At 52.0% G+C, this 134,241-nt stretch overlaps 10 protein-coding genes across 19 annotated transcripts in view; 6 read left to right on the top strand and 4 right to left on the bottom strand.

Annotated features, from left to right (window-relative positions):
* Positions 1-28,460, top strand: part of Agfg2 (ArfGAP with FG repeats 2) — a 32,694-nt gene extending 4,234 nt beyond the window's left edge. The window contains exons 2-13 of one of the 2 annotated variants that reach the window (XM_042686594.1): positions 7,603-7,696; positions 8,968-9,083; positions 13,157-13,310; positions 14,143-14,308; positions 15,973-16,098; positions 17,062-17,094; positions 23,893-24,013; positions 24,398-24,474; positions 24,582-24,668; positions 26,858-26,983; positions 27,392-27,477; positions 28,037-28,460. In XM_042686594.1, coding sequence (XP_042542528.1) covers positions 7,603-7,696; positions 8,968-9,083; positions 13,157-13,310; positions 14,143-14,308; positions 15,973-16,098; positions 17,062-17,094; positions 23,893-24,013; positions 24,398-24,474; positions 24,582-24,668; positions 26,858-26,983; positions 27,392-27,477; positions 28,037-28,090 — 1,240 coding nt within the window. In that variant the 3' untranslated portion in view covers positions 28,091-28,460. The remainder of the gene's footprint in view (positions 1-7,602; positions 7,697-8,967; positions 9,084-13,156; positions 13,311-14,142; positions 14,309-15,972; positions 16,099-17,061; positions 17,095-23,892; positions 24,014-24,397; positions 24,475-24,581; positions 24,669-26,857; positions 26,984-27,391; positions 27,478-28,036) is intronic. The other variant, XM_042686595.1, reaches the window with a different exon arrangement.
* A 5,156-nt stretch (positions 28,461-33,616) lies between these two features.
* Positions 33,617-35,548, top strand: LOC122113664 (insulin receptor substrate 1-like). The gene is made up of 2 exons (XM_042686723.1): positions 33,617-34,058; positions 34,279-35,548. The coding sequence occupies exons 1-2, from the start codon at positions 33,617-33,619 to the stop codon at positions 35,247-35,249; spliced, it is 1,413 nt and encodes a 470-aa protein (XP_042542657.1). The 3' UTR covers positions 35,250-35,548.
* A 1,251-nt stretch (positions 35,549-36,799) lies between these two features.
* On the bottom strand, positions 36,800-39,035 carry Sap25 (Sin3A associated protein 25). 2 transcript variants are annotated; one of them, XM_042686596.1, is made up of 6 exons: positions 38,535-39,035; positions 38,308-38,423; positions 37,719-37,825; positions 37,472-37,625; positions 37,244-37,341; positions 36,800-37,158 (listed from the first exon to the last, which is right to left on the bottom strand). In XM_042686596.1, exons 1-6 carry the CDS (start codon positions 38,786-38,788, stop codon positions 36,856-36,858), a joined length of 1,032 nt encoding a protein of 343 aa, XP_042542530.1. In that variant the 5' UTR covers positions 38,789-39,035; the 3' UTR covers positions 36,800-36,855. The 2 variants fall into 2 exon arrangements, with proteins under 2 accessions (XP_042542530.1, XP_042542531.1); XM_042686597.1 differs by having other exon boundaries at positions 36,800-37,086.
* Positions 39,036-39,120: 85 nt separating this feature from the next.
* On the bottom strand, positions 39,121-51,891 carry Lrch4 (leucine rich repeats and calponin homology domain containing 4). 2 transcript variants are annotated; one of them, XM_042686593.1, is made up of 18 exons: positions 51,594-51,891; positions 47,764-47,908; positions 47,520-47,646; positions 47,252-47,357; positions 44,051-44,187; positions 43,819-43,931; positions 43,585-43,684; positions 43,042-43,132; positions 42,886-42,962; positions 42,705-42,766; positions 42,489-42,605; positions 42,306-42,377; positions 42,129-42,232; positions 41,944-42,027; positions 41,707-41,792; positions 40,688-40,825; positions 40,527-40,604; positions 39,121-39,382 (listed from the first exon to the last, which is right to left on the bottom strand). In XM_042686593.1, the coding sequence occupies exons 1-18, from the start codon at positions 51,811-51,813 to the stop codon at positions 39,278-39,280; spliced, it is 1,962 nt and encodes a 653-aa protein (XP_042542527.1). In that variant the 5' UTR covers positions 51,814-51,891; the 3' UTR covers positions 39,121-39,277. The 2 variants fall into 2 exon arrangements, with proteins under 2 accessions (XP_042542527.1, XP_042542526.1); XM_042686592.1 differs by lacking the exon at positions 39,121-39,382 and adding an exon at positions 39,660-40,256.
* A 428-nt stretch (positions 51,892-52,319) lies between these two features.
* Fbxo24 (F-box protein 24) lies at positions 52,320-63,395 on the top strand. The gene is made up of 10 exons (XM_042686875.1): positions 52,320-52,360; positions 54,708-54,806; positions 55,586-55,769; positions 56,811-57,049; positions 57,270-57,504; positions 58,857-59,015; positions 59,294-59,415; positions 59,628-59,759; positions 61,688-61,858; positions 62,971-63,395. Exons 1-10 carry the CDS (start codon positions 52,322-52,324, stop codon positions 63,331-63,333), a joined length of 1,743 nt encoding a protein of 580 aa, XP_042542809.1. The 5' UTR covers positions 52,320-52,321; the 3' UTR covers positions 63,334-63,395.
* Positions 63,396-67,474: 4,079 nt separating this feature from the next.
* On the top strand, positions 67,475-74,300 carry Pcolce (procollagen C-endopeptidase enhancer). Its single transcript, XM_042686785.1, has 9 exons — positions 67,475-67,644; positions 68,372-68,480; positions 70,071-70,329; positions 71,150-71,274; positions 71,852-71,988; positions 72,601-72,836; positions 73,268-73,345; positions 73,449-73,619; positions 74,060-74,300. The coding sequence occupies exons 1-9, from the start codon at positions 67,553-67,555 to the stop codon at positions 74,200-74,202; spliced, it is 1,350 nt and encodes a 449-aa protein (XP_042542719.1). The 5' UTR covers positions 67,475-67,552; the 3' UTR covers positions 74,203-74,300.
* Positions 74,301-77,343: 3,043 nt separating this feature from the next.
* Positions 77,344-80,596, top strand: Mospd3 (motile sperm domain containing 3). 4 transcript variants are annotated; one of them, XM_042687031.1, is made up of 6 exons: positions 77,344-77,432; positions 77,843-78,104; positions 78,331-78,406; positions 78,605-78,834; positions 80,085-80,249; positions 80,347-80,596. In XM_042687031.1, exons 2-6 carry the CDS (start codon positions 77,900-77,902, stop codon positions 80,376-80,378), a joined length of 708 nt encoding a protein of 235 aa, XP_042542965.1. In that variant the 5' UTR covers positions 77,344-77,432; positions 77,843-77,899; the 3' UTR covers positions 80,379-80,596. The 4 variants fall into 4 exon arrangements, with proteins under 4 accessions (XP_042542965.1, XP_042542968.1, XP_042542966.1 ...); XM_042687034.1 differs by lacking the exon at positions 77,344-77,432 and adding an exon at positions 77,446-77,512; XM_042687032.1 differs by lacking the exon at positions 77,344-77,432 and adding an exon at positions 77,542-77,673.
* A 5,050-nt stretch (positions 80,597-85,646) lies between these two features.
* On the bottom strand, positions 85,647-97,760 carry Tfr2 (transferrin receptor 2). Of its 4 annotated transcripts, none has more exons than XM_042686737.1 (18): positions 97,699-97,760; positions 97,190-97,439; positions 96,897-97,107; positions 94,201-94,341; positions 93,999-94,110; positions 93,787-93,909; positions 92,890-93,006; positions 92,659-92,798; positions 91,738-91,901; positions 90,743-90,862; positions 89,448-89,530; positions 89,298-89,361; positions 89,129-89,196; positions 88,721-88,797; positions 88,553-88,637; positions 88,237-88,464; positions 87,779-87,919; positions 85,647-86,201 (listed from the first exon to the last, which is right to left on the bottom strand). In XM_042686737.1, the coding sequence occupies exons 1-18, from the start codon at positions 97,729-97,731 to the stop codon at positions 85,920-85,922; spliced, it is 2,439 nt and encodes an 812-aa protein (XP_042542671.1). In that variant the 5' UTR covers positions 97,732-97,760; the 3' UTR covers positions 85,647-85,919. The 4 variants fall into 4 exon arrangements, with proteins under 4 accessions (XP_042542671.1, XP_042542669.1, XP_042542672.1 ...); XM_042686735.1 differs by having other exon boundaries at positions 97,190-97,442; positions 97,699-97,752; XM_042686738.1 differs by having other exon boundaries at positions 96,897-97,083; positions 97,190-97,442; positions 97,699-97,752.
* Positions 97,761-99,340: 1,580 nt separating this feature from the next.
* Positions 99,341-116,182, bottom strand: Actl6b (actin like 6B). The gene is made up of 14 exons (XM_042686935.1): positions 116,070-116,182; positions 115,520-115,596; positions 115,104-115,269; positions 114,739-114,839; positions 107,927-108,024; positions 105,578-105,672; positions 105,398-105,504; positions 104,480-104,569; positions 104,037-104,098; positions 103,791-103,905; positions 103,601-103,681; positions 103,401-103,496; positions 102,799-102,885; positions 99,341-99,447 (listed from the first exon to the last, which is right to left on the bottom strand). Exons 1-14 carry the CDS (start codon positions 116,092-116,094, stop codon positions 99,367-99,369), a joined length of 1,281 nt encoding a protein of 426 aa, XP_042542869.1. The 5' UTR covers positions 116,095-116,182; the 3' UTR covers positions 99,341-99,366.
* Positions 116,183-128,616: 12,434 nt separating this feature from the next.
* Positions 128,617-133,737, top strand: Gnb2 (G protein subunit beta 2). The gene is made up of 10 exons (XM_042686829.1): positions 128,617-128,796; positions 131,069-131,214; positions 131,444-131,482; positions 131,604-131,710; positions 131,973-132,036; positions 132,119-132,281; positions 132,367-132,433; positions 132,674-132,875; positions 132,963-133,179; positions 133,260-133,737. Exons 2-10 carry the CDS (start codon positions 131,158-131,160, stop codon positions 133,364-133,366), a joined length of 1,023 nt encoding a protein of 340 aa, XP_042542763.1. The 5' UTR covers positions 128,617-128,796; positions 131,069-131,157; the 3' UTR covers positions 133,367-133,737.
* The last annotated feature ends 504 nt before the right edge of the window (positions 133,738-134,241 follow it).

Below are 134,241 nucleotides of genomic sequence, written 5' to 3'. Positions count from 1 at the left end.
TTTGGTTTTGGATTTTGGGGGTTTGGGGTTTTTTGTTGTTTTTTGCCAGTCCTGGGGCTTGTTCTCAGGGCCTTGGTGCTTTCCCCTGAGTTTCTTCTGCTCAAGGATAGCTCTCTACACTTGAGCCATAGCTCCACTTCTAACTTTGCTGGTAGTTAACTGGAAATAAAAGTGTCATGGACTTTCCTGCCTGACTTCGAATCATGATCCTCTAGAGTTCAGCCTCATAATAGCTAGGATTACAGGTGTGATCCACCAGTACCTGGAACAATCAGCTTTATTTTAAAGGTAAACTTTCTGTAGACTGTGTTAAAAATGTGTCTGCCTGTGAGGTCTGAGGAATCAGTTCAAAGCCAGCCTGGGAAGAAAAGTCCACGAGATTTTTATCTCTAATTAACCACCAGAAAACCAGAAGTGGTGTTGAGGCTCAAATTGGCTTTGAGCAAAAAAGCTCAGGGACAGTACCCAGGCCCTGAGTTCAAGCTCCATGACTGACCAAAAAAAAAAAAAAGTAAATAAAGTGCCTGCCTGTTCTGGAGGAGTATTCTGGGGGATTGTGTGCAGAATTGCTGGTGTTCCCAGCTGGCTGAATTAGCTGGTAGGGAGCAAAGTTAATTGCTCCAGCCAATGGTAAATTTCCTGATATAGAGAAAAATCCACATGTAAATATTGGTGGGTGGCTGTGAAGATCTCTTTATCCTTGCATGTGTGAGCTTATTTCTTTCTTCAGCCCTCTCCCCTCCCTACCCTGCTTTCTTTTTTAATGAGAAATATTTTCTCAGCTGTAGCAAAAGCCTATAGCGTTGGTGTGAGTGAGGGCTTGAGAGAGGCTGCTGGCTGCTGCTGCTTCTAAATTTGCATACGTGCTGCCACAGTTGTAGGTCCCAAATTTGACCTAGTTTCAAGTATTTGATTTTCTTCCAGTACCTAATTTCCTTAACCTGGAATCAGAGTCTTTTTAATTTCCTCCAACATATGCATATGCTTGTTTGTTTAGTTCTAGTTTTAACTCATCTAGTGGAGAAAGAACCTACTATTTGATGCTTAAGATGAGATAAAACAAACCATTCTCAATGGATGCTGGTGACTCACACGTTCAATCCTAGCTATTCAGGAGGCTGAGATCTGATGATCTCGGTTCAGAGCTAGCCTGAGCAGGAAAGTCTAACCACCAAAAAGCTGGAGTGGAATTGTGGCACCAGTGGTAGAGTGCTAAACTTGAGCAAAAATGTTCTGGGACAGCACCTAAGCCCTGAGTTCAAGCATCAGGTCCAGCACAAACATCAACACACACACAAACACACTAGCTACTAAGCAGTATCTGGTTCCAAAGCAGTGGTTTAAATATTCTTTTTTGTTCTGGTTTCCTGAATAGCTCTATGGATAAATCATTGTGTTTTTGTTGTTGTCATTTGTACTGGTACTTGAGCTTAAACTTAGGACCTGGGTGTGGTCCCTTAACTTTTTCACTCAAGGCTGGCATTCTACCACTTAAGCCACAGCTCTGGGCTGGATATCAAGAGACGTGCTTTTCTTTTTTGACAAGTTCATGTATAACATGTATCTTAGTTTCTCTGTCTGCTAGTTAGATCTTCCTCTCTCGCTCTTTCTCGTGTGGGTGGGTGGGTGGGTGGGTTGGAGTGGGGTTTGTGTTCAGGACCTCTCACTTGTCAGGCTAATGCCCTACCAGGGAACTTTTTATTTTTTCCAGGTTGGTCTCAAACCTTCATCCTAAAGATCTCAGCCTCCTAAGTAGCTAGGATTATAGGACTGAGCCACTGTTAGGACATTTTTATCTCCATGGAAGAAAGATAGAGTATGTTGTTCAATAATTCAGTACTTTTCTATTTGTCTGGATTGGAGAGGTACACATGTAAGTTGCCCCTGTTTAGTCTCGTTCCTCCCTTCTGCTCTCCTTAGCTTCCATATTTACTTCTACTGGGCAGGTAGACTGACAATCTACTAAATACTGATTTAGGTACTTTATTTTAGGAGGAGGATGAATAACTCATAAAACTCCTAGGAAAGTAATAAACTACTGACAGAAATGGAAAGAAGGGGAAAAGGAAAAAACAAATGTACAAAAATGATTCAGATTGAGACTAGAGAGGTAAGTAGCCGGTAATATGAGGCCTGTACTTTACTCTGCAAGGATAGGAAGGCTTGAGAAGCATAGGAAATAGGTTGAAGCAGAATTTAGGAAGAGGTTCGATAAATTTAGTGAAATTGACCTTGGAATGGGACAAAAGGAGAGGTTTCTTATCCCTAATAGAGACTCTTGGTTTGAGTTAGAGAAAAGAGCTAAACAGAGGCAGAGGAGTAGAGTCCCAGTGGCAGAGAGACACCACCCAGGGTGAATGAATTCCAACACAAATACTCAGAGGCCAGGAATTCCCACGTTCAAATCTGGCACAAATGAAAGAAATTGGCATACTAGGTGGAACTGGGTTTTTTTCCACTGTTGACTTGGCAGAACCTTCTTACCTGAGCAGCTGAGCAGGTTTGATATTTTTATGAAGCAAAATATAGGCCGGCTTGAGGGTAATGACCACAGAAGAACAAAAGTGCTGGTATTTGTGGAAATATTTGTGTGCTTAATAGAACCAGAGGGGAGAGAGGAAAAGAGAATTGGGCAGAGGGAGCAGGTATATGTGCAAATGGCTTAATTCACCAAGAATTTTGGAGCATATCCAGATGTTTTTTGTTTGTACTGGGTCTGGGTGGTGTCCCTTGGCTTTTTTTGCTCAAGGCTGGTGCCCTACCACTTGAGTCACAGCTCCACTTCTGACTTTTTGCTGATAAGAACCTTATGGGGCTGGGAAGGTGGCTAAGTGGTAGAGTGCTTGCCTTGCATGCATGAGGCCCTGGGTTCAATTCCTCAGCACCACAAGCAAAAAGAAAAATAGCCGGAAGTGGAGCTGTGGCTCAAGTGGTAGAGCGCTAGCCTTGAGCTGAAGAGCTGAGGGACAGCGCGCAGGCCAAGAGTTCAGGCCCATGACTGGACCCAACAAAACAAAACAAAACAAACCTTATGGATTTTTCTGCCCAGTCTGGACTTGAACCAAGATTCTCTGATCTCATCTACCTAGCTACAGATCCTCCAATCTCGGCCTCCTGAGTAGCTAGGATTATAGGCAGGAGCCACTGACACCTGTCACTTGAGATACTTTAAGGGCAGTGAAAAAGAAACTAAAGACAGGCCAGATGACTTGCTTCAGTAATGGATTTTCTTTCCATTGGAAAAAATTGCCCTATTCTGGCTGGGCAAATAAGTTTATCTTGGTATTTCCCCCTCAGTACCTCCAGGGTGGAAGTAACTAGAAGGATTTAGTGTGATAACTGAAGGGCAGTACCTCTCTAGCTTTCTCCTCTTTGAAAAAACCTGAGAGTTAACATTGGGGGACATTGGGTGCATTTGGTTGGGAGGGTTGGGTTTTGTTTAATTCCAGGCCCATGACTCACATCTGGCCTGTCACATGGTGCTGGACCAGACCCAAGGAAACACAACACACCTAGACCATTTGCTTTCAGCTGCTGGCAGGAGAGAGCTCCTTTCTAAATTGCTTCTCTCAGCCAGCAATGGCCTCCCTATGATTCAGAAAGAAGTACTCTGACTCATAGGCCATGTCACTAGGCCTGTTCCTGGGCTGCACAGTGTTGCCTTGTCAACTTCTCCCTTCCTCCAAACTGTGGCTCAGGTTGACACACATCAAGGTCAGAGCCGTGCTTTTTGTACTGTACTATGGAAACATCTTGTTCCATCACATTTCATTTGGCCCAGCACACTTAAATCATTTCTTACTTCCCTTCATCTTCCCACCCTCCTCCCTTCCTCAAACAACCCTCCAGTTCCGGCTCAGTTCTGTTGTTCTAAGCATCTGCTTTTGATGGATGCCTAGGTAACACCCCCCAACCCCCCGTGTACACCCCCCCACACACACACACAATAATAAGGAAGCACACCTTCCCTATTTACACTTTGCTAATAGTTCCTGATTATCCTTTCAGGAAATGTCAATGATGGTCTTGTGATAGGCTCAGAATCTGTTTTTCTAGTGTAAACATAATACCTTTTGCCAATCCCATAACCATTTCTCTTCCTGCCCCTCCCCCTTCCCCCACTGCTACATCCTGGAGTGCCGTTCTGCCTGATCCATCGGTGACTGACTAAATGGTACCTACCACCCTAAAGAGCCTCTTTCCTCTTTCTCTCTCTCTAATATATATATATATTCTGTCTGTATTGTATATTGAACTCAGGGCCTGGAGGCCTGGAGCTTGCTAGGCAAATGCCCTACCATTTGAGCCATGCCTCCAGTCTTCTTTTTTTTTTTTGGTCAGTTGTGGGGCTTGAAGTCTGAGCCTGGGCACTGTCTCTCAGCTCTTCAGCTCAAGGCTAGTGCTTTACCACTTGAGCCACAGCACCACTTCTGGCTTTTTTCTGCTTATGTGGTGCTGAGGAATCAAACAAACTCATGCATGCAAGGCAAGCGCTCTACCACTGAGGCACCTTCCCAGCCCCTTCTTTTTTTCTCTTCCTTCCTTCCTTCCTTCTTTCTTTCTTTTCTTTCTTTCGTTCTTTCTTTCTTTCTTTTTTTCTTTCTTTCTTAATTTCTTTCACTGTGGGGCTTGAATTCTGGGCCTGGGCACTGTCCCTCAGCTCTTCAACTCAAGACTAGTGCTCTACCACTTAAGCCACAGCTCCACTTCCAGTTTTCTGGTGGTTAATTGGAGATAAGAGTCTCACAGATTTTCCTGCCCAGGCTGGCTTTGAACCGTGATCCTTAGATCTTAGATCTTAGCCTCCTGAGTAGCTAGGATTACAGGCGTGAGCCACAGGCACCCAGCTCCCTTCTTTTTTTTTTTTTTTCTGCTCATGTGGTACTGAGGAATCGAACCCAGGGCCTCATGCATGCAAGGCAAGCGCTCTACCACTGAGCCACCTTCCCAGCCCCTCCCTTCTTTTTTTTTAATGTTTACTTTTTTTTTTTTTTTGGTTGGTCATGAGGCTTAAACTCTGGGCCTAGGCAGTATCCCTGAGCTCTTCCTCTCCCTGAGCTCTTCAGCTCAAGGCAAGCACTCTACCACTTGAGCCACATTGCCACTTCCGGTCTTCTGGTGGTTTATTGGAGATAGGAGTCTCTCGGACTTTCCTGCCCCAGGCTGGCTTTGAACCATGATCCTCAGATCTCAGCCTCCTGAGTATTACAGGCGTGAGCCACCAGAGCCCTGCTAACATTTACTTTTTAGATAAGAATCTCATGCTTTTGCTCTGGCTGGCGCCTCTGACCATGATCTTCCTACCTCCACTTTCTGAATAATTAGGATTACAGGCACGTGTCACTATGTACCTGACAAGGAACCTTATTGATCCTCTCCTTAAGCACCTAGTAGTCAAAGACTAGGTCTTACCATTTTTGTATCCTCCCCCAGCCCCCAAATGCCTACCATGATGCCTTGTGTTTTGGCAAAGATTTGTTAGTGAGAGGTCAAAGAGAGTACTGAAGCAGGGCACCTGTGGCTCACATCTGTAATCCTAGCTTCTCAGGCGGCTGAGCTCTGAGGATCAAAGTTCAAAGCCAGCCCTGTCAGGCAAATCTTGAGACTCTTGAATTCTAATTAACCACCACCACAAAAAAACAAAACAAAACACACACACAAAAAAACAACTAGATGTGGAGGTGTGGCTCAAATAGTAGTGTGTCAGCCTTGAAAGAAAAAGCTAAGGCTAGATTATAGGGATGGTGAGGGCAACTCTAGCCATACTTCAAGGAGGTCTAGAGGCGTGGCTCAAGGGGTAGAGTTTCACCCAGTGAATAAAAGCATCAGGTAGTGAGTTTGAGTCCCTGTCTTGGACAAGAAAAAGAAAAAGGCCTAGAATTTTGGGTGAGGAGAGCCTAGGGGTTAAGGAGAGAAAGAGTAATAGAGAAGGCATAAGAGCAGGCTGGCTACAATTAAAAGCCAACCCAGCCATTAGCAAGAGAGGCCTTAGGAGAGAAAACTGGACTGTCTTGGAAATGTGATCCACATGACCTTGGGGCAAATCATATTTAAGGGCTATTGTTTGATATGTAGAGCCAAAGCCTAGCTCTTGGCTTTCCTGCCCTCACCTTTCCTTCAGGCACCAGCCCCTTTGATAATGCTTGTTTGGTGTGAGGATATTTTGACAGACTGTATTTGAAAATCAAACAGCAGGCTTGGCAGAATGACCTGACCGTAGCCTCCAGTATTCTGTTCTTTGTGAGAATCCCTTAATAAGTAGTTTATCATCTATAAGAACAACCACCCAAGCCAGGTGCCAGGGCACATATCTGTGATCCTAGCTACTCTGGAGGCTGATATCTGAGGACTGAGGTTGAAGGCCAATCAGGGCAAGAAACTTTATGTCACTCTTATCTCAAGCACCAAAAAAGCCAGAAGTGAAGGTGTGGTGCCAGTTGGTAGAGTGCTATCCTTGAGAGAGAGAAAAAAGAAAAAGCTAAGAGACAGCACCCAGGCCCTGAGTTCAGGCTCTAGGATTGATACCCCGCAAAAAGAAAAGAAAAGCTGCCCAACCTAATTCACCCTGTCCTATGTCATCTCCCCCACCTCTGCCATCACTTAACATGGATGAATTCACTGCCCATCTTCCAGATTTGGCCAGAATACCTTGGTGCAGTGTAGATCCCCATGGGCACAAATACATCTTTTATTATTTATTTATTTATTGCCGGTAGTGGGGCCTGAACTCTGGGCTTTTCAGCTCAAGGCTAGCGCTCTACCACTTATGCCACAGCACCACTTCTGGCTTTTTCTGCTTATGTGGTGCTGAGGAATAGAACCCAGGGCCTCATACATGTGAGGCAAGCACTCTACCACTTAGCCACATACCCAGCCCCACAAATACGTCTTTTGTTTACTTGTTCTCTCCTCCGTCTCCCTCTGTGTTCCTCAGGACCTTAGTCTAGTTATAGTCTAGTTATAGCCATCATTCCATACCTGGGGGGTTGGTTCCAAGAGCACCTCCACATCCCAGAACCTCAGATTGGCAAGTCCCTTACCAGCTTTCTCCTACTTGGTCATTCTATCCTGTCTTTGTCAGTGTTGTTGGGATTCATTGCAGGCCTTCATTGTAGCCTTTCTTCTGGTATGAGAAACCTTGAGATGTGCTACAGTACTAAAACAATGACAAGGCAGGAAATAGGAGGAGGTCACGTGTCTGACTTCCCAGAAGTAGCCATACAGTCTTAACACTAGATGCTGGACCTGTGGGGATTGTGCCAGGCTACAGGGGGTATGTGGATGGCAGGCTTTACCCACCTCTCCAGAATCATAAGGGCACATGTTTCTGACTTCCCTGGGTCTCAATCAGAGTCTCCAGAATATCCTCTTTCCTGGAATCAGGAGGTAGCTTTGGGTGGGAGCCTTTACTCTCCATCTTCCTTACTTTAGGGAAAAAATGCAGGTAGCACTCCATCACTGAGGTGCACCCCCAGCCCTAGGAGAGGGGGCTGCTTCTGTCTGAGCCTTTGCTTCTGTGCTGTCGTTCTGATCTCCCTCCGCCTCTTCCCATAAACAGATCTGTAGTGCTCACCACATTGTACTTTCTCTATCTCCCCACAGGAGAGGCCTGAACCCACCTCATCGCGTCAAATCCATCTCCATGACAACTTTCACCGAACCTGAAGTGGTATTCCTGCAATCCCGTGGAAATGAGGTAAGCTGCCACAGAGAGAGTAGGTGGCTGACTCTGAGAGAAACTATACCTGGGTTGGGATGCATTCCAGCATGCCAGCCAGTTTTTTGTTGTTGGTGGGTGGTCATGGGGCTTGAACTCTGGGCCTGAGTGCTGTCCCTCAGCTCTTCAGCTCAAGGCTAGTGCTCTACCACTTGAGCTACAGCACCACTTCCGGTTTTCTGGTTGTTTACTAGAGATAAGAGTTTCACGGACTTTCCTACCCAGGCTGGCTTTGAATCGTGATCCTCAGATCTCAGCCTCCTGAGTAGCTAGGATGACAGGCATGAGCTACCAGCGCCCAGCTCAGCCAAGAGTTGTATCTCAAGATTGCAGGAAGAAACACACACACACACACACACACAACCCCACAGTTTTCTTTAGGGGGTCTTTTTTTTTGTCAGTCATGGGGATTGAACTCTGGGCTTGGGCACTGTCCCTCAGCTCTTCAGCTCAAGGCTAGTGTTCTACCACTTGAGCCACAGTGCCACTTCTGGTTTTCTGGTGGTTTATTGGAGATAAGAGTCTCATGGACTTTCCTGCTGGGACTGGCTTTGAACTGTAATCCTCAGCTCTTAGCCTCCTTAGTAGTGAGGATTATAGGCATGAGCCACCAGCACCCAGCTGTGACCGATTTTTTTTATACAGAATCTTTAGGGATTTTTTTTTTAGGGGTCTGGTCGTGGGGCCTGAACTCTGGGCCTGGCTAGCACTCTCCCACTTGAGCCACACCGCCACTTCTGGCTTTTTTCTTTTTGCTTATGTGGTGCTGAGGAATCGAGCCCAGGGCCTCATGCATGCAAGGCAAGCACTCTACCACTGAGCCACCTTCCCACCCCTCTTTAGGGATTTTTTGTTCAGAGCTGATCTCCACTTGCAGCTTTTTTTGTTTTGGTGGTTCACTGGGGATTAGAGTCTCACAGACTTCCCTGCCCAGGCTGACTTCAGACCATGATCCTCAGATTTTAGCCTCCTGAGGAGCTAGGATTACAGGCATCCAGCTGAATTTATTATCATCATCATCATCATTATTTAATCTAAGGCTTGTCTTACCATTAGATTAGAAACTCTGTGAAGAGAGGGATCATGTCTGATTTGTAGGTATACCCAGATCCTAGCCTTGTATCTAAATCAGTAAATATTTATTGATGAAGACATTGAACATGGCAAGTTGGTGAAAGGTAATTTGGAGCATCTTTCATATTTCATGCTTGTGGATCCAACTTCTTTGTCACCCAACTCCATCCCTTCAGGCTTGCAGGAAGATTTGGCTGGGTCTCTTTGATGCTCGGACATCCTTAATACCAGATTCCAGGGATCCTCAGAAAATAAAAGAGTTTCTCCAAGAAAAATATGAGAAGAAAAGATGGTAAGTAGGGGAAGGGCGTGGCTATGGAGATATATTGTTAAGACACGTTTCATCTGGCAGTCAAGTTTCCAAAGTGGAATTTGGGCTTCTCTCAAATGCTGGGTTTAGCTGGGAAGGTGGCTCAGTGATAGAGCGCTTGCCTTGCATGCATGAGGCCCTGGGTTCCATTCCTCAGCAGCACATAAGCATAAAGAAAAAAGCTGGAAGTGGTGCTGTGGCTCAAGTGGTAGAGCGCTAGCCTTGAGCTGAAGAGCTGAGGGACAGCGCTCAGAACCAGAGTTCAGGCCCCACGACTAGATTCCAAAAAAAAAAAAAAAAATCAAATGCTGGGTTTAGGTTAAGGCTATGCTACTAAGATTTAATTAGGGCTAAATTCTTACTTTAGAAAAATAAATTGACATGAAAGAACTTTTTTTTTTTGGTCGGTTGTGGGGCTTGAACTCTGGGCCTGGGCACTGTCCCTCAGCTTTTCAGTGCCCGGCAAGAATTTATTTTTGGCCATTGACTTTGTTGTTCTTGATGTCCCTCCTTTAAAGAGACTCTAGTCTGGAATGGAAAAGTAGGCTTGTGCTAATGTGAACTCATTTTGTGGGTTTTTCAAGCATTTTTTTTTGTTTTGTTTTGTTTTTTGTCGGTTGTGGGGCCTGAACTCTTGGCCTGAACGCTGTCCCTGAGCTCTTCAGCTCAAGGCTAGTGCTCTACCACTTGAGCAACAGTGCCACTTCCGGCTTTTTTGGTGCTTAATTGGAGATAAGAGTCTCATGGACATACTTGCCTGGGATGGCTTCGAACCAGTCCTAGATTTCAGCCTCCTAAATAGCTAGGATTACAGGCATGAGCCACCAGCACCTGGTGTGAACTGGTTTTTATAGTTTAGTTGATTTTATACATGAAAAGAGGTGGATAAAAGCATTTTCTTTCCTTCCTTCCTTCCTTCTTTCCTTCCTTCCTTCCTTCCTTCCTTCCTTCCTTCCTTCCTGCTGGTCCTGGAAGCTTGAACTCAGGGCCTGGGCACTGTCCCTGAGCTTTTTTTGGCTCAAGGATAGTACTCTACCACTTGAGCCGCCCCCACCCAGCTAGCTTTATACTATTAACCCATCATTCATTCATGGTTTATGGGTATTCTGTTTTATAGGTGAAGAAAAGAGCATCTCCATTCTCTCCTACCTTTTCTCTCACGAAGTTTTCCCTCCTGTTGTTTGATCTTTGGGCATGTGCTAGTCAGAGGAGTCTGATAACTGTTAACAGGTGAAGAAAAAACTGTAGGAACAAGGAGATTGACGCAAATAGAACCACATTAAGATGCTTCTAGATAGGGACCATTTGTGCTTTGGTAGGAAGAGGTTTTTATCAGAAGTAACAGGAGCTGGAGATCAGGATAAGTTGTGAGCACTGAGTATGAGGTGCAGACACCTTCCTGTGGAATGTAGAAGGAAGAACCTGAAGACACACCCAGGAAAAAAGAACAATTTGGCTGGGAAGTTAGAAAATCAACATTATTGCATATGTTATTACTTCAAATCCAAATGTTTTTTTTTTTTTTTTTTTTTTTTTGGGGGGGGGGGGGTTGTTGGTCATGGGACTTCAATTCCGGGCCTGGGCGCTGTTCCTCAGCTCTTCAGCTCAAAGTGAGCACTCTACCACTAGAGAGTCACAGTGCCACTTCTGGTTTTTCTGGAAGTTAATTGGAGATAAGAGCCTCAGGAGCCAGGCGCCAGTGGCTCATGCCTGTAATCCTAGCTGCTCAGGAGGCTGAGATCTGAGGACCACAGTTCAAAGTCAGCCCAGGCAGGAAAGTCTGTGAGACTCTTATCTCCAATAGACCACTAGAAAACTAGGAAGTGGCACTGTGGTTCAAGTGGTAGAGTGCTCGCCTTGAGCTTAAAAGTTCAGGGACAGGGCTAGGAAGGTGGCTCAGTGGTAGAGTGCTTGCCTTGCATGCATGAGGCCCTGGGTTCCATTCCTCAGCACTCCATAAGCAAAAAGAAAAAAAGCCAGAAGTGGCACTGTGGCTCAAGTGGTAGAGCGCTAGCCTTGAGCTGAAGAACTGAGGGACGACGCCCAGGCCCAGAGTTCAGGCTCCACGACTGGACCCCCCCCAAAAAAAAATGTTCAGAGACAGCACTCAGGCCCAGAGTTCAAGCTCCACGACCAATGGCAGCAACAACAAAAAAAAAAGAGCCTCATGGACTTTCCTACCCGGGCTGGCTTTGAACCGCGATCCTCAGATCTCAGCCTCCTGAGTAACTAGGATTACAGGAATAAGCCACCAGCTCCTGGCCCAAATAGTTTTAAAGTTCTAGAAAACAGACACGGGGCTGGGCAGAGTGCTTGCCTAGCATGCATGAAGGCCTGGGTTTGATTCCTCAGTACCATATAAACAGATAAAGCTGGAAGTAGCACTGTAGCTCAAGTGGTAGAGCACTAGCCTTGAGCACAGAGAGGCTGAGGGACAGAACCCAGGCTCTGAGTTCAAGCCCCAGGACTGACGAAAAGAAGGGAGAGAGGGAGGGAGGGAGGGAGGGAGGGAGGGAGGGAGGGAGGGAGGGAAGGAAAAGAGACAAAATACAAGCTAAGTGCTCATGGTTTAAGCCTGTAGTCCTAGCTACTAAGGAAGCTGAGATCTGAGGATCTGGGTTCAAAGCTAAAAGCTAGCCTGGGCAGGAAAGTCTGTGAGACTCTTTTTTTTTTTTTTTTTTGTCGGTCGTGGGGCTTGAACTCTGGGCCTGGGCGCTGTCCCTCAGCTCTTCAGCTCAAGGTGAGCACTCTACCACTTGAGCTACAGCGCCACTTCCAGTTTTCTGGTGGTTTATTCGAGATAGGAGTCTCATGGTCTCTCCTGCCCGGGCTGGCTTTGAACCGCGATCCTCAGATCTCAGCCTCCTGAGTAGCTAGGATTACAGGCGTGAGCCACCAGCGCCCGGCTTGTGAGACTCTTATCTCCAGTGAACCACCAAACAGCCAGAAGTGGAAGTGTGGCTCAAGTGGGCCAGCCTTGAGCAAAAGGCATAGCACCCAGACCCTGAGTTCATGCTCCATTTTTTAACTAGTCCTGGGGCTTGATCTCAGGGCCTAGGCACTGTCCCTGAGCTTCTTTTACTCAAGGTTAGCACTCTACCACTTGAGCCACAGCGCCACTTCTGGAGCTATTTATGTGGTACTGAGGAATGGAACCAGGGCTTCATGCATGCTGGGCAAGCACTCTACCACTAAGCCACATTCCCAGCTCTCCATTTTTTATTCTAAATAAAATTTTATTTTATTTATTATTATTATTATTATTTTTTTTTTTGGGTCCGGTCATGGGGCCTGAATGCTGGGCCTGGGCACTGTCCCTCAGCTCTTCAGCTCAAGGCTAGTGCTCTACCACTTGAGCCACAGCACCACTTCCGGCTTTTTTCTTTTTGCTTATGTGGTGCTGAGGAATCGAACCCAGGGCCTCAGGCATGCAAGGCAAGCACTCTACCACTGAGCCACCTTCCCAGCCCTATTATTATTATTTTTTTATCGGTCGTGGGGCTTGAACTCTGGGCTTGGGTGCTGTCCCTGCGCTCTTCAGCTCAAGGTGAGTGCTCTACCGCTGAGCCACAGCGCTACTTCCAGTTTTCTAGTGGTTTTATTGGAGATAAGAGTCTGACAGACTTTCCTGCCCAGGTTGGCTTTGAACCGTGATCCTCACATCTCAGCCTCCTGAGTAGCTAGGATTACAGGAGTGAGTCACCGGTGTCCGGCTCTAAATAAAATTTTAGAATAGAAAAGAAAAGAGATACAACATAGCACAAACCAAATGTTTCTATATCAAATGAGCATCAAGACACCCAAGGGGGACTGGGGGTGTGGCTCAGTGATAGAATGCTCAATCCCCAGCATCTCAAAAAAGGACAACAAAGAGAAACTCAAGGAAATAACTTGGTTATGTTGCCAAATTCCCCTTACTTCCTAAAAGATGGCGTGTACACACACCCAAAAAATAAAGTAGAAAAGATTGAGGGTGTTTTACCAAACAGCTGAGCTGAGCTGAGCATGGTCCAAGGTTTTAGTCGTGTCTTTAGCCTGACTGTTCTTTTTCAAAGGTATGTACCCCCAGACCAAGTCAAGGGGTCTACTTGCACCAAAGGCGGGGCCCCCACTTCTGTCCAGGGCTCTATCCCAGGAGGGAAGCCCCTGCGAACCCTTCTTGGGGATCCTGTACCCCCCCTCTCGGATGTTGCCTCCACCTCAAGCCAGGTAACTCTCAGATCTTCCTTCCATGTTTCTGTTGTGATTTGGATAATAAGACAGATGACACTTTAATGATGTCACTCTGGGCATGGCAGAGTATAGGGCAAGAGCTGTAGCACGCTACAGGGCTTCAGCCCTGCTGTGGCCTCTGAACCTCTTTGGGAAGAGCCCAACAGGAAGTAACTTTGAGGGGAGTCATGAGCATCAACTCCAGAGCCAGGTGCTGGGGGCTCATCCCTAGAATCCTAGCTACTCAGAAGGCTGAGATCTGAGGATCACTGTTAGAAGCCAGCGTGGGCAGAAAAGTCCACTGATTCTTATCTCCAGTTTTTACCAGCCAAGAGCCAAGAGTAGAGGAGCGGCTCAAGTGGTAGAGTACCGGGCTTGAGCTAAAAAAGCCTGGGGAGATCAGGAAGCTCTGTGTTCAAGCCCTAGTACAGGTACGCGTGCACATGCACATGTGCGCACACACACACACACACACACAGATATTAACTCCAGGCATGACCATTTTCCTTCAAGGAAGCACAGAAGTAGCTGGGACACTGCCTACTAGGGAGTGATGAGTTGGGAGCCACAGAGCACTACTGGGTACATGTATCTGTTACCTTGGCTAATCTACTCTAAAAGTCATGGTTCTTGAGTCTGGGGATCCTAAGGATTCAAAGTTGAGTTAGGAGAGGGGCTAAGGTAACTTGTGCCTGGGGAGCCTCTCAGCTAAGAGTAGTTCCTCTCAGTTCTCTCCATTTTCCTTCGAGAATCTAGATAAAAGGTATGTCTGTCTGTCTGTCTGGGTCATAGCTGGATTCTAAGTGCTGTTTACAAATCCTTCTCCCAGTCTGTCAGCCAGTCTCAGACCCGGACAGTCCAGGCCCGGGGCTCCCAGCCCCCTCCTCACTCCTCAGCTAAGAAAGCCAGCACGGACCTGCTGGCTGACATCGGTGGAGACCCCTTTGCTGCTCCCCAGGCAGCACCAGCTTTGGCCGCCTTCCCAGCTTTTGGAGGTAAGAGATGAGAAGTTCTCTCCCACATGAACACCTCCGCCACCAGGCTTGGTGGCCTTCAGGGCACTCCCAGCTTCCTGTGCCTCTGCTCTTGAACATGAGCAGCGTGGCTGGGGGCTCCTGGACCCTCATTTTAGAACATGGAAAGAGCCTACTTTATTTAAAATGGGAAGAAGGCAGGGTGCTGGTGGCTCATGCTTATAATCTAGCTACTTAGGAGGTTGAGCTCCAGATCATGGTTCGAGGTTAGCTCAAGTAGGAATGTCCATGAGAGTCTCTTTTTTTTGGGGGGGGGGGAGGTCCAGTCATGGGGTCTGAACTCTGGGCCTGGGCGCTGTCCCTCAGCTCTTCCACTCAAGGCTAGCGCTCTACCACTTGAACCACAGCACCACTTCCAGCTTTTTTCTTTTTGCTTATGTGGTGCTGAGGAATCGAACCCAGGGCCTCAGGCATGCAAGACAAACGCTCTACCACTGAGCCACCTTCCCAGCCCCATGAGAGTCTTATCTCCATTTAACTACCAGAAAATAGGTAGTGGTGCTGTGGCCCAAAGTGGTGGAGCTCTAGCAGAAAAGCTCAGGGACAGTGCTCAAACCCTGAGTTCAAGCCCCACAACTGACAAAAAAAATTTTTGAATAAAGTGCTATCTAGTTTTTTGGGGTTTTTTTGCAGGAGAGTGGGTACTGGGATTTGAACCAAAAAAATTTCTTTTTCTTTTCTTTGCTGGACCTGGGACTTGAGCTCAGGGTGGGGGCACTGAGCTTTACTTGCTCCAGGCTAGCCCTCTATCGCTTGAGCCACAGCACCATTTCTGGCTTTTTCTGTTTATGTGGTATCGAACCCAGGGCTTCATGCATGCTAAGAAAGCACTCTACCACTAAGCCACATTCCTACCTCCATCTTTTTTTTCTTAATTAATTATCTTTCAGTAGTTGTACAGCAGGATTTCAATTCAACATATCCAGGGCTGGGAAGGTGGCTCAGTGGTAGAGTGCTTGCCTTGCATGTCTGAGGCCCTGGGTTTGATTCCTCAGCACCATATAAGCAAAAAGAAAAAAGCTGGAAGTGGTGCTGTGGCTCAAGTGGTAGAGCGCTAGCCTTGAGCTGAAGAGCTGAGGGACAGCGCCCAGGCCCAGAGTTCAGGTCCCATGACCAGACCCCCCCCCCCCAAAAAAAAAATCAATTCAACATAGCCTAAAGTAGGGATAAGAGATGTGAGGGAGTAAACTGAGAGGCCTCTGAATGACCCTTTTCCCTGGCATGGATCTGGCTGTCCTCAAGCTATCTTCCTCTGCAGAGCCTGTGCAAAAGGAGCATCTCGTAAGAGTGGCTTTGGTGTTGGGTGCCCAGGGCTCCCGCCTGTAATCCTAGCTACTGAGCAAGCTGAGATATGAGGATTGTGGTTCCAAGCCATCCAGGGCAGGAAAAAAATCTGAGAGATATTTATCTCCGGTGGTAGAACCCTAGCATAGAGCACAAAAACTCAGCTCCCATGCCGAGTTCAAGCCCCAGAACTGGCACAAGAAACAAAACACACACACACACACACACACACACACACACACACACAAATACAACCTGTGGTCTCCGGCCTGCAGCCAGTAGTCAAATAGATATACACTTATCTTTTCTTTAAATAATCTTTATATTTCCTTCACCTTTAGGCCAGACACCTTCCCATGGGGGCTTTGCCAACTTTGATGCCTTTGGCAGCAGCCCCAGTTCTTCTGCCTTTGGAAGCCTTCCTCCAGCTGGCCAGGCCCCGTTCCAGGCCCAGCCAACCCCTGCAGGTAAACCGCCCTGCCCATTTCCACTCTGTCTTCCAGCCTCTTCCACTATCCACATCCATGCATCACTGTGCATTCAAATCCAAGCTACTGACCATGCAAAAGAGAAGAAGCTTCAGGAAAGGAGAGTCAGAGGTGGGGCGGGCGGCGCTATGGGCCTATTTTTCATTTTAAGGAAAGTGGCTGAGCAGGTTCTACCCTAGGAAATTTCTAGACTGGAAATCCAGAAGATCTTAAGCCTAGAAAAATGTGAGCATGCACCTGTCATCATAGCTACTCAGGTGGCTGGGAGCAGGGGATCAAGGTTCAAAGCCATCCCATGCTGACAAATCTTAAGAAACTCTTACCATCAGTTAACCAGCCAAAAGCCAGGAATGGGGCTGTGACTCAAGTAGTAGAGCACCAGCCTTGAGTGATAAAGCTAAAGGAGCACTCAAAGTCCTGAGTTCAAGCCCCAGCACTGGCACACACACACAAAGGTTTATTGTTAAGAAATTGCACTAGAGGGGCTGGGAAGGTGGCTCAGTGGTAGAGCACTTGCCTTGCATGCCTGAGCCCCTGAGTTCGATTCCTCAGCACCACATAAGCAAAAAGAAAAAAATCCGGAAATGGTGCTGTGGCTCAAGTGGTAGAGCGCTAGCCTTGAGCTGAAGAGCTGAGGGACAGCGCCCAGGCCCAGAGTTCAGGCCCCATGACCGGACCCAAAAAAAAAATAATAATAATAATAATAAAATAAAAGAAATTGCACTAGAGATGCTCTGGTCCTTTTGAAACCATTCAGTTTCTCCCTCAGCCCCCAGACTTCAGCCTTCACAGTCTGTGCTTTCCCGTCTTCCTTTGTCTGTCCTAAATGCTAGGGAGGGCTGCTGGAGGGTTGTGGAGATGCAAGGGTAGGGACAAGCCAGCGACTCATGGTCTTTCTCCCTTCCTCTCCCTCCCTTGCCCTTTTCCCACCTTCCCTGCCAGCCAGTCGGATGCTAACTGGGAGTTACAGCTTTGGTAAGTTCTCTTCCCATCCCACAGCTTACCCAGGGGTCCATAACAAAAAGTTTTTAAGGTCTGAAAGGATCCCATTAAAATATAACCAGGGCTTTCGTACAGTGTGTGCTTAGAATGTGTGAGAACTCTGAGTTTGGCCTCCAACTTGTAACTGTTTGTACGGTTAGAAAATTGAGCTGTTTTATAGGTGAGGCAGTAAAGCAAATTCTCTAGTGGTCCAGCCCACAGAGTGGCTGAGCTGATGCTTCTGGACTCTACCTCTGCCCATAGCTTCCCACTGGGCCCAAACAAAATGGTGGCGTGTTCTTGCTTTGATTCGATTTTTATATTTCTTGATGGAACAAGAGGAGAGATATTTTATATTGATTTTTAAAAGTTAAGGCACAAAGCCGGGCACTGGTGGCTCATGCCTGTAATCCTAGCTACTCAGGAGGCTGAGATCTGAGGATCGCGGTTCAAAGCCAGCCCGGGCAGGAGAGACCGTGAGACTCCTATCTCCAATAAACCACCAGAAAACCAAGAGTGGCGCTGTAGCTCAAGTGGTAGAGCGCTCGCCTTGAGCTGAAGAGCTGAAGGACAGCGCCCAGGCCCAGAGTTCAAGCCCCACGGCCAACCAAAAAAAAAAAAAAAAAAAAGTTAAGGCACAAAGAAGTTCTTGTAATAATGAGCTTAAAGTAACTGACAATGTAACGTTGAGATTCGCAAAGCAGAAACTATTAGACACAGAATTTAATAGATTAGGAAAGCTCTATAAACTCTCTCACAAGATTCATGATAAGCTAAGCACTGTGGCTCACACCTATAATCCTAGCTACTTAGGAGGCTGACATCTGAGAATGGTGTTTGAACCCCAGGCAAGAACATCCATGGACCCTTTTTTTTTTTTTTTTTTTGGTGGAGTTTGAGCTCAGGGCCTGGAACCCACTATCCCTGAGCCTCTTTGTGCTCAAGGCTAGCACTCTACCACTTGAGCCACAGCGCCACAGTTTTTGAGTGGTTATTTGTAGATAAGAGTCTCACAGGGACTTTTCTGCCCAGGCTAACTTCAAACTGCAATCCTCAGATCTCAGCCTCCTGAGTAGCTAGGATTATAGGCATGAGCTGCCATTGCCCGGCCCATGAAACTCTTTTGTATTTTTGCTAGTCCTGGGGCTTGAACTCAGGACCTGGGCATTGTTCCTGAGCTTCTTTTGCTCAAGGCTAGCACTCTACCACTTGAGCCACAGCGCCACTTCCAGCGCTGTTTGTGTAGTACTGAGGAATCGAACCCAGGACTTCATATATGCTAGGCAAGCACTCTACCACTAAGCCACATTCCCAGCCCTCCATGAAACTCTTATTGCCAATTAACCACCAAAAAGCTGGAATGGAGTGGTATCTCAAATGGTAGAGTCTCAGCCTTGAATGTGAAAGCTAAGGAGCCCTGAGTTTAAGCCCCAGTATCAGCACCAAAAAAAAAAAAAGACTCATTATAAAATAAATTGGCAAGCATGGGCTGGGAAGTTGGCTCAGTGGTAGAGCCCTTGCCTTGCATGCCTGAGGCCCTGGGTTCAATTCCTCAGCACCACATAAGCAAAAAGAAAAGAGCCGGAAGTGGCGCTGTGGCTCAAGTGGTAGAGCACTAGCCTTGAGCTGAAGAGCTGAGGGACAGCGCCCAGGCCCAGAGTTCAGGCCCCATGACCAGACCGGAAAAAAAAAAAATTGGCAAGCAAACAAAAGGATGATATGAACAATTCTTTTGTTAAGTTTGATCTAATAAATATGACTACAACTTTGTAACCAATAGTGAGACTATGTATTCTTTTCTTTTTGCCATCCTGAGGATTGTGCTAGGTGTATGTTTTACCACTGAGCTACATCTCTATCCCAGAATATATATTATTTGCAAACATTCAACTCTTTTTATGATTTGACCACTATAGGAACTAAAATCTCCACAAATTCCAACAAATAAGAGATGCATAGGTCCTGCCCTATTAAAAAAAGATATTCTAAGCCAGATACTGGTGGCTCATGCCTGTAACCCTAGCTATCAGAAGGCTGAGATCTGAGAATTGTGGTTTAAAGCCATCCCAGACAGATAAATCTGAGAAACTCTCATCTCCAATTAACCAATAAAAAGGCCAGAAGTATAGTCATGGCTCAAGTGGTAGAGTGCCAGTCTTGAGTGAAAAGGCAAGCTAAAAGAGAGAATGAGGACAATATCTGTTAAATTCCTATAATTAAACATAAATTCCTATAATTAAACAAAGGATAGAATGCCAGGTGCCGTGACTCACGCTTGTAATCCTAGCTACTCAGGAGGCTGAGATCTGAGGATCATGGTTCAAAGCCAGCCTTGGCAAGAAAACACATATGACTCTCCAATTAACCATGAGAAAGCTGGACGTGGAGCTGTGGCTCAAAGTAGTAGAGTGCTATCTCAGGGACAGTGTCCAATCCCTAAGTACAAGCCCCATGACCGACAAAAAAATAACTAGACTGGAGGCATGACTCAAATGGTAACATACTAGCTAAGGAAATAGAAGGTCCTAAGTTCAAATCCTGGTACTAGCAAAAAAAAAAAAAAACTGGTCCACTGAGAATATGGCTTAGTGATAAAGTGCTTGCCTAGCATGCATGAAGCCCTGGGTTTGATTCCTCAGTACCACATACACAGAAAAGGCCGGAAGTAGCACTGTGGCTCAAGTGGTAGAGTGCTAGCCTTGAGCAAAAGAAGTTCAGGGACAGCCCCCAGGCCCTGAGTTCAAGTCCCAGGACTGGCAAGAAAAGAAAAGAAAAAAAAAACAAAAATACTGGTACCTCCTGACATGACTTCTTGCACAACTGATTAAAGATGGAGGTTACATACAGACCCAAAGAAAAGGAAGATCTCAGTTGCACATCCAGAAGGCATTAAAATTCCTTTATCCAGTGTCTGCATAAAGGCAATCTGCAGCCAAACCCAGTGAGCCCACGAGGAAGGAAAGATCTGCATTTTGTCAGTGAAGAAACTAGCTCATCTCCCTGTGGCCAGTTATTTGGCTAACATCCAACATTATTAGGAGGCTGAGATCTGCGGATTGTGGTTTGAAGCCAGCTTGGGCAGGAACATTCATGAGACTTTTACCTCCAATTAACCAGCAAAAAGCCAGAAGCAAAACTGTGGCTCAGGTGGAGAGCACCAGCCTTGAGGAAAAAAGCCAAGTGAGAACATGAGGCCCTGAGTTCAAGTCTCAGCACCGGCAAAAAAAAAAAAAAAAAAAAGTAGTGCTATTAATGGGAGACCCTATCCCTCTCACCCACCATGACCTGAGAGTGACCTGAGTGTGGCATAAGACACGGTTGGGTAGTAGAATACCAGGACCAGAGTCTGATCCCCAGCGCCAAAAAGCAAAACAAATCACAAACAAAAACAAAAGGCTGGGTATAGTTGCTCCTTCCTGTAATCCTAACTACCCAGGAGGCATATTTAGGAGGATTGCAGTCCTAAGTCAGCCCTAGGACAAAGCATGATAGCCTATCCAAAAAATAACAAACAAAAAGGGTTAGTGGCATGACTCAAGTGGTAGAGCTCTTGCCTAACCAGTTTAAGGCCCTGAGTTCAAACCCCAGTATTACCAAAGACAACACACACACACACCACAAAACAACAACACAACACACTTAATGTGTAGGTAGTAGGAAAGATTTTGAGAGACTAGTCTCTTCCCAGAAGCCTGGTTTCATATTTAAATTTTTGAGGAGTGTGGGGAAGGCAAGGTTTGAGAGACTGCAGTTACCTCTGAAGCCACTCTAAGGTCCATATGCAAATCCAGTTGTAGGAGAGAGGCGCTGGAGATGTAGGTACCAGGTGTTGATGGCTAGACTACAAGATGGATGGTACTGCCTCCCTTAGTGAAAATATCCCTGTGCCTGAGACCCAGGATACCTGAATTAGGGCCAGCTTTGCCCTCTAGTGTCCACACAGAGGCATAGCAGCCCTGATCAGCAGATGTACAATGCCCTAGCCTTAATGACCTTGTGGGTGAAAGGATGGGGAGTTGGGTGTGCATGTGGGAGGGAGGTAGTGCAGGAGGAGAGGATGCTAGCTAACAGAGCTGGTCCTCATGACCAGGCCGCAGGCAGGTGCCACGGACCTTCTCCTTTCTGCTATTTTCTGAGCCACTATTTCCACTCAATGCCTGTCAATGAATGAGCCCCTCAGAAGAAAAATCAAAACCAGGCATTGGTGGCTCATGCCTCCAATCCTAGCTACTCAGGAGGCTGAAATGTGAGGATGCTGGTTCAAAGCCAGTCCAAGCAGGAAAGTCCATGAGACACCCCGGCCCCCCTTGTCCTGGGGCTTGAACTTAGGACCTGGGCACTGTCCCTGAGCTTCTTTTGCTTAAGGCTAGCACTCTATCACTTGAGCCACTTCTGGCTTTTTTTTTTTTATTATGTGGTACTGAGGAATCAATCCAACCCAGGGCTTGATGCATGCTAGGCAAGCACTCTACCACTAAGCCACATTCCCAGCCATCCAGCAGATTCCTTTTTTTTTTTTTTTTTTTTGTGGTTGTGGGGCTTGAACTCTTGGCTTGGGTGCTGTCCCTCAGCTCTTCAGCTCAAGACCACTTGAGCCACAGCACCACTTCTGGTTTTCTGGTGGTTTATTGGAGATAAGAGTCTCATGGCCTTTCCTGCCAGGGCAGGCTTTGAACTGTAATCCTCATATCTCAGCCTCCTGAGTAGTTAGGATTACAGGTGTGAGCCACTGGCACTTAGTGCCAGGAGACATAAATTAGCCACCAGAAAACCGGAAGTAGAGCCTTGGCTTAAGTAGTAGAGCACTAGCCTTGGGCATAAAAACTCAGGGACAGCGTCCAGGCCCTGAGTTTAAGCCTCAGGCCCAGCAAAACAGAAAACAACAACAACAAAAATTAGGAGCCCAGTGTCTGTGGCTCATGTCATAATCCTAGCTACTCAGCAGGCTGAGATCTAAGGATCACAGTGCAAAGCCACCCTGGCAGCAAAGTCTATGAGATTCTTATCACCGGTTAACCACCAGTGTGGCGTGGCAGCGTGGCTCAAAGTGGTAGAGCACTAGCCTTGAGCAAAAGAGCTCAGGGGCAGTGCCCAGGCCCTGAGTTCAAGCCCCACAACAGATAAAAAAAAACTAAGGTGCTGTGAGAGGAAAATCAGGCCCAATTTACCTTGTGTCAGGGAAGGCCTGTCTAGGGACAGGCTTGAGCAGGCGTGAGTAGCCATGGGTGGGGCTTCTTGCTGAAGAGGAGGACCCTTATTCCCTTGGCTTTTCAAACTCAGTCACCATGAGAGCTTTGATGAGAGCTTGTCTTCTCTCTTGACCCCTCTGACCCGGAAATGGTTTCTAAGAGGTATGAATTACACCTCACCCCTTGACCCTTGACCTAGATTTCCAAACTCTCTCACCTATCTCAGAGGATCTTTAGGACAACCTAAAGCAAATTATTTTAAAGAAGAAGGAGGAGGAGGAGGAGGAGGAGGAGGAAGAAGAAGGAAAGGAGGAGAAGGAGGAGAAGAAGAAAGGATTCAGGACAGGGCGATGCTTTGTCAGAATCACGGCAAGTGGCAGAGCCAGGACTGGAGTCCAATTCTGTGTCTGTCTGTTCAAATAGTTGTTCAGCCATCAGCCAGTGATTATCGTCCAGTGGGAAACACGCAAAGTGTTTCATTCAGTACTGAGTCTTCCAGTACTCTTAATAATAAAGCCTCCCAGTCAATGTAGTCTCCATTGACTTCCACAACAGCCTAGACTGTCTGGCAGGGTCTGTGATACAGCTGCATGGGACCCACAGCTGAAGCACTTTCTGGAGGTGACAGGCTGGAAATCTACCTGGGAGATGAGATTGCATACAATTCCTAGGACTTGCTCCTCGGGCTGTTTCGTAAGATTTCTATGTGGGTGGGGTTGCTGCTTTTCCTGTTGCATATGAAGACAGGGAAGGGAAGGGGACCTGGTAGTTGGCCTGGCCCCATGAGCTGTGCCCCCCTCCTGCCCCCCAAACCCAGGACCTCAGTCAGGCAGCCTCCAAGAGGAGGTGGCTCACTGGGAAAAAATGCTGGTGGAGCCGGGCCCTGGTGGCTCATGCCTGTAATCCTAACTACTCAGGAGGCTGAGATCAGAGGATCACAGTTTGAAAAGAGCTTAATTAGAAAAGTCCACAAGACACCATCTCCAGTTAGCCAGAAAAAAGCCACGTTAGCAGCGTGGCTCAAGCAGTAGAGTGCTAGCTGAGCCAGTGAACTGAGTAATAAGCCCAGGGAAGGAAAGGAGGGAAGGAAGGACAAGATGCTGATGGCTGGAGACTCAGCAGCCCTAGTAGCATCTGTAGTGTATCTGTCGCTGAGTATGCTCAGGACTTGCTGTCCCTAATACCTCTTCTGTCTGTCCCTTCCTACGCCACATCAATAAATGCCTGGGAGCCCAGCACTCAGACTGAGGCGGGAAGATCTCAAGGTTGGGGCTAGCCTGGTCTACATAGCAAGACTGTGCCTCCAACGGCAAAGCAGGGGGCCCTGTGTAGAGGACGGGCCATCTGTGGTAACAGAGGGCAGCAGGGGTTACTGAGGGAGCACTTACTTCTCTGTACCCCAAGCTTAGAGCACTGGGGAGCTTGAGGAGGGGCTGGGAGGACTCTCCGTGGGGCACAAGCCCTCATGAACTGGCAGGCTCCAAGAAGCTTGGGGCACCTCTCCTGCCATCATCCCATTCTTCACAGCACCCCACCTCCATCTCCTGCCCCTGCTCCCCCTGACTCACCCAGCCTTCCTTGTTTTGTCTCCTATGGTGCCCAGGGAACAGCCAGGTGACTCCGTTTGGCACTGTGCCGCTGGCCGCTGCCAGCCAACCCACCAGCCTTACAGACGTGGGCAGCCTCCTGGGACCGGGGGTGGCAGCTGGAGGGGTTCCTGGCAGGTGGGTGCAGACATGGAGGGGACTTGCCTTATGGCCAGCCATGCTTTTTTTTTTTGGTCAGTCATAGTGCTTGAGCTCGGCCTGGGCCCCATCCCTGAGCTCTTCAGCTCAAGGCAAGCACGCTGCCTCTTGAGCCACAGCGCCACTTCTGGTTTTCTGGTGGTTCATTGAAAATAAGAGTCTCACGGACTTTCCTGCCCCAACTGGCTTTGAACTGTGATCCTCGGATCTCAGCCTCCTGGGTAGCTAGGATTACAGGCGTGAGCCACCGGCGCCTGGCTCCGGCCATGCTTTTGTAGCAGGTCCCCCTTCCTGGACTGCTTGCCTCCCCCTTGCTCCCTGGTCCTAGAAGATAGGCACCCCACTTCTCTCCCTGTGCTGCAGTATCTTCGGGGTGACAGGCCAGGTCCCCTCACTCCAGTCTGCCACTGCCGTCGGCAGCACAGGACTTGCCTTTGGAGGTGAGTACACGGTGGGGGGCAGGAGGGGAGTGGAGGGAGGGATGGGGAGAGGCACTCCATTTGTCCAGGGATGTTTACAAACCTCTCTCTTCTTGTTCTCCGGACAGCATTCACCAATCCCTTCACTGCCCCCGCCGCCGCCCAGCCCCAGCTACCTTCCACCAACCCATTCCAGCCCAATGGTCTGGCTCCAGGTAAGCCACCAGCCCTGTCCCCTGCCCTTCCACAGGCTCTCCCTAACTCTTGTTTCTCCCCATCACAGGAGTGGCTGGCACCCCCACTCCCAACTGGCCACTCTTCACCAACCCAGGCCACAGCCATTTTCATTTCCAGGCCATCTAATGGGTAGAAGTAGAAGCAGCCACTGATGCCAGTAGCTCACACCTCTAATCCCAGCCACTCAAGAGGTTGAGATCTGAGGATTGCGGTTCAAGGTCAGCCCAGGCAAGAAAAATTTATGAGACTCATCTCCAATTCACCACCCAAAAGCCAGAAGTAGAGCTGTGGCACGAGTGCTAGCCTTGAGTGAAAAAGCCACTCAAGAGTGCAAGGCCCTGAGTTAGAGCTACCAGTGTGGACACGCACCCAAAGTAAAATAGAAGAAAGAAGTAAACATGGAAGCACCTGAGTTAGAGCTACCAGTGTGGACACGCACCCAAAGTAAAATAGAAGAAAGAAGTAAACATGGAAGCACCTGAGTTAGAGCTACCAGTGTGGACACGCACCCAAAGTAAAATAGAAGAAAGAAGTAAACATGGAAGCACCTGAGTTAGAGCTACCAGTGTGGACACGCACCCAAAGTAAAATAGAAGAAAGAAGTAAACATGGAAGCACCTGTGAAACCAGCATTTTAGACTCAGAAAAAAAAGACAAGATGGCTCTAGTCCCTTTCTTCCACCAGTCCAGAAGATTGTTTTCATGTTGACCAACAACAGTGCAACAGTTCTGTCTCCAGCTCCATCCAGGTCCCTCTTGGCACCCAGACCAGGGGCCTGAATGAAGCCTTAAACCTATTCCCTGCCCTGGTCAGCAAGGATTTGCGTCCCCTCTGCCTAGTCCCTCCCCCCTCCTTTGTCCCCCCCCCAGCCTCTGTTTTGTCTTCTCAAACTCCTGGTTCAGCAAGAGGAGAGCTGGGTATGGTGGTGTATGCCTGTAATTCCAGCTACTTAAGAGGCAGAGGGGAGCCGGGAAGGTGGCTCAGTGGTAGAGCGCTTGCCTTGCATGCCTGAGGCCCTGGGTTCGGTTCCTCAGCACCACATAAGCAAAAAGAAAAAAGCTGGAAGTGGCGCTGTGGCTCTAGTGGTAGAGCGCTAGCCTTGAGCTGAAAAGCTGAGGGACAGCGCCCAGGCCCCACAACCGGACCCCCCCCCCCCCAAAAAAAAAAAAAAAAGAGGCAGAGGTAGAAGGATCTCTGCTAGGCTGGCCTAGGCAAAAATGTGAAACTATATGTAAAAAAAAATTTTTTTTTAAACAAAAGATCTGGGGCCTGGCTCAAGTTTATAGTGCTTTCCTAGTAAGTGTAAAACCCTGAGTTCCAAAAAGGAAGAAAAAAATACTTAAAAAGAAAAGGGGAGCTGGGCGCTGGTGGCTCATGCCTATAATCCTTAGCTACTAAGGAGGCTGAAATCTGAGGATCAGGGTTCAAAGCCAGCCTGAGCAGGAACATCCATGAGACTTGTGTCTTCAATAAACCACCAGAAAACCAGAAATGGCTCAAGTGGTAGAGCGCTTGTCTTGAGCTGAAGAGCTGAGGGACAGTGCCCAGGCCCAGAGTTCAAGCCCCATGACTGACAAAAAAAAAAGGTGGGGGGAGGGAGCTAAGTGCATTTTCACATAGGGTTTATGGATCGCCATATGCCTGTTGCAGAGGTGAAAGAGGCGGACACAGGGTCACCTGTTCAGTTTCAGAGGCGGCAGAAGGCTACCCGCAATTCTTTTTTTCTTTTTTTTTGGTACCAGTTCTGGACACTGTCCCTTAGCTTTTTCACTCAAGACTGGTGTTCAACCACTTGGGCCACAGTTCCGCTTCTAGCTTTTTGGTGGACATAAGAGTCTCCAGGACTCTCTTCCCTGGGCTGGCTTGGAACCATGAGCCGTGGGTCTCAGCCTCCTGAGTAGCTGGGATGACAGATATGAGCCCCAGCACCCAGCTGCAGCCCCAGTTCTCTGTCATGCCATGTTCATAACGACTGCCCTCAGCCCCACCAGCCCCACAGGCAGATGGAGATGGTGGAGTGTATTAGCTGATGAGCTCCACAGTGCATTCAAAGTCCTTCCACTGGGGCCTCTTGTTAGGAAAAAATCCTGTACCTCATTTCCCATTGGGAAGGATTTAGGCAGCCAACCTGCCAGACGTTTTGCCTGACCTTCCATCTCTTTACAGGGCCTGGCTTTGGGATGAGCACTGCTGGGCCTGGCTTCCCCCAGCCAGTGCCGCCCGCCGGAGCCTTTGCCAGTCCCTTCCCCCCACCACTGTACCCCGCACAGACCTCACTGACACAGAAGAATGGTAAGGCTTTTGATGTGCCCTCCCTTACTCCCAGCTCCCCACCTGTGTGTGTATGAACCCCAGAATCTGTAATACCTAACACAATATAAATGTTCTGTTGTCTTGTGGAGGGTCTAATGATGAGGAAAGACGATCTGTACATATTTAGTACACACAGAAATTTAAAAAAAAAAATCTTCAATCCATGGTTGGCACTCACACACAGGCCTCTGAGCCAATTCCCTCTGTGACCAGTAGAGGGAGCGAGGGAGCAGCCGATCTGCCCCTTCTTGACAGCTCCATACCCTGGCTGTCCTGGAATAGAGCAAGTGCCTGTCCTCCAGGAAGTGGGGCCTGTTGGGAGGGGGTGGTGTGTGAAAACAGTAGGAGGGGTCCTATATGTCACCTGAGTGATTTCTCTGCCCCCAGGCTCTTCCTTCGTGGACTTAGGATCCTCAAAATTGGGGCAGAGGCCGCTGAGCCAGCCAGCTGGAATCTCCACCAACCCCTTCATGGTGAGCACCAGGTGTGGGTGTGTGATGTTGGGGACCAAATCCTAGAAGTGGAAACTGTGAACTGGAACTCCACCCCTCCCCTCCTTCTCGGAGTTCTGTATTGTCCTAGCCAGGGATGAGCTGGTCCATTCTGGGGTGTCAGTTCTGGACTCTGTCACCTCCCACCCTTTTCTACCTTCTTCCCCCTCAACATCCTTCTTTCCGCAGCTTGAAAGTTTGTTTTTGTTTGTTTGCTTTTTGTTTTTGTGCTGGTACTAGGGCTACCACGCATGGTCTGGCCATTGTCCCTTAGTGCTTTTTCCCTCAAGGCTGGTGCTCTACGACTTGAGCCACAGTTCTACTTTCAGCTTTTTGCTAGTTAGTTGGAGATAATCTCATGGACTTTCCTGCCCAGACTGTCTTCAAACCATGAACTTTATAATCTCAGCCTCCTGAATAGCTAAGATTACAGATGTGAGCCATAACACCCAGCCCAGCATGTCCTTTTGAATGTATTTGTGTCTTCGCTGCCTCCAGCAATTCTCCACTTATGTAATAATGTTTTGTTGTTTCTTTCCAGACTGGATCTTCACCGTTTACCTCCAAACCTCCAACCACCAATCCATTCTTGTAGCACTGTGTCCTGTGGGAGGCTCTTCCCTGCTTTCTGGGGTGCCTCTGCTCCCTAGAGCTCTGGCGACCATTTGCCTGTGGGCATATCTGTGGGTCTTAGACAAGAATGCGCCTGATTTGCAGGGGGCCTGGGGAATGGGGGAGGTGCTAATGTTTTGCTTAGGGCTTCCAGAAGACTCAAATCCAGAATCTTCCCTGAAGCTGCCTCCCTCCTCCACCAGCCCCCACCCAGAGGGACTCTAGGGAGAAGTGAAGGCAGAGCTGGTCTAGAGGAAGTACAGTAGTGTATTTCTTATCAAATGATTCTTTTATTTTTGTGCCAGTCCTGGGGCTTGAACTCAAGGCCTGGGCACTGTCCCTTACCCTTTTCACTCAAGGCTGACACTTTTAACCACTTGAGCCACAGCTCTACTTCTGGCTCTTTGGTGGCTCATTGGAGATTGAGAGTCTCATAGACTTTCCTACCCGCGCTGGCCTCAAACTACAATCCTCAGGTCTCAGCCTCCTGAATAGCTAGGATTACAGACATACACCACATGCGCCAGGCTGTTGAATTATTAATGATGATGATAACTTTTCTCTCCTGCCCCTGGCACACACATACCTGATGATGCTTCTTTCACTCTGGACCAACAGGAAGTTGGCAGGACCTGACTGGGCAGGAAAGAGTGCTTCCCAGCCTTCCAACACTGTGTTCCCCCCAGCCAGTACAGGGAAGAAAGTAAAGACAAGGTGTTTGTTGACATTGATGGTGGTGAGACCAGAGCTGAGAAGGCCAGTGTCTGGTACCTTTAGTGCCCAGTTGAGCATCACCCTTCCTTCCCCCGTGTTGTTTTGCTTCGCCAGCTTCTGCCATCCTGGCGCTCAGGATGCATAGCTTTACTTGAAGGTTCCACATGCAGAGCTCCCTCCAAGCACTTTAGTCAGCTATTGGTGTCGTGTTTGGATACCAGTGTTTTATATTTATACATAAAGAGAATTTTCTAATATAGCCTATTATATATGCACACATATATATATATATATATGCACACACACACGCACACCCTAGCCATTATCTCCGTCAGCTGCTGCTTTTTTTTTTTTGGTGCCAGTACTGGGGCTTGAACTCAGGGCCTGGGAGCTGTCCTTGAGCTTTTTCTACTCAAGGCTAGCACTCTACCACTTGAGCCACAGCTCCACTTCCAGTTTCCTGATGATTAACTGGAAATAATAGTTTCACAGACTTTCCTGCCTGGGCTGGCTTTTGAGTCATGATCTTCAGATCTCAGACTCCTGAGTAGCTATGATGACAGGCACGAGCCACCAGCGCCCAGTTCCAGCCAATTTGTAAACATGGAGAAGGGGATAAACCCCTAATCTATGTCTGGACCATGAAAGTGGGAACCCCAGGGAAGGGGGAAGGGCAAATGTGTATCCTCGTCACCCCAGAGCTTCTCTAGGAAAAGATTTGCGCAATTGGTTGGGTCTTTCCCACTATGTTCTCTTTTTCCACATTTTCCTTCTTCCCCTCTCTCCCCCAAATCTGCACCAAAGCTCATCGCAGGCAATGTTGAAAAAGAACTACATTTGAAAGAAAAAGTGACTCAGGAGTCTTGCTTGGGGCCACCTTGAGGGGCCACAGGTCAGCTCAACGTGACTGAGTGTTGGCTAAGTTCTGCTGGACTGGGCTGATGACCAAAGCAGACTGGCCAAGGACAGGACCCAGTGGCAGGCAGAACCTGGGGCCCTGAGCCTGGAGAGCTGCCCTGCTGGGGTTGGATCTCAGGACCATGGTGGGGTGGGGGTGTGGCAGGTACTACTTGGGGAACAGACTGGACCAATGCATGGATCCAAACCTTCACACATTTCCACTTGACGCTTTCAGAAAATAACCAGGTGTCTGGGCAATGAGTCTGGCGACAAGACAGAGGTATGGGGCAAATACCTCCCCTCCCCCAGCAGAGGAAAGACCTAGAACTCAAGCCACAGGCTCTGGCCTTTAGCTGTTCATTCTTGACATTTCTCTGGGCAAAGGAATGTGAGGGGTTGAGGCCTTCCGTTTCTTTCCTTCACTGACTTTTCTGGAAAGATCTTTAGCTGCTATTTGGCCAGCCAAATTTGTGCTTCCCTGATGCCAAGAGTTGTCCCCATCTGGTTCCCACTCACCCAGCCTCTCCCCTCCTTCCCTCTCCTGGCGGGGGAGGGTGGGTCTGCACCCTTTGTTCTCTGGCTTTCTTTCCCATACTCTTCCCCTTCTGGTATTTTTCTCTGCCATCTGCTACCCTTGGTGTGGTGCTAGCACCCTATTTCCCTCCTCTCTTAGGGAATGGAGTGGACCCTGATCTGTGCCTGGGCCATCAAAGCCAGAATGCCAAGGGTGTAGGAAGGGCAGCGGTGTGTCCACCCCAGAGCCTCCTTCCTTCTTTCCTAACCCAGAGCACTGAGGCCCACAGGGGTCAGGAGCTGAGGCAGCTTTCGCCGTTTTGGTCATAAGCCATGTTCCAGAGACTTCTTCCTCCCTGGGCCTAGGACTCCTTGCAGCCTCTAGTCCCTCTGTCCGACATGGACTCAGGCCAGCTCACTGGCCAGGGCTGGAGGACCAGTCCCAAGTTGCACTGGGCCGGTTTCACAGGGCAGAAATGCAAAATGTTTCCCTGGGCACCGCCTGAGCTGCAGCCCGCAGCTGCCCCCCTTGGCACAGGCAGCCCCAGCCCCCTCCACCTCCACTCCACTCATGGTCAGTGGCAAAAGAACTAGGAAAAGTCCCTGGTCTGACACAAAGTGGCTAAAGGACTGGATTGGTTTCTTTGCTGCGTGGCCTGGCCTGGGGTTTGCAGATCTAAGCCCACTGCATGTAGGCACATGCGCACCACGAGACTGGAAGTGACTCACCCGAGCCTATATCAGACTTCTGGCCAAGTTCTTCCCTTACCACATGCCTCTGGCCAAGGCTGTGGTCACGTTCTGCAGATGACAGTCCAGTCTTCAACTGACCACCTGTATAGGTGCTTCAAGTGAGGAAGAAAGTGTAGCCCCAGGAGTCTGTCTGCACAGCTTACCAAATCCGATCTAAGAGCCATAGGCTGAGAGGGAGAAGGGATCACTGTGTGGCTCTGTGCCCACATGCCCTCCACAGAGGAGTGAGAGGTCACATGGGACAGCCCAGGTCCCTGTGGCTTCCTACCCCTGGTGACATTCTTCCAATGGCAGCCTATGGCTGCTATTGGAGTGGTGGCTTGCTCCTGTAACCATGGCTATTCAGGTGGCTGGGAGCTGACAATCCTAGCTCAAAACCAGCCTTGGCAGCTGGGCACTGGTGGCTCACACCTCTAATCCTAGCCACTCAGGAGGCTGAGATCTGAGGATCTCGGTTCAAAGCCAGCCCGGGCAGGAAAGTCTGTGAAATTTTTATCTCCAATAACCCTCCCCTCCCCCCCACATCAGAAAACCGGAAGTGGCGCTGTAGCTCAAGTGGTAGAGCGCTAGCCTTGAGCTGAAGAGCTAAGGGACAGCGCTCAGGCCCAGAGTTCAAGCCCCACGATCAAAAAACAAAAAAACCATCCTTGGCAGACAAATCTAAGAGACTTATTCTCCAATTAACCAGCAAAAAGCTGCAAGTGGAGCTGTGACTTAAATAATAGAGCACCAGCCTTGAGCATAAAAAAGCAAGCCCAAGCTCCAGGCCCCAGATTTAAGCCCCAATTACAGACACACCCACAAAGATGCATGCATGAATGCACACACATGCACAAGATTCTTCCACTGGGATATAGAATGTATTGTCCTGGACCTTGCACACAATGCAAAGGTAGAAAGGAAGGGGACTGCTAGCAGAGCTGAGGCTCTGAAACTTCTTGTCCCTGGAGAACGATGTGAGTTACCAGGACTATCAGCTATATTAATCTTGTCTGGACAGGATGGAGGGCAGTGTTGCTAGGGCAACTGATAGAAGCTAGGCTTTTTCCTGGTACCTGGGGAAGTCATATCACCTGGTTCTGTTTACTATTGCTGCCCCCCACACCTCCCACCTTCTGTTTGTCTACACTCCCAGCACTGGAATTGCTACCGCTTCCTGCTTTATCTTTTACCCAACACCTCAGGGCAGGATGACACAAAGTTGTTTGCAGCTGTCTCCGAAAGCAGCTGTGATTTCACAAGGACAGGTGTTGAAAGATCATCGGACTGAGGGAGGCAGGAAGAGAAGGCAGGATGAGGCACTTGGCCAGCTTCAAATCAAGCTTGGGGGAATAAGGCTTCCAGCCCCTAGAGCACCAGGGCCAGAGCCCTGCAGACATCCTGTTCCTTGAGGTGGCTGCTGTGAGACAGAGGTGCTGACATCTTGCACACGTAAGCCCCAGGGCCTTGAATGTTTGGGTGATTGATCAGGGATCCAGCATATACCCTTAGACAGGCACCATGGCCATCCCTGCACCCAGGGCTGGGCCCTGGGTGGTACTTTAACTAAAAAGTACCTGGATCAGGCCCTGGGTACCAAATACCCATCCCTGGGGTGCTGGTTGATTCTGCCCTCGACATGGCTTTTGGAAAAGTGTTAGGGGATCCCAGCTCCTTACCCCAGAGAGCCCTCAGGCACTAACCTCTGCAGCAGTGGCCACCACTTGGCCTCTTTCCTAGACCATCAGTTTCTCCCAGCAGGAATCCTGCATGCCATGGGGATGGGTCATGGCTAGTGCCATGCTGTGTGTCCACTGCGGCTTGTCTGGAAAAATGTGCCCTGGTTAATGCCACCCCAGTCCCAACTGAGCCAGTATTCCTGGGCTCGGAATGAAGGTGGGAAAAAAAATGTCCAGTGCTGTCCAAACTTTCAGGATGCAAGACGCCCTCCACAAAGCAGAGCCCGCGTTTTGGCTCTCAGAACTTTGAGCTGGTTCTGGGTGGTGAGGAGGGGCTGACCCAAAAGTTTATCCTAAGACATCTCACACCCGGATCCCCTGGGGAGGGGGGATGGGAACTGGGCCCGAAACTCCGACTTTAGCGCCCCCATCAGCAGCCACGGCTGGCAGGGGGCATGCAATGAGACCTGGGGAAGCGGGGAGGGGAGCGGCGGGTACACAGAGAACCGACGCCTGGAGGCCCAGGGGCTGGAGGGACTGTGACAGCGGCGGCTGGGGCCACCTCTAATCGTTAGCTCCCTCGTCTTTGGGTCTCGTTCTCAGGCAGGCGTGGCCCTCCACCCCCGCAGCCCGGCCGCCCATTGGTGGAGATGACCCCGCGCTCCCCGCCCCTCCGAAGACTCGGTCCCTAGGGTGCTGGTGGCGGGGTCAGACTCCCGGCCGGGGCTGAGGATGGCCCCCCAGCAGGGGAGGTGGGGACTCGAGCCGCGGCCGGCTGGAGGGGCCCTGGGCCGGCCTTAGAAGTCCAGGTGTCCTAGACCGGGGAGGTTGCCTCGACTTCCAGTGGGGGACAGAAGCCGGCCGGGTGGCCACGGGCCGGGGCGCCGCGCCCGACGGCACCGCCCCATCCCCGGAGCAGCCGCGCAGAGCCACCCTCCCTCGGCCCCTGCTTCATTCGCCGTGGATCGGGGATGGAGCCGACGAGCAGCGGCCCCGCGTCGCCCCCGGAGCCCCGGTACACGGAGGCGGCCCCCGGCCCGCCCTCCCCGCCCTGCCCGCCCGACGTGTGGCTCTGCGGCCACCTGCGCAAGCAGAAGTCCCAGCGCCTGCGCTTCTTCGTGCTGCGCGCGAACCCGCCGCGCCTCGAGTGCTACGAGAGCGAGAAGAAGTTCCTCGCCGCGGCCGCCGCCGCCGACCCCGCCGCCCGCCCCGCGCGGCCCCGGCGCTGCGTCAGCCTGGAGGGCGCCTGCACCATCAGCAAGCGCTCGGACGCGCGCCAGCGCCACCTGATCGTCGTCTACACCGGCGACAGCAGCCTGGGCGTGGCGGCGGCCAGCGAGGCCGAGCAGCAGGCTTGGTACAGCGCGCTGCTCCAGGTGCGCGCCGCCGCCGCCGCCGCCACCAAAGCCGCGGGCGCCGCTAACGCTGCCAGCGCAGCCAACGCCACCGGCGCAGGCAGCGCCCGCGCCGCCGCCGGTGAGGCCCGGGGCGCGCGAGCGGGGAGGGGGCCGCGCCGCCGGGGGAGTCTGCCCCTGCCCCGGACTCCTCCTAGGTCAAAGTCCAAACACTAAGCGTTGGCTTTGGGGGTGCAATGGCCCCCCCCACACCCCTGACCCGCCCGCTGTCTCTCTAGGTTCTGCCACCCACGAGGACCCCGGGACCTGGATCCTCGCGCCGTTCCAGGACGTGTGGCCCGTGACGCTGCGCCCCAAGGGGCTGGGGAGCCTGCGGGGCCTGGGCGGCGGCAGTTACCGCCTGTGCCTGGGCTCGGGGGCGCTGAGCCTGCTGCGGAAGCCCGGCAGCCGCGGCTCCCGCGCCGGCCTCGCCCCGCCGCCGCCCGCCCTGCGCCTGTCCCTGCTCAGCGTGCGGCGCTGCGGCCACGCCGACGCCTTCTTCTTCCTGGAGCTCGGCCGCTCGGCGCCCACCGGGCCGGGGGAGCTGTGGCTGCAGGCGCCCGACGCCGTGGTGGCCCGGAGCATCCACGACACAGTCCTGGCCGCCATGAAGAGACTGGGCGGCGGGGCCGAGCCCCTGCCCCGAGACGGCCCGGCCGGCTCCCCCGCGCCCCCGGCCCTCTCGCCCTATGAGACCCCGGCCCCCGCCCCCCGGCCCAGAGGCCTGGGGGAGAAGGCACAGGCGACGCTCCGGTCCCTGGCGCGGCTGGTGCCGGCTGCCTCCCGCTCGGGCGCGCCGGGCCGGGCCGGGGCCGCCGCCGCGGAGGACCCGGCCCCCGACGACTACGTGCACATGGTGGGGAGCTGCGAGGGGGACGACTACGTGTGGATGGCACGCCCGCGCGACGCCGGCGTGGCCGCCGGGCACGTGCGGGGCGCAGAGTACGTGCCCATGAACCCCTTCCCACTGGCGCCCCCTCCCCGGGGTCCGCGCCGCAGCACCGACAGCGCGAGACCCGGAGGACCCTGCGCTCCATCCTGGACAAGGCTGGTGCGGGAGCGGGGGGTTGCGGGCGTCCAGCCCAAGGCCCAGCCGCCCACCCCCGACAGCTGCCTCAGCTACATGGACCTGGACCTGGTCCCTCCCCTGGAGGTCCGCGGGGACGCCCCTAGGGCCCGCCCTCACGCCTATGTGAGAATCAAGTTCTAGAACCTTCCCAGGCTCAGGTGAGAAACAGCAAACAGAAAACAGAGCCAAAGTTACTAATGTGCCCCTGACCTCCACTCCCCGCCTTCTAACGTCCTCCTGCTCCCCAGGCCCTGAGGCAGCAGGATGTGACCTGGCGGTGACCCTCTGCTGCCCCTTGACTTCCTTTCGCGGGGTTTCCCAAGAAATCCTCACGCACAGATGCCCCCCAAATCCGATTCTTTCAAAGAAACTTCTAGAACGTCTATACCCCTTCCCCCAATAACTTACACAAGTCTGGTGCTTCTCAGCTAAACTCCTGACCCTGTTTCTTTGCAGAATTTTTTTTTTTTTTTTGGGTAGGTCGTGGGGCTTGAACTCTGGGCCTGGGCGCTGTCCCTGCGCTCTTCAGCTCAAGGTGAGCGCTCTACCGCTTGAGCCACAGCGCCACTTCCGGTTTTCGAGTGTTTTATTGGAGATAAGAGTCTCACAGACTTTCCGGCCCTGAGCCAGCTTTGAACCGCGATCCTCAGATCTCAGCCTCCTGAGTAGCTAGGATTACAGGCGTGAGCCACTGGCGCCCGGCTTCTTTGCAGAATTCTTAATAGAAGCAGTCACAGGTTGCCTTTGTGGCCAAGTTATGAAGAACCACTATCCCTCCCCTCCCCCCCCCACATACACAAGCTGCCCCACCTCAATTTTGACAACTCAGCCCCCATACCAGCAGTGCCTTTGTTAAGTTTTCTGAACCCTCCGCTGGGAGCTGGTGGCTCACATCTGTCATCCTAGCAACTCAGGTGGCTGAGATCTGAGGAATGTGGTATGAAGACAGTCCTGTCAGGAAAGTCTGTGAGACTCTTATCTGCAATTTACCAAGAAGCTGCAAGTGGAGGACTAGCTCTAGTGGTAGAGGGCCAGCTTTCAAAAAAGCTCAGGGAGGGGCTGGGAAGGTGGCTCAGTGGTAGAGCGCTTGCCTTGCATGCCTGAGGCCCTGGGTTTGATTCCTCAGCACCACATAAGCCAAAAGAAAAAAGCCAGAAGTGGTGCTGTGGCTCAAGTGGTAGAGCGCTAGCCTTGAGCTGAAGGGCTGAGGGACAGCGCCCAGGCCCAGAGTTCAGGCTCCACAACTGGACCCAAAAAAAAAAGCTCAGGGACAGCACCAAGGCCCTGAGGTCAAGTCCCAGGACTGGCATTAATAAATAAGTAAATAAACCTAATCCTCATCCAGTCATATCCAGTGTAAAGGCTGAACTCCTGGGACCAACCCCATGGATCCTATGAGTGTCCTCCCCAAAAGCAATGTGCACCTGAGCAATGTGCCTAGACCTCCCAGGCCTGGCATTGCTGATCAAGTCTTTGCTTGCTCGAGATCCACCCCACCTCTGAACTATGGACTGAACGATCTACCCAATAAAAGTGCCCTGTTCAGTAGTACGCTCGTGTTGTCTTTACATTTCCCACCCTACAGCACGGGAACAACCAGTAAAAAAGAAGAGACGCATCCCTGCCTCCATGTCCCCCCTGCCATTTGCCACAAGGAGACGTGTGTGCACCATTGCTATTTTACTGTCAATATATCAGGCTAGGCGAGCGGAAACTGCACTAGCTGGGGGGGTGGGGGGGGTGTGCATTATGAACAGTGGGAGTCTGGACCCTGAGTGACAGACGAGCCGGTGCTATCACAGCAGCTCTGATGACCACTGGTCTCCTGAGGGTTGGAGTTGGACTCTGGAAGGCTGGTGGAAGTGGAGGCCAAGGGAACCTCTGCAAGGTTGCGTCTCTGCTCTCCCTGGCTCATCTGCAGCAGGCCGGTGAGGGCAATCAGCTCGGGCCCGCTGAGCCAGGCTGTGGTGGAACTGCCCTGGGGTGCAGAGGGATATACCCAGGGGGTCATGACAGGTGGCAGGAGCAGCAGCTTCATGGGGCGCATGGCCTGAAAAGAGAGGGGGGCAATGGTCCTGTGCAGAGGCTGGAATGTGTGTGTGAGGGTTCTGGGCAGGAGAGAGATTCGATCTCACCTGATGAGGAGGCTCAGCCAGGTACAGAGGAACACGCTGTCCATGTGGCAGCAGAGGATCCAAGAGAAAGAAGTCTTCCCGACACATCACTGGGACTCCTGGGGAGGAGAGCCTGGTGTGTGTGTGTTGGGAGGGCAGGGTGTGTGTGGCCTGGGGGCTCCCGCTGGGAAGCAGTACAGTGGGATTTGTGCAGCACCGGGGGATAGGGAGGGGAGTTGCAGGAAGTACCTGCATCCCTGGGCATGGATTGTCCATTATGATGATGCCTTCCGGGAGGCGCTGGCTGAGGGTACCCCCTGCCAGCTGCCTCATACAAGGGGTAGAAAGAAGGATGACACATGGTCCGGTTAGAGAAGGAGGCACCTGACCCACAGCCGGGCCCCTGTGGAAGGCAGGAAAGGTCACTGGAGCCTCCGACTCTTCTCAAGACACCTGGGCCACTCCAAGCCAGAGCCACAAGGTCTCCCCAACTTACCCAAGTCAGATGAGATCTCGTTTTAGACTCATAGTTAGGGTCCCACGGTGACAGAACAGCCGTCCTTGAAGAGGTCACCTCCCAAGTCATCTTAGGGGCAGGTGGGACTGCAGGGGCACACTTGAAAAGATTAGAACAGGCCCACCAGCTAGAGGTGAGGCTCAAGGGGTAGAGAACAAACTTAGCAAAAGCAAGGCCCTAAGTTCAAGTCCCAGTACCACATTAAAAATAAAAGGTTTTAGGCCAAGTGCTGGTGGCTCACGCCTGTAATCCTAGCTACTCAGGAGGCTGAGATCTGAGGATTGGGGTTCAGAGCCAGCCTGGGCAGGAAAGTCCATGAGACTCTTTATCTCCAAGGAACCACCAAAAAAAACAGAAGTGGAGTTGTGAAAAAAAAAAAAAGTCTGTAAGAGAAGTATTTGAGACTCTAGCAAAAAGTGAAGCACTGGCTCAAGTGGTAGAACACCAACCTTGAGTGAAAAGACCTCAGGGACAGTGCCCAGGCCCTGAGTTCAAAGCCCCAGGACTGGGAAAGATTAAACAAGTATGGGGGTGAGGCTTGGGTGAAGGCAGCAAGGCCCGGGCCTACCTGGACTTGCTGGGGGCTCCCCGGTCACCAGATGTGGGGGGCAGCGCGGCAGCAGCTCCTGCTGGACCCAGGGCCCGGCCCGCGAGTGCAAGGGGCTGGAGGCCTGGAGATGGAGGCTGGGGAGGGAGGATGAGACGCGCTGCCGGGGTGCGCAGGGGACACCCGGCGGGCCTCCCCCCGGGGGTGCTTCCCCCTACCTCCACCGCCGTGGCAGCGCCCGTCCTCACCTGGCCGGTGCCCAAGCTGCGTCCGCCGGCTCCCCAGGGCTCCAGGCCGGGCTCTGCCCGCCGCCCTGCTCGTGCTGCTCGGCGACCTCTCCCTGCTCCTCCGCGTCCTCCTCCTGCTCCTCTCCCGGATCCTGCTCCTCCGCGTCCTCCTCCCCCCCAGGCTCCTCTGCGTCCTCCCTGCCTCCCTCCTCCACGCCCACCTCCGCCATGCCCCCGTCGCTCGCGCCCTGGGGCGCGCACGGCCAGGACAGCATACTGAGTGGGAGTGAGCAAGGCCTGAGCCCTCAGTCACGAGGCCGCTCGCCTCCCTCCCAGGCGTCGCCCACGACGACGACGCCTGCGCGGCTCCAGCCACGCATTTCCCGCCACGTGTGGCTCCCCGCCTCTGCTGCCTCCAGCGCGCCCCCTGGCGGTGGGGCTGGGCAGGCCCGTGACGTGCACACGCACTGCTCGCTCACAGACTCGAGCATGCACGCGCGGGCACGCATGCGCTCTGGCCCCCTCAGAGAGCAGAGCACGCACGCGCGCTGGCTCATTCGCAGATCGGGGCACGCACGCGCGCTGGTCACCCACAGACACGCACACCTGAGGGCCGACCCAGGGCTGTGGGCCTTTTATTGCGCTCTCGCACCTGCGGGGCTCCCACCCAGGCCCAGCCCTGCCGAACAGCGGCTAAGGGCACAGGGCGCCCCCGCCAAGTCCTGGTTTCGGGCAGAAGCCTGGCATCTTCCACACCTCCACCCCTAAGGGCTCTCCAGCAGCGCGCGGACCACGGCGGCGATGTGGGGGAGGCCCCCGCCCGGGCCCCCCTCGTCTTCTAGGATGTGGTGGGGCTGGCACAGGGACTCCTGGGGGGAGGGCCAGGTCAGGTCCGGTTCCCCACACGGGGGAGGGGGTTCCCGCCAGACAAAGCCCCCTGGGGGCCAAGGCGCCACACAGCTAGCAGCACAGAGCTCACAGGGGTCAAGCCAGAGACAGGAGGGCAGGGGCAGGAGATCAGGGATTCAGAAGGTCAGGGACAGGGCGTCGGGGACAGGAGGCTGGGGACAGGGCAGTGCTGGCTCAGGCTGGCACATGGCCGCATGGCACAGCAGGAGCAGACAAAAACACACATGCACACACAGCTAGTCTGTACAGTTTATACACAAAGCCAGAGGCCCAGCCTGGGCCCCCGCATGGCCTACAAATATAGAATTCTCTCTACAAAACAGAGATAATTTAGGCCCCCATAGCAGCAAGTGGGGGTGGAAGGAAAGATCCAAGTGCCCCTGGGGGGCAGATAGCATGGGTGGGGTGGGGTGGGAGAGGGTATGAAGGCACCATCAGCAGAGACAGGGAGGGGCTACAGGAAGGAGGCCAAAGGCTCTGCCCAAGGTCTGGGCACACCAGAGGAGGGGGCTCTGAGGTCAGTGTTCATAAGGGAGGACACTAGTGTCTTTGGTAGGGTCTGAAGGCACCACTGGTGGGGACAGGGTTGGTAGGAGTCATAAATAGAAGAGGGGAAGGGGAGAGGTGACTTCAGTCCTAGGAACCCAGAAGCCGAGTGTAGATGACATAGAGCAGCAGCATGAAGGCCACGTAGAAGAGGATGAAGCCGCCAAGACCAGAAGGGGGCCAGACTGGCGGAGGGGCCTTGCTCCCCACCCGCAATGCAGCCTCCAGTGTGGTCTGTAGGCCCTGGGCAGTGCCCTGGAGGAGATCTGAGGGCGAGCAGAGGTCAGCCTGGGAAGGGAGGGCAGGACAGATGGACAAGTACAAAGGACAGCAGTCAGCACCAGCACCTAGTCCTTCCCCCGCCCTGTCTCCCCCATGCCAGGACTAGAACCACACCAACACTCAGACATGCGGGGCAGGACACATGCAGGTGGAGCATGCGGACGTGCTTTCTCTGGGAGCAGACACCCCTGTGAACAGAACCCCACCATCCATGCATGGTGCTCAGCTGAGCCCCAGAAACCACCACCCGTTAAGAGCAGGGATCAGTCCCCATACCTCAGGCACCCCCATTTTTCGACAAGCTTCTAAGAAATTCTCCACATTCTTCTGACACTTGAAGGCACTGAGCTTTGGCTGGAGGTAGAGAAGAAGGGTAAGGAAGAGCACCCCAAAGCCTGGGTGCCATGCCCCTCTTCTTCCCTTGGGCCCCAACTGACCACAGCAGGTGAGGGCACATGAATGAAGGGAACTGAACGGGGCCGCAGCTGGTTGGCCAGCTGACAGAGGATGACCCCACTGGCCAGAGCCTCAGTGAGGTCCTCAGGTAGGGGCTGTTGCAGCCGTGACTCAAGAACCTGAGAACATTCAAGCAGAAAAGGGCAGATAAGCTGATGTTAGGGAAACGAACCCTAAGATATCTATTCAAATGTTTTTTTCTTTCATGAGACTGTTTCTAACACATTTATAAGATGATTTCTTTGTTGCTTTGTATGTCCCTCCCCCACGGTATAACCCCTGCTTTCACTATATTTGTGAAGGGAAGGGAAAAAACAAATTGCTTAAATAGGGATACAGGTGGAGCCATTGCAACAATGAGATGTACAAGTTGTAATGTCGAAAATGGAAAATGAACTTTACAACTTTGGTGGGGGGGAGGAGGATTTGAGTGGGAGAGTGGGGGGGAGGATGGGAAGGGAAGGAGGGAAAACAAAGGAGGAGGCTACAATGCTTGATAAGAAATATACTCATTATCTTGCCCATGTAATTGTAACCACTCTGTACAGTATTTTCACAAAAAAAAAAAAAAAACCTGAGAACAGAATAGAAGAGCACGTGGTATCTGCAGGAAACACATACTTGCCCCCTTCCCAGCTCAGGTGGGTACCAGCTAGAAAAGAGGGTATTGAGGGAGCCCTGACAAAGGGCACTCTAAGAGACTGAGCCCAAGCCTGAGCTGGTGGCTCACTCCTGTAATCCTAACTACTCAGGAGGCTGAGATCTGAGGATCATGACTGGAAGTTGAGTCTATGAGACTCTAATCTCCAATTAACTATCAAAAAGCCAGAAATGGAGCTGTGACTTAAGAGGTAGAGTGCTAGCTTTGAGCAAAAAAGCTCAAAGACAGTGCCCAGGCTCTGAGCTCAAGCTCCAGGACCAGCACCAAAAGAAGAAGGAAAAGAAAAAAAAAAAAAGTTAAGCCTAGGTCCAGCCCATGCAGACCTCACCCCTGCTTTACCTGGCGTAGTTGAGCCATTAATTCTTTCTGGTCCAGATCCTGGGATGATGGCCGAAGTCTCAAGGCACAGTCTGGTGAGGAAGGGCCTAGCAGGAAGAAGAGGGCATCTCTGTCTCTACCACTGCCTGGCCCCCCCAGCTGCTGCCTTTGAGGAGCGATTTACACCCCAGAGGGACCCAAAGAGAAGTTAGTACAGGCTGAAGCTAAGGCAGAGCTGGGGATGGCAAGAAGACCCACCTGAGCCACTCTGAGAGGACGACCGGAAGAGGAAGCTGTTAGGTCTCTGCATGGAGCTGAGTGGCCGGGAAGCAGGTGCTGTCACTGGGGGGGGGGGGACACAGAGCCAAAGGCATGTAAGAAAAACATTCTCCCCTCCGGGTGTCCCACACATTTCCATCCTTCCCTCCATGTCCCCGTCCCACCTGGTCCAGCCATGGAAATGGGCTCTGGGGCGGGGGGAGCAGGTACAGGAGCTCCCTGTCCCCCAGATGTTCCCAGCTGGGTGGCACTGAGTTTCGTGGGGGCGCTGAGGAGACAGAAAGGGCATTAGAGGGTGGATTAAAGAGTAGGGGTGGGAAGGGGGTCAGAGAGGAACCTACCTGTAGGTGGCCTGGCCAGACACGAGTGGGGCAGTACCTCCCCCGGCAGCCCTGAGTCCCAGCTTCAGGAAACTGAGAGAAGCAGGAAAGGCAGAGTCGGTGTCACCGGGCAGGCCACAGGCCCCCAGAGCCCACTAACTCAGGAGGTACTCTGGGGCCCCCCCAGGGGTTGAGCGCCCACACCTGTCCTTCCTGGGGGCTCCCCATCCCCCACTCTGCTGCTGTTGACGCCGCTCCCGTTCCTGCCACAACTGTAAGGAGTCTGGGCGCCTCCGCTCCTCCCCGGTGGGCTCCTCCCGCCTGAGGGGAGACAGGACAAGAAAGAAACCCTAGTCCAGGAAGGATGGGGGCCAGGGTTGTTAGTACAGAGTCTAAGTATGGACACAGCGTCTCGCATACCTGCTACTCAATGCCCTCTCCCCACCCCCTGGCACGGGGCTTGATTCTGGTGTCTGCTGTTCCTAGAGAGAGAACAAGTAGGGGGGCTGAGGGAGGAGGCCTGGTCCCCGCCCCCCAGGCCTGCACTGGTGCTCCCCAACTAGCCCCCTCTCCTGGAGGAGCGGCGTGGTGGTATCCTCACCTCAGCAGTGCCTCGCTCTTCTTCCTCCCCAGGGACATGGCTGTCAATGAAGTCGATCTGGTCCGGGTCCCCATCCACTGCAGGGGCCAGGGAGCATGGGTGAGTGAGCAGATGGGGGTCATGAGACCCTCATCGACACCATCCCTCCTTACTTACCAGAGCCATCCTCTTTCCGTTCTCGGGGTCCTCGAGGCTCCCGGGCCAGCTCTGAGATCCGGAAGGACAGCTCGGAAAATTCGTCTGTTGACTATAAAGGCAGAGGGGGGGGGATGGCCGTGCATGCACTGAGGGGCTCACAGGGCCCAGCCTGCAGGCTCCTGGGAGGACTGAGATGGGCCAGTGGCTGAGCCAGCCCTTCCTGGGATAGTAAGGAGAGGGAAGGAGTTCCAGCACTCTCAGCCTGCCACTGATGCTGGTGGCTCACACCTGTCATCCTAGCTACTCAGGAAGCTGAGATCTGAGGATCACACTTCAAAGCCAGCCCGGGCAGGAAAGTGCATGAGACTCTTATCTCCAATGAACCACCAAAAAAAGCTAGAAGTGGAGCTGTGGCTCAAGTGGTAGACAGTGCCCAGACCCTGAGTTCAAGCACCAATACCCTCCCCCCCACACACACAAAGGTACCCACACACAAAGGGTCACCAACACAGATTCTCTTCAGAACAGATGCCCCAAATACCCTGGGAAAGGAGACCTTACCTCATTTCCAGACCACCTCTTGCTGCCACTGTCAACGCTGTGGAAGCCTGAGTCCAGCCCACCATCATACCGACGTCCCGGAAATAAATCCTCCGCAGGGCTTGGAGCCAGCCAGAGAGACCCAGTCAGCCCATGCAGGCAGCACCCACCCTCCCCTAGAGACCAAGCAAGTATCCTTGTGTCAGGAAGGGGCATGAAGTATTTAGGGCATCCTTCTTTCCCATCAGGACTTACCAGGGACTGAAACTCGGGGGACGGGAAGGGACCAGGTCCCCTAGAGCAGCCCCACGCCGCCCCGCCTCTGTTGACAGGTACTTGAAGATGTGAAGTTTCCCCTTCAGGCAGATCTGTGAGAAGAGGGAATAGAGGAGCAGGTCCCCTAGGTCCTGCTGGCCTACTGAAGGGACTCCCATACTCCTGTCTAACCCCACCTCTGACCCCAGCATCCACCCAGCCCGTACCTCACCTGGGCAGGTGGGCTCTGCAGGGGGTTGCTGTCTAGCAGAATGACCTGCAGGTGCCTGAGGCGGCAGAAGGAGACCGGGATGCGGGAAACACGGTTACAGGAGAAATCCAGGCGGACCAGAGGAAGGTCCCCCAGCTCTAGGGGTGGGTGAGGGAAGAGTCAGAAACAGGCTAGAGCTGGGGGCCTCTCTTCCTTGCCTTTTGTTCTGGCTGGCTCAGTCACTTGCCTGGAGTCACCTCCTTTCTGTTATTCCCACTCACATCTGCCCACCCCACCCCCACATAAAGCCTATTTGGAAGTCGGCTGCAAGCCTAACTACTCAGGCTAGGAAATCAAAATCAGCCCAAGCAAGAAAATCCCTAAGACTAACCTTCAGCTAACTACCAAAAAGCCAGATGTAGAGCTGTGGCTCAAGTGGCAGAGCACTAGCTTTGAGGAAAAAAAGCTAAGGAGGGCTGGGAAGGTGGCTCAGAGGTAGAGTGTTTGCCTTGCATGCATAAGGCCCTGAGTTCGATTCCTCAGCACCACATAAGCAGAAAAAAGCCGGAAGTCTCTCTGTGGCTCAAGTAGTAGAGTGCTAGCCTTGAGCTGAAGAGCTGAGGGACAGCGCCCAGGCCCAGAGTTCAGCCCTCACGACCCGGGGCAGGGGGGGAGGGAGATGGGGGGAATGGAGGGGATTGGGGGGAACCCAACCTCCAAGTCTATGAGACTCTTATCTCCAATTATCCACCAAAAAGTGGAACTGTGCTAGCCTTGAGCAAAAAAATTCAGGGACAGTGCCCAGGGTCCTGAGTTCCAGTCCTAGGCCAGCACAAATAAATAAATAAATATTTTAAGTTTGACAAAGCGATTTTCTTGTGCTATATGCATATAATGTCTCTCCCTTCTTGCTAGCTTCCACCTCCAAACAACTCCACCCTCTACTCTCATTACGCTCTTATCATCTTTCTTTTTGTCAGTCGTGGGGCTTGAACTCTGGGCCTGGGTGCTGTCGCTGAGCTCTTCAGCTCAAGGTGAGCGCTCTACCACTTCTGATGTTCTGATGGCTTATTGGAGAAAAGAATCTCATGAACTTTCCTGCCTGGGCTGGCTTTGAACCATGCTCCTCAGATCTGAGCCTCCTGAGTAGCTAGGATTACAGGCATGAACTACCAAGCTACCAACACAATGACAAGCTTGTCATCTTTCTTTAAGTCCAGATTCTGTTCTGGCTTGACACTACTTTCTCCCTTTGTGGAGGTTCCTCTGCCTGAATGAAGGGTAGAGAATTCTCTTTCCAAGTCTAGCTTGTGCTAAGCCTGAACTTCTGAGCAAAGTCTTCAGCCTCTCTAAGCAGGGCCCTGCTCCCCTCTGCCTCCCTGCACCGTCAAAGCATCCTGCGCTAGCAGTTTCCTGCCAACGTTTATCTCTCCCTATTAAGCCATTAAACCCTTGAGAATTGGCTCCAGATATTAATCACATCAGCCACATCTACTTGGCCCCCACATAAAACAAAGGGGCATACACACACACACACACACACACAATAACAATGCTGGCTGAATACAAGAAGGTGTATCTGCTTCTTGGCAGAGGCTATCAAATGTTGTGTGTTACAATTAGCTCACTTGTGTGCAGGGGCACACAAGGCCCCACTGACTCACAGTCCTGGAGAGGAGGAGCCAGGGTGTCAGCTGACTGGATGTTTGCGAGCTCTTGATGGGGTTCATGGTAACACTGGATGACCTTGAAGGCCCCTTCCAACCCTGAGACTGTACAGAGCCACCCTACTCACCCCCTTCCCCTCCCAATACCTACCTCTCTATTTATAAAACAAAGCTAGTACTCCCTGCCTTCTGAGCCTCAGAGGGTTGCTATGGTCAAGAGCAAATACAAGTATTTACAGTTTGCTTTCAACACTAAAAACCCAGGGTCTTCAAAGAAGATCCCTTGCCCATAACTTTTCCAACATAGAGGACTTATGTCAGACTAAATACCCGAATACCCCAGATTCACATGCTGCGGTCACAACCCACAAAGAGACAGTGTGAGGAGATGGGGTCGGTGGGTGGTTATTAAGATTATATAAAGGTGCAGCCCTCATGAATGGAATTAATGCCTTATAAAGAAAGAGCCCAGGACTGGGAATGTGGCTTAGTGGTAGAGTGCTTGCCTAGCATTCATGAAGTGCTGGGTTCGATTCCTCAGTACCACATAAACAGAAAAAGCTGGAAGTGGTACTGTGGCTCAAGTGGTAGAGTGCTAGCCTTGAGCAAAAGAAGCTCAGGGACAGAGAGCCCAGGCTCTGAATCCAAGCCCAGGACTGGCAAAAGAAAGAAAAGAGAGAGGGGCTGGGAAGGTGGCTCAGTGGTAGAGCGCTTGCCTTGCATGCTCGAGGCCCTGGGTTCGATTCCTCAGCACCACATAAGCAAAAAGAAAAAATCCAGAAGTGGCGCTGTGGCTCAAGTGGTAGAGTGCTAGCCTTGAGCTGAAGAGCTGAGGGACAGCGCCCAGGCCCAGAGTTCGGGCCCCACGACCGGACCCCCCCAAAAAAAAAAAAGAAAGAAAGAAAAGAGAGAGAGCGCAAGCACCTACGGCTCACGCCTGTCATCCTAGCTACCTAGGAGGTTAAGATCTGAGGATCCTGGTTCAAAGCCAATCAGAGCAGGAAAGCCCATGAAACTCTTTTTTTTTTTTTGGTTTTACATTTTTTTTATTGTGAAAATACCGTACAGAGGGGTTACAATTACATGGGCAAGGTAATGAGTGCATTTCTTATCAAGCATTGTTGTCTCCTCCTTTGTTTCCCCTTCCCATCCCTTCCCATCTCCCCAACTCTTATCTCCAGTTAACCAGTAAAAAGTTGGAAGTGGATCTGTGGCTCAAGGGGTAGGGCACCAGCCTTGAGCAGAGAAAGTGAAGTAAGAGAGTGTCCAAGCCCTGATTTCAAGCCCCAGTGCCAGCAAACACGCAAAAAGAGCCCAGAGAAGTCTCTGCGATTGAGGACATAAGGAAGAAAGTCTGCAGAAGAGGGCCCTCACTGAACACACTGCTACCCTCATCTTGGTCTCCTAGCTTCTACAATTTAAGAAATAAGTTTTGATTGTTTATATGCTATGCTATCTTTTTTTTTAGCAGCCTGCGATTGCGCACGTGTGTGCACACACACACACAGATATATACATATATACACACATACATCCAGGTCTTTGTTTTCCTTACCATCAGGCAGGGTGCTAAGCTGGTTCCTGCGAACGTTGAGATCACGCAGGGAACGGAGGCTGCACAGTTCTGCGGGGAGGATCTGCAACTCATTGCTGCTCACATCCTACGATCAAGCAAGCAGCAAGAAAAAAGAGCCATGAGAATGGGATCATGAGAAAGTACCCTCCCTTCTGCCTCCAAGCCTTTCCCAGAGGTGCTTCCTGTCTGTCCCCCAGCCTCCCTCCCTCCCCCACAGAGGTCAAGGGTTCCTGCTCCCCATTCTCACCAGCTGCCGCAGGCTTCCCAAGGTGCCGATGTCGGGAGGCAGGGCTCCCAGTTTGTTGTTGCTGACAATGAGCACTCGAAGGGGAAGCTGGCAGATGTAGGGAGGCAAGGATGACAGCTGGTTCCGGCTGTGGAAGAGAGAGGGGCAGCAGGTCATTCCCTCAGCCTGGCATCCTCACAGGGCCAAGGATAGTTGCTCCATGCACTGAGACCTTGAGACTGGTACGGGTGAGCTCCCCTGCTACCTGAGGTTGAGGTAGGTGAGGGCTGTGAGGTTTCCCAAGGCGGGGTTCAGACATCTCAGGCAGTTGTGGTAGAGGCTCAGGCCTTCCAGGGACACCAGCTGGCATGCTGCCTCGGGTACCTCGGGAAACCGGTTCCGGGACAGGTCTAAGGGAAGCAAGTGTCAGGAGAGAGCTTGGAAACTCAGTCCTGCATGAGGGGACCCAGAATGACCCCTAAGCCAGCTGCCCAGCTCCCTACCCTTGGCTGAGTTACAAGAACCAAGCCCAGAAACCCGGGCTCCCTAGAGAGACAACACAGCCTTCTGCTAGATGGCCACAAAGGCAAAGAGAAAGCGAAGGTGTTGGGGTCACTGACTAAGCAGCGACCAATGAGTGAAAAACCCATGGGGGGAGTGGGGATATACTGTGAATGCCACTTTCAAATTCACAAACCAAGAGCTATCCTGCTAGGTCTTGTAACCAGTGGTTCCATGTGTTCTGGAATGCAGGGGAAGGTAGAAGGGGAAAAAATATCACAGGAGGGGGCTGCACTCATAGGAAAAGTCAGGTGGAGTAGAGGGAGCTCAATGAAGAGCAAATGCATAGCATGTGGCCTTGGTTTGATTCCCCACATTAAGAAAAATAAAGACAAAAGTAAGGTGATAGGATGAGAGGGCTCAAGGGAGGACTTAGGGACCGCTGCAAAAGCCCTTCCTCCCGGGCTGGGAAGGTGGCTCAGTGGTAGAGCGCTTGCCTTGCATGCTCGAGGCCCTGGGTTCGATTCCTCAGCACCACATAAGCAAAAAGAAAAAAGCTGGAAGTGGCACTGTGGCTCAAGTGGTAGAGCACTAGCCTTGAGCTGAAGAGCTGAGAGACAGTGCCCAGGCCCAGAGTTCAGGCCCCATGACCGGACCCCCCCCCCAAAAAAAAAAGCCCTTCCTCCCAATCTCAATTTGTTTTCTTCATGGGAGAAGCCAAGGTCAGTCACTATATCCTGGTTCTAGAGATTATATAAAGTCCCTAACACTGGACAACAATTTTTTTCACTAGGCCCCAGGACCAAGGAACTACAGAGTTCTAGCTTGCCTAAGACTGGGAGGGAGAGGAAGGCAGAGGAGTGAGCTTGAACGGGGTCTGAAGTTCTCAGGTACTTTCCCTCTGGGCTTCCCTGCCTCAGCGCTGGGCTCCCCCCACCCTTCTCTCCAGCTCGGGCAGCCTTCCTCTATTTCCTCCCAGATTGACCTAGACCACAAGAGTTCAGTCCCTCTGCAAGTATCTTGGATTTGACAGGGAGTGGAACGGAGGCGGGGAAGAGGCTGTTTCCCTTTCTTATCTAACTATGTTGGCTCAGGACAGGACAGCCTCCAGCCAGACCTAGGGGTTCTCTTCAGCCTGCAGACTCAGCCTGAGCTGTTGTTTCTGTTTGCCCAGCTCAGCTTGCACTGGGAGGGGCCCAGGCCTGCTAAGGGAAGTCCCAGGCAACAGAACTTGGGGGAGTTTCTTGAAGGCCCTCCTTCCAAGGGAAGGGGGAGCAAAAAGCTAAGAGGAGGGGAAGCAGGGGCTTATCCCCCAAGGAAATGGATCTTGTGACAGGAAATGAAGTAGAAACAATCTGTCAGATCATGGCTGGTAGAATCTGTTTATGTTTGCTCCACTGCTCTGCCCCAGGAGACATTGAGCCACAGCTAAAAGACAGTTCCAGTGTCCTCCCGTCCAACAGCTGCCTGCGACCTCGGTGCCTGCAAATGTGTTTGCATGTGTCCATGTGCATGCAGTGGTGGAGAGCAAGTTCTCATGGGGTAAGAGTGGCAGGGCACACACGAGGAGCAGAGCGGAAGGGAGCCCAGGCTGAAGGAGGCAGGGCTCAGGGGCACAGGATGTGGGCTGTGGGAGAAGGCGCTATAATATACTTCTCCTTTGCTATGGTGGCCCGCCCCTACCCAGAACTCTTCCTACTAAGTGGGCCCAGGGAACAAAGTCCTAGGTATAATATCAGGGGCCTGCGCAGAGTGAACTTGCTAGGAAGGCTCAGAACCAGCAGGGAGGGGAGGAGGAGAGGATAAGCAGAGTGTTGAAATGTTCAACCTAGGTTGAAGGACAGAGTGGAGGACTGGGTAGGAAGGACTGTCTACCAACTTCCCCTTTATACTCTAAACTAGGAGCACTCTGCTTGGGGAGTAGGCACAGAGGAGAGTGATCTGTCCAGATGGAACCCACCTGGCCTAGAACTTGGATCCTGCAAGGATTAGGGAGGGTAGAGAGAGGTTCTCAGGAAGCTGGGATTTTCCCTGCTTCGCCACCCAAGTGAACCCATGGGAACCGGGGCTGCACCCTGAGCCGGAATGCTAGGGGAGGTGGCTGGGTGGGGGCAGGGACTGGGAGGTGCTGGGAGTTCTTGGTAGTTTTCCCCAAGAGTCCACTCACTGAGACAGAGCCCTAAGGAAGTAAAGAATAACATTTGGTCTTTGTCAAAAAAAAAAAAAAAAACAAGCGAGGGGGAGGGGAAAGGGAACAGACAGCCAGTGTCACACAGCTGCTGAGGTCAATCTGGAGCTTATGGGTGGGAGGCTGGAAGGGTTAGGAATGGCTCAAGGAGGTTGCCCATTCTCCAAAGTCACTCATTGAGTAGTGGGCAAGAGAATGTAGTATTTTAAACCGGTTCTTCCCATAACAGCAAAGGGAGTGTTTCCCAGTCCAGCCTGAGTGGTTGCATGGGGGAATGGGGAGAAGCATGTACCTACCGGAGGAGAAATGTACTCTTTCATTCAACCCCATAACCCCAATTCCGAAGCTGGGTGAGAAGCAATAGGCTCTATACAACAACCTAGGCTTGGATGGGGCTTAGGGAATGAGGTTCCCTACCTCCTGAGCTCCACCCTTTTCTGATAACCCAAGGTCAGAGGGCCGCCCCCGAGCAGCTGAAGCCTGACTCACCTGTCATAACAGTGTTCCCTGCACCACCACCAGCACCACCACCCCGCCCCTCAATTAACAGGCACAAGAGTGGATGGGACATGATTAGAAGAATCTTGCCACCTCGTAGGGAATAGAAGGAGAGTCTCCAGAGGAGACTCCTCTAGCTAGGAGATCGAATTTCCTTCCTCCCAGTAACGGCCTCGATTCCCCCACATCCCCCCTCCCGAAGGGAGAGCAGAAACTGCAATGGGAATTGTAGGATTCTTATGAGGTCACAGGCATCAGTGACCTCACAGATGCAGGAAGGAAGAGGAATCTCAGCTATAGGGGTCAAGGATAACGGGAGGAAAAACTCAGGGACGAGAGTTAAGTGAGGTAGATTTGCTTCCTTCCTCTGGGTTGGCTGAGTGAACAGTGGGGCCTGGCACCTAAGGGGGCGGGGCTATGGCCAAGTCAGCAGAAACATCGGGTTGTTAGGGGTGATACACAGAAGGGGGCTGCTCAGATCGTAGTGGAAGTGGAGTAGAAAGTTGGAGACGAACAAGGAGGGAGAGGTACAAATGGTTTGAGAGAATGTTTTTCTTTCGGGCGACGATCTCAGAGCCGAGGTGGAAGGGAACATGCAAATGAGTCCACCAGGTGAGGGGCGGGACCACGGTACAGGTGCACGGTATGCAAATAAAGTGGGCTCTCAACGCCCCGGCCAGTCACACTGGGCATTCGGTGCAAACCCACATGAGCGCCCATTCATTGTCCCGTGGTTCTTACAGCCGGGAGGGGGTGGTCGCAGGCTTATGCCAATCAAGCCCAGGGAGCGCCCGGGCGGCTAGGTGAAAGGGCGGGCCCCATTCGCGGGCGGGACGGGGGCGTGGCTATGCAAATGAGGGTCGCGGCCTCCTACCCCAGTCCCCCCGCGCGCGCGCGCGCACACTCACCTGCCTGAGTGATGTCTGACAGGTCATAGCTGCGGGCCGCGCCCCGGGGGAAGTGCTTCAAGCGTCGGTTAGACAAGTTCAGAGTCCCGGTGGCCACAGCCTCCTCTAGGGCTCGCTCTGCACTACGGCTCCCGGGCAGACCCGGAGATCCCGGTACGGAGATCGTGGCTGCTGCCTCTTCACCCCCGGCGGCAATAGGGGCCGCTACCGCCGCCGCCATCCGCTCCCGGCGGCTCCGGCTGCCTGACTGACGGGACCGGCCGTCTCTCCCTTCCCCTCCCCCGCCCGGGAGCCGCCGTAGTAGCCTCGAGTGGGAGGAAACGGGGTCCGGGACCCAGCGGACCAATCGGAGGCGGGAGACGCATTGGAAGCGGCTAATCAGAACCCGGCGGAGGGGTGGAGCCTCCGGCGCCGGAGCCCGGCGGGAGAAGGGCGGGGGAAAGAATGGAGCACTCGCCAACGGCCGACGCTGCGGGACGGCCCGCCCCGCGCAGCTACATCCAATCACAATGCCCAGGGCTGGCGATGGAGCCAATCAGGGACAAGCAGAAGGCGGGGATGCCGGCACTCAACTAGCAGAGCTTGAGAGTGACAAGGCCGCGAGGCGGAGGCGAACACCAATTGCAAATCAGATACAGGCGAGTGACTTGTCAAGATGGCCAATTAGAACCTCCGGAGGGAACCTCTCCCAGCCTCTTCTCTGAGGGACGGCTCTACCGACCAATAGCATGGGCGAGAAGGCGTTCCCTTCACTAAAGAGGAGGCGGGTGAGCTAGAACTTTTGAGACGGTGGTAAAGTGACTGAGCGGGCGCCACGGCCCCATGCTCTGCAGGGCTGACCGGGGTAGTTTGTTGAAGCTGGTGGGAAGGTAGATAGCGTCGAGGGTGTAAGAGAGGCCGAGGGGACCGGTGCAAACAGGGTGGTGGTGATGGCGGGGGCCATTTCCGGCCGCGGCGATTAAAGGCCAAGTGTGGGTCTCGCGACCCACCCTGGTTAGGAATTGGAGTGACCTCCCCTGAGGAGTTTAGAAAGGACCTCACGACCTTCGTTTTTACAAGAGAGGAGTCACAGCAAGGGCAAACAGCAAGATCCTAATCTAGAACCAGGGGCCAGTGGCTTCAGGCCTGTAAATCTTAGCTACTCAGAGGACCCAGGTTCGAAGCCAACCTGGGCAGGAAAGTCTGTGAGCCTCTTATCTCCAATTAACCAGCAAAAAGAGCCGGAAGGGAAGTTGTAGTTCAAGTGGTAAAGCGCCAGCCTTCAGTGGAAAAGCTCAGGAACAGTGCTCAAGCCCTGAGTTTGAGCCCTCAGAACCTGCACTGAACATACAACAACAACAAAAAATCCGAATAGCTGACATCAGCCAGAACTTAATCCTCCACACAGGAGTCTTTCCTGCTTTATCTTTTAAACCTCTATTTGCTTTTGGGGGGGTAAAATGGAGAAAAGAGTTCCCATAATGCAAGATACAACAATATTTTCTGTTCACTTGGAGAGCCTAATGTAATGACTTAAGACCCCAGTAGTACCCACTTCCGGTGCTGATGGTTGTCTGGCCACCTGTAACAAGTTTGCTGTCTTCTAAATCGCATATGAGATATCCATATGCCTGAATATTGAATTACCAGTGCCAGGTACTAGTGGCTCTCACTTGTAGCCCTAGCTACTCCAGAGGTGAGATCTGAGGATTCAAGTTCAAAGCCAGCTTGGGCAGAAAAGTCTGTAAGACTTACTTACAGTTAACTAGCAAAAAGCCAGAAGAGTAGCTCAAGTAGTAGAATGCCAGCCTTGAGCAAAAGTGTTAAGGGACAACACCCAGTCCCTGAGTTGAAACTCTTACTACCAGCATGCACACATACACGCACAAAGATTAAAAATCCTTCTTAGGTATTTCTGGACAGTTGCAATAAATAAGGGAGCTAGAGATGAGGTAGACAGTCTATTCATTGACAGCTGGTACAGTCAGTGAATAGACCTGTAATGATGAATGAATCTGTAATCCTGTGCAGTATGGACTGGTTGTCTCACAGGATGGGGTTCCATTGAGTCCCTGGAAAAGCCATTCCTTGATTTATTGCTGCAAATAGATTTGTTCCTTCCTACCTGGTCACACACAACCTTACCTCTTTGTCCTGGTAATTTTCCTGGTAAGCTTCTTAGCTTAGGATGACTCTTTTTAAGTTTTCAGAGCCAATCAATTCCTTTCCTCTACCTTACAGCTTGTTTCTTGTAAATGGAATGATGTTGCTGGTCCCCAGGAATGCAGTGTGCTTTCAAGTGTGTCTTCATGAGAATTGTACCAAATTATTTCTGCTTTTATCTGACAAATACCTTAGTGAGCTAGGAGGGCAGCACAAAGGTCCTTTTTCTCTCCAACATGTCAAAACGGATACCTTTTTCTTCTTTTTTTCCCCCCTGAGTTTATACTCAAGCTACTAATCTTTCCTCAAGTGGGAAAGACCTACTTCTTCAAAATCAAGGCCTCATCTATCAGTAGTTCACAATTTATTTCTCCAGTAATATCCATATCCCATGAGCCATCTAGTGACTAGAAGCTGAGCTAGAATCTAGGATCCAGCTTCTGGGCCAAGTGAAGGAAGATAGGTCACAGTGAACTGAACAGTGAGGTCACAGATGGGTTTGTTTGTCCCAGACTCCATGGGGGAGGGGCTTAGGAGGGAGAAGGGGCCCCCAGAGGTCCCCAAGCCCAGGCAGGGACATGGTGTGGGAAAGGCAGCAGCGGGGACAGGGTCCCGGAGAGATGAGGGCAGGAGAAGGGAGGGGCTGGTCAGGATGGTGAGGAGAAACTGGAGACAGAAGCCGCAAATATTGACTGGGCTGTGCACATGGGAGGAGGGGCGCAGGGTGAGGGGGGTGTACAGGCAAGGGAAGGGTAGGAAGCAGAGGGCATTCAGATAGAAATCTGGGGATGGGCCAGAGGACAGGCAGGCAGACAGGGAGGGAGGGCCCTGGGATCTGGAAGAAGGGAGGACCGGACAGCACGCAGCTGGAGTTAGATAAGTAGCTAGATAAGACGGAGTGCTTGAAAGACTGACAGCTTGAAGAGGGGCCTGATGCACCAAACCCCCATGCTCTCCATTCCCCTCACATAGGTAAAGCGGACCTGCCCTTCTTGTGGCCCAGAGTCTAGGGGTGAAGAAAAGAAGGGGAGAGGGAACCCTATTTCTGTTCAGTTGTTCCCCCCAGAGCTGGTGAGTCTTTCATGGGAAGTATTAAAAATGGGGGGGGCAAGGATGGGAACGTGGCTCAGTGGTACTGGGCTTGCCTAGCATGCATAAAGTCCTGGGTTTGATTCCTCAGTCCCCCATACACAGAAAAAGCCGGAAGTGGCACTGTGGCTCAAGTGGTAGAGTGCTAGCCTTGAGCAAAAGAAGCTCAGGGACAGCGTCCAGGCCCTGAGTTCAAGCCCCAGGACTTAAAAATGGAGGGGCAGGCTGGGTGCCAGTGGCTCACACCTGTAGATCTTAGCTAAGCAACTCAGGAAGCTGAGATCTGAGGATCACAGTTCAAAGCTAGCCCAGGCAAGAAAGTCTGTGAGCCTTTTTTTTTTTTCTTTGGGTCGGTCGTGGGGCTTGATCTCTTGGCTTGGGCACTGTCCTTGCTCAAGGCGAGCATTCTACTGCTTGAGCCACAGCACCACTTCCGGTTTTCTGGTGGTTTATTGGAGATAAGAGTCTCACGGACTTTCTGCCCGGGCTGGCTCTGAACCGAGATCAGCCTCCTGAGTAGCTAGGATTACAGGTGTGAGCCACCGGCACCCGGCTCGTGAGACTCTTATATCCAATTAACCACCAAAAACAAGCCAGAAATGGAGCTATAGCTCAAGTGATTGAGCATTGAGCAAACAAGCTCAGGGACAGTACCTAGGAAAGCCACAAGACCAAAAACAAAAACACAAAAAACCAGAGGGCAGACCACTGGAGAGACTGCCAGTGACTCCCACTTCCCCCCTCCGGCCCCCTCCTACCAGGTGGAGCACATCATTTCATTTCTTCCGGTCAGAGATGTGGTCGCCCTGGGCCAGACATGCCGCTACTTCCATGAAGTCTGCGACGCTGAGGGCGTGTGGAGACGCATCTGCCGCCGGCTCAGCCCACGCCTCCGCGAGCAGAGTTCTGGGGTCCAGCCCTGGAAGAGAGCTGCCATTCTGAACTGTACACCTTCCCCAGCACCTCTTCCTCTCCTTGCCTCTGTCCGTTCCTTATTGGGGGCACTTCCTGCTCTATAGTTAGTGGATTACCTCTGCTCTCTCTGCCAACCTCCCAGATTCAAACATCCTTTCACAATGCTAAGACCTCTGATAGACATGCCACCCAGAGCCCTCGGGTCATCCCTCTACACACCAGCTCCTCCAGATATCACACAGAAGCACCCCTGCTCCCCAACACCTCCAGTGTTCTCTTCTTGAAACCAGTTTCCCATCTTTGACACATAGGAAGAAGGAGCAGTTGCAGGACTGTCCTGTGCCTTGTGGATGGTCAGCAGCTAACAGCTCCTCCTCTAGTTGTGACAACAAAGCTTGAGACCTTTACTCTAAGATCCTTTCCAGCCAGGTGTTGGTGGCTCAGGCCTGTCATCCTAGCTACTCAGCAGGCTGAGATCTGAGGAACTAGGTCCAAAGCCAGCTGGGGTAGGAAAGACTTTGAGACTCTTGTCTCCGATAAACCACTAGAAAACCAGAAGTAGTGCTGTGGCTCAAAGTACTAGAGCACTAGCCTTGAGCAAAAATGCTCCGGGGCAGTGCCCAGACCATGAGTTGAAGCCCCACAACCAACCAAAAATGAAGCTCCTCCTTTCTCCAGAGAGCCCCAACCCCATTACTTCTTTCACAAACAGGGAGATTAGTGGAGAAGATCCATCCACAAAGCAGAGCCACAGCTGGGGGTGAGGGGAAGTTCCTGATCTTTCCTGGTTATTCCTTTCTTCTTTCTGCCTCTCTATTCTTATATTTCCTTGATCTCTCAGATGCAAGGTTGCACTAAAGAAATTCTTAAGAAACCTGTGGCTGGCCCTGGGCTGAGGTGGGGGCAGATCTAAGTTTTCCACAGCTCCCTAGCCCTGGGGATGGGGAGAAAAAAAAAAAAAAGCTGAACCACTAGTGTGTCTGAAAAAAATCTAGCTTGCCCTAAGCCCTGAGTCTTTCCCCTCATGTCCACCTGAATCTTTTGAACCTTCCATCTCCTTCCATTCCCCAGACACAAAAGGCCTGTATTTCCAAGCATTTGGAGGCCGCCGCCGATGTCTCAGCAAGAGCGTCGCACCCCTGCTAGCCCATGGCTACCGCCGCTTCTTGCCTACAAAGGACCATGTGTTCATCCTTGACTACGTAGGGACTCTCTTCTTCCTCAAAAATGCCCTGGTCTCCTCCACCCTTGGCCAGATCCAGTGGAAGCGGGCCTGCCACTATGTTGTGTTGTGTCGAGGAGCCAAAGATGTAAGCAGCGGAGAGCCAACCCCCCCACCTCTCCTCCAGGGCCCAGCCCCCAAGTGCCCTCCCTTAGGAGGGGTGTTAGGATATATGCCCTCCCTTGCCAGGAATCTAAAAATGGGTCCTTGTTTTTCAACCTTGGGACCCAAGTATTCCGTCTCCCACTCCAGGATTCACTTTCTTCCAGCCTCATCTCAACTCTCACTCTCACATCCTTTCTTCACAGTTTGCCTCAGACCCAAGGTGTGACACAGTTTACCGCAAATACCTCTATGTCTTGGCCACTCGGGAGCAGCCTGCCGTGGTAGGCTCAACCAGCAGCCAGGCCTGCGACTGTGTTGAGGTCTACCTGCAGTCCAGTGGGCAGAGGGTCTTCAAGATGACATTCCATCACTCCATGAGCTTCAAACAGATTGTGCTGGTTGGTCAGGAGACCCATCGGGCCCTACTGCTGCTCACAGGTGTGGTCTGGAAGGAGTAGTTTACAAATGTTCCCAGCAGATTCTTGGAGTCAGGCTATGGAGGGGAGGGCCTCTTGGAGTTTTGCATCTAAACAGTCTACCTGGATGCTGTCTAAGCTAGTGCTCTACCACTTGAGCCCACAACTCTACTTCTGGCTTTTTTTGGTGGTTCTTTGGGATCAGAGTCTCATGGACTTCCTTGCCTAGGCTGGCTTCAAACTGTGATCCTCAGCTCTCAACCTCCTGAGTAGCTAGGATTAGAAGCAATAAACCACTAGCATTCACCCAGCTCTGCTTTTATCCATCTCTTTGCCTAGAATTCTGCATTTCATAGGAACGAAGGAATCCTACCAAAAAAAAAAAAAAAAGGAAACCACTGTTGTCATAAATGCCTATTAAAAAAAAAAAATCCTAGACTGTCTCCCCATCCCAGTTTCCCAGTATCCTTTACGTATTGACCAGACCCTCAAGGCTTGAGTGACTCTGGCCGCCACTTTCTTCTTTTTTGTTGTTGGTGGTGGTGGTGATCATGAGCCTGAACTCTGGGCCTGTGCGCTTGTCCCTCAGCTCTTCAGCTCAAGGCTAGCACTCTACCATTTGAGCCACAGCGCCACTTCCAGCTTTTTCTGCTTATGTGCTGCTGAGAAATTGAACCCAGGGCCTCACCCATGCAAGGCAAGCACTCTACCACTGAGCCACCTTCCCAGCCCCATCTCTGGCCTTCTGAATGCCACATTGCATTCTCCCCAACATCCTTATTAGCTTGGTTCCTTCATTTAGTTTGAAGTCCAGAGGACCCTTTTTCTTCTAGCCTTACTCTGGCAGTCAAGGCTTCATCCTGTGTGACCTGGGGAGGGAGAGGCATGAGTGACTTTAATACAGACAATGCTGAGTCCCACCAAAGGGCTGGGAATGTGGCTTCATGGTAGAGTGCTTGCCTGGCATGCATGAAGCCCTGGGTCCGGCTCCTGAGTACCACATAAAAGGAAGTAGTGCTGTGGCTCAAGTAGTAGAGTGCTAGCCTTGAGCAAAAGCAGCTCAGGGACAGTGCCCAGGCCCTGAGTTCAAGCCCCAGGACTGGCAAAAAATAAAATAAAAAGGCTGAGTCCCGGGCTTGGAAGGTGGCTCAGTCCTTGTCTCCTATGCATGAGGCCCTGGGTTCAACTCCTCAGCATCACATAAGCAGAAAAAGCCAGAAGTAGTGCTGTGGCTCAAGTGGTAGAGTGCTAGTCCTGAGCTGAAGAGCTGAAGGACAGCGCCCAGGCCCACAGTTCAGGCCCCACGACCAACCAAAATAAATAAATAAATGCTGAGTCCCCTGGCCCCAACTGCCTGCCTCTTCTCCTCCACAGAGGAAGGAAAGATCTACTCTCTGGTCGTGAATGAGACCCAGCTGGACCAGCCACGTTCCTACACAGTCCAGCTGGCCCTCAGGAAGGTGTCTCGTTGCCTGCCCCACCTGCGGGTAACCTGCATGGCTTCCAACCAGAGCAGCACCCTCTATATCACTGGTAAGACGTGCTTCCCTGCCTCTCACGACCCCATGTCCATGTTCCAGGGGGGCATGGACAGACCCTCCACATGATGGACACCCCTTGCCCTCTTTCTATCCCTGAAGTGTGAAGTCTTTATAGGATCCTAGCCCCTCCCCCTCCCTGGGGTTAGCATTGAGGGGTCTCTCACAGGTGTTGACACACCTTGAATCTTACAGCTTTCATCCCAGGTGGGGTCTTGTGCTTAGGAAAATGGGTGCCCAAAGCTGCTGAGCTGAGGGCTCCTGACCCCCCAGACCAGGGGGGAGTGTATTTTGAGGTGCATACCCCAGGGGTGTATCGTGATCTCTTTGGGACCCTTCAAGCCTTTGATCCGCTGGACCAGCAGATGCCGCTCGCTCTCTCACTGCCTGCTAAGGTAGGGTGCTGGGGCCTGGGCAGACCAGAAGTGGGAAAGACTGCATTGTAAGTGGGAACCGAAGGGTTGCTCAATGGCTAGGAGTAGAGCAGGTGAAAAGAAATCAGCTGGGCTGGGGAGGGAGGGAAGATTAGCAGTTGGTTGTGTCAGAAATTCCAGAATTCCTTGAAAGGAAACCAAGTGCCTCCCTGTCCTCCTGTCCCCCTTCCCAGATCCTATTCTGTGCTCTTGGCTACAATCACGTTGGCCTGGTGGATGAATTTGGCCGAATCTTTATGCAGGGAAATAATAGATATGGACAGCTGGGGACAGGGGACAAGATGGACCGAGGAGAGCCCACACAGGTAAGAAAGGCTCTCTCTCCACTTTTCAGTTTCCCAGTCTCCATGGAGCACTTAGCTCTCTCCAATGTGCCAGGCCTTTCCCAGGGCTGGCACTTAGAAGGCCAGATCTGTGTGTTATACATTGGAATTTACAGGGGCGGTGTGTGTGTGTGTGTGTGTGTGTGTGTGTGTGTGTGTGTGTGTGTGTGTGTGTGTGTGTGTGTGTGTGTGTGTGTGTGTGTGTGTGTGTGTAGGGGGTGTGGCTAGAGTACCTAGAAGAAGAGAGAAGTGAGTAGGCCTGGTGGATTAGACACAGGATTCAGGTGGGGCTAGGTAGGGAAGGGCATCTCTGTCTTGAGGATGGGGTAGGGGGTGAAGCTTGCATGTAGTTGGCTGGCTAGAAGCAGAGAGGGTCTCTGGAGATGGGTGAGATAAGAGGCAGTGTATAAGCCAGGAGCCATAGTGAGAGTGCTCTCCCATGGGTGATGGAGCAGGTCAGCTTGCCCTAGGGCACCAGAGGCTGGTGAAGGCCTAGGGGCTGGTACATGGCAGTGAGAATGGAAAAGAGTGGGTTTAGGACCAATTTGAGGGGAAAATGAACAGGCCCCTCCAAACTAATTGCTGCTTTGATGAAGAAAAAAAGAGTGGGAATTTGGACCTTTTTTCTTTTTTTTCAGTGAAAGTAAAGGGCTGACTGTTCTGGCAACTCAAGATTGAAATGACAAAAGCAAAGATAAAAGGGCAAATGGGGGCAGCAGCCATTATAGTCATCAAGGGGATGATGGGATGGGTATCATGACCCCCCATAGTGTATTTTAGAACTATGGGGAGGTGGTAGCTAGTGGTGAGTGTGAAATGGAGAAAAGAGTCATACCAGGTTTTGTCTTGTTTGGTTGTGTGTGTGTGTGTCTGTGTGTGAGTTGTGTGTGCTGGTACTGGGACTTGAACTCAGGACATAAGCGCTGTCTCTTAGCTTTTTCCCTCAAGGACAGAGCTCTACCACTTGAGCTACAGCTCCACTTCTCTTACCTGTGTCTTTGGAATTGGAGTGCCAATGCACTCAAGAGAATGATCATACAGGAAAAGCCCTGGAAGTTAGCAGCCAGGTGCCTTTGGAAAGAATATGTCACTGGTGTGCTGGGCAAAAAGCCATATCACAGAGAGCTTCAGGAAGGACTGGCTATTGTAAGGCCAGTAAGAGTGCAGTAAGAGCCAGGTGCCAGGTGTTGGTGGTTCAGCCTGTAATCCTAGCTACTCAGGAGGCTGAGATCTGAGATCTCAGTTTGAAGCCAGCCCAGGCAGGAAAGTCTTGCTGTGAGATTCTTATTTCTAATTCATCACCTAAAAGCCAGAAGTGGAGCTTTGGCTCAATCAGTACAACACTACCTTGAGCAAAAAAGCTCAGGGACAGTGCCCAGGCCCTAAGTTCAAGCCCCAGGACCAGTACAAAAAAAAAAAAAGATACAATCAGACTCTGACATAACCATAACTGCTTCAAACTAAGGGAAACAGCCTAATCCTTGAGTTCAGCAAGCCTCAGTACCTGCACGAATACCTGGGCACCGTGGCTCATGCCTGTAATCCTAGCTCCTTAGGAAGTTGAGAGCTGAGGATCGAGGTTCGAAGCTAGCCCAGGCAGGAAAGTCTATGAGACTCTTCAATTAACCACCAAAAAAGCCAGAAATGGTGCTGTGGCTCAAGTGGTAGAGCACTAGCCTTGAGCAAAAGAGCTCACAGACAATGCCCAGCACTGAGTTCAAGCCCCAGGATCAACACATAAATTAATACATATATACATACATAAATAAAAATGGATTGAGCAAGTCTGCAGCAGCAGGCGGCCCATTGCTTCCTTCCTTACGTTACCTTCTGCCCTGAGCCTCCTGTCAACCTTCTCTGGCTGGGGGTTCCCCATGCTCCCCTCTCAAGGCCCCTTCCATTGTGTGCAGGTGCACTATCTGCAGCGCCCCATTGCCCTGTGGTGTGGCCTCAACCATTCCCTGGTGCTGAGCCAGGGCTTGGACTTCAGCAAGGAGCTGCTGGGCTGTGGCTGCGGGGCAGGAGGCCGCCTCCCTGGTTGGCCGAAGGGGAGTGCCTCCTTCGTCAAGCTCCATGTCAAGGTCAGAGCAGAGTCATGGCAAGGGGGCACGCAGAGGGAGGGAAAAATTGCTGGCTCTGAGGACTGTCGCTGGCATTCTTTCCCTTTCTATTTCTCTCTCTCTCTCTCTTTTTTTTGGGGGGGGGGGTCGGTCATGGGGCTTGAACTCGGGGCCTTGGTGCTGTCCCTGTGCTCTTCAGCTCAAGGCAAGCACTCTACCACTTGAGCCACAGCACCACTTCCGGTTTTCTAGTGGCTTATTGGAAATAAGAGTCTCACAGACTTTCCTGCCCTGGCTAGCTTTGAACCGTGATCCTCAGATCTCAACCTCCTGAGTAGCTAGGATGACAGGTGTGAGCCACCGGCTTCTGTCTCTTCTATCTCACATCGTAGACCAGGCTGGCCTCAAAACTCAATCCTCCACATGGCTCACCACACTGAGACTCCTGCAAGGGGCCCGCCCAGTGCTTCCATTTTTCCAGCACCACACCTCTTTCTCTTTCCTGACATACACACAGCTGCCCTTGGTTCTCCCTCAGAACCCCGCTGTCCTTGTTTGGCCTTACACTGACCTGGCACCTAGTCAGGTGTAGCTTACTTGCTGGGTCAAGGCTGACCTGAGAGGAACCAACATAACAGCTGGATTATGCTGAGCACTGGTGGCTCATACCTGTAATCTTAGCCACTCAGGAGGCTGAGATCTGAGGATTCTTCAAAGCCAGCCTGGGCAGAAAAGTCCATCTCCAATGACCCACCAAAAAGCCGAAAGTGGAGCTGGATCGCCAGTCTTGAACAAAAAACAAAACAACAGGGGCTGGGAAGGTGGCTCAGTGGTAGAGTGCTTGCCTTGCATGCATGAGGCCATGGGTTCGATTCCTCAGCACCACATAAGCAAAAAGAAAAAAGCCAGAAATGGCCCTGTGGCTCAAGTGGTAGAGCGCTAGCCTTGAGCTGAAGAGCTGAGGGACAGCGCCCAGGCCCAGAGTTTGGGGCCCACGACCGGACCCCCCCGCAAAAAAAAACAACACAAAACTTAAGGGATCAAAAATCAAAAAAGGCAGCTGGATTCGCTTCTTGGGACCCTTGCAGCATGATTCCCCCCCTCAACCAGGCCTCTTCCTTCTCTCTTCCCAGGTCCCTCTGTGCGCCTGTTCGCTCTGCTCTACCCGAGAGTGCCTCTACATGCTGGCCAGCCATGACATTGAGCACGGCCCTGCCTACCGGGACCTACCACCTAGCAAGGCAGTGGGGAGCCCTGAGCCCAGCTTGGGGGCTGGAGCTCCACAGGACCCCGGGGGGACAGCCCGGGCCTGTGAGGAGTACCTCAGCCAGATCCACAGTTGCCCTACATTGCAGGACCGCATGGAGAAGATGAAGGAGATCGTGGGCTGGATGCCCTTGATGGCGGCACAGAAGGATTTCTTCTGGGAGGCCCTGGACATGCTGCAGAGGGCTGCTGGTGATGTGGCGTCAGACCCCTCAACCCCCGAGAGCTGACCCCCTCCCTCAGCCTCAGTCCTGGAGGAGAGATGGGGCGGTAGCATGGACACTGTGGGTGCCTGTGGGGAAGGGGCCATGGGGGTGGGAGGGGTTGGAGATGGGGACTCTTTTGTAAAAGGTTCAAGGGCTGCCCAGCCTGACTATCATGGACAAGAGTTTTGATGGACAAATAGAATAAAAGGCTGAAGTGAGGCCTGCTTCGGAGCCCTGGGGCCTGGAAGGATGGGTGTAGGAGATGGGGGTAGGATGCCTGGCCCAGTGGACGAGGGAGGACAGGAACACTCAGGTTCTTGGTTGCTGAGAGCTAAGCTCTCCAACTTACTTCTCCATACCAACTCTTACCTGTTTTGTTTTGTTTCGTTTGGCCCATTGTGGGGCTTGAACTCTGGCTGTGTACTGTCCGAGCTTTTTTGCTCAAGGCTAGTGGTCTACCACTCAAGCCACAGCTCCACTTCTGGCTTTTTGGTGGTTCATTGGAGATGAGTCTCACAGACTTTCTTGCCCAGTCTGGCTTTGAACCTTGATCCTCAGATCTCAGATCTCCTGAGTAGCTATGATGACAGGTTGTGAGCCAGCCTTTTTGACTTAGGAGTCCTGGCCCCTCCTTCTGGAACAATCCCTCACATGTACTACCTGACTCCCCAGTTTGAGTCCTCTGAACACCCAGTCTCATCCTGATAGGCCATAATCTCCTTACTCTAGAAAGTTCCATGCTGCATTGCCCTCATTCCAGTGAAGGAAACTTTCTTCCTTTGCCGGCCAGGCCTGGTCTCCTCTGACCATCCTATACTTTTTTTTTAAAGTATTTTTATTGTTATAAAGGTTATATACAGAGGGGTTACAGTTATAAGTCAGGTAAAGTACATTTTTTTGTTTGAACAATGTCTCCCTGTCCCTTGCTCTCTCAGTTTTTCCTTCCCCTGTCCCCACCTACAAGATGTATAGTTCATTTTCAACAGTGTCTAGTACCACTGCTGCGTTGGTTCACCCTTTGTCCCTCCATTTCTGTGTGTTCCCTTACCACTCCCAAAACAGATAAGACAAAAAGAAAATAAAAACAGCAACAAAGAAAAAACTTTTGTTTCCATTTCCTGGAGTTCATTTCTTTTTGATCTGTCATGGGGCTTAAACTTGGGGCCTGGATGCTGTCCCATTTGGAGCCACAGCACTACTTCTAGTTTTCTGGTGGTTAATTCCTTCCCGGGCTGGCTTTAAACTGAGATCCTTAGATCTCAGCCTCCTGAGTAACTAGGATTATTATTATTATTATTTATTATCATTATTATTATTTTGCCAGTCCTGGGGCTTGAACTCAGAGCCTAGGCATAGCCTAGACCCTGGGCTTCTTTTGCTCAAGGATAGCACTCTACCACTTGAGCCAAAGCACCACTTCTGGCTTTTTCTGTGTATGTGGTACTATGGAATTGACCCAGGGCTTCATGCATGCTAGGCAAGCACTCTACCACTAAGCTACATTCCCAGCCCAATAAACACTATATGATCAGATGCACGTAGACATTGCGCCTTTGTGTTTCTCCCCTAAGAATGTCCTCCTGTGGGTTCATTGTGTGTGGATGCCTAGAGTCCTGTATAATTTCTCATGTCCTGGGTGTTTTTTTAAGTTTATTATTTTAGATATACAGCAGAGTTACATTTACATACATCAGGTAATAAGTACATTTCTTTTCATACAGTGTCATCTGTTCCCTCATTCTCAAACCCTCCCATCTCCACCCACAAGTTGCATAGTTCACTTTCATCAATGTCCAGTCTGGGCATTTTAGATCTAACTTCCAAATATGAGAGAACACATTGGATGCTAATTTTTTTCTTTTTTGCCAGTCCTGGGGCTTGAACTCAGGTCCTGGGCACTGTCCTGGAGCTGCCTTTTTTTTTTTTTTTTGTCAAGGCTAGCACTCTACCACATTGAGCCACAGGGCCACTTGTAGTTTTTTCTATTTATGTGGTACTAAGGAATTGAACCCAAGGCTTCATGCATGCTAGGCAAGCACTACCACTAAGCCACATTCACGGCCTGGGGTGCTAGTTTTTTCTAAGATAGAGTCTTGATTCCCACCTGGACACATGCTTAGAATGACATCTGCTGGGATGTCAGGTATATACCACCATACCCAGCTTCTTCCCTTGAGATGGAGTCTCACATGCTTCTGCCCCAGCTAGCCTGGAACCACAATCCTCCCTATCTCAGCCTCCCAAGGGTGATAGGCATGAATCACCAACAGCCAGTTGTCTTCAAATAATTGGAAGAGAAAATAGGCAAGCAGAGTTCTTCCTCCCTGCTCTAGCCTAGGGATAGAGGAAAGGCAGTAGAAATGTGCAGTGGGCACAGACATGGTGATCTGGTGATATACCTGCAACACACACTCAGGAGCCAGAGGCAGGAGGATCAAGTCTCAGATCAGTCCGGACAACACAGCAAGAATCTGTCTCATGAAAACAAAAACACAAAAACTTAAGCCCTGCACAGTGTACCTGTGCACCTAACTACAAATGGAGGTGCAAATCAGGATCGCAGCCCAGGCAAAAGGTTCTTGAAGGCTGGCAGCTCATGTTGTAATCCTACTCATGACATCCTAAGGATCAGAGCTAGCAGACAAATCTTAGAGACTCTCATCTCCAATTAACCAGCAATAAACTGGAAGTAGAGGTATGCCTCAAGTGATAAAAGGAGCAGCCTTGAGCAAAAAAACCAACTGAGAGCTCAAGGCAGAGTTCCAACCCGGTACTGGCACAAAAAGAAGGAAAAGTTTCAAGACTTTTTTTTGTTGTTGTTGTTGGTTGCGGGGCTTGAAGTCTGGGCCTGGGCGCTGTCTCTCAGCTCAAGGCTAGTGCTCTACCATTTGAGCCACAACGCCACTTCTGGTTTTCTGAGTGGTTTAATTGGAGATAAGAGTCTGATGGACTTTTCTTGTCCAGGCTGGCTTTGAACTGTGATCCTCAGATCTCAACCTCCTGAGTAGCTAGGATGACAGGTGTGAGCCACTGGCACCCGGTTTCAAGACTTTTAAACACAAAATGCTGAGTTTGCGATCGCACCCCTGTCATCCCAGCTGAAATAAAAATAGGTGAATCACAGTCCAAAATGCTGGCACCTAGAAAAACAATTAGACCCTATTCAAAAAATAAACACCAAAGCAGTGACTCACACCTGTAATCCTAGCTACTCAGGAAGCTGAGATCTGAGGATTGCACTTCGAAGCCACCCTGGGTAGGAAAGTCCATGAGACCCTTATCTTCAATTAGCCACCAGAAAACTGGAAGTAGAGCTATGGCTCAAAGTGGTAGAGTGCTAGCCTTAAGCAAAAAAGATTAGGGACAGCAGCCCAGGCCCTGAGTTCAAGCCCCACAGCTGACAAAGAAAGAGGAAGAAAGAAAAAGAAAGAAAGAAAGAGAGAGAGAAAGGAAGGAAGGAAGGAAAGAAGGAAAGAAAGAGAGAGAGAAGAAAGAAAGAGGCAACAGTGGCTCACTCCTATAATCCTAGCTACTCTAAAGAGACTGAGAGATCTGGGAATGGAGATCCAAAGCCAGCGTAGGCAGGAAATAACCAGTGATTATTTAGAGATAAATGGTCAAGAGCCAGCCATGAGTGCAAAAGTGGAATGAGAGCATGAGTCCAAGCCCCAATACCACCGAAAAAGAAAGAGATTTAAAAAAAAAAAAAAAAAAAAGCAGTGTAACTCAGTGGTAAAATGTTTTCCTAGCACACATGAGGCTTTGGGTTTCACCCTCAACACTGCAAAACAAAATGAAATGAAAAGAGAAGAAAAAGAATAACAGAAGAAAAAACAGAAAAATGTAGTGGAAAATGAATTGGGGCAGAGTGGTGGAGGCTAGTGAATGACTGGGGTGGGAGTCTGGGAAGTCCGTCCCTGGGGTGCTGAGGAAGCAGGGAGGAAAAGGGTAGATCTGCTCACAAGGGGTTCCGGCCAGGATCAGGCCCCTTGTTCCACCCCCTCCTTGGGTCAATATTTATGTGTCCTGGACCTAGACAGGCTCCCTGGCTTGCTACTGTCCCAGATGTCTCCCTGTCCCGCCTTCCCGCCCCCCCTCCCCTGCTGGCCGGTCCCCACGCCCACACACCCCGGCTGCTTGGTCTGGCACTGGTTATCCTGCCACTGCTGCTGCTGCCGCCGCCGCCGCTGCTGCTGAATTCAGCTGCTGCTTCCGGCAGGCCAAGACCCCAGAACCCCCCACCATGCTGCCCACCCTCCCAGCCCCCCTCCTGGGGCCCTTCCTCATGGCCTGGGTGCTGCCTCTTGCCCAGGGCCAAACCCCCAACTATACCAGGTAGGTCTTGGGCATTTTCTAGATGGCTCAAGTGAGCTTCAAACCCCGTGAACTCCTGGTGTGGAAAGGGGGAGGGGAGGGCCATGCTTCTAGATGTTCAGGGGGATTCTGCTAGATTCCCCTCCTCCCCCCGCCAAATTTCCTCTCTCTCTTTCTCAGGCTCCCAAGTCCTCCCCATTCTGCTGGAAGACTGAGCAGGACTCTTGCAGGGCGCCCCCTCCCCCCCTCATCCTCTGCCTGTACCCCTCTCCCTCCACTGAGAACCATGGTCCTCCACGGATCCTGAAGGGAGAAACAGTCAAGACCTTGAACTAGCCTAGCAGCTGATATCTGGGTTCCAAGCAGAGACTTGGGGGGGATGTCAGAAAGCTGGAACTAGGAGCCAGGGAGCCCCATCTCTAGGTCCAATTGCAGGCCGCCTCGTGGCTTCTCCACATCTGGAAGCAGTTAGCCTCCTTAGGCGGCTCCCGGCCCTGGCCTGAGGACAGGCAGGGTAAAGCCGAGGATTCTCAGAATTCCTGTCTGGTAGGGGGTGGGGTCCGTGGGGAGCGAGGGGTGCTGTGGTTGCAGGTCCCACTCCTTTTTGTGGATTTTTTTAATCCCCCACATGAATCCCTCCCACCCTAATGCCAGTCTTGTTGGCTGATGCTTTCTTGGGGTCCCTATGGGCCTTCCTCCCTCATCACCCCATCCCCAGTTCCTGACGAACCTCTTTTATGTCCTCCAGACCTGTGTTCCTGTGCGGAGGGGATGTGACTGGGGAGTCTGGTTACGTGGCAAGTGAGGGCTTCCCCAACCTCTACCCCCCAAATAAGGAGTGCATCTGGACCATAACGGTGAGAAGGCCCCTGGCCACCGACACAAGTCAGTCTCCTAGGCCAAGGCCTGGCTGCTAAGGGGCACCATCTTCTCAATCTAGGGAAGGCCAAGCTGCCGCTGCTCTGTTCACTGGGCACTAATGCCCCCACAATAAATGGGCCGCCTGTACCTTAATCTCTCAATCTGTGTGTGTGTCTCTTTCTCTGTCTCTGTTTCTCTCTCCCTGCCCCCACCTCTCATTTGGAGCTTAAACTCAGGGCCTGGGTGCTATCCCTGAGCTTTTTTGCTTAAGGCTAGTACTCTACCACTTTGAGCCACAGTGCCACTTCCAGTTTTCTGGTGGTTCACTGGAAATCAGTCTCACAGACTTTCCTGCCCAGGCTGGCTTTGAACCGTGAGCCTCAGGTCTCAGCTTCCTGAGTAGCTAAGATGACAGGTATGAACCACCCACCCGTGCCTGGCTCCCTGAGCTTTTTTTTTTTTAAACTGAAGACTGCTGCTCTACCACTTAAGGTACAGCTCCACTTCTGGTTTTTGTTTTATGTTTTTTGTGGAAGAGTCTCCTGGACTTTCCTGCCCAGGCTGGCTTCCAGGTGCAATCCTCAGACCTCAGCCTCCTGAATAACTAGAATTTCAGATATGGGCCACTGGTGCAAGGCTCTCTGTCTTTGTTGAACTGTCTCAGTGTATAACTCATACTCGCCTTGATGATCCTCTCCTCCTGCTGGCATGACAAGCCATTATAACAATGTTAGGATCACAGGCACCAGTGCTGGGATTATAGGCAAGCACCACCACACCCAGCCTAGTCTTTCTTTCTTCTTTCCTTTCTTTCTTTCTTTCTTTTTTTGGTCGGTCATGGGGCTTGAACTCTGGGCGTGGGGCACTATCCCTCAGCTCTTCAGCTCAAGGCGAGCGCTCTACCGCTTGAGCCACAGCGCCACTTCTGGTTTTCTAGTGGTCTATTGGAGACAAGAGTCTCACGGACTTTCCTTGCCTGGGCTGGCTTTGAACTGTGATCCTAGATCTCAGCCTCCCGAGTAGCTTTCTTTCTTTCTTTCTCTCTCTCTTTCTTTTTCTTTCCTTCACACCCCCCCCCCCCCCCCCCCCCCCCGTGATCCTGGAGCTTGAACTCAGGGGCTTGGCACTGTCCCTAAACTTTTTTTTGCTTAAGGCTGGCTTTTTACCACTTGAGCCACAGCTAAATTTCCACGTTTGTGGTGTGTGTGTGTGTGTGTGTGTGTGTGTGTGTGTGTGTGTTTGTGTAGTAAATTTGAGATAAGAATCTCATGGACTTTCCTGCCCAGGCTAGCTTTGAACCACGATTCTCAGATTTTAGCCTACTGGTTAGCTAGGATTACAGACTTGAGCCACCAGTACCAGGCCAGGCCTTATTTCTTAACCTAAACTCAAATCCCAATTCTCCAATCTCAGCTTCCTTCCTGTCCTCTTTATCTCTCTGGAGTCCAGTTGCACAAAGCCCAGGCCCTGGGGGCTACACGAGCCTGGGGGTTCCTTCCAGTGGTGAAGACTTGGGGCAGGGGAGCCACCCTCTGTCAGGGTGGGGTGTGGCCTCACTTCCTGGGTGTCTGGGCCCCATCTCTCAGGTTCCTGATGGCCAGACTGTGTCCCTCTCCTTCCGAGTCTTCGACCTGGAGCTGCATCCGTCCTGCCGCTACGATGCTCTGGAGGTCTTTGCTGGCTCTGGAACCTCGGGCCAGCGGCTTGGTCGCTTTTGTGGGACCTTCAGGCCTGCCCCTGTTGTGGCCCCCAGCAACCAAGTAACCTTGAAGATGACCGCGGACGAAGGCACGGGAGGACGCGGGTTCCTGCTCTGGTATAGCGGGAGGCCCACCTCTGGCACTGGTGAGCGCCCCTGGCCTGCACCTGTCCCTCTCCTGACCCCGCCCTGCACCAGGTCCCCCCACCCTAACCTCGACCCCCAGATGCCCCCCCCCCAGCCCCACAAGAGCTCAGGGCCACCACTACTCCCTAGCCCTTTCTCCTCCCTCACCGCCCCTCCAGTCCCTCTTCCCCATCTTCTCTCCCCCTCCTGCTCCCGTCCCCCCTCTTCCAGGGCCCCCCCCAGGCGCAAGGCGGAAGTGGGTCATGGACCCGCGGGTGGAATGGGCGGCCTGGGGTTACTGGGACGGTGAGTAACTGCCCGCCCCCCTCCGCAATCGGGCTCCCGCTGACGGGGCACACGGTGTCGGGGCGCACCCCAGGACTGGAGGGCTATGTTTCCCCCACCTGGAGTCCCCCACATCCAAGCCCTAGGCTCTCGATTGCGGTCCCATCACCCCCTCCCGGCAGAAAAAGTCACTCTGAGAATGTTTCAAGCAGCCCCCCTCCCCAAGGGGCCGAGCGAGGACGCCCCTCGCCGTGTGCAGGGCTTCCATAGCCCGCACGGACTTTCCTGCCAGGCCGGGGAGATGGGATCTGCCAGGGGAAGGGGTGCGGTGTGGCTGCGGGCCGGGGAGGGGCAAGAAGGGAGTGGTCCAGCCAGATCCTCCACCCCAAGCCTCGCTCCTCCTCCTGCTAGCCTCCCCTCTTCTACGTCCCCCCCACCCCACATCCCGAGGCCTGGCATCCCCTCCCGCTGCCAGCCCAGCCCCCGGCCTACAGTCTTCCTGGGGCTGACCGGGGTCTCCACGACCCCCACCCCGCCTCTCTCTCCCCTTCCCAGAGCACCAGTTTTGTGGGGGGCGGCTGGAGAAGGCACAGGGAACCCTGACCACGCCCAACTGGCCCGAGTCCGATTACCCTCCCGGCATCAGCTGTTCCTGGCACATCATCGCGCCCCCAAACCAGGTACGACACCCTCTCCCCCCCCCCCCGGCGGCTGCACCTCCTGTACACACCCCTTGAAGGCGCACTGGCCGAGCTCTGGGTCCTGGGTCCCGAGCTTACAAAACCTGTGGGACCAAAACCAAACCTGGATCCCGTCTACACCCAACCCCAAATTCTAAATGTAAAATTGTGGTGGAGTCGAGTGCGGTGGCTCACCCCTGTAATCCTGGCTGCTGAGATCTGAGGAGGGCCTGGGCAGAAAAGTCCAAGAGGTTCTTGTCTCCAATTAACCACCACCATCACCACAAAAAGCAACCAAAAGTGGAGCTGTGGCTCAAGTGGTAGAGCACCAGCCGGGAGTGAAAAAACTCGAATTGCATCTAGGCCCTGAGTTCAAGCCCCAGGGCTGGCACCAAAAACGAAAACAAATGAACAAAACCCCACTGAGATCAACTTTAAGGGAAGACAGACCTGACCCCCGGTGACCTGGGCACACACCCAGCGGGGTCCCCCGGAATGAATGCGGGAGGTGGTGGCTGTAGGGGTGCAGGGCCCCGGGCCTGGGGTCCCTGCTCAGCCTACGTCTGGTGGCCGACAGGTGATTGCTCTGACCTTCGGGAAGTTCGACGTGGAGCCGGACACCTACTGTCGCTACGACTCGGTCAGCGTGTTCAACGGAGCCGTGAGCGACGACTCCAAGAGGCTGGGAAAGTTCTGCGGGGACACGGCCCCTGGGTGAGGGGCGGGGCCTGGCCGGCGTGGGCGGGGCTTGCGTCAAAGGGCGTGGCTCTGCGTCTGCCTCTGGGCGGGACCTGAGCTAGAAAAGGCGCTTGAGTTAGAGCGCTGGCCTCGGACTAACCGCGTGGCCTAAATTAAAGGGCGTGGCCTTGGCTGCATGGGTAGGGGTGTGGCCTAAAACGGAGGGCGGGGCTCTTCAGATTGGGCGGGATCTGAGCACTAGGACTCCACAGCAGTAGGCCTGGCACCTAGTCTGGGGTCGGTGAAGTAAGAAGCTTGTGGAGGTCAGGCCTGTAGCCTGTAATCCTAGCTGCTCAGGAAGTTTAGACCTGAGGATCATGGTGGGGTACGGGGGAGGGAGCAGAAAATCTGACTCAAATAACTAGCAAAAAGCCAGAAATGTAGGTGTGGTTTAAATAGTAGAGTGCCAGCCTTGGGCAAAAAAATAAAACAAGCTAAGTGAAAATGCCAGGCCCTGAGTTCAAGCCCAGTCTGGACACAAAAAGAATCACATGGGGATCTATGATATTATGAAGCTAGTGCAAGCCACCAAAGGCTGGAAAGGTAAAGAGGGGCCTTGATACCTCCCCCAACCACTGCCACCCTCAGTCCCATCTCCTCGGAAGGGAATGAACTCCTGGTCCAGTTCGTTTCGGATCTCAGTGTCACGGCCGATGGCTTTTCTGCCTCCTACAAGATGCTTCCAGGGGGCACTGCTGAAAAAGAGCCAGCCCCTAGCTCAAGAGAGGACGTCCCCAAAGTCAAGCTGCCCACCAAGCCGAAGATCCAACCCACCAAGAAGCCAGTGGCCTCCCCTGACACACAGGAGACTCCAGTGCGCCCAGGTAAGTCTGGGAAGGAAGAAGAAAGATTGTTTCAAGAAAATTTTCCATGAGCTGGTAACTGTAATTCTACTTTAGGAGGCTGAGATCTAAGGATCACAGTTCAAAGCCAGCCCAGGCAGGAATGTCTGTGAGATTCTTATCTCCAATAAATCACCAAAAAGTTGGAAGTGGAGCTGTAGATCAAGCTCGGACAATGCTCAGGCTCTGAGTTCAAACCCCAGGACTGGTACACACACACACAAATCTCATTGATTCAGCACTCACTGGTGCCTTCATCCTGCCAGCCTCTAGATAGAGCTGGGTGCAGAGCTGTCTACTAGCATGCATAAGGCCCTAGCATCTATCCCTAACAGCACAAAAGGGGGAAAATGGTTCTTCCTCCTTGATGGGTTGTTATGGTCCATGAACAGCTCAGCTCCCCTCTTATCTAGATGCACCAACAGCCCCTTGCCCAGTTCCATGCCGCCGGACAGGCACCTTGCAGAGCAACTTCTGTGCCAGTAATCTGGGTAAGCAGCCCTTTTACGCACTTTTAACCCTCCCCCTAACTCAAGAGAGAGGAGTCCAGCCCTGGCCTCCTGTCTCTTCCCCTCTCATTCCATCCTCCCACAGTGGTGACCGGAACAGTGAAGTCTATAGTGCGGGGTCCAGGTGAAGGCCTTACCGTCACTGTCAATCTCATGGGTGCTTACAAAACTGGAGGATTGGATCTTCCCTCTCCACCCACGGACACGCCCTTGAAGTTTTATGTACCCTGCCGGCAGTGCCACCCCATGAAGAAAGGTAATAAAGATAGAATATGGGGAGACAAGGTGCTAAGTCACACCAAAATGAGAAGAGGTGTAGAATCGGCCAGGCCCTGGTGACTCAAGCCTATAATCCTAGCTACTCAGGAGGCTGAGATCTGAGGATCGAGGTTCGAAGCCAGCCCAGGCAGGAAAGTCTGTGATACTCTTATCTCCAGTAAACTACTTAGAAGCTGGAAATGGTGCTGTGACTCAAGTGATAGAGCACTAGCCTTGAGCACAAAGAGGCTCAGGGGCAGCACCTAGAACCCCTGGGTTCAAGCTCCAAGATGAGAAAAAAAAAGTTGAAGTGAAGATGTGGCTCAAGTGATAGAGTGCCAGCCTAAAAGGAACAGTGCCTAAGTTCAAGCTCTAGTACTAGCAAAAGGCACAATGATGTGAGCCCTCAATCTTACCCTACCTCTGTTGTCTCCCCAGGATCCAGTTATCTGCTGATGGGTCAGATGGATGAAAGCAGAGGTCCCATCCTTCCTCCAGAAAGTTTTGTGGTACTCTACCGGGCCAACCAGGACCAGATCCTCAAAAACCTAAGCAAGAGGAAGTGCCCCTCCCAAGCTTGAGATCCAGGCCAGCTCCAGCCCCAGGCCATAGACCCCCTGTCTTACCCAAATAAATATATCTTAACTGAGGAAGAGGACAGATCTCCATTTCTTTTTTTTTTTTTTTTTTGGGTCCGGTCGTGGGGCCTGAACTCTGGGCCTGGGCGCTGTCCCTCAGCTCTTCAGCTCAAGGCTAGCGCTCTACCACTTGAGCCACAGCGCCACTTCTGGCTTTTTTCTTTTTTCTTATATGGTGCTGAGGAATCGAACCCAGGGCCTCAGGCATGCAAGGCAAGCGCTCTACCACTGAGCCACCTTCCCAGCCCCCAGATCTCCATTTCTATGGTTTAGTGGCCCATCCTCGAAATATTAGGAGTTCATGAGTTTCTTCCACAGATGTTTACTATTCAGAATAATTTTTTGAAACTGTTATGTCAGGGTCTTTTGTGTATGTGTGTGGGTGCGTGCGTGCACATGCACATTTGTTAGGACTGGGGCTTTAACTCAAGGCCTCCCACTTTAGCTTGGCTTTTCCCACTCAAAATGCTTTACCATTTGAGCCACACCTCTGCTTTCTGTATGTCATAGCACCCCCCCCCCCTTTTGCTCAAAATTCCTACCATAGTTTTTATAATAAAATCCAGAGTATTATGCATGGGTACTTTTTGGTGATCTTTTCTAATCTCTGCCTCCCAAGTAGCTGGGATTACAGATGTGCGCCACCACATCCAGCCTTATAGTGGAATTAAGACTGTATTTTGTGTCTTCTCACTCACTTCCTCCTCATGGCTCACTCTTCTTGCCTGTTTTCCTTCTTACTTTTTTTATTTGCTCAAGGCTACCACTTTACAACTTGAGCCACAGCTCCACTTCTGGCTTTTTGCTAGTTCGCTAGAGACAAAGGTATCATGGCCTTTCCTGCCCTAGCTGGCTTTGAACCGTGATTCTCAGATCTCATCCTCCTGAGTAGCTAGGACTGCAACTGGGAACCACTAGCACCTGGCTTAATATTTTATTTCAAAGGTACTGGGACTTGAATTCAGGGCCTTTCACTTTTGCTCAGCTTTTGTATTCACAGATGGGGCTCTACCAGTTGAACAACACTTCCACTTTGGGAATCAAGACTCACCAAACCCTGCCACGGGATCTTCACCCGTGTTAAAGATAAGGGAAACACTTCTACACAGTGAAGACAATCTTACCCTAAGTCACACAATTAACTTAGCAAAAGTCAAACGGTTTTGATAGAAAAAACTTCCATGAGCACAGAATTAATTGGAGATATGAGACTTATGGATTTTTCTGTTCACGTTGGCTTTGAACAGAGTCTCAGATATCAGCCTTCTGACTCACTAGAATTATAGGGGCGAGTGCCTGGCTCCATCCTCTGATTTTTTTTGGGATCTTCCATCTTCATTCTTCTGAGTTCTGGGATTACAGACCCTCATTTATCCATTCAAAATACCAGGCACTGTTTTAAGGGCTGAAGATACTAGAGAAAACAAAGTTCCTGGTCTTCTGGACAGGAACAAATATACTTCTGGAGGAGAGAGGGGGACATTTTTTAAGACTTCTTTTTTTTTTGGTCCGGTCGTGGGGCCTGAACTCTGGGCCTGTCCCTCAACTCTTCGGCTCAAGGCTAGCACTCTACCACTTGAGCCACAGCGCCACTCCCGGCTTTTTTCTTTTTGCTTATGTGGTGCTGAGGAATCAAACCCAGGGCCTCAAGCATGCAAGGCAAGCGCTCTACCACTGAGCCACCTTTCCAGCCCCATAGGGGATCATTTTTTTTGGCAGTATATAGTTGAACTCAGGGCCTCAAGCTTGCTAGGCTGGCACTCTGCCACTTGAGTCACACCTCCAGTCCTACTTTTTTGGGGGGCTGGTTATATTGGAGATGAAGTCTATGAAACATTTCTGTCCATGCTGGCTTTAAACCGTGATCCTCTAGATCCAAGCCTCTTTAGCTAAGATTACAGATGTGAGCCACTAGTACTTGGCACAAGGGCCTGGGCATGGTCCCTGAGCATTTTTGCTCAAGGCTAGTTCTCTATCATTTTTAGCCACAGCTCTACTTTCAGTTTTCTGGTGGTTAAGTGGAGATAAGAATCTCAGGGGTTGGGCACTGGTGGCTCCGGCCTTATAATCCTAGTTACCCTGGAGGCTGAAATCTCAAGATCACCATATAATCCTAGTTACCCTGGAGGCTGAAATCTCAAGATCACCATTACCGGGGCTGGGAAGGTGTCTCAGTGGTAGAGCGCTTGCCTTGCATGCATGAGGCCCTGGGTTTGATTCCTCAGCACCACATAAGCAAAAAGAAAAAAGCCGGAAGTGGCGCTGTGGCTCAAGTGGTAGAGCGCTAGCTTTGAGCTGAAGAGCTGAGGGACAGCGCCCAGGCCCAGAGTTCAGGCCCCACAACTGGACCCAAAAAAAAAAAGATCACCATTACCCACCAGCGGGGCAGGAAAGTCTCTTTGAGACTCTTATCTCCAAATAACCACTCAGAAACCGGAAGTGGTATTGTGGCTCAAAGCGGTAGAGTGCTAGCCTTGAGCAATAAGCGCCCAGGGACAGAGCCTAGGCCCTGAGTTCAAGCCTCAGGACTAGCAAAAACACAAATAGAAACAAACAACAACAACAAAACCCTAAAGCAAAAGGGCTGGGATATAGTTGAAGTGGTAGAGGTGCTCTAGGGCTTGTGTTCAGACCCAAGTACCAAACGAACAACAACAACAAAAAGTGGACAAGGGTTTTTTGGTTTGTCTTTTGTATTATCTTTACTCAGGGAAGGTTTTCCCGTCAGATCCATTTGACTTTGGCCTCATCTGTAACACGGTGAAGACCAGGTGGCAGGGTTTGACGAGTCTTCATTCGCCTTCTTGATCCCGGGCCCTGGCGGGAAGGAAAGAACCAGGCGCGGGCCCTGAGAAGATGGAGGAATTCGGCGATCTCCCGAGACCCATAGAACAAAACAAAGCCAAGCCCGCCGCTGGGGCCCGCCTCCCTGAGCTACTTCCGGACTTCAGTAGAAGCTTTAGGCCGACCCTTTAAAATGCTTACGTCACTGCGACTCAGCCAATCGCCATCGTCAGAAAGTAGATGGGTTTTTAAGGGCACCAATCGAGGAAAAGTTGGGCGGAAACGAGACCATCTTGACCAATAAGAGAAAACGTACGGCGGAGAGACTCTCAGGAAGATGGCATCACTAGTCTGGCTACAAGCTGATTGGCAGGTGGTTTGACCACAAGGTGATTATCGTGGCTCGAGGGCCCCGTTCGGAGACGGGGCACGAGCCGAGCCCAGGGAGGGACCGGAGACACAGCCGCAGGTGTCCAGATAGCAGGAAGAGGATGGCCGCGGCGTGCGGAGTCTGGCGGGAAAATGGGGCGGGAGGTCTGACCCTCCCGGAAGGGGCGGAGCCGTGAGGGGCGTGGCCTAAAGAGCTCAGGGCCCGGGCTGGCAGGGAAGTCCCGGCTTGGGAGCACCGAGGTGGGCGTGACCGTCGGGTAGAGACTCGGGGCTGGGTCTGCAGGACGGGGGGCCGAGCTGGAAAGGCGAAAGGTTTAGGTGGGGGCGTTCCTGGGTCTTCACGGGGTTCAGAGGCAGCAGTGGCACTAGCCCCAGCCCGCCGCCCCCCCCCCCGTCTCATCCCCCTTAGACTCCAGGCCCTGCCCCCTGAGCTCTGCCCTCGGATGTCCGACCGCCCAGAGCCTGCATGCGCCGAGGGGCGCCCCAGGACCAGGAGCTGGTGGGTCCGGGGGCCCCTGGGCGGGGGTCCCGGGGCGCCCCTCCTCCCTCGGGACCTGTGGTCCCGGTGCTCGTCTTTCCACCGGATCTAGTATTCAGAGCGGACCAAAGGAGCGGACCCCGACAGCTGCTGACCCTCTACAACCCCACGGGAACTGCGCTCCGCTTCCGAGGTGCAGGGGTTTGCGCTTCGTCCTAGGGATCTTGGGGTGGGGTGGGGGGGCTGGCGGTAGGATACTGGAGGGGGGAGCTGTGTGGGCTTGGAGGAGTCAAGGAATAGGGGTGGATGTGCAGCGTTGGAACTGGGACAGCCCTGGGGCAGAAGGCAGAGGGGATTCTGGTGCCCTACCGGGAGTAAGACTTGCTTGGGGTCTTTTTTGGGGTGAATCTTCTTTCCAGTTCTGTGCACAGCACCTGCCAAATATACGGTGTTTGACGCAGAAGGGTTCGTAAAGCCTCAGTCCTGCATTGACATGTGAGTGAGTTGGGAGAGCGGAGAGGCCAGTAGAAGCCTGGGGTTAGGGCACCCTGCTGTCTCAGGTCTGAGATCTCCCCCTCTTCAAGCTGTTGCCCTACCCTCTGTCTGCACCCTAAGTGAAAAGCTCCTGGGACAGGGACAGACCTAGATTTCCCTGGTTAACTGCCTCCCACCACCTCTTTATCTTGGGGTCAGTGTGATTCGCCATGTGGCCCCCATTCCCAGCCACTATGATGTCCTGGATCGCTTCCGCATTGAGCTGTCCGAGGAAGGGGCTGAGGGCCGAGTGGTGGGACGGAAGGACATCACCTCCATACTGAGGGCCCCAGCGTACCCTCTAGAGCTTCAGGGACAGCCTGAGCCAGCACCCCACCCAGGACCACCTGCCTGGACAGCACCACTTCCGGCCAGACAGTTACAAGACAGTGAGTTGAGGGGCTGGGAAGGTGGCTCAGTGGTAGAGCGCTTGCCTTGCATGCCTGAGGCCCTGGGTTAGATTCCTCAGTACCACATAAGCAAAAAGAAAAAAGCCAAAAGTGGCGCTGTGGCTCAAGTGGCAGAGTGCTAACCTTGAGCTGAAGAGCTGAGGGACAGCGCCCAGGCCCAGAGTTCAGGCCCCTGACCAGACCCCCTCCCCCCCCCCCCAAAAAAAAGTGAGTTGAGTGATTGGGGATTCATGAAAGAGAGAAGGGTGTGGGGGGCGGGAGGGAGATGGGTGTTATGTGCATGTGTTGTGTGCCATTATTGGGGCTTGAGTGCAGGGCTTCCCTCTGTCCCTTAGTTTTACCACTCAAGGTTAGTGGTCTACCACTTGAACCACGACTTCACCTCTTGCTTTTTGGTAATTGAAAATGAGTGTCTCATTGTCATTCTTGTCTGGGCTGGCTTTGAACCTGGATCCTTAGATCTCATCCTCCTGAGTAGCTAGAATTAACAGGTATGAGCCATTGATGCCCAGTCCTTGAAGTCGGAACTAGCAATATATCTGCAGATAAGCTAAACCTGATTTAAAGAAGAAATGTTTTTGCCTTTTGGTGGTGACATTCCTAGTTGAGAGTTTATATCAATTAGGGGGAGGAAGTGCAATTTCTTTGGTGTCTAGTCTCTATGTAGAGGAAAATATTCCTCCTTAGCTCTGACTGCAATACTTCTTATCAGGTATCAGATAACTGCAGTCAAATGAGAAACCTGTACTAAGTAGTTAACTTGTACAGTTGGGTGCTGGGTTTGGGAGATAGAGAAAGGGCTCTGCTTGTCAGGTGAATACACAGAAGACAGTAATGAAGGCAGTAGGAAGAGAGGGACCAGAGAAGAGAGGGCTCCAGGGAAGAGAGGACACTTACAGTGTACCCATGGAAGGCAATAAAAGTAAATACATAAGCTGGGCACTGGTGGCTCATGCCTGTCATTCTTAGCTGCTCAGGAGGCTGAGATCTGAGGATCATGGTTCAAAGCCAGCCTGGGCCAGTGAGTCTGTAAGACTCTGATCTTCAGTTAAGCATCAAAAAGCCAGAAGTATAGGTGTGGCTCAAGGTAGAGTGAAAGGGCTAAAAGAGAATACCTTGGCTCTGAGTTCAAGCTCCAGTACAAAAGCTGATGCATCTTCAGCCTTGCCCCTGGGGAATCCTGGGTGGAGGCTGAAAGGGGCAGCAGTGCTGATGGACTTGTTTCCCAGACTCCCACCAGCAACTGGCCACCAGCTCCTTCCTGCTCTTCTTGCTGACGGGCATCGTCTCTGTGGCCTTCCTGCTGCTTCCGCTCCAGGATGAACTGGGCAGCCAGCTGCCACAAGTCCTCCATGTCTCCTTGGGACAGAAATTAGTGGCAGCCTATGTGTTAGGTGAGCCCAAGGGATTCTGACCTACTTCCAGAGACAGGGCACCAGGGGGCAGGGAAGGGCTGCTGACAGGAATCACTGTCCCTCTCCCCACCTCTAGGCCTCCTCACCATGGTGTTCCTCCGGACCTGAACTCCCTGCTCAGCCCCAGCCCATCTCTCCTCCCCAGGCAGGGACCTGAGGTGGCCACTGTGACACTCGCTCATACCTTGCCTCGACTTTCTTCTACTTCCTGACCACCCTCAGCTCCTCAGCTTCCCTGCACCTCCCCCCCCCCCCCCAAGAAAAACAACCAGGGATTTGTACTCATTTTCCAAGTTGAATAAAATACATTTTTAAAATCAAAATGAGAAATAGAGAGTATTTGCCCCTAGCTTCCCATTTCCTTTTGTGTGTGTGTGTGTGTGTGCGCGCATGCGCGCGCTATCTAGGCTTGAACTTGGTCTGTGCCCGAGTGCTATTCCTGAGCTTTTTGCTTGAGGTTAGCAGTCTACCACTTTGGGGTTGTTTTGTTTTTTCCTTTGGTTGGTAGTGGGGCTTGAACTCTGGGCCTGGGCGCTGTCCCTCAGCTCTTCAACTCAAGGCAAGTGCTCTACCACTTGAGCCATAGTGCCACTTCCAGTTTTCTGGTGGTTTATTGGAGGTAAGCGTCTCTTGGCCTTTCTTGCTCAGGTTGGCTGTGAACCATGATCCTCAGATCTCAGCCTCCTGAGTGGGATTACAGGCGTGAACCACTGGTGCCCAGCTTAGGCTTTTTTGATTTGGTGCTGGGCGCAGGTGGCTCATGCCTGTAATTCTAGCTACTCAGGATGCTGAGATCTGAGGATCACAGTTCTAAACCAACCTGGATTGTAAAGTCCCTTATCTCCAATCAACCACCAGAAAACAGGAAGTGGAGCTGTGGCTCAAAGTGCTAGAGCACTAGTGTTGTGCTCAGGGACAGTGCCCAAACCCTGAGTTCAAGCCCCACAACCCCAAAAAAAAGTGTTTTCTCTATCTACTCAGGCTGGCTTCCAGTCTGAATCCTCATCTCAGCCTCTGAGTAGCTAGGCATACAGGGGTGAGCACTGGCACCAGGCTCCCTACTTGTCTGGGTACAGACAACCTCCTCCATTCCCCAGGATTTGAGGGACCTGGGGCAGAGAGAAGAGGTCCAGTGAAGACATAATACCAGGTGGTGGGAATGTGGCTCAGTGGTAGTGCTTGCTTACATGCATGGAGCCCTGAGTTTGATTCCTCAGTACCATATAAACAGAAAAAGCTGGAAGCACTATGGCTCAAGTGGTAGAGTGCTAGCCTTGAGCAAAAGAAGTTCAGGGACAGGGGTTGGGGGTTTAGCCCAGCGGAAGGGCGCCTGCCCAGCGTGCGCAAGGCCCTGGGTTCGGTCCTCAGCCCTGGGGGAAAAAAAAAGTTCAGGGACAGTGCCCAGGCCCTGAGTTCAAGACCCACGACTGGGAAAAAAAGACTTAATACCATGTGACAATGAACAACTCATTTAGGTTCTCAGAGCTCTGCTTTCAGTCTCTAAAATGAGATTGAACCCAGGACCTTGCACATGCTAAGTACATATTTTATACCTACATCCAGGTTGATTCCAAATCTCCTGTGAGGGCTGAGCTTGGTAGCTCACACCCGTAATCCTAGCTTCTTGGGAGGCAGAGATCGGGAGAATCATGGTTCCAGGGCAGCTAAGGCAAAAAGTTAGACTCCATCTCAACAGAAAAATTTGGGCATGGTGGAGTACTTTATCATCCCAGCTACATCAGGAAATATAAACAGGACAGGGATCCTATGTATTGGGGACACCCTATGTATTGAAAACAACCAAAAAAGGCATTGGTGGTTCTATGCCTGTAATCCTAGCTCCTCAGAGGCTGAGATCTGAGGCTCAAGGTTCAAAGCCAGCCTGGGCAAGAAAGTCTGTGAGATACATATCTTTTTTTTTTTTTTTGGGGGGGGGTCCAGTCGTGGGGCCTGAACTCTGGGTCTGGGCGCTGTCCCTCAGCTCTTCAGCTCAAGGCTAGCGCTCTACCACTTGAGCCACAGCGCCACTTCCGGCTTTTTTTCATTTTGCTTATGTGGTGCTGAGGAATTGAACCCAGGGCCTCTGGCATGCAAGGCGAGCGCTCTACCACTGAGCCACCTTCCCAGCCCCATGAGATACATATCTTAAACTAACTACCAAACAGCTAGAAATGGTGCTGCTGAAGAGCACTTCAGTACAAAAGCTCAGGCACGGTGCCCAGACACTGAGTTCAAGCCCCAGGACTGGCAAAAACAAAGAAAAATAGAAGAAAAAAAGAATAAAAAGGCATTGGAGGCTTGACAGCCTGCCCAGCAAGGGTGAAGCTCAGTGTTCAGACCCCAGTAACAGTGGCCAACAGCATGACAGATGGGGCTAGGGTGTAGCTCCTGGAAGGATGGGTATGTACTTAGCTTGCAGGAGACCCCAGTTTCAATCCCCTGCTTTCAATTATAAAAAAAATAGCAGTTTTATGCTCTTACACTTCTAAGGGTCAGAACTCCATAATTAGTCTTTTGGAGCTAAACTCAAGCTGTTCAAAGGCTGAGTTTTCTCTGAGAGGACCAAAGACAGAGTTGATTTCTTTGTATTTTTCAGCTTTTCTAAGCCATTTATGGTCTTGTCTTTTAATTAAAAAAAAATTTAAATGCAAGGCTGGGTACTCGTGGCTGGTGTCTGTAATCTTAGCTACTCAGGAAGTTGAGATCTGAGGACTGCAGTTAGAAACCAATCTGGACAGGAAACTCTGTGAGACTCTAATCTCCAATAAACTTACAAAAAAAAAAAAAAAGTTGGAAGAGGTGCTGTGGGTCAAGTGGTAGAGTGCTAGCAGTGAACAAAATAAGCTCAGGGACAGCGCCCAGGCCCAGAGTTCAAGTCCCAGGACTGGCAAAAAAAAAAAAAAAGTAAATAAATTTAAATGCAAGTGCCAAGGCTTGAACTCAGAGCCTGTCTCACTATCACACACCTTTTTTGCTCAACACTGGAACTCAATCACTTAAACCATGCTAGCCAGGAGCTGGTGGCTCATACCTCTAATCCTAGCTGCTTAGGAAGCTGAGACCTGAGGATTGGGGTTCAAAGTCAGCCTGGGCAGGAAAGTCCGTGAGACTCTTTATCTCCAAAAAACCACCAGAAAACTGTAAGTGGTCCTGTGGCTCAAGTGGAAGAGTGCAGGGACAGCACCCAGGCCCGTGACTGACAAAAACCAAAACGAACAAAACAAAAACATGCTGTTTAGTTGGAGTCTTTGCCCAGTCTGGCTTTGAACCTCAGATCTCAGCCTCAGGTGAGACTCTTTTTTTTGTCTGTTGTGGGGTCTGAACTCTGGGCCTAGGTGATGTCCCTCAGCTCTTCAGCTCAAGGCTAGCACCCTTTTTTTGTCTGTCGTGGGGTCTGAACTCTGGGCCTAGGTGATGTCCCTCAGCTCTTCAGCTCAAGGCTAGCGCCCTATCACTTGAGCCACAGAGCCACTTCTGGCTTTTTTCTGCTTATGTGGTGCTGAGGAATCGAACCCAGGGCCTCATGCATACAAGGCAAGCACTCTACCACTGAGCCAACTTCCCAGCTTATCAGGTGAAACTCTTTATCTCCAGCTGACTAGGGGAAAAAAAAAACATCAAACTTGAGGCATGACTCAAGCAACAAGAGTACCAGCTGTGAAAAGGCCAAGCAAGAACTTGGGAGCCCTGAATTTGAGCCTCGGTACCAGCACAAATACATGTGTGCACATACATACAAAGACTGTCATGAAGACAGCACTAGTGGCACTTACCTGTAATCCTAGATATTTAGGATTCCTATCCTTAAGCCCATATCCGACCTGGGGTAGGCAGGTAAGAGTTCATCCCTACTGTGTGACTGGGAGGTGGAGGAAGGCAGGTACCTACCATTAATGCCACATTGGCCCAGTAGACCTCACTCCCAAAATGTAAATCCAAAGATAAAACTGTTAATAATTGTCAAATGGCAATTGCAGAGAAAAACCTTAGGAAAAAAGCTAAGCAGCAGTGTGAGGACCTGAATTCAAGCCCCAGTCCCAGCACAAAACAAAAACGATAAATAAAAACAATAGAGTGGGTCAGGTCTGGGTACCTGTGCTGTTCTTACCAAGTTGAAGAGCAGAAACTCATATGCCTGGGAGGGTCTAACCCTTACCCCAAGATCCTCCCCGCTTAAGGAAATATGACTTTTGTTGTTGTTGTTCAGATCCTCAGGCTTCAACTCTGGGCTCTGGAGCTGTCCCTTAGCTTTTTTTTTTTTTTTTTTTTGTCAGTCGTGGGGCTTGAAACTCTGGACCTGGGCGCTGTCCCTGTGCTCTTCAGCTCAAGGCGAGCGCCATACCGCTTGAGCCACAGCGCCACTTCCGGTTTTCTAGTAGTTTATTGGAGATAAGAGTCTCACAGACTTTCTTGCCCGGACTGTCTTTGAACCTGGATCCTCAGATCTCAGCCTCCCGAGTAGCTAGGATTACAGGTGTGAGCCATCGGTGCCCGGCTGTCCCTGAGCTTTTGTTGCTTAATTAAAGCTGGTGTACTACCACTTAAGTCACAGCTTCACTTCTAGCTTTCTGGTAGTTAATTTAAGGTAAGAATCTCAAGGACATTTCTGCCCTAGCTGCCCTCAAACCAGGATCTCAGCCTGAGTAACTAGGATTACAGGCATGAGCCACTGGTGCCCAGCTCTAGCTTATTTTGTTTTTGTTTTTTGGGTCTGGTACTGGGGCTTGAACTCAGGGCCTGGACGCTGTCTCTGAGCTCTGTTTGCTCAAGGCTTGTGCTGTACCACTTGAGCCACAGCTCCATGTCTGGCTTTTTTGGTAGTTTATTGGAGATGAGAGTCTCACAGACTTTCCTGCCCAAGCTGGCTTTGAACTGCGATTCTCAAATCTCAACCTTCTGAATAGCTAGGATGACAGGTGTGAGCCACAGGCACCCTGCTAAGCTTGTTATTTTTGAGGCAGGGTCTCACATAGTGCAGGTTGGTTTCAAACTCCAGAACCTCCTTCCACTGGCTCTTAAGTGCTGGGATTACAGGGGCGAACTACTATGCCTGGCTGTGTTCCTGCTTTTTCACAGTCTATACCAGACTGTGCAAATTATGTCTGTAATCTCAGGTCCCAAAGCCAAGCCACCTTCCTCCAGTCCCCCACCCCCACCCCCATTACCTCTGTGGCCATTGGAAGAACAACCCTTCATTCTTTGCCAAGGCAGTTTCCTTAGGCTTTCCCTGGGTCTTCCAGTGGATCCAGTATCCTTTCCGTGTTCCCTGGTCCCTGCTGTCCACCCCTTCCTTAGGACTGCAGGGAGGGATGAGAGGTGGGGAGGAGGAAGCGACAAGAGCTCAGGAGCCACAGCTGTCAATCACCAGGTGGTTTATTAGGTCCACCCCAGGAGTCAGCCAGGTCCTCAGGCCTAGCAAAACTCTCAGTGGACTCTAGGTACGAGACCTCTGCCCCGGGAGGGGTGGGGGGCTGTGGCCGATTCGCTCACAGCACGACCACCACCTTTACTGAAGAACCGCGGGGAGATCTGGGAGGTGGGACTCCGTGGCGAGACCCCCATGGCGACATCCACCTCCGGGAACAGAGCCGCGCAGGGCCTGCACAGCCGCCGGGCGCCCCGGGGACACCCCCCCGGGAGATCGGGGCCTCAGAAGTTGTTGTCGATGTTCCAGACGTCGCCGCCCAGCGCGTTGGCCGCCCCCTGCAGCGTCCAGGTGAGCAGGGCCAGCTGGCGCCGGAAGCGGCTCTCCTGGAAGCCGGGGCCGGCCGCCCACCCCGAGGCTCCGGCCGCGGCTTCGGCGCCGTCGGGGCGCAGCAGCCGCAGGTGCTCGAGCAGGGCGCCCAGCGTGTGGTCGCCGCGGCCCAGGAAGATGTGGCGGAACGGGAAATCGGCCGGAGACACGTACTGGGACAGGAAGTAGAACTCCACCTGCGCCGAGAAAGGGAGTCAGGCCGGGACGAGGGGTGATCCCGAGTCCGAGGCTCCTAACACCACTCGGCCCACACCTGCGAGCCCACCGGGTTCTTCAATTCTAGTGACGGCCTCCGGACCGCCCCCTCAGACTGTCCAATCAGAAGTCACTGTCCTTTACGTCACCAGTAGCCGGGCAGGATTCCTCCTCCAGCTGTTCTGGGTTCTACTTCCTTCCGGCGGGCCTCGGGATCTCCCTCCCCAGTTCTTCCCGACCCAATTACTTCCCCGCTAAAAGCCTCAAAAAGCAATCTGTGGTCCTGCTGTGCCTCTTCTTCATATCACACGCCTGCTAATGCGCCCCACGTGGTCAAGGGGAACCGGGCGCCGGTGGCTCACGCCTGTCATCCTAGCTACTTCGAAGGCTGAGATGAGGATTGTTGTTTGAAGCCAGCCTCAGCAGAAAAGTCAGTGAAACTTCATTTCCAATAATAAGCCAAAAGTGGCGCTGTGGTTCAAGTGGTAGAGCGCCATTCTTGAGCGGAAAAAAGCCAAGCGAGAGTGTGAGGCCTCAAGTTCTAGCCCCCATTCAGGCACCAAAATAAGACGCGTGCGCACACACACACACGAACAAGAAAGTTCAAGGAGCTATAGATCTGGGGGTCTGGCTTTAAGGATAGCACTAAGTGTGCGAATTGAAAGATGGTGGATCCTGGACAGTCAAGTATTCAAAACTAATCAGAAGAGACTGTCAGGGTATAAACTCTTAACTCTCATCCCACCACAACATCTATCTTGCTAACAAAAGAAAGGAAAGAAGCTCTCTATGTCATTATTATTATTACAATTATTATTATTTAGATAGTTTCACTATATAGCTTAGGCTATTCTCACCCTCCTGAATTCTGGGACTCTAGTCTGTTCCATCATTATAGGCGATTACCTTCTACATTACGTGTGTGTGTGTGTGTGTGTGTGTGTGTTAGTACTAGGGCTGAAACTCAGGACCTCAGAGCTGCCCCTTAGCGTTTTTTCCTTAAGGCTGGTGCTCTACCACTTGAGCCATGTCTGCAGCTCCAATTTTTGGCTGTTTAGTTGGAGATAAAAGTCTGATTTGTCTGCTGCGGCTGATTTCGAACCATGATCCTCAGATCTCAGCTTCCTGAGTAGCTAGGATTATAGGTGTGAGCCACCAGCTCCTGGCCTATTTCTTTACTCTTTTGCATTTCTCCTCCCCCAAGACTTCTGTAGTCATCTTGTGGTTCTCCGGACATGTCCTCTCTTTTATGTGCAAGAGGCTACACCTGTTTGTCTTGCTGGGACACGAAGGGGGTTGGGGGGGTAGTCTGTGCTTCCTGTACAGGGGGACATGCTTTGCCTCTCCAGAGGGTGGGGAGCTACATGGTAGCTGCGCCGGCACGGCTACTGTGGCTCTTCCTGTCCATTTCATAACTGTGTGGCCTTCAGCCTGGCTGGTCTGTGCAAGTGCGTGAGTGACAGCTGAGGATGCAGAGCACTGCACGGATTGCACCAGAGCAAAGGAAGGAGCAACCACCCCCTAGGCGGAAGTGGGCGTGCCAGGGGCGTGGCCTCACCCGCATGATGCGCACGTTGTACATGCGCGTAAGCCTCTCGTCACTCTCCTCCGAGCTGTAGATCTCCTTCCGCAGCTTTTCCGCCGCGCGCATGTAGTCCCCGCGCGCTGAGTACACCCACTGCAGGGTCAGCCCGCGGGCCTGGGGGCGGAGCGGAGGCTGGGATCGCGGGACCCCAGGCTGGGAGGGGTGGGATCGGGGGACCGGATCGGGGACCGGGCTGAGGCAGCTGGCAGGCGCGAGAGGTTTAGGGTAGGTAGAAGGCTGGGGAGGAGACCCTGGACGGATCAGGCTGTGTGGGAGGGAGATGGGCGGGGGCTTAGGTAGTGTCCTCCCCCCAGAAGGCAAGGGAAAAGGCAGGCTTGGATCTCGGGGATGGGGAGGGTAGGAGAGATGTAGGACCCCTGGGCTGAGAGATGCCCTCTTAACCCCCAGAGGCCGGGATGGGCATCTTGGACCTTAAGATCTGCGGAGAACTCGTTGAGGGTGCCCATGTGCCGGAGCACCACGTCCCCGTAGCGGCCGAAGTCGAGGGGCAGCAGGTGGTCGTGGCTCAGGCGGATGAGGAGCAGCCCCACGAGCTGGGCCACTGCCTGGGCCACAGCCGGCAGGCGGCCTCGAAGCATTTTGTGTAGGTTCTCGTACGTGTCCTCTTTCGTGTGCAGAAAGGGGTACGCCTGGTCGTCCTGCGGGGACAGGGAGGGGGCTGGGGGCTGGAGGGTGGTGCAGGCAGGCCTGGGACGGGCACCCTGGGGCGGGGCCGAGAAGGCTCACCTCTGTGAAGGAGAACTCCACGGCAGGGACCCCCGCAAAGGCCGTGAAGGAGTAGGCGCTGCTGTCCATGGACAGAGGCTTGATCCTGAGGGCGGTACCGTGAAGGGCTGTGTCAATTCAGATGCCCCGGAACCCCCTCTACAGACCCCCCATCTTAGCTCCACTTACACCTCAGCATCCCAGCTGGTATTGGCAGGTGTCACCTGCTCGAACAGGGTCTGCCCACTGTGGTTGGGAGAGTCCACCTGCGGGAGGGGTGGGGCACCCATCAGGCCCCGCCCATCACACCCTGGGGGCGGGGTGTCTGTCAGACCCCACCCATCACCTCCAGGGGCGGGGCGCCTGTCAGACTCCACCCACCATAAGCTGGGGGCGGGGCACATTTCAGGATCCGCCCATCACACGGGGAGGGGGAGGGTGTCTGTCTTCACCCCCATCACCTCCAGGGGCAGGGTCCCTGTCAGGCTTTGCCCATCACCTGGGGCATGGGCTCCACCCATCATTTCCCAGGGGTGGGGCTCCTTCCAGGCTCCGCCCCCATCGCCTCCCTCCTCCCTATCCCAGACTGGATCTTGCCTGCTTCAGGAGATTCTCTATGAGGTTGATGAGAAGCGGGCTGGTCTTGGCATGGAACTTGTCATCTCCTGAAGAGAAGTGGAGCGAAGAGCTGGGATAACAGGCTCATCCTTCACCCCTGGAACCCCAGTGGTGAGGTTAGGTCTCAGGGGCCCCTGGTCCAGCTCACCCAGCACTGCGTTGTCCAGGCTCACATAGGCTACGGCTTTGAGGTGTAGTATGCTGAGGTAGCCCTGCGGTTGGGGGGGGGGGAACGTGTGAAGATAGAAGCCCCCCACCTCTCCCCACTGTCTGGCTACCTGTCCAGACCCCAAATCACCTCCAGCCACTCGGTGGAGCCCACACTGCCAAAGTCGCCTCCATCCCAGCTGATAAAGAGAAGACTCCTGCGGGGCCGGAAACCTGGGGGCAGAAGGAGGGAGAGGATGGCTCTGCTGGGGGCCACCGAAGACACCCCCCTTTGTTGTCCTCTGTCTTGGATCCCCAGAGGTCACTGCTTCTCTCAGAAGAACACCACCTCAGCTCATCTCACCATGGGTGTGTGAGGGTGTGTAAGGGGATACTCTCTCTACAAAATCTCATGCTTAATTGTCACTCAGACATATGACTACTTGTCATTTTCTTTTGTGCTGGTCTTTGAACTCAAGGCCTGGATGCTTTCCGTGAGCTCTTTTTTGCTCAAGGCCTGGCACTCTACCATTTGAGCCACAGTTCTACTTCTGGCTTTTTAGGGTGTTAATTGGAGATGAGTGTCTCATAGACTTTCCTGACGTGGTTGGCTTTTTTAAATTTTATTTTAGTTTTCTGGTTGTGGGGCTTGAACTCTGGGCCTGAGTTCTGTCTCTGAGCTCTTTTGCTCAAGGCTAGCACTCTATCACCTTGAGCCATAGTGCCACTTCTTTTTTTTGGGAGGGGGGGTCCGGTTGTGGGGCCTGAACTCTGGGCCTGAGCGCTGTCCCTCAGCTCTTCAGCTCAAGGCTAGTGCTCTACCACTTGAACCACAGCACCACTTCCGGCTTTTTTCTTTTTGCTTATATGGTGCTGAGGAATCGAACCCAGGGCCTCAGGCATGCAAAGCAAGTGCTCTACCACTGAGCCAACTTCCCAGCCCCACAGTGCCACTTCTTATGGCTGGCTTTGAACTGTGATTCTTAGAACTCAGCCACTGGCTGAGCCACTGGCAACTGACTTTTTATTTCCTTTCTTCCTTTCTATCTTTTTTTCTTCTTTCTTTCGTGGTATTGGGGATTGAACTCGTATTCAAGCATTCTACCACTTGAGTTACACTCCTAGTCCTCTTGCTTTTAGATTGCTTTTTAAATAAGATCTCTGGTTTTTGCCCTGACTAGGCTCAGATGGTAATCCTCCTATCTTCACTTTCCTGGGAGCTGGGATTATAGTCCTGAACTACCACACCCATCCATCATTTTCATTATCAGATAAGAAAATGCTTTTAGTGCTGAAGTGACAGGCGGGAGAAGCTGGGTGTGGAGCCCTGGTCCTGGTGGCCTCCTTCCAAGTCTATGCTCTCAGCTGCCTCTCTGCCTCAGCCCTGGTTCCAGCCCCAGCCCCAGCTCTGCCAGGCCCAATTGCAAGACCTAGCCCTGATCTTACCATTGCTCACCATGGAGGAAAATGTGCGCACCAACTCCAGCAGTATGGCCGTCCCCACCGCAGACTTGGCTGCTCCTGGACCCCATGCGTCCCTCTGGGCCCCGATGACAACATAGTGATCTGGGAAGGGAAGGTGGGGGACCCACCTCAGGAGGGTGGGTGCTCTCCAGGACCCCCACTAGCCTCCATCAGTGTCTCTGATCTACAATTCCTGCTGTCCCAAAAGGTGGTACTTAAAGAGGGTGCCCCTTGGCCCATTCTGTGTGACATGACCCTTCATGAGGTGTGGGGGGCATTGGGACTCTACTGCTATCTGTCCAATCTGACCTCACCATTTTTTTTTCCTTTGGGGAGAACTAGGGTTTGAACTCAGGGCCTTATGCTTGCTAAGCAGGTGCTCTACCACTTGAGCCACTCTTCAAGCCCTGCTGCCCTCTTTCCATGGATTGTTTTCAAGATAGGATCTTGCTTTAGTCCTTGGGCCAGCCTGGAGTGCAGTCCTCCTGGGTGTGTTCTCTGCTTTGTTGGGATGACATGAAGATGCCACTGTGTCCCATCCGTGATTTTTTTCCCCCTGCAGCTTGGAATGACAGATGTATGCTACCATGCTCTGCTATTGGTTGAGCTGGAGTCTTATAAACTTTTCTGCCTGGGCTGGCCTGGAACCCAGGTCTTCTGATCTCCATCTCCTAAATTGTTAGGATTAAAGGCTTAAGCCACCCTTCCCAGCCTGACCTGACTCTAATAACTTGAATTTCTGTGATCACATCATGTAATTTACCCTGCTTACCTCCAGTGCTGTGCGGGGAATGCACTACCTCGACATACTGTCCCTGTTATTCCTAGACACACTGGACCTTGCAGGCTTCTTGCTGCTACTTCCCTGAGTCCCAGCACAGCCTCCACCTGCCAGCCTCCCTCCCCTGTGCACCGCTCCTGCCCTCTCTCCAGGGTCTTTTGCACAGCCACACCATGCCAGGCTTCTTAGCCCACACCTGGCTCTGCCACGCCTTCAATGCAGCCAAAGATGTTTCTAATGGGAGTAGAGACTCTGTGGTTGTTGACTTCTAGATACAGGTCTGGCCCAGGGCCCAGATGATAAGGGAAGCTTAGGAGATCTCCCTGCCATTCCTGGGGGGCCACAGGGCCTTTGAGCTTCCTGGAAAAGGGTGGAGAAGAAAAGGTTGGTCGTGGCAGAGCCCCAGACTACAGAAGAGTCCAATGTTTCTTCCTCACCTTTCTGTTTCTCCCACCCTCCTTGGTTCAAGATCTCTGCCTCAGTACCCTTTGGAAGGTGGGGCAGCAAATCACCTTGCACAGTACTGTAAGTGGGGCATTGTGGGGCTTGACCTAGGGGCCTGGGTGCTGCCCTGAGCTTTTTCACTCAAGGCTAGTGCTCTACCACTTTAAGCCACAGCACTACTTTCAGTTGTCTGGTAGTTTATTGGAGATAAGAGTCTTAAAGACTTTCCAGTTAACCTGGACTGGCTTCAAACCGTGATCCTCATATCTCAGCTTCCTGAGTTGCTAGGATTACAGACGTGAGCCACCAGTACCTGGCTTTTTTTGTTTATTTATTTTCTGGTGGTAGTGGGGCCTGAACTCTGGGCCTGGGTGCTGTCCCTCAGCTCTTCAGCTCAAGGTCAGCACTCTACCACTTGAACCACAGTGCCACTTTCAGTTTTCTGGTGGATAATTGGAGATAAGAGTGTCATGGACTTTCCTGCAGGGGCTGGCTTTAAACCTCGTCCTCAGATCTCAGCCTCCTGAACAGCTAGGATTACAGGCATGAGCCACTAGTACCCAGCTTTTTTTTTTTTTTTTTTTAATTTCTGGTTCACCAAAAGGTGCCCTATGGCTAGCTGTAGACCCCTCCTTCTGCCTCCTCCCTTCTAGCCCTCACCTCTACACCTTACCTGAGCAGGAGTCCAGCAATGTCTGCACTTATGGGCTGGGCAGGTATGCTGGGGAGGCCCGAAGATGCCACTGGAGGGAACTGAGTTTGGTTGAAGGATGGGAACCCAGGTGTGTAGGGGTCCCCAGTTCCCAGGTGTACCTGTAGGGAAAGGGGTGCCCATCCTGAAATGGAGTTGGGTTCGCTGCACTCCAAAGATGAGTGGCTTGGATCCCAGAAACATTCCACTCACATGTCCGTATACAGCCCGGTGTCTGGACAAGTCTGGCTTGTGCGGGCCCTGAGAGAAGTCTGCTGGGTCAGGGTATATGAGCACTCCTCGGGCCCCCGAGTCCTGGGCACTGGCCACCTGGGAGAGGACAGGACACAAGGAAAAGGCTGCTGGGCACTGGTAGCTCACGCCTGTAATCCTATAAATCTAGCTATTCAGGAGGCTGAGATCTGAGGATCACATTTTGAAGCCAGCTCCTGCAGCAAAGTCTAAGAGACTTTTATTTCCAACTAACCAGCAAAATGCCAGAAGTGGAACTGTAGCAAAAGCAGTAGAGGATAAATCTTGAAGGGAAAAAAGCTAAGGGTCAGTTCCCAGGCCCTGAGTTCAAGGCCCAGTATGGGCAGAAAATAAAATTTGAAATTAAAATGAAAGAAAAGGAAGTGAACTACCTGCTTTGACCTCAGAGCCTCATGTGCTGGCTGAGGTAAGATGGAGCTCTATCATTTGAGCAACACCTCCAGCCTGGTGTTTTGCTGGTTATTTTTGGATTATGGTCTCTCAGACATTTCTGCCCATGCTGGCCTCCATCTGTGGTCCTCCAGACCTCAGCCTCCTGAATAGCTAGCATTACAGATGTGAACTTAGGGTTCCTGGCTCCTCATTGTCTACCCATCATGGGCTGTTTTGTTTTTGTTTTTGCTCGTTAATTGGAGATAAAGCCTGCCCAGGCTGGCTTTGAAGTGTGATCCTCAGATCTCAGCCTCCTGAGTAGCTAGGATGACAGGCATTTCTTCATCCTAGCTTCGCCCACATTTTCTTAGACTCTTGCTCTTTCTTTTCTCCCTCCGGCAGCCTTCTAGCAGTTTCCACCATCTGGACCCTGGGGTGTCCCAGTCTTATGTTGGGGACCCTCACCTTCTGGGCAAAGCTGGTGACCCCGGCGCGCACCAGCAGGAGGTGTCCGGCCGGCTCCACACCCCTGGCCCGCAGGTCCCGCAGGTCCTCGGGCCGCCCGTAGTGAGCGTAGACCAGCGACCCCTGGGAAATGGGGTGAGCGTGGGGGACAGTGAGGCCAGGCTGGGGGGGGGGGCTCCCGTTCTGGGAGTGGGGGGACAAGGGGTGCTTACCGTGACGTTGCCTGTGGCGCTGTAGGGGCAGTAGACGTCGGGGTCCTCCAGGCGCAGCTCCTCCCCGATCTTCCCAGCCTCATCCACCCAGTGCAGAATGTTGGGGTGCTCCCTGGGGATCGGGAGTGGTGAAGACCGCCCTCCACCCCTCCTCCGTGCCCCCTCCACACACACCCTCCCCCCCCACACACCCTGCACTCACGGGTCTGGGAACTGGAGCCCCACGTAATGCGTGTCGGTCCACACGTGGTCCAGCCTGTGTCCGGACAGCGCGGTGAGGATGTCCTGGGCCAGCGCGGCCGTCCCCGCGGAGCCCGCCGTGCGCTCCCGGAGGCTGGTCTGCCTGATGCGGGGAGAGGTGGGATCGGGGCCCAGGACGGGAGGGGATGGATGCAGAGTTTAGGAAAAAGTTCTCCCGGTCCGCTTCCTTTCACATCACCACCAGGCTGGTGCCCAAAGGCTGGCCAGCGCCTCCTGTGACTTCACACCTTAGCTTTCTGCCTGCTGTGGGTGGCTCCCATCTGTAATCCCAGCTACTCAGGAGGCTGAGATCTGAGGATCACAGTTCAAAGCCAGGCCAGGCAGGAAAGTCCATAAGACTCCTAGTTCTAATGAACCTCTAAAAAGTGGAGCTGTGGCTCAAATGGTAGTTTGTCAGCCTTGAGTGAAAAAGTTCAAGGACAGCACCCCCAAATTCAAACCACAGGACCAGTGCATGCACCCATGTGCTCATGCATACCCTCCCCACACCCACACCCACACACCCAGCAAAAGCCAGAGCTGGAGGCTCAAGCAACAGAGTACCACATTTCAAATCCCCGAACTAAAAGATTCCAGCTGGATACTGGTGGCTCACATCTATAATCCCAACTACTCAGGAAGCTGAGATCTGAGGATTGTGGTTTGAAGCCAGCCCAGGCAGAAAAGTCTGTGAGACTATCTCCAATGAACCATTATAAAGGTCGGAATGGACTGTCTCAAGTGGTAGTGCTATTTTTTAAATTAAATTAAATTAAATTTTATTTTTGTTGGTCGTGGGGCGTGAACTCTAGGCCTGGGCACTGTCCCTGAGCTCTTCAGCTCAAGACTAGCATTCTACCACTTGAGGCACAGGGCCACTTCCAGTTTTCTGGTGGCTTATTGGAGATAAGAGTCTCATGGAGAGGCTGGGAAGGTGGCTCAGTGGTAGAGTGCTTGCCTTGCATGCATGAGGCCCTGGGTTCGATTCTTCAGCACCACATAAGCAAAAAAGAAAAAAGCCGGAAGTGGCACTGTGGCTCAAGCTGTAGAGCACTAGCTGAAGAGTTCAGGCCCCACGACGGGACCCCCCCAAAAAAAAAAGTCTCATGGACTTTCCTGCCTAGGCTGGCTTTGAACCATGATCCTCAGATCTCAGCTTCCTGAATAGCTAGGATTATAGGAGTGAGCCACCAGTGCCCAGCTTAGAGTGCTATTCTTGAAAAACAACAGGTACAGCACCTAGCCCCTGAGTTCAAATCCTAAGACTGGCACACACAAGAAAAGATTACTGTGAAAGTCAGGGAACAGACAAATATGCCCATCTTCTCTGGCACTTAAATTAATATCCTTTCCAATCAGTCTTCCCCCCACCCCCCACCCCCCAGTCTGGGGCTTGAACTCAGGGCCTGGGCACTGTCCCTGAGCTTCTTTTGCTCAAGGCTGGTGCTCCACCACTTGAGCCACAGCACCACTTCTGGCTTTTTCTGTGTATGTGATGCTGAGGAATCAAACCCAGGGCTTCATGCAAGTTAGGCAAGCTCTCTACCATTAGGCCACCTTCCCTGCCCCTCCAATGCAATCTTTTAAGAATTTTTTTTTTTAAAGCTAGACACTGGTGGATCATACCTGTAATTGTAGCTACTCAGGAGGCTGAGACCTGGAGGATCAAAGTTTGAAGCTAAGCTGGGCTGAAAGACACCATCTCCAATTGACCAGCAAAATGCTGGACTGGAGGCATGACTCAGGTGATAGAGCACCCAGCAGTAAGTAAGCTAGCAAAAACCAAGCAAGAGCAGGAGGCATTGACTTCGATCCCTGGTGCCAGCACTAGCTACTCAGAAAACCCAGGAGGACCCACTGTAAGACATTCCTGCCTCAGATGCAGGCAGGAAGAGGCCTGACTTTCTCTCTGAACCTCTCTTGGCAGCTCCTGTCCAGTAGAGCACAATGACTGTGGCAGAATGACTCAGGCAGTCTGGCCATCTCTGCCGTGCTGCAGGCCTGCTGGCTGCCATGTACCCACAATGGAGATGGGGTTCCAGGCCCACAAATGCATTTGCTTGCTTCTTTCTCTGCTTCTCAGAACTCTCTGCTGCTGTGGGTCTTTAGCCAGGCTCCTGGGTACAGCATTCTTCATGTTGAATGCTAGATTGGGGTGTGTGTGTGTGTGTGTGTGTGTGTGTGTGTGTGTGTGTGTGTGTGTGTGTGTTTGCAGTACTTATGATTGAACCCAGGGACTCGTGCCTGCTAGGCAAGCACTCTGCTGCTTGAGCTATGTCCTTAGTCCTTTTTTATTTGCTTGCTTCTGAGACATCGTCTCTCTTCGCTTTGCCTGGGCTGGCCTTGAACTCTTACTCCTCCTGCCTCCATATCTGAAGTAGCTGGGATTCTAGGCATGCACTTCCATGCCTGCTTGTACCCCATGGTTCCCATTCAGCCAGCTCTTCTGTGTCTCAAATATGCCGCTCTTAGAACCTCAGCCCCTGGAGTCTCAGCTCTGTCATTTTTCCCGGAAGTGTTGAACAAGAAAGTCCAGTGAGACAGGTAGAAGGGGAGAGGGAAGGCAGGGAGGGGACCCTGGGTGAGCGGGAAGGGAGGCCAGTCTGAGTGGACAAAGCGAGGACACTGCAGGGCCAGGAAGGGCCAGGCTGCCCTTACCTGATGGTGTCCCCCAGGTGCCCCTTCCTGAGGAGCCTCAGGAACATGGCCTGGAGGTCGCTCCAGTACAACGTGCCCTGGTGAGAATCTGGGCCCAGCTCATAGCTGCCATCCTCGCTCACCACCAACACGGAATCCCCGCACGCCTGGCAGGACCCTCGGAAGGCCACGTAGCCCAGGAGGAAAGCTGGCAGATGGCAAGATGAGGACTCTGTGTGTGTTCCCTCTGAACCCCTGCAATGTCCCCAGCCCAGCCCTTAGCTAGGGAAGGGGTGGGAGGGGCTGGTCCTCACCCCCAGTGAAGATCAGCAGAGCCATCAGGACCAGGTAGGGAGCCGCTCTTCTTCCTGCTTCTGCCCAGGGTATGAGGACGGGTAGCCCAGGTCTAGAGCCCAGAGATTCGGGGCCCCTCAGCTCCATAGGGCAGAAGTGGATGGGCAGCTGGGTCCCCTCCTCCCTGTCTTCCTCTTCCTCCTCCAGGCGCCCCTGGGAGGGGCCCTCCACACGCTTGTAGATGGTTTGAGAGGGTTGTGGGGACCACTGCTGCTGGAGGGGGGCAGGGTAGACATGAGACTGGAAAAGGGGGTGGAGAAAGATCTGGAAATAATGATCTTTGGGGTGCTGAGGGGTCTGAGAGGGAGGCTGTTTAGGGAGTGACTTGAGAAGAAAAGGGGGTGAAGAAGAAGCCAGAGACAGGGACAGAGACAGGACACTGGCCAGGAGGGGATAGCTATATGGGTTTGGGAGGGGGCTGAGGATCTGAGGGAGGGTCTAGGGTGTCCCCCAACCACACTGGTCTTACCGCTCTCTGGAGAAGACCCCGAAGCCGCTCCATGCTCAAGCCCCCTCCTGAACACTGTGGGTTACCTGCTCCCCCCACAGTGATAAACCGTTTGTGGGAGCCCCAGAGGGCCTCTTATCAGCCCTGGCAGGCCTCTGTGCACCCCCCCCCCCCCCCCCACACACACACACACACACAAGGGAGGAGGTACAGTGTGGGTCTCAGCCAGCCCCTCTAAGCAGGCCAGAGAACTAGGGACTGTACCATCTCCCTGTCAATCCCCTCCCTGGTCCCACTCTTTCCCCTTCTCTGCAAAACAATCAAACCTTGGGGTAGACTTTGGCCTCTTGGTTCCTGGCAAGGATGGGGGAGGGGTGCTGAAAGTGAGGGGGAAGGGGGACTTCTGGGCATCTCCCTTGCCTTTCCTATTTCCACCTTTCCTGGAAACCCCCCTTTCTAAGTCCTCCAGTTCATTGTGGAAGGTTTATGATGCAAATATCTGGCCCCCTCACTGGATCTGGCTTAAGGTCCCCCAAAACCGAACTCCCCCAACACAGTTGCTCTCCCTGCCCTGACAGGGCCCCCAATCCCAAGATGGAGACAGTTGGGTAGTGTGGGGGTTAACAGGGGCTCGGTCTGGCCCAACAGATCTGTCTCTTTGGCATCAGACCCTCTGGGTACTGGGGAGGGAAGGCGACAAGGTGAAATAATTGGTCAAGAAGGTACCAGTGAGTGTCTAGGATCAGGGGTTCTGGGGTCTACCAGGTAGTGTGGGAGTTAGAAAGCGTCCTGGCCAAGTGTTGGGCAGGACTGTGATTCCCGGAACACAGTTGCCAGAGGACTTGGATCAGGTGGGTTTTGAACTTTTTGGGGCCTAGAGGGAGTCCTGAGGATAGGTCAGATAACTTCCTCCTGGAAACACATCCCAGTCCCCAAACACAAAGCTTTTCCTTCTGATATCACAGGGCGCGGAGCACCCCCACACGATGAGCTCTGCATAGAAAGGCTCAGGGTCCAGGCAGCCCCCTACTCCCACTCTACAGAGGTCTCTGGGAGGTTTATACCCAGGTCCAGAGAAAAGGGCTCAACTGTACCCCAGTCTCCACCCCATGCCTGTGAAAGTCAAGAGCCCCACGAAGCAGCAACAGCGCAGGCCCGGCTCACCTGAGCTGCAGGTCCTGGGTGCAAGAGCACAGCTTCTCAGAGACCCAAGGCCAGCGCACAGGCTCCACCCACCAATCACCGCCCCCGCCCCCAGATCTGACCCGCCCTCCGGCCCCGCTCACCAATCGCGCTCCCAGGATCCGACCCGCCCTCTGGCCCTGCCCACTACAGACCCCGCCCCCAGCCTCCTCCCGGGGCCGCGTTCATCTCCGAGTCCTCCAGTTCTGGTCCTCTCGGACTCCCGGGCGGCTGGAACGTGAGGAACCCGTGTCTCCTTGACTGCAACCACTCCTCACCCCCCAAGGAGGTCAAACTTTTCTTAAAACTTTTCTTTACTTCTTTTAACTCAGAAACATCACAATCTAAGAGGAGCAGAGAAGAAGAGGGGGCCGGGAGGGGGCGGAGGGCTTCGATCTGCGATCGCGGGGGGCGGGGGGGGGGGGGCTGGGTGGCAACACACTCCCGTGTGGCCTCCTTCCTGCCCCCGCTGGCGGCGGTGGGGCGAGGTGGGCGAAAGGAGTGCCCTCAGGGGCACTTCCGCTCCACGCACTGCTTCCCGCCCTCCTCGTACTCCTGCTTGGAGATCCACATCTGCTGGAAAGTGCCCTGGGGGAGATGGGGGGGGGCTGGGCAGGGGGTGGTCAGCCTCCCTACCCCCCTCCTGGCCCGGCTCCCTCCAGAGAGCCCCGCCCCTCCTCCCTTGTCTACCCCCTTGCTCCCTATTCAGAGGGTGAACGACTTCTGTCTGTCTGTCAGTCAGAGTCACTCAGTGAACCAGCAACTGTTCCTTTGGGTCAGGAGCTGTGGGCACCAGGCTGTGGCCCTGACACACACCTCACCCCGCCCCTCATCGAGCCCCCTCATGCTGAAACCTTCAGGTGGGATGAGGTGGCACCTCTTGCCTTGGTCATAAGTGTACTGAGGCTTGGACTCAGGGTCTCATCCTGTCTTTTGGCTTTTTTCACTCAAGGCTGGTTGCTCTACCACTTGAACCACAACTCCATTTCAGAATTTTGGTGAGGGGGCTTGGGAATGTGGCTTAGTGGTAGAGTGCTTGTCTAGCATGCATGAAGCCCTCGGTTTGATTCCTCAATACCACATACACAGAAAAAGCCAGAAGGGGCACTGAGGCTCAACTGGTAGATTGCTAGCCTTGAGCAAAAGAAGCTCAGGAACAGTGCCCAGGCCCTGAATTCAAGCCCAGGAATGACCAACAAACAAAAAACAAAAACAAAAATTTTGGTGGTTAATTGGAGATAAAAGTCTCACAGATGGGCTGGGAAGTTGGCTCAGTGGTAGAGTGCTTGCCTTGCATGCCTGAGGCCCTGGGTTCGATTCCTCAGCACCACATAAGCAAAAAGAAAAAAGCCGGAAGTGGCGCTGTGGCTCAAGTGGTAGAGCGCTAGCCTTGAGCTGAAGAGCTGTGGGACAGCGCTCAAGCCCAGAGTTCAGGCCCCACGACTGGACCCCCAAAAAAAAAAAAAAAGTCTCACAGATTTGTCAACCCAGATCCAATAAAAAAGTGTGTGTGTGTGTGTGTGTGTGTGTGTGTGTGTGTGTGTGTGTTTGCAATGCTGGGATTTGAACTCAGGGCCTCAGGCTGGTAGTTTACCATGAAGTATGCCTTCAGCCTTGCTTTTTTTGCTAGCTGTTTTTGGAGACATAGTCTCAAAAACCTTTTTTTCTGCCCAGGATGGACTCAAATCAAAATCCTACTACTCTCAGCCTCTGATGTAGTTAAGATTGCAAGCAAGAGCCACCAGACCCTGGCAGTTGTGTTTTTGTTTTGCTTTAGTAAGTTTGTTCTTTCTTTCTTCCTTTCTTCTTTTCTTCCTTTCTTCCTTTTCTTTCTTCCTTTCTTTCTTCCTTTCTTTCTTTCTTTCTTTCTTTTTTTCTTTCTTTCTTTCTTTCTTTCTTTCTTTCTTTCTTTCTTTCTTTCTTTCTTTCTTTCTTTCTTTCTTTCTTTCTTTCTTTCTTTCTTTCTATCTGGTGGGATATGGGTCTTGGACTCAGGGTCTGGGTGCTGTCCCTGAGCTCAAGACTAGTGCTCTACCACTTTAAGGCACAGCACCATTTTCGGTTTTTGGAGATAAGAGTCTCACAATGACTTTTTAGCCTGGGCTGGCTTCAAACTGTGATCCCTAGGTCTCAGCCTCCTGAGTATCTAGGATTACAGGTGTGAGCCACTGGTCCCTGGCCCAAACTCTTGCTATTAACCCCGGCTGGCCTTGAACTAAGTCTCAGCTCTTAAGTGCTGAGATTGCAGGCACATGCTACCATGCTTGACTTATTTACTAAACAGTTTATATCAATCACACATTGAAATGGCAATAAATGGCTTGGTCTATATTAGATTAAATAAACTATATTTTTGAAAATTTTGATATACTTCCAGGCAGGAAGATTAAAAAATTGCAAGCCAGCCTGGTCTATGAACTAAATCTCAAAATCAACAAACAAATAAAACTCCCAAGACAGAAGTGGCATTGTAGCTTAAAATGGTAGAGCACTAGCCTTGAGCGCAAAAGCTCAGGGACAGTGCCAGGCCCTGGGTTCAAGCCCCACAACTGAGGGGAAGGGGGAGAGGGAAAGGGAGACACTGGTGGCTCACACCTGTCATCCTAGCTACTCAGGAGACTGAGATCTGAGGCTTGTGGCTCAAAGCCAGCTAGGCAGAAAAGTCTATGAGATTCTAATATCCAATTAACAACCAGAAAAACCAGAAGTGGCTGTGTGGCTCAAAGTGGTAGAGCACTAGCCTTAAGCAAAAGAGGTCAGGGACAGCACCCAGGCCCCAGAGTTCAAGCCTCATGACTAAAAACAAAACAAAACAAAAATCCTCCCAAGACAGAAAACAGTTGGAGGTGTGGCTCAAACGGTAGAGCAGCTGCCTAGGAAGTGCAAGGTGTTGAGTTCAAACCCTGGTACTTCCAACAGCCTTCCAACTAGTGCAGCCCTCCTTAATTTAATCCTTGACTGCTGCCTCTCTCACCTCTTTTTTTTTTTTTTTTAGGTCCGGTCATGGGGCCTGAACTCTGGGCCTGGGCGCTGTCCCTCAGCTCTTCAGCTCAAGGCTAGCACTCTACCACTTGAGCCACAGCGCCACTTCCGGCTTTTTTCTTTTTGCTTATGTGGTGCTGAGGAATCAAACCCAGGGCCTCATGCATGCAAGGCAAGCGCTCTAGCATTGAGCCACCTTCCCAGCCCCACCCTGAGTTTCTTTTGCTCAAGGCTAGCACTCTACTACTTGAGCTACAGTGCCACTTCTGGCTTTTTTTGTTTATGTGGTACTCAGGAATCGAACCCAGGGCTTCATGTATGCTAGGCAAGCACTCTACCACTAAGCCTCCTCCTTTAGCTTTTTGGCTTAAGGCTGGGCGCTCTACCACTTGAGCTACAGCTGTACTTCCTTCCAGCTTTTTGGTAGTTAATTGGAGATAAGAGGCTCATGGACTTTCCTGCCTGAGCTGGCTTCAAACCTAGATCCTCAGATCTGAGCTTCCAGAGTCCCTAGGATAACAAGCATGAACTCCCAGTGGCCAGCTTGCTTCCTGAATTCTTATTCTTCTCAGCCTGTGCTCCTGCCAAGCTGGAGTGAATGATTTCTGCACTCTTCTTGGCGACTTCCTGTTTAATTGTTCCCAGGCCAATCACATGACTGCTTTGTTCCTGACCTCCAGGGTATCCCCTCTGCTCACTGAAGATTGTGGATGCCTTTCCACAACCTCAGCCAGACCAATCTCTCCAGCTTCCTATTCTAAGCTTGGTGATAGAAAACTTCCTAATTGTCCTTTTTCAAAAATGTTGGATGGATAGACAGATGGATGGATGGACTGATGGATAGACAGATGGATGGATGGATGGGTGGATGGATGGATGGATGAGGAATCAGGCAAGGTGCAGAGCTCTCTGGGTCTCCCCGTTCCATGATCAGAAGCCCTGTCATTTTCTTCTTACCAGTGAGGCCAAGATGGAGCCCCCAATCCAGGGACTGAACTTGCGCTCCATAGTGCTGTTGCTGGCGATGAGCTTCAGTCGCATGCTCTGGAGGAAGAAAGAGACTGAGCGTGGAAGGCTTTGAGGCTCTGGGAGGCGGGGGCTCAGGAGGCAGGGGAAAGGCACAGTGTAGGAGACTGGGTAATTCTATTTGGGGAAGGCAAAAGAACTTTATATTATTATTATTAATTATTTTCCTGGCATTACTGAGGATTGGACTCAGAGCTCTATGCTTGCTAGGCCATGACTCCAGCCTTTCCACTTTAGTTAATTTCCTGATAGGGTCTGGCTTTATGCCCTGGCTAGCCTGGACTTTAGTCCTCCTGTTTATACTTCCCTCTGTCCCTACACTCAGCCCTTGTTGGAGATAGGATCACTTCCATTTCTTTCCATTTCTTTTTGCCTCCTTTGGCTTTGACTCTTGATCCTCCCATATCTGCCTCCCAAGAGAGCTAGGATTCCAGGCTTGAGCTACAAGCCTGTTGGCTGGAAGGACTTAGTCTTGTGGATAAACCAGAATTAATATCCAGGGTTCTGAGTTGGGGGTGCAGAGGCCTGCCTACCGGTGGGGTCTTCTGGGAAAGTTCTCGATTGAGCCTGTCAGTGAAGCCCTGGAGCAGCGTATTTCCACCGGTGACAATGACACTGCCGTACAGGCCCTGAGAGCCAGGAAGGACCAGTGAGTCCATGGGAAATGACCTTTCCCAAGCCCTCCCCACTTCTCCTGGGCTTCTTAGTCCCCCCCTCAGCCTCAGGCCCTCACCGGGCGAATGTCGATGTCACACATGCCAATGCTGGTGGTTACCACGTGGCCTACGCCTAACATGGTGTTCCCGGACAGTCCCTGTGGACAAAGGAGACCTGACTCCCGGCTCCCCACAGTCCTTCCCACCCCCACGTGGACCTCAAGATCCAGGGACTCCAGCCAACCAGCAGCCACCGTCCAGCCAAACCTTGACGTTGGAAGGGTCAAAGAGGCCCTCCGGGATGCGCAGGCGCTCGGCACCATAGTCTGTGTTGTAGCCATTGGGCATCTCGTAGTGCACAGTGGGCATCTGTGCAGCCACTCTGCCAGGGGAAGGAGCCACACTCTGCCTGGGGCGCTCACAGAGAGCTGCTGGGCAGGCAGGCACCCCAGGTCCCCCCTGAGCCCCAGCACCTGCCCTCTCTCCCACCTCTCAGGACCCAACCCCACTCACTGTTCATCATAGGGTGAGTCTGAGACCTGGAGCACCGAGGCCTGGAAGTCCTGGATCACCTCCTGAGAGCCAAGAGCGGGGAAAGGCTAGCTGCCTCCTCCTCCTCCTCCTCCTCTTTTTTTCCCCCTCTTCTTTTGCAAATGTACTACCATTAGAGCCACACTCCCAGTCCTTTTCTGCTTTACTTTTCAGAGTTTTTAATCCTTTTGCTCAGGGCCAGCTTCAGCCCATGATCTTCCCATTCTCCACCTCCTGGCATAGCTGGCATTAACAGGCATGCAGCAGTACAGCTGGCTCCCTTGCTTCTTGGCCTCTCTCTCTCTCTGAGCACCCTAACCCCACCTTACCTTCCTCCAGGGACTGGGTCTCTCCCCCTCCTTACGGCAGAGGAGCAGGAGCTTGGGGAGGGAAACGGTTAGGAGGAATCCCCATCAGAGCCTTACATTGCACATGTAGTTATGCCAGGACTTCGAGACTTGGGGTAACTTCTCCTTCTTCTTCCAATTTGGAGGTGCTCCCTCTCGGACAGGTTCCTGTGGGGACACGGGGGGCTACCTGAGCATACCAGAGCAGCACTGGGGCGCAGGTGTGCGTTGTTGCCTGGAGGGATAGGCGGGTCTGCCTGTGCCCAGGTGTGCCACAAGCACCACAGACACCGGTGTGCACAGAGGTCACAATCAGAAAGGCAAGGGCACATGGCAAAGGCCTTTTTCCTGTTCTTCCCAGAGTAGACCTCAGCACACATTGTCTTTTCTTCTTCTTCTTCTTCTTTTCCTTTTTTGGTACTAGTCCTGGGGCTTAAACTCAGGGCCTTAGGTTCTCACTTGTTTTTTTCACTCAAGACTGGCATTCTACCATTTGAGCCACAACTCCACTTTTCCACTTATAGCTGTTTTTTGTTTGTTTTTGCTGGTGAACTGCCTATTAAGCATAAGGCTCTGAGTTCAAACCCTAGCATTTCATGGACTTTCCTCCCCTGCGCTGACCTCAAATCTTCATCCTCAGATCTCAGCCTCCTAAGTAGCTAGGATTCCAGGAGTGAGCACCAACAGATGGCTCGCAATGCCATTTCTCCCTCACGTTGTCATTCTAGTTGTGGGAAAGGGAGCTTCTGTCTTGGGTTCTGGGTCACACCACTCAGGTGACAGAGTCAGACCGTGAACCTAAGGCTAGTGGACCCCAGAACCCACCACACTGACCTTCACGATCTGACGCCAGCTGACAGACTGCATGACCTGGGCCTTGTTCTTCATCTTGTCTTGATAAGGAACTTTACTTACGACAATCACTCTGCCCTGGCATGGCTCCATGGGCCCATGAGAAGTGGGGCGGGCATGAGGGACTGCACTGGGGATACCCACCTTGGCTGCAATCATGTATGGAGGGATGATGTCAATGGCCATCTCCTGAAAGAGCTCCCGGCACTGCATAGAGATGAAGTCCCCTGCCAGGGGCGATTTGACGATGCCTGAAAGTAGAGGCAGTGTCCAGGCCTGGCCTTCCTGAGCCCCCTTCCCACTCCACTTTTCCCAAGGCCCTACCCTGCTGCAGGACATAGCCATCGTGCACGGGGATGGCCGTGGTGTGCGTGGCCCCGCTGTCCAGCACAAGCCCCGTGGAACGTCCATTTGCAAAGCTGGTGTGGGATGGGTCAAAGAGATGGTGGCAGCCACAGAGGGGGCTGGGCCCCGGGTCTAGTTGGGCCCCCGTCTGCTCTCCCTGGGTCTTCTCACCCCAGTCTGCAAATCTATGTCCTGAGCCCCTTTACCCCCTTGTAAATCACTTCTCTCCCCACACCCTTCTTCCTCTTCCTCTTGTTCTTCTCCTCTTCCTCCTCCCCCTCCTCCTCTTCTTTTTCTTCTCCTCCTCTCCTCCTCCCCTCCTCTTTTTCCCCCTCCTCCTCTTCCTCTTCCTCCTCCCCTCCTCCTCCTCTTCCTCCCCCCCCCCTTCTTCCTCCTCCTCCTCCTTCTTCTTCTCCTTTTTCCCAGTTCTGGGGCTTGAACTCAGGGTCTAGGCACTGAGCTCACCATTTGAGCCACAGCCTCACTTCTGACTTTTGGGTGATTAATTGGAGATGAAAGTCTCAGGGACTTTCCTGGCCAGGGTTTAAACTGAAGATTCTCACATCTCAGCCTCCTGAGTAGCTAGGATTACAGGGGTGAGCCACTGGCGCCCAGCCCCTAGTCTCTCTTTATTTATTTATTTAATAACTTCTATTAGTAAGAGTTGAGTGGTTTTTTGTGTTTTTTTTTTTTTTGGTCGCTTATGGAGCCTGAACTCTGGGTGTGAGCACTGTCCCTCAGCTCTTCAGCTCAAGGCTAGTGCTCTACCACTCGAGCCACCGCATCGCTTCTGGATTTTTCTGCTTATGTGGTGCTGAGGAATCGAATCCAGGGCCTCATGCATGCAAGGCAAGCGCTCTACCACTGAGCTACCTTCCCAGCCCTTCTCTTTATTCTTTTTTTTTTTGGCCAGGTCATGGGCCTGAACTCTGGGCCTGGGCACTGTCCCTCAGCTCTTCTGCTCAAGGCTAGCGCTCTAGCACTTGAGCCACAGCGCCACTTCTGGCTTTTTCTTTTTGCTTATGTGGTGCTGAGGAATCGAACCCAGGGCCTCATGAATGCAAAGCAAGGACTCTACCACTGAGCCAACTTCCCAGTCCCTTCTCTTTATTCTTGATTCTGTGTTTTATAGATTCCCTGACTTAGAGTTCTTGTCAACCTCCACCCCCATCCCCGCCATGCATGCCCAGCACAGAATTCAGTGCAAAGCAGATCCTGAATTAGAAAGCAATGCTGAACCGGGTGCCAGTGGCTCATGCCCGTAATCCTATCTACTCAGGAGGCTGAGATCTGAGGATCAAGGTTCAAAGCCAGTCTGGGGAAGAAAGTCTGAGAGACTCTTATCTCCAATGAACCCCCAGAAAACCAGAAATGGATCTGTGTCTCAAAGTGGTAGAGCACAAGCCTTGAGTGATAAAGCTGAGGGACAGCACCCAGGCCCTGAGTTCAAGCCCTACAACTCACACACACAAACACACACACACACACAGAGCAATGTTGAGCCATGTGAGTTGCCTCCCAACTATTCTGGAAGCAAAGATAAGGACAGAGGTTCAAGGTCAGCCTGGGAAAAAAGTTAGCAGAGACCCTCATATCACCCAGCAATACAGGTATAGTGGTGCCTAACCTGTGGTCTCAGGAGACTCATAGTCAAAGGCTGGCCTCAGACAAAAATGGAAGACTAAAGTGAAAAATGGCTCAAGCATCTGCCTCTCAACCATAATAAGGCCCTGAATTTAAATCCTAGTACCACCAAAGATTTAAAATAAAAATTTTAAAAAAGCAATGGAAGCTGGGCATCGGTGCTCACGCCTGTAATCATAGCTGTGAGGAGGCTGAGATCTGAGGATCACGGTTCAAAGCCAGTCTGGCAGGAAAGTCCGTGAGACTCTTATCTCCAATTAAACACCAGAAAACTGGAAGTGGCGCTGTGGCTCAAGTGGTAGAGCACTTGCCTTGAGCTGAAGAGCTCAGGGACAGTGCCCAGGCCCAGAGTTCAAGCCCCACAACCGACAAAAAAAAAAAAAAGAAAAAGAAAAGGCTGTCGCTGTCAGGAGGAAAGGCCACAGGGTGAGTGGTTAGCTCTCCCTCTTCCTCAGTCCAGCCCCAGGCTCTGCTGCCGCCTTGCCTTCCAGCTCTCCCTGTTCTATCTGATGCAGTGAATAAAAAAGCACTACTGGCCTGGGACCTGTCCATATCCCAGCCCCTCAGCCCCTGTGCTAGTGGGGTTAGGGAAGGACACTGATTTCCAGAGAATCAGGTCCCGCACCCCACTCGGTCCTCCACCCCACTCCTCCACCCAGGTGGAGCAGCTCAAGATGAGGATACGCCGTGAGCACAGCTGTCTTGCATAAAAAGAAGGCAGGAATGTTGTATTGCTCGAACATCAACTCCGTCAACTTCTCCCTCTTGGCCCGAGTGTTCCACTGCAGAGAGAGTGCAGGAGGAGAGAATCAGGATGCAGAGGCCCAGCCCTGGCATGTGTCTGTGTCTGTGTACACTTACACAATACTCCCATGTATGCACAGACACACACACACCATAGACAGACATACACACTTCCACAAGGCACAAGCACACGTTTACTAACACACGTAGGCACATGCACAAACATACATGTAGGTGCACACATGTTCATACATACATGCCCAAATATACACACACATTTGTGCATGCATGTAAACATACCCCTCACACACAGATACACACATTCCCATATGCAAACACTCTTGTGCTGAAACACACACACACATATAAGTATAACTTGTACTGGGGGACAGAAGTCAGGCTCTTTGACTCACACATAATATGAAAACTCCAAAGAATTTTAAAGAGCCAGGTATGGGGCTGGGAAGGTGGCTCAGTGGTAGAGTGCTTGCCTTGCATGCATGAGGCCCTGGATTCAATTCCTCAGCACCACATAAGCAAAAAGAAAAACGCCGGAAGAGGCGCTGTGGCTCAAGTGGTAGAGCGCTAGCCTTGAGCAGAAGAGCTGAGGGACAGTGCCCAGGCCCAGAGTTCAGGCCCCACAACCGGACCCCCCCCTCCAAAAAAAAAAAAAGAGCCAGGCATGGTGGCTCACGCCTGTAATCCTAGCTACTCCAGTGGCTGAGATCTGAGGATTGGAGTTTGAAGCCAGCCCAGGTAGGAAAGTCCAGGAATTCTTCTTTCTTTTTTTTTTTTTTTTGGGGGTCCGGTCATGGGGCCTGAACTCTGGGCCTGGGCGCTGTCCCTCAACTCTTCAGCTCATGGCTAGCACTCTACCATTTGAGCCACAGCGCCACTTCCGGCTTTTTTCTTTTTGCTTATGTGGTGCTGAGGAATCGAACCCAGGGCCTCAGGCATGCAAGGCAAGCGCTCTACCACTGAGCCACCTTCCCAGCCCCAGGAATTCTTATTTCTAATTAGCCATCAAAAAACTAAAAGTAGAGCTGTGTCTCAAGTAGTAGAGCACTAGCTTTTGAGCACAGAAACTCAAAGACAGCAGCCAGGCCCTAAATTCAAACCCCTAGCTCTTTGGGTAGGTGGAGATTGAGATAGCAGTTTGAAGTTAAAAAGTTAACAAGACCCTCATGAGAACCAATGAACTACAAATGGTGGCTTACACCTGGAACCCCAGCTATTTGGAGGTATAAGTAGGAGGGTCACCATCTGAAGTCAGTCAGGTGCAAAAAAATGTAAGCCCGTAGCTGAGAAATAACTAAAACAAAAGCAGCTATGGAGGCTGGGAATGTGGCTTAGCGGTAGAGTGCTTGCTTAGCATGCATGAGACCCTGGGTTCTATTCCCCAATATCACATATACAGAAAAAGACAGAAGTGGTGCTGCGGCTCAAGTGGTAGAGCGCTAGCCTTGAGCTGAAGAGCTGAGGGACAGCGCCCAGGCCCAGAGTTCAGGCCCCATGACTGGGCCAAAAAAATAAATAAATAAAAAATAAAAAAACAGAAAATAACAAGTGTTAACAAGGATGTGGAGAAGTTGGAATGTCAGCACATTGTTAGTGCAATTATAAAATGGTTCAATAATCACACACACACGTGCGCGCGCGCACACACACACACACACACACACACACACACACAGAAATGCCAGCAATTCTGCTCCTAGTTACAGACCCAAAGGAATGGAAAACAGTCAAACAAATCCTTTACACAAATATTCATAGCATAAACTATTCAGATTGGCTAAAAGCTAGGAGTTATCCAAATGTCCATCAGAGAATGAACTAATAAATACATTGTGGTGTGTCTATGCAATGGACTATTACACAGCCATGATAAGGGATAATGGTGATCACAAACTACAAAAACATACTAAATGAGCCAGAGCCAGTGGCTCACACCTGAAATCCTAGCTACTCCAGAGGCTGAGATCTGAGGATGGAGGTTCAAAGCCAGCCCTGGCAGGAAAGGCTGTGAAACTCATATCTCCAATAAATCACCAGAAAACCAGAAGTGGTGCTGTGGCTCAAGTGGTAGAGTGCTAGATTTGAGCTGAAGAGCTGAGAGACAGCGCTCAAGCCCAGAGTTCAAGCCCCATAACTGACAAAAAAAAAAAAAAGCGAAATGACAGAACATAGACATAGGACTATGAAGGGGAGGCTTCAATGCCATCACACAGAAAGAAAACAAAGAAAAGAGAACAAAGGCACAAAAGGCCATAAATGGTGTAATTCTATCTACGTGATAGATCCAGAAGAAATACATCCGTAGAGACAGAAAGCAGAGTGATGATTGGGAAGAGCTGGGAAAGAAAGGAGTGACTACTTAAGAGAAAAGCAAGTCACTGCTTAGGAGAAATGACTTTCCCTAGGGGTGATGAAAAGGTTTGGCTGGATAGGCATAAAGCCTGAGCACTGGGAATGATTTAAGTGTCACGGAATTGTTAACTTTAAAAAGGTCAGGGGCTGGGAAGGTGGCTCAATGGTAGAGCGCTTGCCTTGCATGCATGAGGCCCTGGCTTTGATTCCTCAGCACCACATAAGCAGAAAAAGCTGGAAGTGGCACTGTGACTCAAGTGGTAGAGCGCTTGCCTTGAGCTGAAGAGTTGAGGGACAGTGCCCAGGCCCAGAGTTCAAGCCCCACGACCAACAAAGAAAAAGTCAGTTTTGCTGGTCGCTGGTGGCTCATACCTGTAATCCTAACTACTCAGGAGGCTGGGATCTGAGGATCAGGGTTCAAAGCCAGCCTAGGCAGGATAATCTGTGAGACTCTTATCTCCAATGAATCACCAGAAAACCAGAAGCAGTGCTGTGGCTCAAGTGGTAGAGCTCTAGCCTTGAGCTAAAGAGCTGAGAGACAGCACCCAAAGCCCAGAGCTCAAGCCCCACCACCACTACCACCACCAACAAAAAGGTCAGTTTTAGCCAGGAGCTGGTGGTCACACCTGTAATCATAACTATTAGGAGACTGAGATCTGAGGACTATGGTTCAAAGCCAGTCCAGTCAGGAAAGTCTGTGAGAACCTTATCTCCAACTAACTACCAAAAAACTAGAAGTGGAGGTGTGGTTTAAGTGATAGAATGCCTGCCTAGCCCTTTACTCCAAGGGTCCACTACAGGTAACAGGACTTCCACTTCAGGGGCTGTAGAGGGGGACTAGCCTTCTCCTGAGATAAGAAGCTCTTAGGACCACAGCTGCTTGCCTGGTTTGAGATTTAGCATAGCAAAGTAGAATAGGTCAATGGATTCTTTTTTTTTTTTTGCCAGTCGTGGGGCCTCAACTCGGCCTGGGCGCTGTCCCTCAGCTCTTCAGTTCAAGGCTAGCGCTCTGCCACTTGAGCCACAGCGCCACTTCTGCCTTTTCTGCTTATGTGGTGCTGAGTAATTGAACCCAGGGCCTCATGCATGCAAGGCAAGCATTCTACCACTGAGCCACCTTCCTGGCCCTGGTCAATGGATTCTTGATAAATTTCTTCAGGAAGGTGAAATCAGTAGAATAGCTATTGTAATTAACATCCCGAGGAAATATGTAGACCAGTGATGGAAAACTTAGGTCCACATTAATAAGTAGATAGTAGAAAATGAAGCAAAATAAAAATCAAGCTGGGCACCTGTGGCTCACACCTGTAATCCTTGCTACTCAGGAGGTTGAGATCTGAGGATCATGGTTCCAAGCTAGCCCAGGCAAGAAAGTTCCTGAGACTCTTATCTCTAATTAACCACTAAAAACTTGAAGTGGAGCTGTGGCTCAAGTGATAGAACACCATCCTTGAGCAAAAAAGCTCAGAGGTAGCACCCAGGCTCTGAGTTCAATCTGTACGGCCAGCACAAAAAAAGAAAGTAGTCAGAAGACACCATGTTGAAAATGAACTAAACAGGACTGGGAGAGTAGAATGCTTGCCTTCCATGCATGAGGTCCTAGGTTTGATTCCTCAGCACTACATAAACAGAAAAAGCCAGATGCGGCATTGTGTCTCAAGTGGTAGAGTGCTAGCCTTGAACTGGAGAGCTGAGGGACAGCATACAGGCCCAGAGTTCAAGCCTCAAAACTGACAAAAAAAGAAGAAAGAAAGAAAGAAAGAAAGAAAGAAAGAAAGAAAGAAAGAAAGAAAGAAAGAAAGAAAGAAAGAAAGAAAGAAAGAAAGAAAGAAAGAAAGAAAAAAGAAAGAGGGCTGGGAAGGTGGCTCAGTGGTAGAGTGCTTAACTTGCATTCATAAGGCCCTGGGTTCGACTCCTCAGCACCACATAAGCAGAAAAAGCCAGAAGTGGTGCTATGACTCAAATGGTAGAGCGCTAGCCTTAAGCTGAAGAACTGAAGGACAGCACCCAGGCCCAGAGTTCAGGCCTCACAACTGGCAAAAAAAAAGAAAAAGAAGAAAGGAAGGAAGGAAGGAAGGATAAACAACTCGTAGCCGGGCGCCAGTTGGTCACGCCTGTAATCCTAGCTACTCAGGAGGCTGAGATCTGAGGATCACAGTTCAAAGCCAGCCCAGGCAGGAAAGTCCGTGAGACTCTTATCTCCAATAAACCAATAGAAAACCAGAAGTGGTGCAGTGGCTCAAGTGGTAGAGCGCTCATCTTGAGCTGAAGAGCTGAGGGACAGCGCCCAGGCCCAGAGTTCAAGCCCCACGACCAAAAAAAAAAGAAAAAAAGAATTAAACAACTCGTAGGTGGGAGGGGAGGGAAAAATTGGGAGAGAGTGAAGGAAGGAGTGGCATTGTGCAAAAAGAAATGTACTCATTATCTGACTTATGAACTGTAAACCCTCTGCACATCACCTCTATAATAGCAATTTTTTAAAGTTCTAAAAAAGAGAGGAAGGAAGAAAAAAAGACTATTTTTGATACTAGAGAACATTGTTTCAAAGGAAGGAAAAACTAATGGTAGTATAATTCTGGCTTAGCCCTGATTATCCTACTGGTAATAAAAGAGTATAAATTGAATATTGATTCTTTTGAAAATCTAAAATACAACTGCACTTCAAGGTGGAGAATGAGAAATATGTTTGATATAGCTTACTTATAATAACTAATCATTTCCTTCCTTCCTTCCTTCTTGCCTGCCTGCCTGCCTGCTTGCCTTCCTTTTCTTCTCTTCTCCCTTCCTCTCTCTCTCTCCTGCTTTCCTTCTTTCTTCCTTTCTTCCTTTTCTGCTAGTTCTAGGGCTTGAACTCAGGGCTTCGGCACTGTCCCTCAGGATTTTTGCTCAAGGCTAGCATTCTACCACTTGAGCCACAGCTCCACTTCCAGTTTTTTTCATTAATTTGAAATGAGATTCACAGACTTTTCTGTCTGAGATAGCTTTGAAACACAATCTGCAGATCCCAGTCTGCTGAGTAGCCTGGATTACAGGCATGAGCCAACAGCACCTAGTGATACTCATTTTCTACAGTAGAAAATTCATAGATAATGCCTAGAACAAAAAACTCTATGCAGTCACATAAGAGTTATATTCAGAGATATGGAAGGAATTTTTTTAAAAAAATAGATAAAAAGGGGCTGGGAAGGTGGCTCAGTGGTAGAGCGCTTGCCTTGCATGCATGAGGCCCTGGGTTCAATTCCCCAGCACCACATAAGCAAAAAGAAAAAAAGCTGGAAGTGGCACTGTGGCTCAAGTGGTAGAGTGCTAGCCTTAAGCTGAAAAGCTGAGGGACAGTGCCCATGCCCAGAGTTCAGGCCCCACAACCGGACCCAAAAAAAGATAAAAAGTCAAAAGCAGTTATTATGGAAGAGGATTGAAAGGAGAGTAAAAAGTGTATTTTTTTTTCTTTTGTCAGTCATGGGGCTTGAACTCGGGACCTGAGCTGTTTCTGAGCTCTTTTGCTTAAGGCTAGTGATCTACCACTTTGAGCCATGGCTCTACTTCCATTTTCTGGTAGTTACCTGGAGATAAAGAGTCACAGACTTTCCTGCCCAGATTGCAGTCCCCTGAGTAGCTAGGATTAAGGTGTGAGCTTCATGCACCTAACTTAGATTTTTTTTTCCCCAGTCAGTACTGAACGTTGTTCCTTAGCTTTTTTGCTCAAGGCTGGTGCTCTATCGTTTAAGTCAGATCTCCACTTCTGGCCTTTTGCTGGTTAATAGGAGATAAGAGCCTCATTTCTGTTCAGGCTGGATGTGAACCATAATCCTCAAATCTCAGCCTCCTGAGTAGCTGAGGAGTGAGCTATCAGAGCCCAGCAATGGTGCAGCTTCTTAAATAATTTTTTTTTGTGGGTTGTAGGGCTTGAACTTAGGGCCTGGGCACTGTCCCTGAGCTTCTTTTGCTCAAGGCTAGTGCTCAACCACTTGAGCCACAGTGCCACTTCCAGCTTTTTCTGTTTGTGTGTTAGTGAGGAATCGAACCCAGGGCTTTATGCATGCTGGCCAAGCACTCTACCACTAAGCCACATTTCCAGTCCTCTTAAATAAATCTTAACACTTACAAGGCAAATGGATAATGTATGTGTATATACAATACTGACCAAACATCTTAAATGACTGGGGATAGGGTGTGGGGGAGGTGGACAGAAGCTGAGTGGACACAGCTGGCAGAAAGAAGGAAGGGTGCAGAAGAAACTGTAGAGTGAAGTGGACAGGGTTGGAAGGAGAATCCGAGAAGGGAAAGTCACGTGACTAATGATGCCATTTGGGTTCTGGGTGAGGTGAATGGTGGACAGGTGGTGTGCCAGGGCTGGACGTGGGTCTGGATGAGGCACTCACCGGAGCCTCGGACATGAGCACTGGGTGCAGGTTTGGCTCAGACTTGACGTGTTTGCTGTAGGTGTGGTCCAGGATGGCTCGGAAACACTCCCAGTCCTCGACTGGGGGGCGTAGAGAAGCAGCATGGAGAGATGCAGGCGAGAAGTCAGGAGTCAGAGACAGGAAGGATAGAAGAGAGGAAGGCCCGAGTCTAGGGGTGGGCAAGTCCAGCTTTCAACAGATAAGCACCCCAATTCCTAGGAATCTGGGGGCTCCTGGACTGGGAACCTGGCAGTTATGGGACACAGTGAGGAAGTCTCAGACAGTTGCAAGAAAGCCTCTGTGGATGTGGGGTGCTGCCCCCAGTTATGAAGGGGTCGCCTTACTCATGCCATTCTTGAGGGGTGACATGACCTCCGCTCCATCCCGAGGCACATGAAGGGCGTTGGTGTCAATGTGGAAGATCTTCCCTTTCTTCTCTTTCTCCCCTTCCAGCTCCAGCCCGCCCCCCTCTTCTGTGGCCAGCAGCCCCACCGTGGTGGGGAAGTCAGCCTGGGAATGAGGATGGGAGAGATAGAGACAAAGAGATAGAGACAGAGAGAAACAGCCAGCCAGGGAGGGAGGGGGAGACAGGTGCTCCCCCCTGCCCCTGGGCACCCCCATGCAATTCATTCAGCTCCATCCTGGGTTCACCCGCCCCCAGCCTGTGTCCAGCTCAGCCGAGCTGAACACCACGGGCTTTGGCCAGCACTGGTGGCAAGTCCAGAGCCCTTGAGTTTGGGGAGGGGGCTGAAAGTCTCACCTTGGGACAATCCTCGCCGGCATACCCAGCGCGGACCGAGAAGGAGCCAATGTCAAAGACCAGCGCCCCCACCTCATCTGTAGGGGATACAGCAGCATGAGGGGATACCCCCCAAACTCTCCTCCTGGGAAGCTTCCAGGAGAGCTCAGGGCCCAGGCAGGACACCTTCAGCATGAGTTGGGGACACATGAGAGAGAGCTTAGCCTGGAGTTGGGGTGGGGGTGTCTTGGGAGTTGGGGGTCGAAGTCATCGAAGTTCCCTCGTGCCCAGTGGCCTGAGCAAGCGGTGGGTAAGGAAGGGCACTGGCTTTGGGGGGATCTGGAGCAGGGCACTGGGGCTTGAGGAGACCTGGCGGGGATGGGTTGAACGGACGTGGGGTGTTGCACCGTCCAGGAAGGACCCCAAAACTCGGGCGGGACGGGCGGTGACGGACCCCGGGTGCCCTGGGCTGGGGTGGCGCGGGATCGGGGTGCGGGCTGCGGGATCGGGGTGCGGGCTGCGGGATCGGGGTGCGGGCTGCGGGTCCGACCCCAGCCCCAGGCCGGCTCACCTCCGCCGTAGACGCCCCCGCTCATAGTGTCTCCCGAACGCGGCTCGCGGCCCGTGGGCGGCGGCGGGATCAGCACCGAGGCGGCCGGACAGCTCCCGGGGTCCCGGCGGGGCGGGGCGGGGCGCGCGGCGGCCAATCAGGAAGCCGGGCTCCCCGCCCCCAACGGCGCCGCTGATTGGCTGCGAGGCGAGACAATAACCCGGCCGGGGGCCGCTGCTTTAAAGGGACAGACATCTCCGAGCCCGGAAACTGGCCCTAAGGAACCAACGTGGGCAAGAGACCCAGGTGACTGATTGGGTCCGTGTTTCCAGAGTTGTGTTTTTCTTTTTTCTTTGAATGAAGCTAGGGGACAGAGCACCCCCGAGCCAAACCGTCGTCAATCCTTAGGCTCCTTAGTAACATTCAATCTATCATCACCAGGCAGGCCTGAATGAAATCAAATGGGAAGATAAAAAAAGCCAGGGGGTGTGTCTTGATCTCCCCCACCCCATTCTTCCCACCTTTGTCTCGTGTGCCCGTGTGTGTGTGTGTGTGTGTGTGTGTGTGTGTGTGTGTGTGTGTGTGTGTGTGTGTGCCGACCATGAACTTAGGACCTACTGCTCTCCTTGGGCTTTTTCTGCTCACAGCTGGCTCTCAGCCACTTGAGCCACGCCTCCACTTCCGGCTTTTGCTAGTAATCTGACCAGAAGAGTCTCAGATTTGTCATGCCCCAGGCTGGCTTCAAACTGGGATCCTGGGCTCTCCGCCTCCAGAGTAGCCAGAATTATGGGCCTGAGGCACAGAAAGGTGCCACCTTTGTCTCTATAATTATCCTTTTTCTCCCCACAGTCCCCTGGTGTGCCTGGGCCTTATACATACAAGTGCTTACAGAAGTTCACATATAGGCACTTAGTGAACCTGGTTTAGTGTCTATTTCTTTATCCTCAGACACCTGTTCTCCTCAGGAGACTTGATTAAGACATTTTTGTTCTGGGTTCGGGCGCTGTCCCTGCGCTCTTCAGTTCAAGGCTAACACGCTACCACTTGAGCCACAGCACCACTTCCGGTTTTCTGAGTGGTTTATTGGAGATAAAGAGTCTCTCCGACTTTCATGCCCAGGCTGGCTTTGAACCTCAATCCTCAGATCTCAGCCTCCTGAGTAGTTAGTGTTACAGGCCTGAGTCACCAGCACCCTGCTTAAGACAGTTTTCTGATGGACAGGCAGGGTGGCACACTCCTGTAACCACAGCACTCAGAAGGCTGAGGCAGGAGGACAGAGTTTGAGGCCAGGCTAGGCTAAATAGTGAGGTCTTCAAGCTGCTCTCTTAGTTTTTTTCTACTCACAGATGGCACTCTACTACCTTTACTTCCCACATTTTGGTGGTTAATTAGGAGTCTCTCCAATTTGTCTGCCAGGGCTAGCTTTGAATCTTGATCCTCAGATTTCAGCCTCCTGAGTACCTAGAATTAACAGGTGTGAGCCACCAGTGCCTAGCTAGATCTTAGCCTAGGACTAGAGACATGAGCCACTGACACTTGGCTGGTCACCAACTTTATAAATTGTATGATTTCCTTAACTTTTCAGGACCTTCATTTCTTTCTTTTTTCTTTTCTTTTCTTTTTCTTTTTTTTTGCCAGTCCTGGGGCTTGATGAGCTCAGGGCCTGGGCACTGTTCCTAAGCTCCTTTATTTTTGCTCAAGGCTAGCACTCTATCACTTGAGCCACAGCATCACTTAGGGCCTTTTCTGTTGATGTGGTACTGAGGAATCAAACCCAGGGCTTCATGAATGCCAGGTAAACACTCTACCACTAAGCCACATTCCCAGCCCCATTTTTAAAAATTTATTTTCTTTTTTATTTTGTCGGTCATGGGGCTTGAACTCTTGGCCTGGGGCCTGGGTGCTGTTCCTCAGCTCTTCAGCTCAAGGCAAGCTCTCTACCACTTGAGCCACAGGGTCACTTCCGGTTTTCTGGTAGTTAATTGGAGATAAGAGTCTCATAAACTTTTCTGCCGGACTGGCTTTGAACCATGATCCTAGATCTCAGCCTCCTAAGTAGCTAGGATTACAAGTGTGAGCCACTGGTGCCTGGCCCTATTAAGATTTTTTTTTTTGGAGTCCGGTCATGGGGCCTGAACTCTGGGCCTGGGCACTGTCCTTCAGCTCTTCAGCTCAAGGCTAGCACTCTACCACTTGAGCCACAGCACCACTTCCAGCTTTTTTTTTTTTTTCTTTTTGCTTATGTGGTGCTGAGGAATCGAACCCAGGGCCTCATGCATGAAAGGTAAGTGCTCTACCACTGAGCCACCTTCCCAGCCCCTTAAGACTTTTTAAATTAACATATACTAGTTATACAATGATGGGGAAAATCCCTTGTGACATGTGCATTCATGTACATAGTGTACCCCATGAAATTCACCCTAACACTCTCCCCTACCTTTCCTCTTTTTGAAAGAATTTCAGCAGGTTTCATTATTCTTATACGAGCATATGAAGTTCTTTGACCGTAGTTGTCCTTAATTTACTCCTTCATTCATCCTCGTGGCTCCCACTGATGTCTGCCTCCCATGGTATTTCTCATGGGAATTTCATATATTATTGTATTTCAAGCAGGGTGATCGCTGATCCCCTCTATTGCACAAGAGACTGTCTTTTTTTTTTTTTTTTCTCTTTCCTTCTTTCCTCTCTGTCTGTCTGTCTCTGTATGTGCCAGTATTGGAATTTACACTCAGGGCCTAGGCTTTGTTCCTTAGATTTTTGGCTCAAGGCTGGTGCTATACCACTTGAGCCACAGCTCTACTTCTAGCTTTTTGCTGATTTATTGGAGAGAAGAGTCTTACGGAAAGCTGGGTGCCGGTGGCTTATGCCTATAATTCTAGCTACTCAGGAGGCTAAGATCTGAGGATCACAGTTCAAAGCCAGCCCGGGCAGGAAAGTCCATGAGACTCTTATCTCCAATAAACCACCGGAAAACTGGAAGTGGCACAGTGGCTCAAGTGGTAAAGCATTCACCTTGAGCTGAAGAGTGCAGGGACAGCGCCCAAGCTCAGAGTTCAAGCCCTAGGACAAAAAAAATAAAAAAGAATCTCATGGACTTTCCTCCCTGGGCTGGCTTTGAACCCTGATCCTCACATCTCAGCCTCCTGAGTAGCTAGGATGACAGGTGTGAACCACCAGAACCTGGCCTATATATATATCTACATGCTTCAAAATCCACAGAAGAAATCGGTCCTCACTGTCAATTCCCATGACCCCTTTTCTCTCCCCTTCCTCAGCCCTCAGGGACTTAGACACTTTCCCAGTTAGAAGAAACCTAGTTAAGGAATCCTGGATCCAACACCCCAATTTCACAAGGGTTTCCCCAGAGACAAGCAGGGCTGCCTCTGTCTAGAGTCACACAGCTCATTGGGTTGGAGCCAGGACTAGAGCTCACATTCCTGATCAGCCAGTTGAAAGCTGACCTGTTTCATAACACCTCTATATTCTTCTCCCGGCTTTGCTGTCTCCATCCAGCTCATAGACTCAATTGGCTGCCAGAATCAAGTGCTTACCTGAGAACTGGAAACAAAGGACTAATGAACAAACATTGGGGAAGTAGAGATTGAGACCACTGAAGTTCAAGGTCAGCCTAGCCCCCCCCCCCAAAAAAAAAGAAGAAAGAAAAAGAAGTTAGCAAGATGGACAGAGTGGTATGATCGTCACCCCAGCTACCAGGAAAGTCTTAAGTAAGAGGATCATAGTTTGAGGTCATCTTGCACCAAAGATAAGAAATCTTTCATGAAAATTAACTAAAACAATTAGGCATCCATGGCTCATGCCTGTAATCCCAGCTGCTCAGGAGGCTGAGATCTGAGGATCATGACTCCAAGCCAGCCCTGGGCATAAAAGTCTGTGAGACTCTTATCTCTGGTGAACCACCAAAAAGCCAGAATTGGAGCTGTGGCTCAAGTGGGAAAGTGCTAGACTTGAGTGAAGGAGCCAAATGAGAGTGTAAGGCTCTGAGTTCAAGCCCCAGATGCAACACTCATACAAATACCATCCAGAGGTTCTCACAGTTGATGCCCAAACCTCAGTCCTTGGTAATCATGCCTGAGAGGCCTCAAGCCCTCATGCCCACACCATGGAGATGACTGTGCATCTTGTAAGGGTCTGTTTGTGGCTGGCAGGGTGCTTTTCTGGGCTTCTGCCAGATAAACCAAGAGCTTTGGCTTTATAAAAAGCCCTTGGCCCAATACAGGTGGCAAGAAACCAGAAATGCCCAGTCTAGTAAAAAACTGCAATCGGAATGGAGCCAGTGCTGCAGTGGGCACAAATACCAGTATGCACAGGGAAGAAAGCCCCAGAAAATGACCTGAATTTTTGTAGCACATCCACCAGAAAGTGGAATTGGGGTGTATGTGTATGGGTAGGGGAGCAGAAGGCAATCTGAGTTGAAGGAACAAGACCTGACCTGTGTATTAAGTACTTAGTCTCTTCTCTTAGCTGGGTGATGGTGGCTCACACCTGTCATCCTAGATACTCAGGAGGCTGAGCTCTTCAGATTGCAGTTTGAAGCCATTTCAGGCAGCAAAGTCTGAGATATTTATCTCCAAGTGACCACCAAAAAGCCAGAAAGCAGAGGTGTTGCTCAAACGGTTGAGCACTGGCCTCGAGTAGAAAAACCAAGTGAGAGCATGGGGGGCCCTACACACACACAAATCTGAGCTTCCACCCCCTACCCCCCCAAGCCCAGTCCTTTCAAATGGATGAGATTCAGATACAGTGCCGGATAGTGTCCGGATTATGTGAGAAATAGAGCAGAGATGGCCCTCAGTCCTGGTGCATCCATTCTGGGGCTGTTGCTTAAGTTATTGAGTTTTGGTATATCTCTTTTTGGTTTTCTTTAGCCAGTCCCAGGGCTTGAATTCTGGCCAGGCCATTGTTCCTGAGCTCCTTTTGCTCAAGGCTGGTACTCTACCACTTGAGCCACAGTGCCATTTCTGGCTTTTTTGTGATTAATTGGAGATAAGAGTCTCAAGGACTTTTCTGCCTGGGCTAGCTTTGAACTGCAATCCTCAGATCTCAGCCTCCTCAGTAACTAGGATTACAGACGTGAACTACAAACACCAGGCTAGGGATCTCTTTGTCATAGCAGCTTTGACTATACCCTTAGTGACTACCTTTTTTTGGGGGGGGGGGGGGTTGGGGGGGGCTAGTCCTGGAGCTTGAACTCAGAGTCTGGGCTTTGTCACTGAGGTTTTTTGCTAAAAGCTGGAGTTCTACTACTTGAGTCACAGCTTGATTTCCAGCTTTTTAGAGGTTAATTGGACATAAAATCTCATGGATTTGTCTGCCTAGGCTGGCTTCCAACTACTTTTTTTTGTTGTTGTTGTTGGTCGTGGGGCTTGAACTCTGGGCCTGAGCCATGTCCCTAAGCATTTTAGCTCTAGGCTAGTGCACTACCATTTTGAGCCACTGCACTACTTCCAGTTTTCTGGTGGTTAGTTGGAGATAAGAGTCTCTTGGACTTTCCTGACCAGGCTGGCTTTGAACTGTGATCCTTAGATCTGAGCCTCCTGAGTAGCTAGGATTACAGGCATGAGCCACCAGTGCCTGGCTCCAACTACATTTCTCAGATCTCTAGCTATTTCTTCTGAATGACTAAGATTACAGACCTTAGCCATAAGCACTGGTCTTTTCTTTTTCTTTCTTTCTTTTTCCTTTTTTCTTTTCTTTCTTTCTTTCCCTCCCTCCTTCCCTCTCTTCTTTCCTTCCATCCATCCTTCCTTTCTCTCTTTCCTTCTTTCTTTTGGTGGTGCTAGGGTTTGAACTCAGTATCTAGAGATTTCCAGGCAGATGTTCTACTGCTTGAGCCATGTTCCCAACCCAACAATCCCTTGAATATGGAGACTGAGGGGATGGGATGCTCCTGGATGGATGGTGGTGCTGTCAACTGCACCATGAGATTCCCAGAAGGTGGAAGGTGCATTGGGCAGGACTCAGGAGAAGGCTTCTAGAATACATCTAGGATGAGATGCATCCAACCCCTAACGTTCAGGAAATACTTTAACAACCAGCTCCTTGGGGGGTAAGAATCTCTGATTGAAATATTTGCTGATTAATGTAATGTAAATACTCATTAAGATTTATTGCCTGGTGCCAGTGGCTCATGCCTGTAATCCTAGCTAATCAGGAGGCTGAGATCTGAGGATCATGGTTCAAAGTCAATCTGGGCAGGCAAGTCTGTAAGACCCTTATCTCCAATTAACACCAGAAAACCAGAAGTGGCACTGTGGCTCAAGTGGTAGAGTGTAGCCTTGAGCTGAAGAGCTGAGGGACAGCGCCCAGGTCCAGAATTCAAGCCCCATGACCGACCCCCCCAAAAAAAATTGTCAGGGGCTGGGAATGTGGTTTAGTGTTAGAGTGCTTGCCTAGCACACAGGAAGCCTTGGGTTCAATTCCTCAGTACCATATAAACAGAAAAAGCCAGAAGTTGTGCTGTGGCTCAAGTGATAAATGCTAGCCTTGAGCAAAAGAAGCTCAGAGACAGTGCCCAAGCCCAGAATTCAAGTCCCCACACTAGCAAAAAAGCAAAGAAAATGTGGCTGGGAAGGTGGTTCAGTGGTAGAGCGCTTGCCTTGCATGCATGAGGCCCTGGGTTCAATTCTTCAGCACCACATAAACAAAAAGAAAAAAAATGCCGGAAGTGGTGCTGTGGCTCAAGTGGTAGAGTGCTAGCATTGAGCAGAAGAGCTGAGGGACAGTGCCCAGGCCCAGGGTTCAGGCCCATGACTGGACCCCCCCCCCAAAAAAAAAAAAAAAAAACAGAGAAGAAAAGATTGATTTCAACTACAAAGGTTGATTTCAAGGTCTGACAATCCTCCATGATTTCAGTAAAAAGTTAGGGAGAGAGATGGACAATGAATTCTTGTGAGCTAGTTCAAGCTGGCACAAGCTGATGCCATGAGCATCATTGTCCAAGAGCATCTCTGCAGATATTTAGCTCTGCAGCTGACATACATCAAGTCTGAACATTAGGAAAATATATTTGTGCCTTTGGCATTATGAGAAACTCAGGGGTAAAGCCATTGTATGACTCAGATGACAGTAGCTCACACCTGTAATCCTAGCCAGGATTACAGGTGTAAGTCTCACGAGGCTGAGACTTGGAGGATCATGGTTTGAAGGCACTCTAGGCAGAAAAAGTCTATGAGATGTCATGTCCAATAACTAGCAAAAAGCTGGGCTGGAGGTGTGGTTCAAGTGATAGAGTGAGATGAGTAAGACTGTGAGGCCTTAAGTTCAAGCTCTGCTACTAGCAAAATAAATACATAAAGTCACAGTGGTAGGTGAAGTTATCAATAAATAACGTGGTCATTACAGAAGGCTGAAGTTAGGGTCCTGGAGAAATTGGTGTTGGTAAAATGTGTTGAGGAAGAGGAGAAGAGAAGACTGAACAAGTAAAGAGGAAGAGCACAGCTGGGTGCTGGTGGCTCATGCCTGTAATCCTAGCTACTCAGAAGGCTGAGATCTAAAGATCACTGTTTGAAGCCAGCCAGGGTGGGAAAGTCTGAAACTCTCTTCCTTTTTTTTTTTTTTGGTTGGTCATGGGGCTTGAACTCTGGGCCTGGGTGCTGTCCCTGCACTCTTCATCGCAAGGCAAGTGCTCTACCGCTTGAGCCACAGCACCACTTCTGGTTTTCTAGTGGTTTATTGGAGATAAGAGTCTCACAGACTTTCTTTCCCAGACTGACTTTTGAATGGTGATCCTCAGATCTCAGCCTCCTGAGTAGCTAGGATCACAGGCATGAGCCACTGGTACCTTTCATTTTCTTTGTTCAAGTTCTTGGTCAAATCCTCCTCCCAAGCTCCAGGAACTATCTTTCTTTCTTGCTTGCTTGCTTTAGTGCTCAGGGGCTTGTGTTCTTGTTCTTGTGTTCTTGCTTTTGTTTTCACTCAAGGCTGGTGCTTTACCACTTAAGCCCCAGCTCCCTCTTCAGCTTTTTGCTGGTTTATGGGAGGTAAGAGTCTCTTGGACTTTCCTGCCTGGGCTAGCTTTGAATTGCAATCCTCAGATCTCAGCTTCCTCAGGATTACAGGTGTGAGCCACCTGCACCCGGCTAATCTGAGACTTTTTTTTTCTGACTGTCTTGGAGCCTGAACTCTGGGCCTTGGCTCTGTTCCTCAGCTCTTCAGCTCAAGGCTAGCACTCTACCATTTGAGCTACAGCACCACTTCCTGCCTTTTCTGCTTATGTGGTACTGAGGAATTGAACCCAGGGCCTCATACATGCAAGGTAAGCACTCTACCACTGAGCCACCTTCCCAGCCCCAGTCTAGGACTCTTATATCCAATTAACTATTCAAAAACCAGAAGTGGTGCTGTGACTCAAGTGGTAGAGTACTAGCCTTGAGCACAAAGAGGCTCAGGGACAGACCCCAGGCCCTAAGTTCAAGCCCTACAACTGACAAGAAAGAAAGAAAGAAAGAAAGAAAGAAAGAAAGAAAGAAAGAAAGAAAGAAAGAAAGAAAGAAAGAAAGAAAGAAAGAAAGAAAGAAAGAAAGAAAGAAGGAAAGAAAGAAAAGAAAAAAGAAAAGAAGTGTCTTCGTAGCTGATATTTGAAGTAAGCCTCTGGGATTCTGCCTTCTTAATCATCTCCTGTCTGTATCATTCGCTTCCCTTTCTCCTGCTACCCTTCCCATTATCATCTAAACAAATTCTAGTAGTTCCCATCAAAAAGCAAATATCAAGCCAGGCACGGGTGGTGCTCATGCCTTAGCTACTCAGGAGACTGAGATCTGAGGATTGTTGTTCAAAGCCAGTCCAGGCAGGAAAGTCCATGAGACTCTTTTTTTTTTATTTTTTTATTGTGAGAATACTGTACAGAGGAGGGGTAGTGAGACTCTTATCTTCAATTAACCACCAGAAAAACTGGAAGTGGCGTTGTGGCTCAAGTAGTAGAGGGCTTACGTTGAGCTGAAGAGGTGAGAGACAGCAGCGCCCAGGCCCAGAGTTCAAGCCTCATGAATGGGGGGTTGGGGGATGGGGAAAGAAAAGCAAATATCAGAGCCAGCGGCTGGTGGCTGGTGGCTATTTCCTGTCATCCTAACTACTTAGGAAGCTGAGATCTAAGGATCAAAGTTCAAAGCTAGCACAGGCAGAGAAGTCCTAAGACTTTTTTTTTTTGGGGGGGTGGTCCGGTCGTGGGGCCTGAACTCTGGGCCTGGGCACTGTCCCTCAGCTCTTCAGCTCAAGGCTAGCGCTCTACCACTTGAGCCACAGCACCACTTCTGGCTTTTTTTTTCTTTTTGCTTATATGGTGCTGAGGAATCGAACCCAGGGCCTCAGGCATGCAAGGCAAGCGCTCTACCACTGAGCCACCTTCCCAGCCCCAGTCCTAAGACTCTTATATCTAATTAACCAGCTAAAATCTGGGTATAGCTCATGTTATAGATGGTCAGCCTTAAGTGAAAACAAGAAGGGAGAGTGTGAGGCGCTGAGTTCAAGCATTATAACTGGCGCACGCGTGCACACATACACACATAAATTCGGAGGAGCCAGCACAGTGGTTCATACTTGTATCCCATAGGCCTCAGACTGGCTCTCACTTCACACCTCCAGTCCTATTCTTTTGCTATTTGGGGGAATAGGGTCTTGAAACGTTTTTTTTGTTTTTTTCTGCCTAGTCTAACCTCATAATAGCCTACATAGTAGTTAGGATTAGAAGCACAAGCCACTGTATTTGACTTCCTTCCTTCCTTCCTTCCTTCCTTCCTTTTTCCCTTCCTCCTTCCCTCCCTCCCTTCCTTCCTTCCTCCCTTTTTTTTATGTATAGGCAAGTACTGGGGCTTGAACTCAGGGCTTTGGCACTGTCCTTGAGCTTTTTTGCTCAAGGCTAGTGTTCTACCACTTGAGGCACACCTCTACTTTTGGATTTATTTATTTATTTATTTTGTCGGTCATGGGGCCTGAACTCTGGGCCTGGGCGCTGTCCCTCAGCTCTTCAGCTCAAGGTTAGCGCTCTACCACTTGAGCCACAGTACCACTTCTGGCTTTTTCTGCTTATGTGGTACTGAAGAATTGAACCCAGGGCCTCATGCGTGCAAGGCAAACACTCTACCACTGAGCTACCTTCACTGCCCCTACTTCTGGTTTTTTTTGGGGGGAGGGTGCCTAATTGGAGATAATGTCTCACAGACTGGCTTTGAACATTGATCCTCAGACCTCTGCCTCCTGAGTAGCTAGGATTATAAGTGTGAGCCACCAGCACCAGGCTTGCTTCTTTGAATCAGATTCTTGCTATGCTGCCCACACTGACCTCCAACGTTTCTTCTGCCTCTGCCTCCCATGGTTGGGGATTACATGTGTGCATTCAGACACCCAGGAGTCCCTTCCAAATTCTTATCATATGAAGGACATATTAGCAAGGCACTGGTGGCTCACACCTGTAATCCTAGCTATTGAGGAAACTGAAATGTGAGGATCAAAGTTCAAAGCCAGCCTTGGCAGGAAAGTCTATGAGACACTATCTCTAGTTAACTATCAAAAAACTAGAAATGGCACTGCAGCTCAAAGTGGTAGAGCAGTAGTCTTGAACACAAAAGCTCAGGGACTGTGCGCAGGATCTAGGTTTGAGCCTCACAGCTGGCAAAAGATGAAAGAAAGAGAGAGAAGGAGAAAGAGAGAGAGGGAGGGAGGGAGAGAAGAAAGGAAGGAAAGAAGGAAGGAAGGAACAGAAAGGAAGAAAGAAGGAAATGATGTTCCACATTGCTAATAGGTCCTTTGAATTGGGTGCATCTACATAAGATTTATGCATAAAATTATCACTTCCCTTTCTATTTTCTTTATAAAGGTATGTGGTTTTGTGCATACGTGTGCATGCGTGTTTGTGTGTGTGTGTGTGTGTGAATGTATGCTACTATTGAAACTTGATCCCTGGGATTTTCAATCTGCCTTTTCATTCACTGTAGATGCTTACCACTTGAGCTACACCTTCATTTCCTGTTTTTTGCTAGTTCATTGGTGGTCAATCTTAAGATTTGTCTGCTTTGGTTAGCTTCAAACTGAAATCATCAGCCTGACTATAGGGATGAGCCACCAGCATCTGGCTTAATCTATGATTTAAAAACTATTTGTAATACCATTGCTGAGTAGAGATTAAATGAATAGTGTGCTTTGGTGTTTTGCTTTTTTTTTTTTTTTTTTTTTTGAGGAGGGGTGCTAGTACTTGTGCTTGAAACAGAGGCCTCAGTCTGGCTTGGCCTTTTTGTTCAAGGCTGGCCCACATTCACTTTTTTTTTTTTCTAGTTAATTGAAGATTAGAGTATAAGGGACTTTCCTGCTCAGACTGGCTTCAAATGGTAATCCTCAGCGAGGTGTCATAGTTCCTTCCTGTAATCCTAGCTACTCAGAAGGCTGAGATCTGAAGAATATGGTTCAAAGCCAGCTGGGGCAGGAAAGTCGTGAAACTCTTATCTTCCAGAAAACTTGAAGTGGTGCTGAGGCTCAAGTAGAGTGCTATCTTTGAACTGAAGAGCTCAGGGACAGCGCACAGGCCCAGAGTTTAAGCCCCATGACACACACACACACACACACACACACACACACACACACACACACACAAACGGCAATCCTCAGATCACAGCCTCCTTAGTAGCTAGGATTACAGGTGTGAGTGCCAGTGCCCAGGTCATGAAGGCCATTTGTTAAGGTGAATCTTCCAAAGCATTAGCAGATCTATGGTGACGGATCTCTCAACAATGAAGAGGCTTTCAGGTCGAAGCGCCTTTCACACCTTCATTGAAGAGATATGGAAACAGGCCTGTTCTTACATTCTCATTCCTTCCCGAGGGTCATCTACAACACCATGCTACATTGCTGAGATCAATATCTCAATTCTGCAGCCTAGATGTTTCCACTTCTACCAAACTGGAATAAAACTCGTACTTAATTGCACAGCACTGGTAGGATTAAACAGCAATAGTACAGAGCACAACAAACACGCGTTGTTACAGCAGCATGTAGCCTTATACTAACGTCCACACTGGGCAACGTGGAGGCATCCTGGCAGTCCTCTTCTCAAGGGATTCTGAGGGGTTCACGTGGCCCTGGATCTTTTCTAAGTCTGAATTGCTGGTATGTTGTTTTATTCTCCTGCCGCCCAGGCGGGTTTGGACCTCTCCCTCTCCGGCCCCGCCTCCTGGAGGGGGCGTGGCATCAGCAGACCGGGGGCGTGGTCAAGCTGAGAACCAGGGCCTCGAGCTCTCGGTCTGTAGCCGCCCAATCTGGGAGGGGCAGGAGGTCGGTCACGTGACCAGCAAGCGGAGGGGGGGGATTTCAGCCTTTTCCCCCCCACCCCTGCCGGTACCACCTGTATCAGCCCAAAAGGGGGGGAGTGTCTTATTCCTTTTCGAGAAGCAAGCCCTTTCGTGTGGTCCTTGCGGTGTTTTAATAGCGTGGGGTGTGAATTTGTTGTGAGGAAGTCAATCTTCGCCCCTGGAGTGATGTTTTTCTCTGCTAGGTCCCCCCCTCCCCGCTAGGCAGTTGGTGTCGCCCAGCCGGGCCCTGGGCGCGGCGGCGGCGGCCGCGTCACGGGCGGGCGGGATCCCTCCGCTCTAGGGAGCGCAGCGCTGGACGGTTGAGTTGGGGTGACTGAGGAAATCCATCCGCGCCGCCGCCGCCGCCGCCGCCGCTGCCGCCTCCGCCGCGGAGGAAGACAGGACCTCCCGCGCTCCTCCAGCGACCCCTTGGCAGAGTCCCACCGCCACAGGTACCTCCGCGGGCGAAAGGAGTCCTCATGACCCCCAGCCCCAAATTCCCGTGGTGGGGGGGAGTCTCCCTCCTGTCTCCCGGGTCTGGCGTCTCGGGAGCGGACGTAACTCTCCAGACCTCCCCTCCCTTCCTCTGGCCCCGGCTCTCCCAAACCCGGAAGGGGAACTGCGGGGGACCCTCGGCCCCAATATTGCATGCGCTCCCTTACGCCACCGGCCGCATTTCTCTGACCCCAGACCCCGTCCCAGCCTCGCCTGCCTTTTGCTCCCTTGATAGTTGGGGGGGGGGGCTAAATTGGGGGTTTCTCCTAAGGTTCCGTCCCGCCCCCTCTTCCCCCCGCCCCGCCTGCCCCTGGGTGACAGTACCCCAGTGTTCCCCAGTTTCTCCCCCCGGCGGCATTCGTCTGGCAGAACTCTAGAATCCTGGGAGAGATCGGCCAGGCCTCGGGGCCACCCTCGTCTCCACCCTGTGTTCTCGATTTGGGCTCTGTCTGCCCTTGGTTTTCTGTCTCCCCCCCCCCCCCCCCCCCCCCCGCCAAACCATCGACTGGACACGCGGTACCCCGTTTCCTTCATAAGTCCTAAACCCAAGACAACCTAGCTCCTGGGGACCCCCCTCCCCCCGAGCCTTGCTCTCTTTGGGGGCAAAATGGAGGTCGAGGGGGCCGGACAGCCAGGCCCACTTGTGCTTCGTAGCACGGCACCAGACGGTGCCTCCCAGCTGCCAGATCTGGGGACCCCCTCCTGTCCCCTCCCTGTCGCCCCGTCAGGCCTGAGGAGGCGGTGGCAACCGCTTTTCTGTTTGGGGCGCCGATGGCTGTCTCCCCAGAACCGGGGGGCTGCCAAGGCGGCCGGGGAGGGTGGTGGGAACCGAGGGCTGGAGCGCGGCCCCCGCCCCCCGCGGCTTCCTCCTGGCCGGCTGCCTTCGGCCCTGGGCCTCCGGCGCTGCTGCCCGGCCTGGGCCGCTGGCCGCTGGCAGGATGGGGCTTTGTCACACCTGGAGTGGGGTAGGGTAGGGGCGGTGCTCTCCTTCCCCCCCCCCATTCTGGAAGGGCACCCCCCCTCCGTGCTGGCGTCGAAAGCTGAACTTAGAGAGGGGAAGAGGAACGCCCAACGCCTGGGGGAAGTGGGAGTGGGTGGGGGCCGCCCCGGGTCGTCCGGGTGCGGGGTGCCCGGCCGATCGCACAGGTGTCCATTGTGTGTGTGTGTGTGGGGGGGGTGGACAGGACACCGCGTCCTGGAGCGGAGCCAGCCAGGCCCCGGGAGCCCCGGCGCCGAGCCCCAGGACTGGGCTCCTGAGGGCGCTCGGGGCGGCGGGGCCGGGCCGCCCGGGGCCACCGCCGGCGCCTGCGAGAGAGCAGCTCGGCGCCTCGGGGCCGGGGGCCGCTCCTCGGAGTCCTAATTACTCCAGAGCGGCTCCCACGGGCCTGGTGCGGGCGTGGCGGGGCGGGCGAGCTCGGCGCGGGAGGGAGCAGCGGCATGGGACTGCCTTCCTCGCCGCTCTTCGCCCCCACCCGGGGGCCGACGGCTAATGGGGTGCAGCCGGCTCCGGGATTATCCGGGGTGAGCCTTTCCGAACCTATTAGTGCCCAATCGGCTTTCCCCAAATCCTGTAAACAGCCACCCGGGCCGGTTCAGGGGAGAGGCGGAGGCCGGGTCGGGCGGGGGCGCCGGGCCGGGGGTGGGGTCACCCACCCTACAGGTCTCTGCCGTGGATGCGGTTGCCGTGGCAACGGGGCTGGGGTGGGAGCACTTCACCAATGAGGTGCTCTCAGTCTGGGTGACGGTTGCCTAGGCAACCCCACGAACAGCCCCGCTTCCCCCTCTCTCCGGTCCTCCCTCTCCCCCCCCCCGCGCCGTCGGAGCTGGGGGTGCGGGGCTGTGGGGGTGCGCTCCGAGGCCCCGCCCCTTTTAAAATTAGGTGCTGGGAGGGCGGCGCCCTGCGGGCTGGGGCGGACGCCGGGTCTGTTTTCGAAGAGACCCCCCCTCCCCCAGTTCCTGCCGCGGTGTCCCGCCCGGGCCGCGGCCCGAGGGAGGGGTTCCCCGCGCTTCCTCTTGCACTTCCCACTCCGCTTCCGGGACCGGGAGGAAGATTGGGGAAGTCTCCTGTTCCTTGGCAGCGTCTCTGGTGCCCGGGACCCCGGTGCAGCCCTGGGGACCACAGCCCCCTCCCCCTGCTGGGCTTTCCTCTTCCGGGCTGCGCTTCCACCCCGCCTTCCCCTCCGCTTCCCCGGCGGCCTTGGGGCCTGACGTCAGCCTTGCACCCCCCAGGCCTCGGGCCAGCGGCCAGGAGCTGCCTCCCCCGGCCCCCGTCCCGCGGCCCCCCGCCGCCCCCAACCCTGCCCCACGGGCCCGGCGCCATGAGTGAGCTGGAGCAACTGAGACAAGAGGCCGAGCAGCTCCGGAACCAGATCCGGGTGAGGGCCTGGGGCCGGGCCGGGCCGGGGAGGGGAGGGGAGGCCAGGCCGGCAGGGCCAGGCCTGTAGCGGCCCACTGCCGTTGTGAGGCGCCTGGGGGCCCTGAGGGCGGGGAGACAATTTCAGTGTCTCACCCTCTCCACTGCTTTGTCTCCTGCTTTCTTTTCCTCTTTCTTCTCCTCCCCCTCGGCTGCGTTTCTGTTTCTTTCTGGCCATTCATTGCTTACAGGATGCCAGAAAAGCATGTGGGGATTCAACACTGACCCAGGTGAGGAGGTCCTGGCTGCCTGGGGACTTGAGGGAGGGGCCGAATTTGAGACTGCAGCTATATAGCTGTACAGACCCTGGTTGCCAGGGTCTACGTGAGCCCCTTCTGTCTCCACCTTCAGATCACAGCTGGGCTGGACCCAGTGGGGAGAATCCAGATGAGGACACGGAGGACCCTCCGTGGGCACCTGGCAAAAATCTATGCCATGCACTGGGGGACAGACTCAAGGTGTGTGGGTAGCAGGGCTCGGGTTCCGTTTGTGTTCTGGCATGATGGCTAATGGTCAGGGAGGGCAGCCTCAGGGCTGGTGAAGTGCTCAACATGAATTTGCCAGAGGAAGTCTGGGCAACCCCAGAGGACCAGGGAAAGATCACTTGCGGGACTTGGGGGCTGCTGCTGGGGATTGGCTCAGAGCGCCTCCTCCTAGGTGGATGAGGGGGCTCCATCCAGACCCTCATCCCTTTGCCTCTCCCCTACCACTGTCCACCAGGCTGCTGGTCAGCGCCTCCCAGGACGGGAAGCTTATCATCTGGGACAGCTACACCACCAACAAGGTAGAGCTGGCACCTGGGGTGGGTGGTGTAAAGCTGCAGGGCTCTGGCTGACTCTGGCTGTGCCCGCACCTCGCCTCCCCAGGTCCATGCCATCCCACTGCGCTCCTCCTGGGTCATGACCTGTGCCTACGCGCCCTCAGGGAACTTCGTAGCCTGTGGGGGTTTGGACAACATCTGCTCCATCTATAGCCTCAAGACCCGAGAGGGCAATGTCAGGGTCAGCCGGGAGCTGCCTGGCCACACTGGTGAGAGGAGTCTGGCTGGGCAAGGGCACTGGGCTGGGGGAGTGCTGACCTCCCTGAGACTTGGCTGACCAGCCCTTTTCCCCAGGGTACCTGTCATGCTGCCGTTTCTTGGATGACAACCAAATCATCACCAGCTCTGGGGATACCACCTGGTGAGGCCCTTCCAGGGCTGGGTGGGCTGGCCTGCACTGAGCAGGCATGGTGCACCTGGGAAAAAGCAGCCTGAACACGAGCCTCTGGGTGGGCACCAAAGGGCTCCCTTCCCCCCTAAGGGCCTGGCTTGGGTCAGGAGTTAGCTTCCTGAGGCCTGGCCCACATGGTGAGAAGGGGTGGGGAGCTAGGGAATCTGCTCTCCACCCCATTTCTGATTCCTCTGTGCTGTCCCTCTCCAGTGCCCTGTGGGACATTGAGACAGGCCAGCAGACTGTGGGTTTTGCTGGACACAGTGGGGATGTGATGTCCCTGTCACTGGCCCCTGATGGCCGCACCTTTGTGTCGGGTGCCTGTGACGCCTCCATCAAGCTGTGGGACGTCAGAGATTCCATGTGTCGACAGACCTTCATTGGTCACGAGTCTGACATCAACGCTGTGGCTGTGAGTTGAGGGCGAGCTGGGCTGACCTGTTCCTTCCCTGCATCTGGCCCTGACCTGAACTCCTTGCACACCTCCCCCCACACACAGTTCTTCCCCAATGGTTACGCCTTCACCACGGGCTCTGACGATGCCACGTGCCGCCTGTTCGACCTGCGGGCAGACCAGGAGCTGCTCATGTACTCACACGACAACATCATCTGCGGCATCACCTCCGTTGCCTTCTCGCGCAGTGGCCGGCTGCTGCTGGCTGGCTACGACGACTTCAATTGCAACATCTGGGATGCCATGAAGGGCGACCGCGCAGGTGAGACCGCGGGGCTGTGCCTGGAAGGCAGGGGTCAGCAGCCCAGGCCAGCCAAATTCTGGTGTCCCTCTTGCTCCCAGGTGTCCTCGCTGGCCATGACAACCGTGTGAGCTGCCTTGGGGTCACTGATGATGGAATGGCTGTGGCCACTGGCTCCTGGGACTCCTTCCTCAAGATCTGGAACTAACGTCCCCAATCCCAGCTGGGCCCAGGCCGGGAGGGGCCCTGCCCATGCCCACACTACAGGCCGGGAGCTTTGGGGCAGAGTGCATACCGAGCCTCCCTCCCTGGGCCACAGGGCCTTGGGTCCCTGCTCCCCCACCCAGGTTTGGTTCCTCCCGGGGCCCCCACTGTGGAGATAAAAGATGGGGATGGAATGGGGGACAAGGAGGGATAAAAAGCCCTCCCTTTGCTGCCCTGGGGTCAGGGCCTCACCCCTCTGGAGGGCCAGAGGCAGGAGGTGGAAACTCCAGGGGCTGGCTTTTTTAAAACTGGTTTTATTTTAATTTTTATTATATTTTCAGTTTTTCCATAAAGGAACCACCAATTCCAACTCTGTGCCTGGCTCTCCTCCCTTGCGGTGTCTTTGTAGTCTCTGCTGCCTGCCCAAGCAAAGCAGCAGGCCAGAGGGACCCCCTTCCTCCTTGCCAAGGGCCAGTGTTTCCTGCATAGGCATAAGCCTTGGGCTGCACCCCACCCCAGTACCTCAGTTCCCAGCCCTTCGCCGCACTACCCATTCCTATTACCCCCTCCACACGCCCCCACACACCCCCAGAAGCCAGTAGGCAGATGAAGAACACACACCAAGTTTTATTGGGGCAAGTATTTACAGGGGCAAGTAGAGGGGAAATCACACAGGGTAGCAGGGGCAAGGGAGACGGAATACAAGGATGCGAAAGGAATACAGAAGGACCCCTGTGCCACCCCAAACCCCAGGAAGGGGGGCAGCGAGGGCCCAGGAAGACTGGGGAAAGGATTGAATGGGGGTCTGAGTCCCTGGGCTGGGGGCTCAGAGCTTGTAAACATTGACCACTCTCAGAGGGGATGGGGTAGGAGAGGGCT

Source organism: Dipodomys spectabilis, unplaced genomic scaffold (genome assembly GCF_019054845.1).
Source record: "Dipodomys spectabilis isolate Male_0828 unplaced genomic scaffold, ASM1905484v1 ptg000098l, whole genome shotgun sequence".
Lineage (NCBI taxonomy): Eukaryota > Metazoa > Chordata > Mammalia > Rodentia > Heteromyidae > Dipodomys > Dipodomys spectabilis.
This window is presented reverse-complemented; position numbering and strand designations above follow the sequence as displayed.

Bases quoted from the DNA above. Each gene is read 5' to 3' on its own strand.
- LOC122113664 (XM_042686723.1), top strand. From the start codon at position 33,617: ATGGAGCCGACGAGCAGCGGCCCCGCGTCGCCCCCGGAGCCCCGGTAC. The intron at 34,059-34,278 runs GCGCCGCTAACG...CTGTCTCTCTAG, and splicing joins CGCCGCCACCAAAGCCGCGG to GTTCTGCCACCCACGAGGAC.
- Sap25 (XM_042686596.1), bottom strand. From the start codon at position 38,788: ATGCTGTCCTGGCCGTGCGCGCCCCAGGGCGCGAGCGACGGGGGCATG. The intron at 38,424-38,534 runs GTGAGGACGGGC...CTCCCTCCCCAG, and splicing joins GCAGCTTGGGCACCGGCCAG to CCTCCATCTCCAGGCCTCCA. The intron at 37,159-37,243 runs GTGAGATCGAAT...CTCTCTTTTCAG, and splicing joins TGGCTGAGCCTCCTCATCAG to GCCATGCGCCCCATGAAGCT.
- Lrch4 (XM_042686592.1), bottom strand. From the start codon at position 51,813: ATGGCGGCGGCGGTAGCGGCCCCTATTGCCGCCGGGGGTGAAGAGGCA. The intron at 44,188-47,251 runs GTAAGGAAAACA...ACCCACCCCTAG, and splicing joins GCTTAGCACCCTGCCTGATG to AGCTGGGGGACCTTCCTCTG. The intron at 43,133-43,584 runs GTAAGGTCTCCT...CTGCCTTTATAG, and splicing joins AGAGGTGGTCTGGAAATGAG to TCAACAGACGAATTTTCCGA.
- Fbxo24 (XM_042686875.1), top strand. From the start codon at position 52,322: ATGGGCGAGAAGGCGTTCCCTTCACTAAAGAGGAGGCGG. The intron at 52,361-54,707 runs GTGAGCTAGAAC...CCCCTCACATAG, and splicing joins CTTCACTAAAGAGGAGGCGG to GTAAAGCGGACCTGCCCTTC. The intron at 54,807-55,585 runs GTGAGTCTTTCA...CCCTCCTACCAG, and splicing joins AGTTGTTCCCCCCAGAGCTG to GTGGAGCACATCATTTCATT.
- Pcolce (XM_042686785.1), top strand. From the start codon at position 67,553: ATGCTGCCCACCCTCCCAGCCCCCCTCCTGGGGCCCTTCCTCATGGCC. The intron at 68,481-70,070 runs GTGAGAAGGCCC...CCCATCTCTCAG, and splicing joins AGTGCATCTGGACCATAACG to GTTCCTGATGGCCAGACTGT. The intron at 73,620-74,059 runs GTAATAAAGATA...TTGTCTCCCCAG, and splicing joins GTGCCACCCCATGAAGAAAG to GATCCAGTTATCTGCTGATG.
- Mospd3 (XM_042687031.1), top strand. From the start codon at position 77,900: ATGCGCCGAGGGGCGCCCCAGGACCAGGAGCTGGTGGGTCCGGGGGCC. The intron at 78,105-78,330 runs GTGCAGGGGTTT...TCTTCTTTCCAG, and splicing joins AACTGCGCTCCGCTTCCGAG to TTCTGTGCACAGCACCTGCC. The intron at 78,407-78,604 runs GTGAGTGAGTTG...TCTTGGGGTCAG, and splicing joins CCTCAGTCCTGCATTGACAT to TGTGATTCGCCATGTGGCCC.
- Tfr2 (XM_042686735.1), bottom strand. From the start codon at position 97,731: ATGGAGCGGCTTCGGGGTCTTCTCCAGAGAGCG. The intron at 90,863-91,737 runs GTGTGGGCTAAG...TTCCCTTCCCAG, and splicing joins TGAAGGCGTGGCAGAGCCAG to ATCACTATGTTGTCATCGGG. The intron at 89,531-90,742 runs GTAAGATCAGGG...TTCTGCCCCCAG, and splicing joins TTCCTCCATGGTGAGCAATG to GTTTCCGGCCCCGCAGGAGT.
- Actl6b (XM_042686935.1), bottom strand. From the start codon at position 116,094: ATGAGCGGGGGCGTCTACGGCGGAG. The intron at 108,025-114,738 runs GTGAGTGCCTCA...CTCTCTCTGCAG, and splicing joins TGCTCATGTCCGAGGCTCCG to TGGAACACTCGGGCCAAGAG. The intron at 103,906-104,036 runs GTGAGTGGGGTT...TTCCCCTGGCAG, and splicing joins GACTCACCCTATGATGAACA to AGTGGCTGCACAGATGCCCA.
- Gnb2 (XM_042686829.1), top strand. From the start codon at position 131,158: ATGAGTGAGCTGGAGCAACTGAGACAAGAGGCCGAGCAGCTCCGGAAC. The intron at 132,282-132,366 runs GTGAGAGGAGTC...CCTTTTCCCCAG, and splicing joins GGAGCTGCCTGGCCACACTG to GGTACCTGTCATGCTGCCGT. The intron at 133,180-133,259 runs GTGAGACCGCGG...TCTTGCTCCCAG, and splicing joins CATGAAGGGCGACCGCGCAG to GTGTCCTCGCTGGCCATGAC.